Genomic DNA, 142,388 nt, shown 5'->3' on the forward strand with positions numbered 1-142,388 from the left:
TTGACACCGCTTGAAAAAGCTGCTTACACCGTTGCTGATTTTCTATAGGCTACACCACATTCCTATTTCCATAATTCTCACAAAAACACTGCTTTTATGCATCATAATTATCTCAGTGTCTTTTTTGTGGTGAAAGATATGGAAAAATTTATACATGCTATTTATTTGTCATAGCCTATGCTTATATGTTGTCAATACAAGCACACTAATTAGGCTAATATCTCATCGAATTATTTTCCATTATAAATCTTAAAAATATGTACAGATTACTAATAGTGTGTAATAATAATCTTTATTGATAAACCGAATTTCACACACAAGGAAAATCACACACAGAACAGACAGATCAATTGCAGTTTAAACCAACCAATCAATTACCACAAATGGAATAATCAGCATTTAAAAGATGAAGAGAAATAATCGAAAAGGAGACAAGGCAGAAAACACAGTTTTTTAAGGTGTCAAATAAAACCAAATGTCTATTTAAACTGGTGTTGATATACAAACAGAGAACGGCATAGACTTCCCTCTGTCTCTTTTATTTTCACACAGGTAGCAGCTATCCTCTGTGGATTTTTTAGCAGAAAATAATTTCTATCAGGATCACTCAAACGACTTTTTCCAGTATAAAGTGCACACTTAAAAAAAATGAAAGCCCCAAAATTCAGAAAATAAAGCTGTGTATAGACTAGAGTTCTCATCGGGCCTGAAAATTAAGACCCGACCCGACCCGGGCCGGACTGGGCCAGCCCGAGGCCCGACCCGACCCGACTAATTAGCCGAACTTTAGGCCCGACAGCCCGATAAAGCCCGAAAAAAAAAAAAAAAAAAAAAAAATCGCCAAATTCGCCATTATTTAGCAGAGCCGGTCGGCCGGGGCACCGGGGCACCATCAGTCGGTATCAGGCGGGCCGGCCGCCGCACTGGCCAGCATCAGGCAGCTCACCTGTCAGATCCGGCAGACCTGACGGGTGGGCGCGGTATCGGACGGTGCCGCGGCCGGCCCGCCTGATACCGACTGATGGTGCCCCGGTGCCGCGGCCGACCGGCTCTGCTAAATAATGGCGAATTTGGCGATTTTTTTTTTTTTTTTTTTTTTTTTTTCGGGCTTTATCGGGCTGTCGGGCCTAAAGTTCGGCTAATTAGTCGGGTCGGGTCGGGCCTCGGGCTGGCCCAGTCCGGCCCGGGTCGGGTCGGGTCTTAATTTTCAGGCCCGATGAGAACTCTAATGCTTACCCCTCTTGTGTAAAATACAGAGATGTAGGCTGTCTCGGTCTTTCTGTCTCTCCACCCCTGCAGAGCGACAGCGCAGGCCGGGCAGGAGGGATGAAGCGTCAGTGTGATGGAGGTGTAGTGAGCGCAGGTGTGACCGGGGCACTCCTCCAACATCCAACAGGTTTCTTTGAGGCTGCACGTGCTGCTTTAACAGCCCATGAAGCGATGACGTCACAAGTTTCCGTATATATATATATATACATATATATATATATATATATATATACACACACACACACACACACACATATATACATATATATATATATATATATATATATATATATATATATATATATATATATATATATAACATTAAATGAGAAGGTGTGTCCAAACTTTTGACTGGTAGTATATATATAAGTAAACATGAGCTGAGTTCTTTCTTATCAGTCATCGCAGCATATTTGTTTACCTGAAACAATGCTGCTCTCTTGCTTGGGACACTATTTGAATATTGCGAATGTGAATATTGTGAATATTCCGTGTTCTGTGGAAAAGGATCAGGAAATGAAAGCACACAAACACCACAACCTCAACATTTAAATACTTTGACACTGACAGTAGACGTTTGTAACTCAAAACATCTATTGAAGTGTGTTTTGGAACGACAAGGCCGACCAGAGAGGAGACAGTCACATCAATGATCCCTTGTTCATACAGAATATTTTATCTTTTTTTTTATCTTCATTGTTTGTTGCAAATACTGTAACCCAAGATTCAGTAATAATTGGCTCATTATCCAAAGTAAGTAGACAACTCTGAAATGTGCATTTGGCTTTTTTTTTTTTTTTTTTTTTTTTTTTTTTTTTTTTTAAACTGGGGTTTAACCCTATAAAGCCTGAACTATGAAAGAATTGGCAGAAAATTCAAATTTTTGGAAACGGAACCCTTTATTTAGTCCTATAACAAAATGTAAAAAAAAAAAATAAATAAAATAAAATATATATATATATGTTATTACTTTCTGTTGTATGATATATGATATGTACATGAAGTGCCAATGGTATGGTCCAGGGTGAACAGAGGAAGTGTCCAAAGGTATACAACAGTATTTTGGTCAAGTATTGATTAAACTGAAAATGGAATGTGTGAATTGATAATGTGTATCATATATGATAGAAATGGCTTTATAGGGTTAATACACCTCAGCCCTGCTAAAACATTCCTCTCCATGCAGGCTGAAAGGTTGGAAACTCATATGAAGTAGTTTAGAAAACAACTTTATTAAAATGATTTGAGGTGCTTTAGTGCAAAAGAAATCACAAGTCACCTGTGTGATGAGGCTGGCTTCTGGTGATTGATGTAGTGAGCTGTTCAGAGTCATTCTTAAATACATCTCCACTTTTCCATAGGAAACAGAGAGAACAGCTTCTTCTTTTTCAGTGGACTGCACTCAATCTAAGCAACAATCCCTACTTTACCTTGAGTTGACTCTTATTGTAAACATGACATACTGTGTTCAGGACTTCTCCTGTTGCACCACTGCTGCTTGGTTCATGCAGCTGGACCAGGAATCTACAGGATCTCGTCCACAGCGGTGGCGCCCTCTGCTGGCACAGTGACAGGCTGATAAATAGCTGGAGGAGCCACACAGTTGATTTTTTTTTTATGGCCTACAAAGCTCTTTGTTTATTAGTCCAATTAATCACTGTATCATTAAAATGTTAAGCAGTATTGCTATTATTATATTTTACAGCATTACTCTTAGTTTTAGTAGTAGTAAGATCATTTGTAGTGGTAGTCGGGATTAGCAGTTTGGCCTTAAAAGTACAGTTTCACGTCCTGACCTGACATCTCTCTCACCAGAATCACAGGACAAGAGCAAAACAATTATTTTAAAAAAGAGACTATAATAGACAAACCTAACACATGCCAGTAGGACAAAAGAGACAAACAAACAAAGAGTTAACCACGTAGCAGTTGTGGTCATCACAAGGTGATCATACAGTATTGGCCTGGAGATTCATCAAATTATCATAGTAAAACAGTGTAAAACCACAAACTCTGACTGAGTGAACATAATAATAATGATAATAATATACCTTAAATAGAAACTTTCAAAGCAGATGGAGCAATGCCCGACTGATTGGCTTCCCCAAGGGGATTGAAGGTCCTCAATAGTCTAGCTGGAAAGGGGGTCCACGCACAGGGTGGGTTTTTTATCGGGACCAGTTTTTTCTTAATCCTTGAAGGGTGTATTTTAAGATTCTGCCAGGGACCAGGCTGAAGTAATGTCCCATGGGATTCATTTTGAACCCTTTTTAGAAAACCCTGGTATAAAATCCGAAAATGCAAACACACAGCAAGAGAGGGAAGGGAATTCATTAGCGTGTTGAGCCATCCAGTGCCATTCCTGGAAGCTGGCTGGAGGATCTACGTATTGATGAGAACAAAGCTGAGCTGTTCTCCTTCCTGGTAACTTGTGTTACATCCCCTGCCACTGAGAAACAGGTAATCAGCACAGGGACAGGCCATGGTTGCAGTCCCTGAACTCTCCTCCCCAGGTGACTGGGGGTGGAAGAGGAAGGACACAGGCGGGTGAAAGAATGAATGAATGAATAATTTAACCCACTTTTTTACACCTGTAAAATGTGTCATGTGACAACAAAGTTGATTCTGATTCTGACAGGTGGATGGGAAGTTCACTGGACCGCACTACCAGAAGCAAGCCTGGCATGTCACGACCTCCTCCACTGTGGTTGTAAAAAGGGATGCTGTGGAAGATGCAAATGTGCCGAGGCAGCACTTCAGTGCACTGCCCTTTGCTACTGTGGTGGACTGTGTCATCATACACAGCTTTGTGTTGTCACACTTTCCTTCCTCTTTGGCTTTATTAAAAATGCCTTTAGACTAAATGGTATACTGTCTCTGTACTGCTGTATAGTTCCACTTTGGCCATTGCCATAACACACATGCATGTCATGGCATATCTGGACAAATCTGCAAAGGCCCTATAGCCAAAATGATCCTTAGGGCACGCTCTAACAGTGTGCCAAACTTCATGCTTGTATCGTAAAGTGCACGATTCCATCAAAATATTGTACGTAGCCGCTGGACTCATATAGGCGGAGTAATATTTTCAGTGATGAGGTATTTTTCATGTGAGCAGGGCTAACCGTGCTGTCATGCTCATTTGAGCACATTCTCAACGTCTGATTGACCAATCAGATCGCTCGGTCGGATCTACCTGTTGTATAATAGATATTTCATATACATGCGCTATGCAATTTGAGTTCTGCTGCGTTAATTGACGCTTGGCCATGCCAACGACCTCACTGCACGTTACTCTGCGTGTCTATCTGTCTCTGTGTCTATCTGTCTGTGTGTCTCTGATTTTTACAAAGAACGGTAAACTTTTGATGCGGTTTGGTGCGCGGTGCTACTCTGTGGTGTTACTTTGCAAAGTTACATCGCCACCTACTGGCCTGGTATGCACACTACAGCGTTTTCAATTGTTTTGCTGATCCATGTGTACGAAGATCGTTCTCACAGCGTTATTGTATAAACATGGAACATGGAAGTTTTCCGTTTTTATCAGAACTGTTGTCATGTAAACGGGGCCTTAGAAAAACAATGAGAAATGAGATATCCCTCTCAATCTGGCTGAAAAAAACGTGGCGTGGGCACTGCCCCCCCTGGGATCTTTAGTGCCCCCCCCTGTCATTTCTTTCAGGACATGGGTCTGTCAGGGCCATTTCGCTGCACCGGGACCAGTGGTGAAAAAATAACCACATCTTTATGATAATAATTATGTGGAAAACTTCACATCTATAAATGCAGAATTAAGAATAAAAATCATTTTCCCCTTGTATTTGAATTGACTCGAAGCAACAAGCAATTATTGTGCACTCAGTCATCTGAATCGTGTGCTTATTTCCATTTTTTTCCATTTTTTTTTTTTTTTTTTGGCCTTTGCATGTCTATGTAAACCTTCACATAGGTTCACTTAACCTTATACCCTGTGAGTTTTCTATTTGTAATTCTCTATAATAATCGAGCTTTTGTTGTTAACTTTTGAATATGGGTATGAGTTAAATAAAGTTGGTTCTCTAAATAAAGTTGCACGTTTCTTAAAATAAGGCTGTTTTCCCGTCCCAGTTATTCTCTGCTTGCAGCGGCAGGGTTTACTTTCTTTCACCACCTGCAGCTGTGTGAAGAGGAGCAGGATTTATTTTGTGCATAGTGGCAGAAAGGCAGCTGTCATCATGTGATTTGTGGTTTCAGAGGAAAGCGTCAGAAAGGGTTTGACCGTGTGACGCAGATTGCTGGAGGACACATTCCTCCCTTTTTCTTGATTCTTTGCCAAGCCAAAAAAAAAAAAAACAACAAAAACAAAACAAAACAAAAACCAAAAATAAACACTGCAAAATTAGACACTGACAGAGACTGAGTTCTTAGATAATCTCACATATCATCATGACCATTAAAAAAAAATTGTCACAACTGGCTGAATGTGAACGGACTTTTATATATTTCCAGTGTGCATGCTGTGTTTGTTTATTGTTTGTTTGAATGTTGACTGAACACAGTGAGGGACGGGGTGTCGCTCACTGAGCAGAAAAAAATGACGTCAGAGTAAAAGAGGTCAACAGGAAAATTATTTATTCAGAATGGAAAAAGGGACACACACATGCTTCAAAGCTTTGACAAACCCAAGGGTACAAATGTTCCCTCCTCATTCAGACACACCTGAGGTCAGCCCATACACCTCTGCCACCTGGTGGTTGAAAATGGACACTGCATGTAAGCACAGTAGATCTGATGTATTCAATGTTTTTGGTAAAAATCTGTTTCGAAAAAAGATCAGATTTTTGTGTTCACGCTGCTCAGAAATAATCTGATCTTTGTCACATGTTAGTAAAAAAAGACTTGTAATGTAAATGAAGCCTTTGTACAAAATTAAAAACACACACTCATTGACACCATACAGATTTTAATAATGATTTTTTCCTCAAAGAGATGCAAAAGAGTAATAACTTGCATAAAAAGTTTTAAAGAATGAGTATAAATGGAGCCCAGCACCTCGGTAAGCCTTGACACGACATGCAGAGAGCGTGAAGTTTCTTATTGAGCGGCTCGTCCTCTCCACAGGAACACACAGGAAGCAGAAAAGCAGAAATAGAGGGACACACATGCCTCCACTAGCCTGGCAGGATGTGGTGCAGGCCGCTGCCTGGGCAGACAGGCCGTGAGTAACAGGCAGTGGCATCTGGAGCTGCTCCTGCGTTTCTTTGGAAGCTGCTCGCCGTTTCCACAGAACTCATGAGGAAGTGATTTCACAACACAGTCACACGGCTCTCAGCAACGCCTTCAGGGGGATCTGAGAAACCGGCTGAGACGCAGCAGCTTTACGCTTTGGTTTTACATTTTTCTTGATTACTTGTTAATCGTCTAGTCCAGTTGTTCTCCACCTTTTTTACCCCTTTGAATTTTTTTTTTTCATGCAAGTTCCCTCTGACCTGTAGAAAAAAAACCCTCTGCTGAATCCAGAGGGTCAGTCCAGCTCCATCAGTGTGAAACAACAACCTGACACTAAGCAGATTTTTTTTTCCTGTTTCTGCTTCCTTTTCTCTTCTTCCTCCTTGTTTTCAGCTTTATTGCTGCTACGCTTCAGTTGGTTTTCTGGATTTTTTTTGTCTTGTCTTCCCAGTCATAGAGAACAAACGCCTCGCTCAAAGACCACAGCAGCAGATTTAAACCACAAACACACACATCTGACACCTTTGGGAAACCTGGAGGAAAAACTGAAGATAAGATCTTGATTTCCCGAAGCTGAATGAATACCAAACATAGTAAAACAAAACTGCTCTGCTAGCTCAATCATGTTGTAACTAGAATATCCGCTGGAAAAAAAAAATTTCATGGACTGATAGTTATATTTCTGCCGACTTCTCAGTCATTTTAAATCTAACAGGTGCCGTGACAGCAGCTGATCTTTATCTACAACCAACTTATATTAACAGTTATATTTAAATATGGGCTACTGTTTTTCAGTGTCGGCAAACATCTATCTTTTTATAAACTCACCGGCAGATGTTTTATTTCAGCTGGGGGTGTGTCACTCCAATTTAACGTCAGCTCCGATTAATGTGGCTAAGCAGCAAAAGTAACGACAGTAAGCAGTCACATTAAGGCTGAAAGACGACAGTTTTCACAGATGTGTTGATTTATTAAATGTTCATTTCAATGTACAGATGCAAACAAATTAACAAATTAATTAAATCTTTGGCCCAGGAAACTCATAAAGACTGAACAAATTAATAACGATTAATAGGCTAATTAATAACTGATAACAAACAAGAACAGAGTTATAGCTGCACATCTCCTGGAAAATCTTACAGGTACTGTCCGTGGTGCTGAATCAGCCTCAGCAGGTACTGTCCGTGGTGCTGAATCCGCTGAGGTACTTTATTATAGAAATTAAAGCTCCATAAAATTCACGGAGGATCTTGTTCAGCTCTTCTTTCCTTACAGCTGAGAAATCAGCTGTTTGTCCGGTGTTTGTCAGGTAGTCTTGTAGACATTTGACGGCCCAAGACGTTGACCGGGCCGTACCGGCTTCATTTCCTGACCTCTCCAGCTGATCCAGCTCTTCACTCGTCACTCTCGCGTATCTCTCCTTTTTCTCTTCTGTCTTGTCTTCCTCGTTCAACCATTTATCCAAACTTAGGTCGCAAAATAAATCAAAATTGACAACAAAACGGTCCATTATGCTGGCGAACAAAGTTGACAGCGGCTTTTGATGCGGGTTTCAGTGAAACGTTTCATGTTGCCATAGAAACCACACAGACTCGAACAATAAGATGTAGGCGGAGTAATATTTTCAGTGATTGATTCAGTATTTTTTTATTTGCGCATGGCTAGCCATGCTGTCATGCTCATTTGAGCACATTCTAAACGTCTGATTGATCAATCAGATTGCTCGGTCGGATATACGTGTTGTATAATTTAAAAAAATCTCAAGTACCCCCTGGAGTTCCTCCAAGTACCCGCAGGGGTACGCGTTTGAGAATCACTGGGCTAAGACATAAAGGCTTGTTTGGTCAGTCTGATCTGCTTTTCTCTTCTTGTTTCTCACATCTTTTCCCACATTTGTCTGCTAGATACAGTCTGACAGGTGTGTCAATAATGAAAAAAAAAGTGAAAGCAATGGAAAAGTAAATAACATACATGATTCTTCTCTATCCTTATATATATAAAATATATATATCCATGAAGACCTGCTCAGGTGGCAGGCTCGCTCATTTTAGTGTTCCTGTTAGTATTTACAAAACAGTGTTGGACTACACGTTCACACTCAGTATTGATTTAACCTAAAATGACAAACAGCACCACACACGTGAATTTGTGATGTCTGTTAGTGATCTGACTGCAGCTCTGCGTCACGGATGTGTACGATATGTATGATGATACAGCTGAATGGAGTTTCTATCACTAACTTCTGCATACAAACTATACGGATGTTCAGCGTCTTAGTTGTACATGACCTGATATGAAATATTATCCCTGATCCGCTGCTGTTTACCAAAATGGGCATGTTGAAACTGGCCAGCGTTGAGCAAGTGGTGTGTCAGCCGTCTAAGCTGTAACACACTCATGCTACAGATTTTAGTTTGATTAACAATCTTAGTCATAAGATCATCATCCTCTGTTCATTATCTTAAAAAAAAAAAAAAAAAAGACGCAGAAACGGTGTTAAAATTGTCAAAAACAGCAAAAAACACCCAACTGTGTCCACATTCTGTGATTATCGTCTTCAACTAAAGCCGGGCTCAGACTGCAGGAGTTTTGGGTTGATTTGATCCCCCGACTCGCCCCTCCCTGGTACTGATGTGAGGCCCAGATTATCTGCTGATGTGAGGAGTTTACAGATCCAGTCTTACACCTCCCAGCAGGTGAAGACTCATCAGGGCCGCCCTGATAGTTTAATAATAACATACTTTAATAGTAAAATAACAAGTTTGTTATTTAGGGTTTAAATTCCAGGTGTGTTGGGCAGGTGAGATGGGGAAAGGCTTTAGTGTGTGTGTAGTGTGTGATGCACCATTATTACTCTAATTTTGCAGTGTGTGTGCATGCTGCAAAAGTGAGAAGCACATCTGTGAAGATTCGCCTGATATGTGTGATGCAACTCAACTTCCAATTGGGTTTGGATTTCAAAGCTCCTGCAGTCTGATGGAGGCCTCAGCCTACACAGGCTGGTAGCCGCTGACAGTGAGCACGGCCTCAGAGAGGTCGGCAGACAGAGGTAAGACAAAGGGACACTGGGGGGCGTAACTAAAATCTAGAAGCACCGGCTCTAAGGAGGCTCGGCAGATGTCGTTGGAGCGTTCCTCTGGATGCTGGTCCAGCTGGCGCTCCCCTCCTGTGCTCTGCTCTGCCACAGAGACGCCCGGCTGGGTCACTAGGCTTTGAAAAGCTTGATAGTCATGAGTTATGGGTAAAGTGTGTGATACTGCGGGCAGACCGCCGGCACAGGGCTTCATGGATTCACAGCACACGTCCTGGGTCAAGTCGGTCAGGTTTATGACACGGCTGACTGACTGATCGTCGCTCTGAAGACGAGCCGCGGTGATGGAAGCAACATTACCAGACCCAGACGTGCTGATGCCACCAGAGACGGATGACAGACCGGAGTCTCCTGCAGACTCTGCACCGGGCAGCTTCCACAAAGAGTTTGTTAGCACACAAGATGGAACACATGGTCGGTTTTCATATAGCTGCCCAGAACTCAGAGCCTGCTGCTCGGGACTGATGTTTCTCCCAAAAAAATGACCCTGGTTCTGTTGGTAGGCGGAGTCAGAAGACATCACAGATGGCGGCTGGCGGTCGGAGCCGGAGCGGGACGTGTCGCCCAAATCAAACAGTCCAGGAGACGTTTTGAAGGCAACACCTCTGGAGAGTAAACCACTGGCGTTCTGTGACACTGTGGGGAAACTGTCGCTCGCTGATGACGTCACGGCGTGCTGGGGAAGGACCATGCGGAGGGCCCCTCGAACGCTGGCAATGATATCGTTGGGCGCCACGTTGACGGGGCCATCAGAAGAGCCGGCGAGGTGCACCCCACTGCTGCTGGTGTCTGCTGGTGAATCATCTGACCTGAGAGACGAGAGTCAGAAAGGTCATTCACACGGCCTGAGCCACACGACCACAGCTCCTCCGCCTTTATCACCATCATCCCAGACATCCTGATAAATAAACTGCTGAACCTTGACCTCCCCCCGCCCACCTGCAGCTGGATTAAAGACTTCTTGACTGACCGTCCACAGTCCGTGAGAGTTGGCACCCACCTCTCCTCCACAATCACACTCAGCACCGGCTCACCTCAGGGCTGTGCGCTGAGCCCTCCTCTATTCACTATAAACCTCTGACTGTACACCAACATTCCCCTCTAACTCTGTTATTAAGTTTGCAGACGACACTACTGTGGTTGGACTTTTTATTACAGGCGGTGATGAGTCCACCTACAGGCAGGAAGTCAAGAACCTGTCCGAGTGGTGCTCTGCTAACAACCTCATCCTCAACACTACAAAAACAAAAGAACTCATAATCGACTTTGGGAAACCCAACACAAGCCACCAGCCTCTCTACATTAACGATGTAGAGAGGCTGTAGTGAGAGCGTTCACTCATTCAAATTCCTTGGCATCCGTATCACAGATTGTCTGTCATGGTCACTAAACACTAGGGGTGTCATGATTCTCCAAATCCTCGATTTGATTTGATTTTCGATTTTAGGGTCACGATTTGATTCGATTCTCGATTTTTTCTTCTTCTTGTAGCACAGACGCCTATGCCATTTTTAGACTAGTCTAGTGTACGATCATTGGTTTTATTCATTAAATTTTGTAAATCTTATTTCAAAAGATAGGCTACATAGTCTCATAAGTGATGCAATTTTCATTATTCTTGTGTAATGTATCACATTATAGACACTAATGGTCAAATTTAAATAATTTATTTACAATATAAAAGTAAAAATCTTGTTCTCAGTCAAGTGGAAAACACCAAAAACAAAACTAGCTTGCACACAGTGGTCTTCTTGTCAACAACACAAACATTGCCGACATAACTCAACGGGAACACGAAATACTTCCACACTGCTGGTTTGAGAGATGCAGGGATCGTCGATCCTCTCTTTGATTTCGATGCTCGAGACCATGACGTAATTTTGATCGATTTTGATTAAAAATCGAAATCGTGACACCCCTACTATACACTTCTGCAACTGTTAAAAAGGCACAACAGCGCCCCACTTCCTGAGAATACTCAGGAAAAACAACCTGAGTGAAAAGCTGCTGGTCTCCTTCTACACATCAACAATCGAGAGCATACTGGCATATTGCATTTCTGTGTGGTTTGCTGGATGCTCTGTTGCAGACAAAAAAGCTCTCCAGAGAATCATAAATGTCTATATGCACCATACTGGTCTGAAATAAAGTTGAAATGATAAAGACAGCAGAAAAAGTCATCGGTTGCCCCCTCCCCTCTCTGTCAGACATTGCAAACAGCCACATTCTCTCAAGAGCTAAAAACATCACCAACGTCAGCATCTGTTTGAACTGTTACCCTCTGGCAGGCGGTATAGGTCCATCCAATCAGAACCACCAGATTCACAAACAGTTTCTATCCATATGCAATAACCTCATTAAGCAAACACAGATAATAAACCCTCCCCACCTGCTGTCTTGCACATCAGCACCTGTTTTGCCTCTTAAATTGTTTTATTTATTGTACATGTGTTGTATTTATTGTATATTGTTGTATTTATTTATTTATTGTAGGTGAGTACCGTGGTGGAGTAGCACTCTTAATCTCGTTGTATTGTAATGTACAATGACAATAAAGGCATTCAATTTCAGTTTCAGTTTCAATTCAGTTTCAAAACTGACCACGAGGCGTCTTCGTCTGAGTCACAGGGGAGCACAAGGAGCTTGGAGAAACTGGTCTCAGGAGGCTGCAAGATCTGAAACAAAGAGAAGAGAACCAAGTCAAATCTTCCTCTTTGAAACATTTAAGGAAACAGTTACCAACTGAAATATTTGTCCCGAGGGGCTGTGGAGTACGCCGTTTCTGGAAAGATCTGTTGTTGCTGAATTTTTCCCATCTACATCTCTGATACGCTTGAGTTTCACAAAACAAAACACAACAAAAAACAGAGTAGAAACCTCACCGAATCACACAGAAACTATCTGGATTGGATAGATTGCACAAAATATAATTTTATTGTTGTATTTGTATTGTGCTGATTACATTTCCTAATGTTACTGTCATTGAGCAGCTGTTTGTGAACTTTTTAAGTATTTTTCAAATTCAGTAATTTGACTTTTATTTCAGTCCATTTCTGCTGCGAGTTTTGTCTAACCCTAACCCTAACCCTTCACTACATTTTAAATCAGATCCATTAGAGAACAAACCATCAGTGACAGATTGTGCAAGCTTTCACAATAAAAGTTCAGTCAGCAAAGATGAGAAGAGGAACTTACTTCTACTTTGTTGCTTCTACTTTTTGTCATTTCCAAATTTCACAATAAAAACAGCAAAATGAAAAACTGCAGCACAACTTCCACTCCTGCTGCATTTGAAAATGCACAATATTTTTAAATTTGTTTGTATGATATATGCAAATGAAAACATTGGACCAAGTTTAATATAGTGAACTAAAACAAAACTGAAAAACTAAACATTTTAGTTTAACTGAAATAAAAATAAAAACTAGACTAAAAATAAAAATAAAAACTAATTGAAACGATATTGTGTACTTACAAAATAAACTCAATTTTTTCTTCTTAAGCCTCTGGTTTCTGCATTTTTCCTTGATGTTTTAACCCAGATTACGCTGCAGGAGTTTTTTTTTTTTTTTTTTTTTTTTTTTTCAATAACGTTTAAGCTCCCTGTTAGAACCTAACCTGCAATTTCACAAATTTCCTGTTAATTCCAGTGGAAATTTTCCAACTTTGACAACTCCCAGAATTTTGCAACCATAGACGTGCGCACATTCAGCAACTGCTCTTGGACAGGTTTCAAGTTTCAGTGTTTGGTTTGCAGGAAACAAAACTGAAACTGACTTTCGCAAGAGGGATGAAGTGAAAACTGAGGCTGCCAGGGAGACTACGTGCATCGTCCTCGTGGTTCACTCAGTCTGCTTATTTCTCACAGGCTCAGTTATGTGTATTTTTTCTTCTCCTGTTAAGCTACTCCCTACTTGCCTCTTACCTAGTGGTCTTTCTGCATATACATACGCCTCTTGTTGTTTTTTTGGAAAATAAAGCACTCATCAGCAGGGCTGGTGGAGACGGCAGGAAAACTGGTCAACATGCTCAAAAGCAAAAAATAAAATCCAGAAAAAGTGGGTTTGCTGGTTTCAGTTTATTTATTTATTTATTTTTTTTTTGAAAAATGTTTAGTTTTAGTTAAGTTTTCATTAGTTTCAGTATTAGTTTGTTTTATTAAAGTTATAATACAGCGGTGTTTGTCAGAGTGGGTACTCCTCCACACTTTGTGAAGGCAGTCGACGTGCTGGTCTCAACAGCCACCAGCAGCAGCGCCTCCTCATGCTGGTTGTGTTAACTAAAATGTTTTTTTCACACCTAATTTTAGTTTTTGGTCTAGTTTTAGTTAACTATAATAACCTTGGTCGGGACATTTATCAGTGCAGGTGCACTGTGGGTCTGCATGGTTTCATGCTTCTTTTCATGCATCTTAAACTTTGCTCCACATCTGCACATCTGAAGACCTAAAAGAGAGTTCCCATTCTTGCAACAGGACTGTGATGGAAGCAGACGCTGTGAAACACCTCAGTGATCTGCAGTGCGTCTCACCTTCGGTTCACCTGGATGAATATTGAAGAATGATGGATTCTGAAGTTCGGCAACTTCATCCCACAACTTCTCCTTGATCCTAGGATGAAATCAGTCATTGAGCACACAAATCAAAATGACAGAGAAGACGTTTGCAATAATAAAATGGAAGGAATTACAGGATTTATATGAAACAGCTTTTGGTATCTCATTAACACAAGACTCACCGAGAACAGTAGATAAACATAAAGGTGGTAATGATGATGGCAGCAACACTCAGGCTGGCGATGACAAGCATCAGTATCATGTACGGGGAGAGAGCTAACAGAGAATAAAGCCAGAGTCAGTGTACATAAACATATAAATGACTGTGATTTAAATGTAAACACAGGCAGGAAGTGGCAGCTAATTATTGGCCAATTATTATAGTGACTTTCAATCAAACAATCTACTTGTTCTGGGGCTAAAAACAAACCAATGTCAAGGGTGTATCTTTGTTTTACTCACAGTGACCAATAAACATGCTCACCTGAGCATAGGTATAAGATCACTGTCCATATCCAGGCCAAACAATTATTTTTCCGTTCATCAACTCAAACATGCAAAAGTCAAAGTCAAAAAACTGTTAGCCTCCCGTCTCACACACAGAGCTCAACTCTGTGCACTTCCTTCATTAATTCTCCCCCCTTGTGTTGGATGTCAGAACTGCATGTACACACACAGTCAGTGTTTCAGATATTGGAGGATAAAATAAAATAAACAAAAAACACATTATAACTCCAGCAACTCGCAGGAAGTGGCAACGTCAGCCGCCCCAATAAAAGATGTCCTGTGGATCCGATGAAGGATGTCGAGCCAGCTAATGGTGACGCTAGCCTGGAAGTGTCGCCCTCTACAGGCGATGCACGGCCTCAGCCAGCTACCGCAGAAGAAGTGGACGAAGACGGGGACGACAGTGACCTATCAGAGCACAGTAACGCCACTTCAAGCTCAGGCACGAGGGCGGGGCTCATTAAAAACAAATAAAGGCCTCCAAAACAGCTTGGTAGACTCGAGATGACAGAGAATCTTCCCTCATTTAAAAGTCACAGTTGTGTTTTCAGACAACAGTTCATCACATAAAATCGCCAAAACAACCTTTTAATGGTTGAAGTTTGCAAACTCCCCAAAAAATATATTTCCCAACTTTAAACTGCTGATGTAAATATACTCAGCATTTTGTCATCCAGGGGCCTGTACCATGCAGCTGGATTAACATCCTCGGGGTTTCTCTTAGTTATCTGGCTTCACTTACCAGACATCCACAATCCGGATTTTCAGTCCCGTAAAGCCGGTTATCAACTTGCTAACTGAACCCAGGCTATTCCAATCTAGATCTGTGTGTTCTCACATAAAAAGGGCGGTGTTTGCTGCATACGACCAATCGCAGACATGGAAAAATCCACCCGAGCCGCATACTTTACGACCGAGGAGCAGACAATAATCTGAAATAAATACAAGGAATATAAATCCATCATCCAGGCAAAAAGCAACACAGCTGCAGCCGCAAGGAATGCTGGGAAAAAACTGCCGACTGTGTCAATGCGTAAATTAGTGGGATTATAATCTGACTTCCCCACCATGATGACACGAGTAGATCTGACTACAGTAACATTTGTGTGTTCCATAAATTTATGGAATTTGTGGTTATGGCATGTGATGTCAGCCTTATTATTATTTCAGATGCAGCCCCAGTAGAGCAAAAAGAACGAGGGAGCAAATAAAAAATAGTATCGTATAAAAACATACTTCAAAGTGGTCAGTACGCTTACTGTATCTTATACATGTAGCAAATGTACATGTACATGTTGGAGGCTATATAGCCTCCAACATGTGAGGCTTCACTTCTTCACCCTGTCTCATCCAATGGGCAGGCCATTTTCCAAGAGAGCTGATTGGTCAGTAGGTGGGGCTTTTCTACCTGCTGAGCTCTTATCCTGAACTTCACCTGCTCCGGAGCAGGTTAGGTCATCAGTGTATGTTACCATGGCAACGTACCCCAATAAAAAGTAAACCACCTTTATTGTACAGAAAACCCAGCAGGGTTAAGCCTGAAGTTACGTCGCTAAGCCCAAATCCAGCTTTATGGTACTGGCCTCTCATCAATTTGATTAGTTATATATTGATGCAGAAGAAGAAGAAGATGTTGTGTGTCGTTAAACTGCAGCCAAGACCTTGGTTTAGGCGTGACAGGTCAAAAATTAATTAAATACAATACAAATCACTGGCGCATTGCTTAAAAAATGCGTATTTATGTGGCAAGAAAAGTGTAAAGACAACACTTACAGGTTTTGAATTCATACTTGTCACTGCGGGCGCTGATCCTGTTATTGAGGTTTGTGTGTGTTCGGACGCTGACCACGTATATCGTATTTGGCTCCAGCTTGTTCTCAGGTATCTCATAGTACATGTCCTTTGTTGTGAAATTTTGAGGCGTCTGGTGGGGAGAGAAAAGAATTGTATAAACCATAAAGGTTCCTCAGCTTTTTCTCAGGTAACACAAAAAACTCTCATCAGCTAATTTTTTCAGTTTCTCTCCTTTTTTGGTCAATGAATTTATATGACAGGACACGAATAAAATTGCAATCAAGTCATGAAACAAATCATGACGAACAAGTGATAAATAAAAACTTTGATGGTTTGAGCTCCATCCGGCCTCAATGTACTGTGGTGAAGGAGGACGGATTGGAAACCTCACCAAATCACACAGAAACTTTCTGGATGGATAAACTGCACTGGGGTGAAGCGAGAAAATACCTTTTGTGTGTGTGTGTGTGTGTGTGTGTGTGTGTGTGTGTGTGCGTGTGTGTGTGTGTGTGTTTTGGATGAATTGCTCCTTTAATAAACACTATGCTGGGCCAGCTATGTGGTCCAGTCTATTATAAATTTGTGAACTATTATTACTTCCTTTTCCAATACCTGTCCTATACTTACATGAAGCCCTCTGAGACAAATCTGTAATGTGATATTGGGCTATATAAATAAAATTGACTTGACTAGACTAGACTAAATTCGTCTTTACTGATCCTCGAAGAGGAAATTCAAAGTGACACAGCAGCAGCAGAGGTTAAGAAGTAATAATATCAAATAAACAGCAAGGCAATATAAATATATAATAAAATGAGATACAATGTTCAACAAAAGTGAAGATGAATCATATAAAAATAGAATTAAATAGAATAATAAAACATAAAGTGAAAAGTAGACTAGGGCTCCTATAATGAACTTGTCAAATGAGATAATAAAGTCTCATGTTTACAAGAGACATTGCCGTGACTTGCGTCTGGGGGTGGGGTGTGTGTGTGTGTGTGTGTGTGTGTGTGTGTGTGTGTGTGTGTGTGTCACTGTGAGTGTGAGATGTTGCCCTACCTCTCCTTTTTTCCCGTATGTCACCGTATAGGACAAAAACTCGTAGATTGCTGTTAATTCGTAGTTGTTATTCCACCGGACCTCATAGTTCCCGTTTCGTGACTGAGTCACTGAGGTGATGGTCGGGGTTTTGGGCCTCCCTGTGGAAGAAAAGCAACAAGAAGAAAACTGAAAGGCTCGCTCTTTAGGCGCAGATCAAAAGCTTTTCTTGATAAGCTTCCACCCTGACGTCAGCGTGTTGACCCTGTCCTCTCTGCCTCAGTGTGTGCAGCTCGCTCCACTGAAGCACACAGTAACCCTGAAGTGCTCAGGACTTGGTTTTTAATGTGTTTTGTTTGCAGGAAACTCTTTTCTGAAGCTTTTCCTCACTTTGTGGATGGTGTGCTTTAACATGAGGGTTCTGTTCCAGACTCCAGCTAACTGGCCCTTATCGCAAAATAATCACAGATATCACCTTGAAAGGGTTTAGTTTTGGATAAGAATTGCCACAAAATGTTCACTTTTACATGATTTACATTCCAACGTTTCAGGCAAAATCCCGTTTTCCTGACTTCCTCAGACTGAGACCAGATGTTGGACACCGTTTTCTCGTCTGTACGTCCAGTGGTTCAGTTCCTATGGATAGCATTCTATGTTAGCTTAGCATAAAGGCTTGAAGTCTATGGGAGTCGTTAGCCTAGCTCTGTGAAAGTGACAAAATAAACCTTACAGCAGCTCTGAAGCTGTCTGATTCACTCAGTGGATCATGTGGATTTGACATACACGGCATTTTAGGGGAAGTTAATTTGTGGTGGATCTTCCTGTTACAAAGTGGATCACTGCGATTTTAAGATGTGTATTTCAAATCTGCACAATCCACTGGGTCAATAAGACAGCTTTGGAGTTACTGTAAAGTTTGTTTTTTAACTTAAGTGGTTACTACTCTTATTTGACAAACTATTGTCAACACCTTTTTTATCAGCAGATTCTAGATCTGAACGCAGAAAAACATCCCCTGAGATGCTCTGTTGTCTGAAAGCCAGAGGGGCCGGACCCCGAGGCTCCGGGGCCATCAGGCCGGCTGAGTTCTTAGGAGAGAGCCTCTCCTAATCTTATTTGAGTTTTAACTTGATCTTAACTGTCTTCTATTTGTTTTTATATTCATAATTGTTTTTCAGAAACTTGATGATTTTATGGCTGTTTTATATATATTTTTTGACTGTTTATTTTATTTTTTGCTGCCTTTGTGAAGCACTTTGTAATGCTGAGTTTAAGTGCTTGATAAATAAAGATCATTATTATTATTATTATTGTTATTATTATTGAACAAATTGTCCATAGATTATATGTGTGTGTGTGTGTGTGTGTGTGTGTGTGTGTCCTGGACAGCCGACATGTCAGTGCCATTTCTCTGTTAGTCTGTGACACGTTTCAGTCTGTCCACCTTCTCTCCTGCTGATGGTTCAGCAATGAATTCAAAACCATCTCGTCTTCAGCTTTAGTCTCTGTTGTCTTTGGCTGAGAGCTTTGCTCTTTCACTGATGTTGAGTGATCAATGAGCTCACTGATTTTTTAGGTTGGAAACTCACAGATTTTATGGACTTGTAGTTCCTTGGAGCCCAGCTCCTCACTCCCTTTGTGAAGCGTCACACTGAAACTTGTCCCGAGAACAGGATAAAATTTGGTCGAGCAGTTGCACGTTCCGTTGAACTGGCAAGGCCCCTTTCTGTGGAAAACAAATCAACACCATAAGATGGTTTACAAAATAATAACACTGCAAACATGGATATTTATTCACTTGCTTCATCAGTGGGCTGTTGTAGAAAGCAATTCACTAAAACAACAATTTTACATTTAACACCACAAGAAAAGTGACAAATGAAGACACTGCAAGCAGTCATGAAGGGAGCGGGCTTGTAAGTAAATAACCCAATAAAAATAAGTGAGTTTAAGTCCATGAGTAAGTTTAAGGAAAGATTAACTAGTAAAAATAAGTTTGAAATACTTTGATGGATGTAAGTAGCAGTGAAGCCAGGAAATCTCCAGCATGCAGGACAAACGCTGCCCATCCACGTTAAGGCACATCTCAAAAAATGACAAAAATTCTGTTTAACATAAAATCCTGAGAATCTGTTCTATTGAGACAACACAGAAACGTCTGTCATTTCTTCTTACACAGATTAATCGAGCCAACAGCAGACGTTTAGAAATGCTCAGGTTCCCACAATGCAAGGGAAACTGAGCATTACTCATGGAGTTGGCATTACTTTATTTGTTTGTCTGTGTTTTTTTTCCCACATGATGACTGGACGTTGAGTGGGCGTCAGTTTACTGTGGCGGTGAACTGTGCCATTTACTGACAGACGTTTTCATGTGCTGTGGAATTTCTGATTACGTTTTTGATTACATCATAACTTGATTAGTTTAACATTTTTTTCATTAGGCTACTTAAAAAAAATCGATATGGCGGTGTTGTGGTGGATTTCACCATTTAATGTAGTTGCAAATGAATAGAAGCTTTCTCTAGCTTACTAGTTGTTGTATGTATTTATTGACTGAGTGATTGATTTTTTTTTTTTTTTTTTTTAGACCACTGTTATGCTACAGCGCCACCAGCAGGTCTATTTGACCTTTGACTGTTTACCAGGCGTCCTTCAGTAGGAAACTGAAACTCTACTTTCATGCATCAGAGCATCAGAAAGCAGGTAAGACAGTAGTAAGAAAGAAACATAAAAAGAATTAAGAAAAAGAAGAGGGGTAAACACAAAAGGGACTCGCTGGCCGGCCCCTAAAACAATGAACTCACTTAAATTTGGGGGATTTCAGGCTGTATTCACGACAGTTCCTCCTCTCTGCGTTATTCATCCAACAGTAAATACTGAAGTCATACTGATGTTCGCAGTCAAAGTCCAGGTCCTTTTTATCCTCTGCATGAAACACACAGAAACACAACAGCTGAGAAACGGGTGGATGGGGGGGGCACGCGCAAACACATCCACACACACACACACACACACACACACACACACACACACACACACACACAGAGACGCAAGTCACAGCAGCGTCTCTTCAAAGTCCAGTGCATGTGTTAGAGGACAAAAATGTGCTCCTCGTCCTTCACTTTCACTGAGTGAATTTTTTTTTTAATCAACGCAACTCCTGATCGTAACTACCAAGTAAATATTTAATAAATATTTATTTTAGAAATTCTAACCCTTTAAATGCCAGTTTTGTTAATGGTGCCACTGTATTTTTAAATTAAAAACACACACATACACAAAATGACATATTTTTCATGTACAAAATGCAAGGTGTTTTTTTTTGTTTTTGTTTTTTTTTTTTTGATGATGATGATTACAGTTTTGTATATGTCAATGATTAGCAACAACATCGATTTTGATGTCTATTTTTATTTTTGTGCAGTCAGTTGTTTTTTTTTTTTTTTTTTTTAAAGTCACTCTGGAGGTGTTAGAGGACAAAAATGCCCTACTGCTAAAACTGCTATAACAATATTATATATTAACAAAGAACACACACACACACACACACACACACACACACACACACACACACACTCACACAAACACCATTGGTCGACATCCATATCAACACACAAACATTATTTCTGGGTGTCAGAAACCGAGTGAGGACAAAATCCAAAACATTTGGAGACAGATAGGATTATAGTCTGACAGAAACCACACACCGTCTGAAATACCTTTCACTAGAATTTAAACACAAGACATTGCTTAATCATTTTCATAAATACAAACAGGCCAGTATTCTCCTGGTTCATAATATATATGCTGCTGCTAATCCGTAGGATCTTTGCTTTATAGATTTTCTGGTAATTGTCATATAAAACGTTTTATCATTTTTTTAAGGTAGTGCCTTGATGAGCCCGAGGCACTTCCAGCACAAGGCAGGTTTGTCGTTGTAACATGGTGTTTGAGTTTATGTCGCAACAACGCCATACCAAACACACAAATCACATTTTGTTACAGGACAATGCTTTCACTGTAAGGTGATCAGCATTTTCAAATAACTTTGAAAAACAAACTGACTTCACATTTTACCAAACGAAGCTTTAAGAATTAAAACGGAGCTCATTTTTTACTCAAGACGCTTTCAATCGGTGTTGAAATGACCTTTTGTAAAGTAAAGTAAAGTAAAGTAATGTAAAGACTCTCCCCTGCTGAGCTCCACTCAGGTGTCCAGCTCCTACCTGGGAGAGGCGTCCCAAACACAGCGCAGTCCACAATGAAGAGCAGCAGCAGGCAGAGGCTGCCTCCGAGGAACCTGGAACACAAAAGATATTTAACTTACACGTGAAATTGTCCCTCATCTCATCATTTCCATCATCTCCTGCAGCGAAAGTTTGCTTTTAGATGATTTCTCACCTCCTGGGCTCCATGATGATCCACTCTGCTCTCACTCTCACTCTCTCTCTTTTATGAGCACGAACAAAAACAACCAAACAGAAGCCGCAGGTCCTCCCTCCTCTCAGGGGGCGTGAGACTCCCCCGCACCGCAGAGAGACGCAGCCGCCGTCCCGTGTGGTTTCCTGCCACTGACGGGAAAAAAGCAGCGGCGGACTCCTTCTGTGGGAAGTTTGGTCTCGGCGGGGCGGGACGACAGGAAGGCAACATGTTCATTCCTCCAGTGGGCCTGACGGTGATTCATCAAGTCGTCAAACTGCCAGTGAACGCGTCAGAGCCATTTGGCTGCACCGGGGCCAGTGGGAAAAAAACACAACACATGCTTATGATAATAATTAGGATAGGCTACGTGGAAAACTGCACGTCTATAAAGGCAAAACGAGTAATAAAAATCCTTTCCCCTTGTATTTGAATTGTTTGGGGGGAAAAAAACAGGCATTTATTGTGCACTCAGTCATCCGAATCGTATGCTTATTTTTCTTTTTTTTCTTGGCCTTTGCATGTCTATGTAAACCTTCACATAGGTTCACTTATCCCTATACCCTGTGAGTTTTCTATTTGTAATTCTCTAGAATAATAATGATATAATTAATAATAATATAATTGCCTGTTTCTTAAAATAAGGCTGTTTTTCTGTCCCAGTTAATCCCGGCAGGGTTTACTTTCTTTCACCACCTGCAGCTGTGTGAAGAGGAGCAGGGTTTATTTTGTGCGTAGTGGCAGAAAGGCGGCTGTCAACATGTGATTTGTGGTTTCAGAGGAAAGCGTCAGAAAGGGTTTGACGCAGATTTCTGCAACAAGGCCAGAAAACAGAAAGAAAGGGAGATGCTGGAGGGCAAGTTCCTCCCTTTTTCTTGACTCTCTGCCCAGCTAAAGTAAAAACAAAAGTAAAAACAAAAAATAGGCTAAACATTGCAAAATTAGACACTGACAGAGACTGAGCTCTTACATAATCTCACGTATCATCATGACCATTAAAAAAAAATCGTCACAACTGGCTGAATGTGAACTATGGACTTTTATATATTTCCAGTGTGCATGCTGTGTTTGTTTATTGTTTGTTTTGATGTTGACTGAACACAGTGAGGGACGGGGTGTCGCTCACTGAGCAGAAAAAAATGACGTCAGAGTAAAAGAGGTCAACAGGAAAATTATTTATTCAGAATGGAAAAAGGGACAGTATATATATACACACACACACACACACACACACACACACATGCTTCAAAGCTTTGACAAACCCAAGGGTACAAATGTTCCCTCCTCATTCAGACACACCTGAGGTCAGCCCATACACCTCTGCCACCTGGTGGTTTAAAATGGACACTGCATGTAAGCACAGTAGATCTGATGTATTCAAGGTTTTTTTTTGTTTTTTTTTTTGTTTTTTTTTTTTTGGTTGACATTTCGAAAGATGGTGCACTGACATGTAACCCGGAGAGTCTCTGATGAAGTCAAGGCGAAACTGCATGCTCACTTTCTGGCTGAGCTACAAAAGCTGGAATGCATCATAATGTCCATTTCTGTTTTTTTTGTCACGTGTTGGCTTTGGGGAAAAAAGGAAACCTCAACCGTGGGTTCATTTTGCAATCAAAAGACAGAGGGCGAACACTACGATCTTGACTGTTTGGTTATGGCATTATAAAAAAAATAATCCAAGAACTTTGGGGCTTGAAAATTAAAAATCCTTCATTTGCAGAAGGACACATCAATTTTAAAACACCCCCTAATCTGACCTGGATGATGATTTTTCCCCACCTCCAAAATGCAATCCAAACATTTCATTCTCCCTTTCCTGTGCCCGGACGTGTCCACTGCTTCTGCAAAACGGAGGAAATCTTGTAGCTCAGCCAGAAAGATGAAAAATAATATCGTCACGAGATATGGAGCCGAAGCTGCGTTACACTGATGCACGGAGAGCGGCGCTACTACAGCCGCTAGAGATGCTTGTAAGGCGTGTGAAAGAGGCGTGGAGTCGGAGGGGGGCGCGGCCGGGGGGTCTGCGGGCGTCACGCCGCAGACAGGCAGGCCTGCCGGACGCTCTGAGCCCACGTGTTCAGCAGCTCCGTCACAGAGTGTTTGTCAGGAAGCTGCAGCAGCTTGGACGTCATGTTCTTGTGAACCGTCTGCAGGAAGTTGTTGGCACCTGACGAGGACGAGAACACCCGTTTGAATAATTATGATTATGACTGAATACTTAATGAATTATGTGATATTGGCCTCTGATGATCCATTCAGCCGCCATGAGCCTGTTTTGTTCAAAGAGCCTGAACTTGAACGCCTCATCAGTCACAGATCTATCTGAGGAGACAGACGTTACCTGATAAAAAAAAAAAAAAAAAGAACAACAGCATCCAAACAGCAAACCTTTCCCTCACTGAAATGTTGAATTACCATGAATAAACATGAGTTTGTTTTTCCTTTAAGTTCGATAAGTACTTCATGTAATTACTAAGTAATAATGTAGCTTTTCCCCCCCTTTTCTTTAAACATCATTGAAAACTTCACTGAAAGCCAAGTAGTCCCTCAGATCAGTAGCAAACAAAAGAAAGAAAGAAAATACTGTGACATGAGTGAAAAAAGAAAATTTTGTCCACAGCGACCGATAGCATAACATATTATTTTTAGAAGTATTTCTTACTGTACTGTTCCTCGTCGTCGGCCCAGTAGGGGCTCTGGTCGGGATAATCTGCAGGGACGCTGAGCTGCAGCGGGGGGACGCTCGGCAGGTTTTTATCGTCTGCAAGAAAAACCCACCAACAGCCTCCAGGTTAACATGATCAGAGCATCGTGATGCGACTCGGGTGCACGGCCTCAGCACATCGGCTCGTTCACCCAACATGTCGAGATGTTCTGAAATACAGCAGCTGGCGTTAAAAGCTCACTTTGTTCTAAAATCTCTTAATGAGGGGCTCTACAGGTGTCAGAGAGCTACAGTTTATGCTTTTAAAAAGCCAGTTTAATGAAATTTAAGGCTGATTTTTTTGGACCAGTCACCTAAAATTTATATCTAAATCTACAGGCTATAGCCATGTTTTTTAAATAAAATAAAACAAAACACAAGGAATTATGTTCACTAAGTTTCAGAGCCTGTATCAAAACAACAAACAGTGATTTTTTTTTTTTGTTTGTTTTTTCACTTCACGACACTCCTAGCTACTGGCTACTTTATTGTATATACTTAGCCCTCTTTGTCTTTAGAGTATATATTTTGCATATTTAGTCTCTATTGTATATACTTTTAATTTTAATGGTAATTTTTTATTTATTTATTTATTTTTGTTTTATTTTATGTTTTTATTGATGATGCTGCTGTAACGTGTGAATTTCCCAGTTTGGGATCAATAAGGTATACCTATCTATCTATCTATCTATCTATCTATCTATCTATCTATCTATCTAGGTGCTCTTGTGATCTAAAATCTGAAAATATGACGCGAAATGCTGCTTTCGAATGTAGGCAAGAGCATTTCAAGAAATTGGATTTTGGATAATTATTTCGAGAAAGACGAGAAAATCTCCTCAAATGTGAGAGAGAAAATTTTGCAAAGTTTAGACAAAATGTGGTACAACCAAACTGATCAGAATAGGATCACCATATTATGATCTTTATGTGTATTTATTCACTGATGTCACTTCAAGAAGATGTCATTAGATTTGACTAAATCTATTTCTCCATTTGTTGGGGACCCCCTGCCACCGTCTCAAGGCCCCCTGTTGGTCCCCGGACCCCGGTTTGACACGGTGATGTCAGGTGTGTGCGGACGGGGGGCGTACCCAGCTTGCAGACGAGGTGCACGGTGCCGTTGTTGCTGCAGCAGGTCGGGTCCAGGTTGACCAGGAACTTGACGTCGAGCCGGGCCACCTCGCCCTGCAGGATGTTGGGGATGGTCTGCCGGTCGTCGTCCTCGTGCCTCCTCTTCCTGCCGCTGATGTTGGGACCCCTGGGGAGGCAAAGCATCGTGGGAAATCAACACCAGAATGCTCCACATTCAATCTTGTGTCATTCATCAAGTGTTGGGGTGTAAACAAGCTGATGGGATTATGGAGCGGTTAGAGCTCAGATGTTAAAATATTCCTTCATGATTAATGCATCAGTAACTTAACTCTCTGAAAGCAGCCGTTCTTCACAATGAACTTCTTTTACTGTTCATTTTAATTTGATTCTCTCAAAATTCTGAATGCAGGACTTCTATTAGGCTTCTGCTAATTTTATTTAACTGAAGGATTTCTGTACTTTTTCCACCTCTGACCACAAGTTTTCTAGTTTTTGGCAGATTATCAGTTTGTCTCCGCCACACTGGTCGGCAGCTTTGTGAGATGGCAAGTTGAAGCTGAACCTACGTGATGGGCGGTCCGTGGATGGCGGTCATGGCGGGAGCAAAGGTGCGGTAGAGGGAATGGTTGAAGACTGGAGAGCGGATGTTGGCCATGACGGCGTCCAGCAGCGGCTGACACAGATACTGCTGCTTGGTGGGCACGGGAGGGGGGGGCGGCGTGGGCTGCGACACAGGAAGACGCCAGATTAATGCTTCATCTCATCATCATCATCATAAAATTTAAACAGCATCTTTCAAAAACAGCAATACACCCCGCATAATGGACAATAACGTGGGAGCCAGGAAGTAGGATTGGGCCATACATCGTTTTTATTACATCAGACTACATCTGATCTGAGATTTTGGAGATGATGATACGTGTTAAGTGTTGTCTTTTCCTGGTTTTAAAGGCTGGATTACAGTAAAGTGATGCAATCTTCTAAACTCGTTACACTGGGCTATTGTTTGCCACTTCCTGCTGAGTCGTCATATGCACATTAGTCATGACTGTTTATTGAACACCTCTTGCGAAAATGTCTTATGAACGCACCATCGATACCATCATAACATCGATATCAAGCTCGTGTTATGGGATCTTGTCCATATCGCTCAGCCCTCCCAGTGAGCTAAGAGGTTTTGCTGATGAGAATCACAAGCGGGAACACAGAGGGATCAGTCAGGCAAAGATGAAAGTGAAACTCATATATAAAAACAGCGAGCATTCATAAGAGTGCGGCTCTGCTGTTCAGTTTAATCCTAATTACTGCAGGGGAAACAGAGCGAGGCATAAATGTCATCATCGTTTCAAGTTTAGCTGCTGTCATATTGTAACGTGAACTCTCAGTCTGATATTCATCTGGTCGACTGGCACAAACTCAGCCGGGGCCTCAGCGGCTGCCCTGACAGTGATCAACAAGGACAGAAGATCTGACCCTCTGAGGCTCTTTAAAAAAAAAAACGTTCTTTAAAAAAAAAAAAAAAACAAACAACACGGAGTGTGTGTGTGTGTGTGTGCGGCCGCTGAAGCTCGACTCACCACGGCCATGTCGTTCTTCAGCTTCTCCAAAGCGATTTCACACTTCTGCAGCGTCTTCAGGGGACACCTGAGACACACACACACACACAGACACACACACACAAACAGGACATGAACACACTGCAAACTGGCGCTGAGAAATGAGAATGACGTGATTTATTGCAGTCATATTGTTTTATGTCTGGAGGAAATCATGTGTAGGGCAGGGCACCTCTGTCGATCCCCAGTACAGTGGTCCCTCGTTTATCGCGGGAGTTGCGTTCTAAAAATAACCCGCAATAGGTGAAATCCGCGAAGTAGTCAGCTTTAATTTTTTAAAATTATTATAGATATTTTAAGGCTGTAAAACCCCTCACTACACACTTTATACACTTTTCTCAGACAGGCATTAACATTTTCTCACTTTTCTCTCTTGTTTAAACTCTCAAAGTTCAAACCTTCGTAGAAAAATAAGTCCAGTAAAAAAAAGAAAAAAAAAAAGCATGCAAAATTGCGAAACTGCGAGACCGCGAAAGGTGAACCGCGTTATAGCGAGGGACAACTGTACTTCATTTATAATGGAAAAGTGTCACATTTATCAAAAAAATCATAACTGACATGATTTGGATATTGCACTTATACATATTAAGATTTCAACACAACTTCAATTAGTTGTGCACACACACACACACACACACACACACAGTTGTGTATCACCTTGTATTAGGATCTGTGAGGATGTTCAGTAGACTTTTCATCTTGCTGAGGTCCTTCTTCCTGTCTGATAAAAATATATAAAGTACAATTAGAAAATGAAGAGTCCAAACAGCAGAAATGAGACCCAGTATGTGAGGAAAAAAGTAACATTAAGAAAGTGGGATCTAAGAAAACGTGAGAGGGTCACGTGAAAATGACTGACGGCCCAAACTCACAACAGATGATGGCACTTTTTAAAATAACAGGAAACTTTGTCTTTTTCTCACTAGATACCAACTTTACAGCCTGGATCGTATATTAGTTATCGATGCTAAATGATGAATGAATATTTCATTTTAGAAAAGAACTCTGCCTGCCGGGAAACAAAAAATATAAGGAAAGCAAACGCTGAATTGAAATTTGTCAGAAAAGTGTCAAAATGTATCCAAACTTCTAATTTGTGTCTTTTAAAGTTTAGCAAGTTGCCGCACACCACCGGGAACGAATTATGAAGACCAAATCATGTTTTTGACCAGTTAAATGATGCTTAAAATGCATATGTATGCGTGTTGAAGAGTTTTTCTGGTTACTTTATGTTCAGCCTCCTGCCATCAGGTTGGGCAGGAGCTTACCTTCGTTTTTGTCGATCTTGTTGATCATCCTGCGCAGGGGTTCAATGTATTTGGAAAGCTGCTTGAGTTTCTCCATGTACTGCTGGTCCTCCAGAGACGTCGCCCCCGCCGGACTCATCACTGAACTGGGGTTACCTGCAGGACGACAGCAACAACCACAACATGACACACTGCAAGTCAGCAGGGATTCAGCATCTTACCTGAGCCCACCTCAGCACCCTCTCACACGTTAAAAGAGGAAAAAGACAACACAAAGTGGTGCACACTACATCTCTCAAGTTGTGTCTTGTGAAGGAATGCGTGTGCAAGCGACTCCTTTTCCTGTCCAACAAAATGTGCAGCTGAAAATGTGTAGTGCAATGTGTTTCTGTTTGGGGCACTAAATGAATCAAGTCTAACAGTTCCTGAATCCCAGTACCGGGCGTCGGGTTCTGTCACTTGGTCCATTTATATGCTGCTTATTCTCTATTCATTCACACTTTATATTATATAGATACACTGTTTACACTTATATAGGCTGTTTATATTTATTTACATATACTGTTTATAGTTTATACATACTTTTTATATTTATACATATTGTTTATAATTTATATACAGTTGTCCCTCGCTATAACGCGGTTCACCTTTCGCGGCCTCGCAGTTTTGCGGATTTTTTTTTTTATTTTTTTTTTTTTTAAACAGCGCATTGTGCTCTGCGTCCTGATTGACTAAGGGACTGTAGACCATTGTCAATCAATCTCCTCCGTGCCGTGTCTCCTGTACAGTACAGAATGCTTTCATTCTATAATACTGGACTTATTTTTCTGCGAAGGTTTGAACTTTGAGAGTTTAAACAAGAGAGAAAAGTGAGAAAATGTTAACGCCTGTCTGAGAAAAGTGTATAAAGTGTGTAGTGAGGGGTTTTACAGCCTTAAAACATCTAGAATAATTGTAAAAAATAAAGCGGACTACTTCGCGGATTTCGCCTATTGCAGGTTATTTTTAGAACATAACTCCCGCGATAAACGAGGGACCACTGTATACTGTTTTTATATATTTTAATATTTTATATTTACATTTCTTTTTTTTTTGGCCTTGCTTTATTTATTTATTTAGGCTTACACTGGGACCTGAGTTCTAATTTCATACCACTAACATGTAAATGTGAGCTGGTATGACAATAAAGTTCCTTGAATCCTTGAAAATCGCTGGGGAAGACCAACTACCAACGAAGAGGACGGGATTTTGTTTGTTCCTGTGTAAACAACCCGTAGAGGTGGCAGGTTTTGAGGAGAGTTTGTTCAACGATAAAAGGCTCAGATAGCGCTTTCATCCAAAGCATCACACTGCCTCTATCTCTCTGTCTATCCTGTAAGCACCTGCGTCTACCTGTAAGTTGGTAAGTGCTGATGTGTGTGTACCTGGGGTGTTAAGGGGTCCAGGTGAGGGGACCCCGTAATTCTGGGGGGTGCGGGCGGTGGCGGGGCTCTGTGACGGCTGGGGGGAGGGGCTTGGCTGGAAACCACCCGGCGAGGGAGTTGGGCCAGAGCTGAGCAGAGAGGAAACAGCACATTTCAAATTCAGTCCACTGAAAATTAGTGCGACAACACAAACCACCAGAAATTTACAACACTGAATATAACTAATAACAATGTACCACTGAAATACAATTCGATATAGGTCTGATGCTCACAAATCATGTTTTTGGAGGGCTAAAGGTGCATTTCATCCCAAAATGGGAAAAGGAAAAAGACAAAACAAAATAAAATAAAATATTTACTGATAGCATGAAAATAAAGTTCATGCGAGTCACTAAGTCAAGTCGGAATTCACTGTAAGACCTTTGGATGCGGTTTTGAGTTTTTACAAGTGAAAACTGAAGAATTCAGGCAGCAAAACAATTTTATACCTTTTTGGAAAGAAACGTGTCAGAATCATTATGTACCAGAGGAAGTGCTGCTTCAGAGCGGGACTAGACAAAACACCATTATCATGTTGACACAGTGATATGATGCTAGATATAATCTGGAATTTTGGATATGGCGGTGATATAGAGGCATGTGTGTTGTCTTTTCCTGGATTTAGAGGCTGCATTACAGTAAAGGGACGCAATTTTCTCAACTTATCAGACTGTTGTCGCTGTTTTTTCTTATTTGCCTCTACCTGCTTGATCATCATAACCACATGACTCATGATTGTTTATGCATCCCTACATTATCAATATTGAGGTGTTCAATCAAAGACGCTGTCACGTTTGATTCACCGCGAGCCCTTTACCTGGCTGAGTTGGGCTGGGACGACGGCGGCTGTGGCGACGGCTGAGGCGGGGGAGGCATCGGCTGCGGCGTCTGGACCTGCACAGGTGAGGGCGATGACATCATCTGATGCTGCTGCACCTGCGAGGGGGAAGGGAGGAGAACTCACTTTCTGCCTCCAGACCAGCGGCACTGACTGACGGATAACAAAATTCATCAGGCATTTTTTTTATTTTAATATAAACCACCTGGTATGGTTTTTTTTTTTAATAACAGACCATAAACAAACAAACAAACCAAATTTCAGAACCATTTCATAAACGGCTGGTTTTATCAGCTTTAAATTGAAAAGTGATGTCATATCCGTCCAGTATTATTTTTACTGCAGATATTTTTTCTAGAAATGTGTCCCTTATTAACTCTAGTAACACAAGCTTGGTCTTTTGTTTAAATAACACTTAATTACCTAAAGGCCTGTCTGAAAGCTGAACCAATCTGACACCTGAACCTGTCATAGGCCTGCCAGTTATGGGCGTGGTGGTTTTGGATATTGTCATTCAGGGTGTCTACAGGTATCAGCGAGTATGAGAGTAAGTATGAAGTGATTAATCTGCAACAGGCATTTTTCCCCATCAGGTGAGAGTTGCATGCCAATATAAAGAAAAAGGATTGGGTTCAGCCACAGCTTTAGAGTTTTTTTTTTTTTTTTTTTGTAAACATCAGACAAGTTGAATTTAATGCAGAGGAGCATCACAATTTCTGACAAAAACAAATTAAAAGGTGGATAAATGAAATTAGAAAACATGTTTGTGTGGAAATACTGACTTTTTAAGTACAGGACACCCTGTTATTGGCCTCAAAAAAAAAAAAAAAAAAACACCCTTATCGGTGCATCTATAATATAAACACTGGTCTGGACGTTTGTCTGCTCTTTGTCCATTCTTACAGGCAAAGTACCATGTGATGTTGGTTGGTTTACAACTGTAATGGAACTGGACCAAATATCTGTCCTTATTCCTGTTTATTGTCATGTATATTAATTATGATCAATCTTTAAACACTGTTATAAATCAACATCTTTACTCTTTATAGCATAGCAGTAATCACTGTATCTGTTCATATCTCAGACCCTGTTTACTTCATATTTTATATTGACACTGCTGATGGAAAATTCTGTACTTTCACCAGTGTAACCATGACCCGGCCGAAAGTCCCTTACTTTCCAGTGTCACCAAGACCAGGCTGATTTGGAGTGTGTGTGGGGGGGATCTCACTCTTTTTGACAGAATGCATGCATGTCATCATGTCACCTGAACTCGTCGCGTTTCTGAGGGTCGCACTCTGAGAACGCCTGATTTAGAGCGTCAGATGTTGTGCATACAGCTCCAGAGGTTACCTCCTTTTCACTGCAGGTCCTCAGTCTTACGGCTAGTATGACAGATTGGGATGTAAAAGTAAAAAAAAAAAAAATTTACAAAATAATAAAAATGTATTCATTGCAGACTGGATCACAAATCAAATCAACCACAATCAGCCACTGCTGCCTGTCCGTTTCCCCTCACTGCAGTCAGCTTAGCAAAAACCAAAAAAAAAAAAAACAAAAAACAAAAAGCAAAAGGTTTGTCAAAAAGGAAAGTGGGTGGGCTGAGGTGGGGGTGGAAGCTGGGAGGAGGGGGAGCACACAGAAGCACACCATGGACAAATGGGGGGGGCTGTGGGGGCGAACAGCAGGCGGGGAAGATGATGGGCGGCACCATGGCTTCCCCTGGCAGCGCCGGGTCACAGGTCAGGGGTCAGAGGAGGAGGAGGAGAGCTTCCTCCAGCCAAGCAGGGGGGGTAAATACCTGCGTCATCTGCTGTCCTCCCAGCGCAGCAGGGTTTGGAGGTGGGATGGCGGGGTTCAGGGCGGCGCGGGGCAGCCGGGGTGGAATCCCAGGCCGGATCATCATCTTAAAGCAGGACAGAGGGGACACAACAACAGGACATGTCACGAGCAAAAAAATAAGAGGAAATGCAGAGTGACGAGGCGGGGACGAGGCCGGCATGCACCGCAGCGCACACACACACACACACTTTCAGCATCAATATGAAGGGTCAGACATGGCAGTTAGGCAAAGCTCACTCCCCAGGGTGGAAACGGCACATGGTTGACAGGTGATGTCTGCAGAGAGGAGGGGACGCATCGCACGTCCCGTCGTAGCCAGCAACCAGAACTGGGTGTGGAGTCCAATACTGGTTCTAATAATTCATACTGGTTGTTAACCAACGGTTGCTTGGCATACTTTCCGTTTGTTAAAACAGAAGCATGATTCACGCTGCGAGTTAATGACGTTCTACGCAACATTTAATTCAACGTGTAGTTCAAAAGAGTTTGTACTGACATGCCGTTGGTTCAAATTAGTTCAAACACCCATAAAAACGCACCCCAACTCTCATCACAAGAACCAAAAGAATCTGAAGCTTGGAGACATCTCACTTATTTCTGATGCCTGCATGTCAACAGTGAAGAGACACACAGAGCAGATACTCACTAACATCCTGTGCCATTCAACAGATACAACACACCAAGACTGCTTCCATCGGGGCGGCTCGTGCTAAAACTGTATGCACTTGTGTAGCAGCCTTGAGACAGAAGTGGCCACCAAATGGTATACACTGAGTAAAAAAAAATGTTCCTCAGCACCAAGCCCCCTTTTGCATCTGAATGAAAACAAGAGCTTCCTCATCTGACATCATCAGACGCCTCTTTCTGCACAGCTTACTCAGGATGGGTTGATGACGGGGTTTGACACAGAGGCAGAGTGAGCGGGCATGCGGCTGCAGTGTTCACAGTATGAACGTGCTGTACATGCATGGGAGGAACAGGACTGTGCCCACAAGTGTCACTGATCCAGGAAAAAAAAGTAGGGCTTCACATGATTTATTTCCTGAAATATTAACATTTTTCCAACCTGTATAAACTTAGGCGTTTTTACTGCCTTGTGCCCTTCCATGTTACTGCTGCTGCCTACACACTGAAATTCAGTGAATTTTTGTCACGCGACTGTTGGGCTCACCTGAATCAATCCAGATGTCTCAGATCCGCTGAAGACCGCAGAATTTTCTGTTTTTTGAATGATCTGGATTGAGTAAACGACTATTTTTTGGCGAATTGTTGAATGAAGCATGTATAATAAAATGATTCGAATGAAAAATCACTTTTTTAGGCTTAGTGTCGTCCTTTTTTCTACCGCTAAACGGAAGTTGGACATGTTGCATTCAGGGACTGTCGGAAAATTCAAATTCCGACGAAAAAATAGGTTTTTCAAGCTTCCAGCTCTGATAAACGGTTGAATTTTGGCGATTTTTTAAAAAATACATGTCTTTCTATTCCGCCGGCGGGTTTGGGGTCAGGGTGTTAATATAAACCACCTGGTATGTTTTTTTAATAACAGACCATAAACCGACAAACCAAATTTCAGACCAATTTCATAAATGGCTGGTGTTCACAGTATGAACCATGCTGTACATGCATGGGAGGAACAGGACTTACTGAAACTATAAAAGGCATCAATTCTACAGAGAAAAGCTCATTTTTCCCCTCATCCAGGGTGCAGTTATACCCTGACAAAGTCTTGTGCGAGCTGCATTATTATTATTATCCTTAGAGAGAAAAGGCTGCTGCAGTCAGACTCTCACACTGAATGAACGGAGGTTTGACGCTCAGGATGTTATTTCCACTCCAAATTTGGTTTTACATCCTGGAAATTAAATCTGTGTGAAAACTTTAGGTAAATATTTTTCATCACAGCTGATACTGCTGTAGTGCAATCAGCTAAAGACCCCCTCCCCCATCAGCGATATACAGTGGTCCCTCGTTTATCGCGGGAGTTACGTTCTAAAAATAACCCGCAATAGGCGAAATCCGCGAAGTAGTCAGCTTTATTTTTTACAATTATTCTAGATGTTTTAAGGCTGTAAAACCCCTCACTACACACTTTATACACTTTCTCACTTTTCTCTCTTGTTTAAACTCTCAAAGTTCAAACCTTCGTAGAAAAATAAGTCCAGTATTATAGAATGAACGCATTCTGTACTGTACAGGAGACACGGCACGGAGGAGATTGATTGACAATGGTCTACAGTCCCTTAGCCAATCAGGATGCAGAACACAATGCGCTGTTTAAAAAAAAAAAAAAAAAAAAAAAAAAGCATGCAAAATTGCACTAAAAAAAAAATCTGCGAAACTGCGAGGCTGCGAAAGGTGAACTGCGTTATAGCGAGGGACAACTGTATTGTCATATTGTCATATTTCCATATTACCATTTTCCTTGTCACTTCATGCACTGGACTGTTTTTCTAGTGTTTTTCCCACCAGGCTGTTGTGATTACAAATCCACCTATGCAGGTTCATCTACAGAGCAGAGCACTTCTCAAGTGAGATTCTGCTCCAAGCAAAGGCAAAAGGACTTTGCAAAAAAAAAAAAATTACTTCTAGAAAAGGTGGGTTTCTGAAAAGCACTGCATTTCTGATCACGGCACAGCACAGAGATGTGTCTCTTTTACCAATAACGCCTCATGTTTTTGGTTGGTTGCATTACATTGCATTACATTCTCAGCACAGTTCTCTTGTTGAGGACATTTTCAGAGTTCAGATGATTTTGTTCTCACCTGAGCAAACCAACTAACCAAAAAAAAAAAAAAGAACCAACCTAAAGAAGGAAAAACTGACGAATTCTGATAAATGGAACACATCATTGCATTGCTTAATTTCTTTCTTACACTGCACACATGCACACTGCACACACACACAAACACACACCTGGGCTTGCGGTGGCTGCAGCCTTACCTGGCCGGGCACGGCCGCTGCGGCTGCGAGCTGGGCCTGAGCTGCGGCCTGCTGGGCTTGCTGCGCTGCCTGCTGCGCCTGCTGGACCTGCTGCTGCTGCTGCTGCTGCTGCAAGGCTGCCCTGGCCTGGACACACACACACACACACACACACACACAGGCACCCACATGTCCAGGTGTGCGGGCAGACACGTACACAAACACACACAGACACGCAAGGGAAGCAAGCATGCAAGCAGAGGGGTGTGTAAGCAGGAACTACTGGAGCGCTGTGTTTCCTCACGGCCGGTGACAGTGGCACGCTGGCAGCTGACCCATCAGATCTGAACTGGCAAACGTCATGTACAGTTTTACTGAACTGTAAAAACAGAACCATTCAATATGGTGCAAAACCGAACTGTAAAAAACAGACAACACACCCTGAAAAAATGCAGCGTTACAATCACATCCTCTGTATGAGAGCCATCTAACCACACACTGAGCTGATGAATTAATCAATATACTCAAAGTATTTTAATGTTTGTTATGCAGAGTGTAAGTCTAGACTTTTACCTGTGAAAGAATATCTGTTGATTTCATATTGTTATCCCAAATCTCTGAATGAAAAAAAGTTATTTTGGCACATAAGACAAAACACAGATAACGCTGGAAATGGTGACATTTTTTTTTTTTCTCCCTAACATACAAAATAAACCGAACCAAAATTGTGACCCAAAACCACAAATCACAAACTGAACTGTGGGTTTACTGCACCGTTACACCCCTAAACACAGCATAGATCTGCAGCATATTTGATAATTAATGTCACTGACACAATATTTAGACCGTCATCGACAATATAACCCCCGGATGAAAACCAGACTTTAGTATCTCTTTATTTTTGATGTTTTATTTTGGAAGCGTATCCTGGTTTGCAGCATAACAGAGGTCGCAGTGCCAAGTAAAGCTTGGAATATATTTTTATAGGGAAATTATTACAGACAGAAAGAGAGAGTGCTTTTACCTGTACTTATGATACTTAAGTACAATATCAGATACTCATATTTGTCATCCAATAACTGTGGATTGTTTCCACGACATTTTCTTCTCTCTTGTAGCTTTGTAACTCTGCGACAGAATGACTGCTTGGTGTTTTCTTCCACGTACGAGGTGGGGCTGTTGGACCGTGCTGAGGCCAGATATGCAAAAGAGCATTTAGTTGTGACATAAAGTTACAGACGTCCAAACGGCTCAGTCAACGGAAAAGTTTCTGAATATAGGCTGTGTGCATTTTTCCGTGGACTGAGCATTTTGATACTTTGGGCCCTATCTTGTGCCACCCGCTATCCGCTGCCACTACCCGCTACCCGCAAATTGCGGATTTAGGAACTTCCGCTATCCCTAAACGGTATCTTGCGCCACCCGTTACCCGCTATCCGTTATGCCGACTGCATCATTTGCGCCTGGAGGTGTGTGCGCGGGCGTGTTTCATGCGCTATCCCTAAACTTGCTATCTTGCGCACACACTTTAGGGAAAGCGGATAGCGGATGGTCCTGACCACCCGCTATCCGCTATCCCTAAAGTTTGGGCTGTTACGAGAGCGCGCCCAGGCGGCTTCAATGCGCGCCCCGACGGAGCCTCGCCACGCACATGGTCGGACTGATACCGGGACGCCGCCGGAATGGACTGAGTATATTACTCATATAGACTGTTTAGAGGAAAGACTGTTTTAATTGGACACTTACGCCAGCACATTTTGTTGTTTTATCATAAGCCAGCAGCTGTGCTATATTTTTTATTTGCCCAATCTACCTTGTCAATAAATTAGTTTACACATAGTTCCACCTCTGCCTCTTGTGTGTGTGTGGTGTGACCCGGGGATTTTACTCAAATCAGCACGACCTTGTGACACGTCCACTTGGACACATGTGGCTCCACCTCCCGAATTAACTCGCCTATAATATAATATATAATATGTATATAAAGCCAACTTGCTTTAGCCTCAGTAGAAGCCTTGAGGAAATCTACCTCCCTCTCTCCATCGCGGGTTTAGGATTTAGGATTTAGGATAGCGCATCCTGCCCTTAAAGGCACCTGGCACACTGATTGGTTTAACTGGCGTAACGCCCAAAACACGCCTATGCATAATATAGCGGGTAGCAGAGGTGTTTTGCGGATAGCGGGAGGTGCACAAGATAGCAACTTTTACGGGGGAACGCCTCTTCCTAAATCCTAAATCTGCAAATAGCGGGTTTAGGGAGTCTGGCGCAAGATAGGGCCCTTTATGTTTATATGGCACCTACACCTGCTTTCTAATAAAAAAAAAAAAAAAAGATCTTTTTCTACAATATGGGACCTTGAAACCAGATACAAATTATTATTGATGATCACACCTCATGTTGCTCACGCTAAGAGAGAAAATTAATAGCTACATCCAACTCAAGCATTTTCTCTGGATCGATGAAATATTATGTCCAAATCGACTCGCTCCCCGACCAGATGTGAGTTTGATTTCACTGACACACCAAAGATGAAACTGATAAATACTGATCCTGTCGCTGAAATGACCACACAACAGTTTTATGCTCAGACTTGATCACGATGATCGAGGCCCATTATTCATGAAAAGGTTCCTTGGTTACCCAATTTACACGGGCTTTTCCAGGTTTGAAAAATGTAACAGAATAATTCACCTTACTCAGCTTTTTCAGGTAATCCGTGTACATCTACAGCGTAACGTTTCTCACCCCTCTCTGCTTTACCTGGAGGGCCTGGATCTTGAGGTGCTGCTGCTGCTGCTGGCTGATGGAGCTGATGGACACGTGCTGAGCAGGAGGCATCTGTCCGGCCAGGGACTGCGGCGCCATGCCGGGCTGCTGCTGCTGCGAGTGTGGGGGCATCTGGCCTGGCTGCGGCTGCGACTGGGCTTGAACCTGCTGCTGCTGCACCATGTGCTGGATGGACTGGGCCTGAGCCTGAGCCTGGGCCTGAGCCTGAGCCTGAGCCTGAGCTTGAGCCTGAGCTTGTGCCTGAGCCTGAGCCTGAGCCTGAGCGTGCTGCTGCTGAAGCTGCAGCTGCACGATCTGCTGCTGCTGCTGCTGGAGCCGCGCTGGATGCATCTGCAGACAGGAGGTGGACAGTGGACAGCTTTGGTGAATAAAAGAGGTGCAGGGAACAAGGAGAAGTGTGGAGGCTTCTTGATTCTAAAGTTTCACTTTCCAAATAAAAAGGGAGTTTAGATTTATCTAACTGCTTGTATTGATTGATAGAAAAGTAGCCATGTGCAGTAATATAGAAAATTGAGGATGTGATAATCAAATCGCTGACAGGTGAATTGTAATCAAATCAAATCGTGAGCCCAGTGAAGATTAAGGCCTCTGGCAACAACTGAGTGAGTTTGAGACACAGAAATTGATGTTGGTGATAATCAGTCATTGTAGTGGACAAGATGTTAGATTTTTGGATTTTCACGTTAATCAAACAAATTAAATGGCAGAAATCCGTCACAGTGGACTTTAATGGTCCAAGAGACATTTCTAGAGCAATGACAGCAGGATCATATTACAAAGGTCCCTGTCATTTGGTTTTACTTCTAATGAAGTGTGGCCTCTTCAATTTTGAAATTTCACTCACGTTCCCTTCAGGCCAAACTGCATGAAATCTGGTAAACATCTGAATTACCTTTCCAGTGCACTTTGATTTCCAATCTGTTACAGGGTAATGATGTTAAAGGCCGTGTTTACTTTCAACAACAACGTCCATGTGAACCAACTGTCATGCAATTTCAGCTACTGGATTGGGAGATACAGGTTGTGTCACTCCCTGTGGGATGAACTCATAATGGTTGTGACACATGTTTCTACAGCATATTTAAACATGTTTACCAAGTTTTGTGATGATTCAACAATATGTCATGAAGTTGTAACAGGTTAGCATAATTTTAGAAGTTAATATCTGCAAATGTAAAGCAAGTTTTTAAAGAAAAATCCATGAAGGACATAACAGCAATTTTTAGAATTCTTCCTGGGCATGAATAATCGTGGTGATTTAGAATAACTGTCATATTGCTCTATTTTCAAAAGTTGCTTTAGCAGCTGTAACATCAGTTTGGGCATGGCTTGTTTGTGTGTACCCAACATCCAAAGGACAAAAGAACGTGCAACCTTGCAGCTCCTCTGAGGTGCATGAATCCAAGAGAACAAGCGGAATGAGCAGCCTATTATACTGCTGAGGAAAACAGAAAAAGCTTGAACAGCCAAAGCTAAAGCCTGGCAGAGTCAACATTATAACATAAGGCTACAATGGTCAAAACACTTTGGTTTTTAATACAATTACAACTTGGTTAACGGTTCCTCGAGAGCAGCTAAGTTTCTTCTTGCCTAGACACAGCCATGCAGAGAGGGATTCATGAGTACCTGGTTCTGCTGTTGCTGGTTCTGGGCCTGTTGCTGCTGCTGGTTCTGGTGTTGCTGCTGCAGCTGCTGGTTCTGGTGATGCTGCTGCTGCAGCTGCTGAAGCTTCAGTTGCTGCTGCACCTGGAACTGCTGCTGGATGGCAGCGTTCTGCTGCATGGCGTTTTGTTGCTGCTGCATGGCATTTTGTTGCTGCTGCATGGCGTTCTGCTGCTGCTGTGCCTGCTGGAACTGCTGGAACTGGATGGACTGCTGCTGCTGTTGTTGTTGCTGCTGCTGCACAATCTGCTGCATCTGCATCTGGCCTGGACCTCCTACTACACAGAAGCGGGAAGGAGAGAGACACAGGATAACCAATAGCTTAGAAGCTTTCAGGTCAACTCAGCAGAGTCCTGGCGAAGTCTCAAAGATACTTATCGGACCGAAGCGGAGACTGAAAGTGGGCCCGGCTCTTTTACAGGCAAATTATGTCAATGCCAAAATATGCGGGTCAAACGCAGCCAGCATCCACTGTGAACGGTCTGGAAAGAGGCGCATTTACGGCAAACAAACACCACATGGAGGAAACACACTCACTGGCTTGTGGGTTTCCAGCCACCCCTGCCATGGCATGCTGGCCTATCTGCATCTGCCCCATGGCCCCCATGCCACCCACTGGTGCACCAGTGGGGCGAGGCCCCATGCCCATGGCGCCTGGGCCCCCTCCAACCCCTGTCAGGTTAGTCAGGGCATTCATGGGATCTAGCAGAAGGGTAGACAACAGACAATATTACGTAGCTCAAACATGCACAGCAGAAATCATGAACACTACGAGTCTAGCAGTGGACAGGTCTAGTAGTGGACAGAACACAGCAAAGAAAAATAAATGAAAGAAAAAGTAAACCATACACAGATAAAATACCACATCTACTTACCTGGACCTCCATGTGCCTTCTTGTCTGTAAATTAGAGGAAAAAAATCAGTAGCTGCACCAGTAACAACTCAACACTCTGAAATTACTGCCAGGAAAAAAAACACAGGGTCTGAAATCAGCTTTTTCAGCCATCGTTCAGTGGCTCATAAATCCCAAAGTGTCACTTTCACTTTCAGTGTCACTTTCACTAATAGTTTCAGGTATGACTTGACATGACAAAAAAAATACTTTGAAGTAATGCAATGAGTGTCTACTGAACACCCCTGGTAAAGTACACAAGTTTACAAGCCATAATTTAGATATCTGCAGTAATTCCCCACCCTGTTTTAAATACACGTTTGAGTCAGATACTTACGGATGTCTCTGAAATGAATGATCAGCCTTGCCACCAGAGACAAATATTCCTCCTAGAAAAAAGAAAAAAAAAAGTACCAGGTTCACAACAGCAAAAGCCAACACATCATGACCTTACTGAGAAAACCAACTGTTATTAGCTAGTCATTACACCGCATCACATCAGGCCCAACCAACCACATGTGGCAGAGATGACTGAGATCTTTCATTGAGTTTTCTCTTAACTCCAAATTAGAAATATGAAAACGCCTGGCGTACACCCTAACCGTGCGCAATATAGTCCAGTAATTTTAGGCCAAAATTGGGGTCAACCTAGGACAAATTGCAAGAGAAGCAAACTCAACTGATTTGGTATCCTCAGTTTGTCCTGAGTGAGGGAAAAAAAGTCCCAAGAAATCCCATTGGTGGAAAGTTTTGAAAATCACCTATTTATGACCACATATTACCAAAAACACTGTTTTTAACACACAGGGGAAAGGGGTTCAGAATTTTACTTTCAGATATCACTATAAAAATTCACAAGATGATTACACACATAAAGACAAGAAAAAAAGTCAGTTACAAGTTCTTTGAATTATTCTGTTTTCACATGCATATCACACATTATCTGATTTGATATGTGCTAATAAGGAATATAAGGAATAAAGGCCAGAAGAGACATTTAAACAGTAAATTAAAAGGTTACTATATATATCGGAACCTTGAATTAAAAGGTTACTATATAACAGCGGATTAAAAGGTTACTATATATATAGTAACCTTTTAATCCACTGTTTAAATATCTGTTCTGGCATTTAGTCCTCATATTCCTTATTAGCGCATATCAAATCAGATAATGTGTGATATGCATGTGTAAACAGAATAATTCAAAGAACTTGTAATTGACTTTTTTTCTTGTCTTTGTGTGTGTAATCATCTTATGAATTTTTATAGTGATATCTGAAAGTAAAATTTTGAACCCCTTTCCCCTGTGTGTTAAAAACAGTGTTTTTTGGTAATATGTGGCCATATAGAGGTGATTTTCAAAACTTTCCACCAATGGGATTTCTTGGGACTTTTTTTCCCTCACTCAGGACAAACTGAGGATACAAAATCAGTTGAGTTTGCTTCTCTTGCAATTTGTCCTCGGTTTTTTCATAAAATGACTGGACTAATAGTACTTACTCTTGATTTGGCTTTGACATACACATGGTTCTCCATATCAGTGCTGGACTTGGTGTGTGGAGTTCCTGCCTTCCTCATCGCCTCTTCACTGAAAATGCACAGGAAAATTAAAAAAAAAAAAAAAAAAAAAAAAGGCTATGCATGCGTGATCTGGACGGATGAATACATTAGCAGATAGACTCAAATACCGACAGTAATTCACCATATATAACATCATAGGTATTAACATTTATTATTATTATCAGCAGGAGTATTCAGGCTCGAGCTCCGTGACGTCTGCGTCAATGCTCTCCACTGCGCCACCGGGTTAGCCAGCATGCTAACTTTAGCCTTCAGCGAGCTAGCCGCAGCCGCAATGATGCGCCAGTCAGAAAGCAGATTAAAACTCACACTGCGGTTTGTCTTCTGGCCAGAATGAGAGAAATGTCCGATTTGTTCAGTTAACTAACCAAACCAAAACCCAAACCAACCAAAAGCTAGCTCGGTTAGCCATCGGCTCGTTTAAAATAGCGTCACTTCAGCTCATGGCAGGGATATACATGCATGTTGTCTTGATTAGCGTTAGCCCCGAAATAAAGTCCAACAGGGAAAGTCGCGGCACAGTCTTTAGGGAAATATGACAGTTTAATGTTAATATTAACTTCACAGATTTTACAGAATCAGCGAGCATAACTTGGGACTTTGACGCTTCGTCGCAGACCGCAGGGATGAGTTAGGATGCGATGCTAAGCTAACGCTAACATGAGCGAGTTTAATCAGCCGCCGTTGCAGAAGCGAAAGCACGGACGGATCAGAAAGTCTCACATTTGCGCCACAACTTTTTGGCGGAACTGCGGGCTCCTCCAGTCGCTGTCCGGTCCGGGGACCTCCATTGCAGAAATAAAATATTATTGTGGGATTTCACCAAAGAGCAAACAGCTTGATGTTAGATCTAGCCTGACTTCTTCCTCTCTGACCAAACTGGCGGATCACGTTAAAATGCCTTGTGAATGCCCTATACCGCCACCTGCTGTTCTGTGGCTGTAATGTCAGCACCACAGACACCACACACTTAACATGTGGCTCGACCGTAATAGTATAGGCATTATGCAAAGTGACCTAGGAAAAATTGCAACAGAAACTCTTTCAACTTTTTTAGTCTCATAAATATGTTGGTTATAACATATCAAAAGTCCTAAGAAATCCCATTGGTGCAAAGTTTTGGAAATCACCTATTTATGACCACATATTACCAAAAAACACTGTTTTTAACACACAGGGGAAAGGGGTTCAAAATTTTACTTTCAGATATCACTATAAAAATTCACAAGTTGATTACACACACAAAGACAAGAAAAAAAGTCAGTTACAAGTTCTTTGAATTATTCTGTTTACACATGCATATCTATATTATATATATATATTCTATATATATATATATAGTAACCTTTTAATTCACTAATTCAAGGTTACTATATATATATATAGTAACCTTTTAATTCACTGTTTAAATGTCTCTTCTGGTATTTATTCCTTATATTCCTTATTAGCGCATATCAAATCAGATAATGTGTGATATGCATGTGTAAACAGAATAATTCAAAGAACTTGTAACAGACTTTTTTTCTTGTCTTTGTGTGTGTAATCAACTTGTGAATTTTTATAGTGATATCTGAAAGTAAAATTTTGAACCCCTTTCCCCTGTGTGTTAAAAACAGTGTTTTTTTGGTAATATGTGGTCATAAATAGGTGATTTCCAAAACTTTGCACCAATGGGATTTCTTAGGACTTTTGATATGTTATAACCAACATATTTATGAGACTAAAAAAGTTGAAAGAGTTTCTGTTGCAATTTTTCCTAGGTTCACCCCCTTTTTGTCACAAAATGCCATGTAGAATCTCTGCACCCAATGCCAAAGATCAGGTCATTAAGAGATAAAACTGCCTCTACTTTGATTTTTTCACATTTGATTTGAAAAGACGCCAGACAAAACTACATAAAATCAGCACAGCGCAAATATTTGTTTTGGATGTGAAATTGAAATGTTTAATATCAGTGACGTTTACCTGATAAAAGAAACGTAAAGCAGCAAGTTAACAGCATATTTCCTTCCCCTGTCACAAGCCATACTGATGAATGAAACTTACAAAAAAAAAAAAAAAATCAAGATAAACTAGAAATGGCTAAAATTCCTGAAGAGAATTTGCATTCTTGCCTGAGCTTGAAAAAGGAGTATTTTAAATACAGTATTCTAAAACAGTGGTTCTCAACCTTTTTCTCAACCAGCGCCCCCTGTTGGACTATTCGGGTCCCTTATGCGCCCCCGTCAATTAATATGTAATAGGCTAATTCTCTTCCTTGAATATGGATGTTGATTTTTAATCTGCCATACATCATTAAAAAAAAAAAAAAAAAAAAAAAAAAAGAAGCATGCCACTGAATGCCAAATAACAGATGTGGTTTAACTGGTCAGGTGGATTGTCATTATTAGTTTTCCCTGGGAGAAACAATGTGAATAGAGATGAAGTTTATGAGTGTCGTCATTTCTCAGAAGAAGAAAGCTGAACAGAGAGTGGCTGAAATCATTTATTGTAGCCGACTTTTGGTTGCTTGCTGTTCTAAATGTGAAGATGCATCAGCTTAGAAGCTCAACTCTGTTATATTATCTTTTTTTTTTTTTTTTTTTTTTCTTTAACCAGGAGGGATTCATGCAGGCATGGGCCTTTTTCTCCGAGAATGCAGGAGCTCCTTCATCCAGGTGATAAAATACCGGGAGCTGTAGCAGCAGAGTGTGTCAGATTAAATAATCCAGTTCAAAGGCCAAGCCAGGGGTCAGCAAGCTACGTTTGGCCTCAGGTAAATTTTTTCTTTCACCCTCCAGACACATTGTGGAGATGCATAGCTTACTAATGCCAGATGTGAAGTAACCTGCTCACAGCTGTCCAGATCAGACCGGATTTTAATTATTTACTGGTGTCATGTTTTTCATGCCACAGACGTCATCTTGGTGATTTCAGCACCGACCGCTGTGCGCTGTTGATTCCAGCTGCAGCCACAACAGAGGTGTCATTTACATATGGCAGGGCTGGTATCTGCCAAACCTTGGAATCAGGGTTATATTCACAATTGCTATCCACTTTGCTGCTGTAATACGTGAAATTTCCCCACAGTGGGACTAATAAAGGAATATCTTATCTTATCTTATCTTAATATGCACTCAGTCAGGCTCATATGTCTGTAAGAAGAAAATAACCTCTGGTAGGTCCATAATATTCCCGTCAGTGAGTGAACTTGTTTGTTCTTCCATGATTTTTGACTTCCTATTTTCATGTGTTGTGGAAGAAGGTTTCCCAGCTGCTTTAGATGTCCCTGACTGTTTTTCCCAGTGAGGCATGAATTCCAACATGTTATTCAACACTGAAATCAGCCAGCGTGGACCTTAGTGTTCTTTGAAACTACAATGAATTTGCTTATATTTGTGCCAAAATTGCCTTTTCTTTTGCTATTTTTTTTTTAACTCCTTTTGGTTACCCACTGCATTTCTTCACTTTCTGTGAAGTTGAAACAAACGGCTAATGATAATTAATCCTCCTCTCTCTCTGTCCATGGTGCTGAAACATGCACCCAAATAAATACACTGAATTCACTGCTTTCTCTGAGTCATGCCTCACAAGCAAATAGAATCCCAATAGAATAGCAGCTCCCTCGGTTCTGTCAGCTCAAAGCCTGAATCATACAGTAAATACCTTGAAACTTCAATTAACAGCCCAGGTTTTTATTTTGTTTCAGTCACTGAATACAGCCGGTCTGTATTTGTGACAGACCTGCCTTCAAGTCCTTTTGTACAAACTTTTGCTCAGCAAAGACGGGAGAGCACTTTGTCCTTTTTGGATGAAGAAACAAAAAGACAAGTAGAAAAAGACAAAAACATAAAGTGACAACGAGACAAAGAGAAAAAAATGTGTGACAAATGGACTTTGTCCCTCTGTCTTGTTCTCCCTTTGTCGCTCTGTCCCTTTGTCTTACTCACCTTCGCCCTTTGTCTTATTTAAAAAGTTAAATTACTGTGATAAAATATGAGAAGATGTGACCTGTTTAAAGTTTGAATTGAGCCTACAGCTTAGCAGCAGCAGCAGGGGAGATAAGCCTGGTGGAGATCTGCACTTGACTGAGTGCACTCCTCTAGTTTTGGGAGTTATTTTGCTGTGGAAGTGAATGGAGAGGCAAAAATACAGTCGTGTTGTCTGGCAACCTGGGGGAGCTCTGGGAAAGTAATAAATGTTGGGTTAATGTTTGGGACCGTGACTTCATGAGAAGGAGAAAAGTGGACCTCAAGCCGGGACTTAAACACTGTTCATTTACATTACTGATGTATTTTGAAGTGATGTTATCTTAAGTTTAACAAATATGCGAAAGACCTCTTTCACTTAATTTCTAATTTTACACATATGTAGACAGATTCAGGCACCTCGTTGTAATTTCATATGCTTTGATTCGTTCAGTTTACAGTGTATGAAGAGTGATACAGCTGTTACAAATTTGCTGTGAGGGACAGTGAGTGGGAAATCAGCTTCCTGAGAAATAATATTTCGGCTGTGCATCACCTCTGCTCAGATTTAAAAAAAAAAAAAAAAAAATCTCTCTCTCTCTCTCTCTCTCTCTCTCTCTCTCTCAGCACGTGTGCTCTTATCATGTCACGTCAGCATTATGAAAAGCAGCCACGTGCACAGCAGCAGCCTCTGATCTACACATGAAAGCTCCAGTCCATTTTGCAGCTTCACATTCAGTTGTGCTCCCCATTCTGTTCAAATTGCACTCCATCAACAATACGCCGGACCGCTATTTTCATAACATAATTGGACTAAAATTGAACGTCTCACACTATGTAATGAGGAAAGGGATGGTTTTAAATGGCACGACACGTGAAAACAACAAACGATGGACAATGGATGTTCAGAGACGATGAAATGACAGCAGCAAGAGAAGGAGACATGAGACACGGTGGTTTTGTCCAGCTGAGACTCGGCTGTTTGGTGGCTGTGACAGAAAGTTTGAGGAAGAAAGTTTGAGGAAGATTCATGCACATGTAGATGCTTTCCCACTGTTTGTTTTCAGTTTGTTTATGATCAACCTGCCTCGTCTGCTTCTGCTTAAGTTAATGATTCCCTACATTTCCTAGAATCCCTTTTTATAACTCGCAGTGAACCTTTCTGACCCTGCAGCTTTCAGTCAAAGCTGTTTGTGCAGACATGTAAACACAGACAACTGTGTGTATATGTGTGTGTGTGTGTGTGTGTGTGTGTGTGTGTGTGTGTGTTTCTGTGATTGTAAGTGCTTCTGTTACTGAAAACTACAGGTTTGTCTCATCTGCAAGAGAAATTATGGCTGCTTGGACTGCCTCGGCGTATTAGTGCTCTTGTAGGGAAGTAGCCTTGGTGAGTAAAAAAAACTCATAATTTCTAAGAAGTCATACATCTAGGAGCAAAAAAGATCTTGAAAACTCTGAGATTATAAAGTCACAAATTAGGAAGTCAAAACTCGGAAATTCTGATATTAAAGTTGTACATTCATGAGAAAAAACAAATTTATGAGAAAAAAAACGTTTACAGGTTGGGACTTGGGACTTGCAAAACAAAGAGCTGGTGGTGGTGGTGGTGGGGGTGGGGGGGTATTTTTGATTTATTATTTTAAATGAATCAATTTGTTGCCAACCAGTCACTGAGAAACTGCATCTTGGCTCAGGAAAATAACAGAATTACATAAAGCAGAAGAGAGAATTGCAACAAATATACAGCAGACAGGTTTTCCATTTACCTCCCAGAAGACATTTTCTATCTTTCTACAAAAACACTACATTCCATGTCAACGTTTATTTATTTATTTATTTATTTTACAGCAGCATAGGACATAACACGGTCAGTGCAGCAACTAGCCTGCTGGTTTTAACTTTACTTCTGACTGATGGACAATTTGTCATGCTAGGTCTAATTAATTCATCATAATTTATCATTAATCATTCACTTATCAGTCTATCATAGAAACCTCCTTCCCCCTTTCCCTCTAAACCATCTTTTGGGCCGCATGAGACGTGCTCATGGGCCCGGATTTGGCCCCCGGACCGTATCTCTGACATCTCTGCTTTGGTCCTTTCAGCCTGTGCTGCTGGTCTTTAACACGCATCATCAAAACCCCTCAACAAACACATTCATAAATGTGCCACTGTGGCTTTTACACACACTCTCTCTCTCTTATTCACACATATACATTTATATTTCTGTCTCCCCTTCTCTATTTTGGTCTGTTTGCCATGCAGGAGCACAGCGCGGCGTGTCAGACAGTTCCACATATCCACAGGGGGTCTCAGAGTTCCTCGGCTTAATAAAGCAGCATGTGAGTTACATGTTCAGAGTCTCTGCTGGGAGCCAGAAACACTCCAAGCTGCATTGTGTCTTTTAAAAGAACTCCAATCTGCTTGTTTCCCCGTTTTCACCCGCTCCCTCCAAACCTGCACAGGTGCTCAGCATCTGAGTTTCACTTTGAAACAACAAGCACAGCAGACGGACAGGCGTTTCTGTTTCTGACGGTGTGTTTCAAATCGAAACTTCAAACATGTATTTCAGGGAAAGTCTTGACACCTTGTCTGACATGAAAATAGGACTTCTATTAAAAAACCATGGCTGTCCGATCAATCTAAACTTTGTTATTGTGGATAACTGGCAATAACATAGAAGATATAAAGTCACATCCAGATATTTCCGGCAGACACAATGGAGTTTGATAGCAGAAACTGTTTCAGCGATCTAAGGCCATGTCACATTTACACCGATACGGATATTTTTGAAAACACATTGACAGATGAGACAGATGCTCTGCTGGGCCTGCTGGTGGCGCTGCAGGGAAGAGCATGGAGTCCCCAGAATCACCAGGTTTCATCCTGTAGCCGACATGAACGCTGTCACCAAATTTCATAGCATTCCACCAAATAGATTTTCAGATATATACTGCATGGCCACATATTAGACCCTCAACTCCCCCCAAAAATCTGTCCACACAGAGGCGTTTTCACAAATCAGCATCGGAATCAGAGTGAGAAATGCTTTATTGATCCCCGAGGATGAATTGGGTCTGTTGCAGCTGCTCAAATTCTCAAGAAGAATTAAATTATAAGAAATGGAAAAGGTTAAGGATAAAAAAAAATATGAGGCTATATTTATGTTAAAACACACTCTATGAGCAGAGCAAAAAGCTGAGGAGAGATTGGAGAGGTTTCACATGGACCAGTTTTAATGTGTTTTGAGCAGGGGGCGCAGGTCACTTTGGGGAAATGTAGTAAATCACAATTTTAAGCAGAAGTAGATGAGGCAGGTTGCTCATATTTATTCAGCCCTGTAACCCTTAATCGTTGTTCCAGTCTCAAAGGGCTTTACAGGTCCACAGCAGATAGAAAACAAAAAAAAAAAAAAAAAAAAAAAAAAAAAAAGACAAAAATCCTCACAGCGGGCAAGAAAAAACTCCCCCAAGCCACTAAAGGCAGCAAGGGGAACAAAGGGAAGAAATCTTAGGAAGGACAGAGAGAGAGGAGCTCCCCTTCAGGCCCGGCCAGGAGAGCAGTGGGCAAATATCAGCACAAATCCCTTCAAATGAAAATATTAACTCTCATCAAAAAAGTCAAAGTAACTGCCAGAGTGTGTTGAACATCACAGACTAATGATATCTATTTTTCCTTTCTCAGTGTAAGTGGATCTGAGGTGATTTTTTTTTTTCCTTTAATAACATCATTATAAACAGAGCAGATGGAGTTTCTCCCTCTGACCTGAATGCAGCCCTTCCTGGATCTTGGACTCTCTTCTATCCACATAATCTTTATTCTCCGATGAAAGCCTGGTGTCACCAAACACATTTAATGCCACGATAAACAATCTGGGTTTTTTCCACAGAGATTGGGTTGCATCTGATCTCACCCAATGTCCCAGGGCAGCGGAGAGGCCGGGCCGTCGCTGCTCGTCTGACACACCCTGACCGGCCTCTTTTGGGGAAGCTTGTGACTCATTTGGATCCCAGCACACAGAGTCCCGCACTTTCTTTAATAAGTCTGTGTCGTGTTTGTGTTTGGCAGAACCTCATGTTGGAGTCGCATATGTTGCGCTGGTGAGAAGCACGAAAGTTTTCAAGAGCGTCCTGAAGCTGTTTTTTTTTTTTTTTTTTCTTCTTCTTTCTCTAACAGAAACCACTAATCTCAGTGCTTTTAATATGTGCTGCCGCGCCCTCGCTCGCACAAAGCACAACCAGATCAGAGTTTGTGGACTGGTAATGAATCGGTGTAACCTAATATCTGGTTACAAACGCTGCCTGGTCTCACTGTGGTTTGCAGAGCGGCCTGGCGGCAGGGCGAGGCTGCAGATGATGGTGAAATACACGCACACACACACACACACACACACACACACACACACACACAGTTGACTTGTTCTTTTATTCACACACAGCATATACACCTTAGATTCCCATTGCAGTGCATTTGATCCTCCATGTAGTGTCAAGACAATGATGCTTACAGAGCACAGCATTCAGACCAGAGACAAATTCAGGACATGTTGTTGTGTGGCGTTAATGCACGCCTGGAAATTACAAAAAAATGCATCATGCAGACTCTAACTTATAAACGGCAGATTATAAAACTGAAAGAATTTTCCACTTGGGCGCTTTGCTGTTATTTTACAGAATATAGGAGTAAAACGTAGTCGCTACTGCTATCAAAAATCTGAAAAAAAAAAAAAAAAAAAGTGAAAGAAGTGACTTATTGGAAATGTGCAAGTTCAAAACGCACGGACAAAATGAAACTAAATTCTCCGTTGACTTGCCTGTTCTTGGTGAAGAGAAGTGTGTCAGTGAGTTGGTCCAGTGTGCTCTATGATGGGTGATACATAATTTTTTAATTGTAGTGAATAACAATACTTAAACTTAGTACTCATAAAACACAAATACACACAAACAGCTGGTCAGTTATAGCAGGCTGCATGTGGCTAGGTTCTATTCGTGCAAACACAAAGGAGAAATGCACTGATCTGAAAATAGCGCAGTGGAGTTTATTTGTGTGTGTGTGTGTGTGTGTGTGTGTGTGTGTGTGTGTGTGTGTGTGTGTGTGTGTGTGTGTGTGTGTGTGTGTGTGTGTGTGTGTGTGTACGCTGGGAGTGGGTGTGATGCAGCAGGGGCCGTGAAGGCAGCACCGTCCTGGTGGCTCGCCGTGATCGTATAGTGGTTAGTACTCTGCGTTGTGGCCGCAGCAACCCCGGTTCGAATCCGGGTCACGGCAAACTTTTGGGAAGCGATGCCTCTCCGGTCCTCCGCTCCAGCAGGACGTCGGAGTGGATCAGGAAGTTTGATTCACAACCAGTCTTCCTCACGTCGTTAAAAAAAATACAACACACGAATCAGCGCTGTACGTGAAGCAAACCGGGTGTGAGAGACTGTATAACCACACTAATTGATTACATATCAACGATATTTAATAATAATAATAATAGTATTTACACTGCCACTGTGGAGGCTCGACATCTAATCTTCATCTGAAAAATACAAAAAAGACATTGTGTGATTGGCCACTTCTGCAAAATCTAATCCAATATTGGCTAAATGTTCTGCCATAAATTCAACCTTTTAACAACGTTTACAATGTTCAGTTTGTGTTGACATTGTGGAGAATGTGTCATTTTGATTCTGTGCTTATTATCGAGGCTGTAGTTTGCAGAGGTCTTGTACTGGACTGTATTATATTGAGAGGTGTTTCTAATTTTGTGTCCCTCCCTATTCCTATACATGAGGTGGGACAGAATATTGGGAACACCTCCCAATAAAATGCAGTCCAGTCCGACAGCAGCACTAACTATGAGCTCAATGCCACACACAGAAGTGAATGAACACCTCTGTTACCGTGACAACAAGAGAACCTGAGCATTATAGGCAGCAGGAGAGGAAACTTGATGGCACAACATGTTGGATTGGCCATGGCTAATAAAGTGGCCACTGAATAAAAACGTACTGATGGTTTAAAAAAGTTTAAGTGAGCAACCTCAAAGGATTTCAGAGCCACAGCATGTGTTGTTGCTGATGATGGGCTGGCTGACACGCAGGAGGGGATCAACATAGAATAAACATAAGAACGGACTGGAACCAAACAGCAGTGTCACAGTTTTTCATACCTGTCACAGCTCCTGAGGTCGATAAGGGACATCATTTTATCATCAACTTGATTTCCTATATGGTTGTGTTTTTACCAGAAGATGTCAGTGCTTATGCTGATGTGGGCATATACCCTACAGTATTTTAGTAGAATACTTTAGGCTACATGTCTGATTTGTTTATTACTTTTTAAGGCTTTTAGGTTTTTAAAGTTGAATAAATAAACATAAACATAAATAAACAATATAATTAATCAACTGTGGTCTTTACCTATTTGAAGAGCAACTCCATCAGATTCATTACATACTCTGATTCATTACAGTAATAAATACATAAATACATAAATGAATACATAAATACATAGATACATACATACATACCCATTTCGGCCTATGCCTGTCGCCCATCCCTTCTTAAATGTCATCCCACATGGAGTTGTTTTTTTCACTGGTTGTCGTTGTTGTTGTTGTTTAATGTATGGAAGACAGGTTACTTTTCAGTGATGCCACCTGTGTAGCCATCCACACTGAAAACTTGGAGGCCACCCAGGACAACTTCATTGATCAACTTCTACTAAAACTCCACTGGATTTCTGCATTTCCACCGCATTTCCACCACATTTCCACCGCATTTCCTGAAACTGCTTCAGAGAAAAGGATGGTCTCAAACTTTGAACAATTTCTATTAAACATCTTTGATCAAGAGGAAAATTTGAACTGTCACAAATGACACAGCTGAGATGATTACTTCACAAATGTGTCCTTTTCCAGGCTTTAGATTTGCATTTTTCTGTGTTGGACCTTTGATTAAAACATCCTGCTCCGTCAAAACCTGGGGGAAATTAAAAAAAAAAAAAGAAAGAAAGAAAAAGAAAAAGAATAAGAAACCCTGGTGTCAGGACTCATCAGCTCCTCACTCTGCACCTGAGATTATTTTACACTGAAACTGCATTAGGGCATTTTTTCACAACAATGATCATCCTTTCTCAGGTTGTTTTACTTTTATCATTAGAGGAGGACGACAGGCTGAAAACTGTTGAAGATTTCACAAGACTAAATAAAACAAAATAAAAACACATCATTTAAAAAATAATAATAACAGTAATAAATTCTACTTTGCACTCAGCAGGTGGCAGTAGTGAGTCAGAGTAGCTGCACACTGTGTGTGCTGATGGGTGCAGAGCAGGTATGATGGTCATGATAATGATAAAAATGTCAAAAACCTTGATGAGAACAGTCATAACCATGATAAAGAAATAGTTTTAACTCATTTAGTGTTTTGCATATCGTTTTGGTAAAATAGCCTGACTGTTATCTTTTAAATAATTTCTCAAAACTTTATTTTAAAACATCTTCACCTATTTTCTTCTCAGATTTGCTTGTGTTAATTCATCCGGAGGCTTGGTTTTAATCCACTCTTACATTTTTCATCTTTATGTTTTCACTGCATTGGGCTTACTGTCTGTTTGGCATTTATTAGCCATATAAATAAATAATAATAATATTAACCCTGTAAGGTGGAATGTCTATTTAACCATTGAGGTCTTCTTTATTAGATTTGTTATCTTTTTTAAAAACAAAGTATGAAGATAAAATGCACAAAACGCAATAAAAACAGCCTCCTCAGAAACAGAAACTGAGTTTCTGTGAATGAGATGGTCTGGAGGATTTGTGATGGGGAGGCTGCTGGTTCAAATCCCAGGCCAGGTTCAGAGCATCTGTGTGCCAGCAGCAAGTCAGTCCTGAATGTGCGACAGCGTGTGCATAAAGCTGTGAAAGAGGTTTAAGGGACTTGGGCTGGTACTCAGCAAACTTCCTGTGTGGGTTTGAACATTTTTACACCCACAGCCATGCCTCTGATCTCCTCTCAGCATGAATACACCATGTGCATCTCTATACCTGACCTCATTTGGCTCAAAGGAGGATGGAAATAGTTATTAGTATTTATAGCACTTAGAGTGACATATTTTTCTAACCTTTATCCACCTGGTGAAAGGTTTGGCCCAGCACATAGCCTTTCTATTTGTTTTTTTGACAGTGATGCTCCACTAAAGATTCATAAAAATTATCATATTCACACCTAAATATTGGAGTGATCATAGTAATCCTGCTTGGTGTTTACTTTTGTTTTGTTTTTGGCTGAAAACTGGTGAAGAACTGTGGTTGATGTGATGTGATTGATATCAGCACCACTGATCCTGAAGTCTTCGCACCAACAACAACATCATAAAAAGCATCTTCTCCTTGTTGGATTAATCTGCAAAAATAATGTATATAACGAGATAACCCAGATGTATATTTGGACTTTGCCAATTCATACAATCTGAGTCTGAAAATGCTTTTGAAAGGGCATCACTAGCTGCCTTGCTTTTGCACTGTAGTGTGATTTACATATTACTATTTCTTAAATAATTAATTCTACTGCAGAATTATAAAGTGGAATTAGCCTAATGATAGGTTGTTGGTTGATCCTTTTAATCCTGGAAAGCACTTTGTGAGCTTTCTCTGTGAAAAATGCTATACAAATAAATGTTACTTACTTACTCACTTACTTACTTACCTATAGTATTGAATGAAAATCGAAATTTTAGCTGTTGCCCATCTCTACTAAAAAAGCAACAGGGAAAAAGAACCTAGAAAGTCCAAATAATTGAACATCAACAATAAAAAATCTGACTTAATGCACTTTCCCTGACATCATATTGCCAATCAGACAGAGATTCTGGCATGAAGTGAAGCCCATCAGTATGGCACTAAGTACATTAAAACATAAGAATAGCTAACTTTTACATTTTGCAGACTTGTGGATTTTAAAAATAGGTCATAGAATACTCCAGACAATAATGTACTTATAATACAGGAACAAGACTTTTCTCTATAAGGTACAAGCCACAAGGGCACAAATAAGTTCCCAGCATCAGAAGCTGCACCTCAGGGGCCCCAGGCCAGGGAGTGAAGGAGCTGTTTGTTGGCTATCAGATGACAATAAAATATCTTTATTATTTAGATACTTATTTTTATAATATTTCACTGTGTAACATGTATTTTGTCCCATCTCTTTGTTTGTTACTCTCTTCTCTCTCATTCATTTCTTCTCTGTCACGAGGGGAAAAAACTACAAAAACAGGACTGTGCGCCTACATATCCCACAATGCCTCTGGCAGAGCCGGCATCTCCACGTGCGCGAGGATTTAAAGAAGTACAGGAGGGGGAAAAGTGTGTCACTGGGGCACGAGGCTCTCCCCGCGGTCACGTGGTCCCGTTTTCTGCCGCGTGCGGCGGGGCGGCTCGAGGCTCCCCGCTGCCTGCGCTCGCGCGCACCCCAGTTCGAAGAGTGGAGAGAGAGCGCGCGCCACATAGAGTTGCCAGGCAGCAAAAGCAGGCCGAGAGAGAGAGAGAGAGAGGGAGAGAGAGAGAGAGAGAGAGAGAGAGAGAGAGAGAGAAACAGAGAGACAGAGAGAGAGAGCATGTGAGGCAGATGACAGGCTCGGCCACAGCTTCCTGCACAGGCAGACTGACAACCTTCACTTGTTCTCCGTTTCTCCGTTCAAATCAATGGTAAACGGAATGAGTCGGTAGAGTAGTAGCGTGCCGAAGGTCCCGACGGGCTTCACAGGGAAGGAAAACACGCCAACCCTCGACTGCTCTTCAAGTTCTGCTCCTCTTTTATATAGATGAAATAGAAACTGTGCAGCTTTTTGAACAGACTTCCTGCATGACTCTGCTGGAGCTCAGGATGACGACAGCGATGGACACAAACAACAATAACAACAACAACAACACAGGTAAATAACACCTTCAGAAAGTTGTTGTCCTTGCTGCTGTGGTTTGCTGGAGGTGGCGTTTAACTTAAATGCAAAAGATGAGCTGACATGACTGAAATGTCTCTCGGAACGCTCGCCTATTGCATCTAAATATGTCTAATACCGACTGTATTTTACATTTTTAGAAACAAGTACAGCGTAGCATGTTGTAGTCTGTGTGATGCCTCGGTGTAAACATTTCAAGTTCACTGGGTCTCGGTGAAGTTCAACGTGCCTGTGGCACAGGCGGACGCCGTGCGTAAAATACAGTGTGTCTCATTAAAATTGGCCGCGTCTGCTGTCTGAGCTTCCCTTATGAATGCCAGACTGTACGTGGTGACTGGTTTTGACTTCCAGTATGGATCTGATCTGCGCTGCAGGTTGCACGTTCACCTGTAGCCAACAGCAAAGGTTGACTGCTCCGTGCGTAAAGACGCGCTCATCCGGCTTGTTTTCTTGGGTAACATGCTGCGTGGACTTACATACGGTGTAAAAATCGTATGCATCACTGTAGTTTGGGATTTAGAGAGGAGGAGTTGTGGGGCTATGTATGGGCAAGGCATGTGAGTTTAAGTGTACCGTGCGTAAAAAGCGTTTTTTTCGCTCTCCGGACAGTCCAGACAGAGTTTTGGGGATTATTCAACCGTATATGAATCCACCAAACTCTGCATCTTCATGAAGATCTTGACTCCGAAATTGGCTCTGAAATATCTGGGGTGCCTTACTGCCCTAATTAATACGTCATTCATCGGCTCATACTGGATAAGGAAGGCAGCAGCAGCTTTTGGAGCGTATGTGTCTGATACCGCGCCTGTCAATAGCAAGACGCGAGAAATGTTGGCGATAAACAGCGGGGAGCACTTGTCAGGGATTTAAATCTGTGTGACGGGAAACAGCAGGGGCCCCCCTCTTGTCCAGGTAACAAGAGGCGATGCGGTGTTTAAAGATGAGAGCGGGCGGATAAAGTTGCACATTTCACGTAAGGCACATGTTTTGTGTCTGATGGCACATCACGGGGACCGTCACCGTGATTCCGGTAGGGTTTCGGGGAATTGGGTCATGGCAGCGGTCGCTCGGTGTCAGGTGGACCAGCCGGGAACCCAGTGCTGTGTGCCTACATGTGTTGTGTTGTGTGTGTGTGTGTGTGTGTGTGTGTGTGTCTATGCGTGCGCGCGCGCTCCCACCCGTTACCGTTCACATGGACCGGCGTACCGAGCCATGTGCGCTTTGTTTTCACTGCGCTCCGGTCTCTGCTATTGGCTGTACATCAGCCTGAGCTCATTGCATAATTCCCCGTCACAACGCTCCGTCTCTGCCTGTCCTCCTCCCTCCTCCTCTTTCTCTTTATCTCATGTACATCTACCTCACCACACCTTCGCCTGAGTACAGTCTGATCCCTTTTTAAACATAACAGAGATCAAATATCAAGCAGGAGTCTCTACAAGTCTATTTTGAGGTAACATCTTATAAAAAAAAAAAAAATAAAAATCACAGCAGTGGAGTATTCAGGAACCAGTTTCGCTCTGTAAACTCACAGTGAGGTCTAGTAATCAGCTTACACCTCTAAGTCTAACAATTTATCACCAAACAACAACGATTTCCTGGCAGTTATTAGCTATTGGTCCTTTCTGTGCCGATGAATCTGGCCTATACGTGGATTCTGTAGCAAATTTTCAACGATGTGACCCTGAATGCCCCATGAAAAATGTTATATATTATTAGAGCATCCCTCCCTCTCTCCGTGACGCACGGCTGGCTTGCATTTTGCGCGCTGTGATTGGGTCCTTTCTGAGATCGAGAGGGAAGCAGCGGGCTGTGACCGGGCTGAGGCGTCAGCATCCACCCGTCCCGTCCCGTGTGCCGGCTGGGAAACTGGGACACCGTGACGCCCGGCCCGAGGCGACCGAACTGAACTGTAACACGGTCACAGCAGCAGCCAACAGGCCCGCAAAACCCACCCTGCGCCCTGCAGACCCCCCTAACACATGAGACTCGTGACTAACGTGTAAATCTAAATTTAGGAGGTTTCAGATGACTTGTTTTTTTCTATGCAAGTTACAAGAACACATATCGGCACAAATATGGTTCATTTCTGATCATTCCACATGATTGATTTTATCCTTAGATAATGTCAGGTCGCTAAACATTGTAGCTATTGTTCCTACTTTTTGTCTTTTTTTTTTTTTTTTTGCACATGTGATTTGCTGGTACTCAGACAGTAAGTTAGCAATGGCTGCAGTCACTGCCTCTTGTCAAGCTACACCTCTTCATGTTTCAGATCAGAGACCATATAAAGACAGTTTGTTTCATTAAGCTACATTTTAAATTTGTTTTATATTAATCCACGACTTGCATACCGATCAGTTTTCTGACAGACCCTGGTGACAGATCCACATGTTGTTGGAGAGCCTGCACACAAAGTCGGGTTAGATCCAATGTTCTCACATTTTTTATGTTATGAACCCATATATTCATATGCAGTAAACCACTGAACCTCCATTGGTTTAGATTTTGCCCCACTGACCCCATCTAGGAGTGTGGCCCGAGAACCAGCGGTGAATGTGAAACCTCTCATTAAAATATCCATCATTGCACATTATCTGATTGTTGACCTGACTGTTGTGAATGAGAGACCCCTGGAGGTCCCCGGACCAAAGTTTGGGAACCAATCAGTCGGATAGCATGCAGAATTGATGGCTTATATGGAGATCAATAAATAAAATGTGACATCGCAGCTCATTTAGCCTCGTGTCATTGCCCCAAACACCCCAAAAAGTCAGTCAGTCAATAGATCAATAAATCAATCAGTCAGTCAGTCAATCTATCAATCATAGCACTTTTCACACAAGTACATGCAACACAAAGTACTTCACACAGCAAAACAATAAATCATTACCCAATACTCAAAACTCAAAATTGCAAAATGAAAGTAATAATAAAATGAGAAAGAGAGAAAGATATGAAAAGCAGAAACCAAATAAACAAACACATAAATAAATAAATAAATAAATAAATAAGTAAAAACTCGGAAATGGGAGTATTTATTATTCTTTTTATCGTCATTATTATTTACTCACATAATAAAAATGATTGTATTCTAGTTCATTATTGGCATCATTACTATTATATTTTGCTATATCATGATGTATTGTTATTATTATGGCCTGTTTTTCTTAGAATACCATGGACAGCGCCAGAACGAGTGCAGCTGTGTGTGTGTGTGTGTGTGTGTGTGTGTGTGTGTGTAATGAATGGGGGAAACGTGAGAACAGCGGCGGAGGGAGAAACAGGGGAGGTGGGGGGGGGAGGCGGGCTGGAACACAGGAGGTGTGTCCACGTGGGCGGGGCGGCCGCGAGCCAGTCTCGTTGCGGAGCCTGCTGTCCCGAGCGCGCACGTGGCTCAGGGGCGTGACTGGAACACACGAGCCTCCCGCCGAGCCCGCACGAGGGCAGGGAGCTCGCGCTGCAGCAAACAAAAACCACAGCGCACCGACCTGTTTACAGCTCACTCTCTCCGCTCGCGCACGCGCACGCACGCACACGTACACATATTCCATTATATTACTGCCGAAAATAGACCGTGTGTGTCAGAGCTCCCGGAGAGGCTCCCACTGTTTACTCTGCTATTGATTTTTTTTTTTTTGCTAGTTATTATTCCATTAGTGCTTCTCCAGAGCGACTTTAGAAAGACTTTATGCCATTTATTTAATCTCATGACATTGTTAAGATATTCCTGAAGAGACTTAATATGAGTCTGTGGGTCTCTGTAGTGAGTGACTGTCACATTTTAAGGCTTTTAAAAAAAAAAAAAAAAAAAAAAAAAAAAAGTTACAGCAGCAGGTTGTCCAGACATTACACGGGAACAATGAGAGAGAAATATATATCTTTAGAAAAATAAAACACAAAATAAATAAAGTTGATCAATACAAAGAACATAAGAAACAAAAGAAAAAAAAAACCTTTGCATTAGCCTATAGGAGTAGTATTCTGAAAATATAGAGGAAAATATATTTAAGTTTCAAACAAATGTCCCATGCAGAACACAACTGGCAACCCCCAACCCCCAAAAAAGGCAATGTAGGTGAACCATGACCTCCACTTGTTGATTTTCATATTAAAGGACAGCAACCTACAGCATATACAAACCATATATATTTTCAGAAAAGCATTAACTGACATGGCCTCTCCTAAAAAAAAAAATAATAATAATAATAAAAAAATAAAGTAATTTTCAAACAAATGTCGGGCTGTAGTTTCATATTTTCCAATGGCCATGGAAGGACGAGGCTTCTCCCACATGATAAATAAGGTGTCAGTCAAATAAAGCTGTCTGTGCTCGCCCTGCTGTTGCTTTGTCACTGTCACATATGCCACACACACACACACACACACACACACACACACACACACACACACATCACATCACATATTCCATTCAAGCTGCTGTTGTTGTGCGCTGAAACGCGGCGGGTGAATGGGCGGAGGATCATGTGTGATGAAACGAGCGCCTGTCCTCTTCCTGTCTGAGTCCTGTGGGCTCTGCAGCGTGTCATGCTGACCCATTTGGACTCGCCGGCGGTTATGTAACAGGTCAGACACACACGCTGCATTTCTTCCCACTACATTCTTTTCTTCTTCTCGGGGCGTGTTGTTTTCTCCTCCCGGGACCTGCGTGTTTTTTTTTTTTACGACATAACCTTTCTCATGCTCCCAACTCTTCCAGATGCACGGGACTTTAGAGTGTACTGTGTGTGTGTGTGTGTGTGTGTGTGTGTGTGTGTGTGTGGAGACTCAACAAAGGCTTTCACCTGCTGGTTAATCCACTATAAATCAAATTATCTGCACTTTCAAACAGGCAGGACAGGAAATGTCAGGTTTATTTAATAACTTGGCATTAAAGTCAGTCTGTAAACAGGTCTGCGTTGGACAACAAGGTAATTAGTTTGGCGTGTTATATAAGATATTTTTAGGCCGGGTGGTTAAGTTTGCTGTTGAGGAAATGGGGAACGAGGACAGGAGAGGAGGGAGGAGAAAGAGTGAGGAAGACATGAGGAGGAGGAGGAGGAGGAGAGGGAAACAACAGCATGGAGGTGTAGAGAGAGAGAGGAGGAAGGCCAGAGGTAGCGTGCAGCACCGTGTGAGGGGAGGAGCCGGGGGCGGAGCCGAGCTGCAGCGGGACGGGCCGCCGCACGTGCTCCGTTGCCGTGGTGACACCTGACACAGTGACCCTGTGACCTTCTGTTCCAGCCGCTACTCGGCAGAGAGAGAGTTACGTAACGGGCTGCATGAATGAGAGCTGGGATGACTGTTTTTACCGACTGGCTGCATGACTGAGTAGAGGAGGAATGACGGCTGAATAGATGGCTTACTGACTGGCTGAGCGGCCGACTGACACACACACGCACACACACACACTAAACTAGATACAGCTATGCTACATTTGTCAAAAAACAAAACAGAGCAGAACAGAATCAGTTAAATAGAACAGATTTAAAAAAAAAAAAAAAAAAAAAACAGAGCAGAGGATAACCAAATTAAAAATAAAAAAGCACCGATTTCAGAGGAGAATAGAAAAATAGAACAGAACCGACACATCTCTCATGAACCACGTGACCCCCCGGGAAGCCGCCATCTTTGCTTGTGGAGCCCCGTTTCTCCCTGTGCCACTGACCTCTGACCTCTGACCTTCACCTGGAAACAGCTCTGCAGGGAGCGACGAGGAGGGCAGCCGGGGTGCGTCTGTGTCAGCTTTTCGCTTCACCTTCACCCACTGACCTGCACAGCGAGGCTCTGAACCGCATGTGAAAGAACCCAGAAAAGACAAAGCGCAGTTTATCAACAAGCTGGACGTTTTTTTTTTCCTCAACAGTCTTTTGGGGGTATTTTTAACGTTTCATCTCCCTGTCAGCAGAATATCTCAAGAGTTATGACTCTTACAAATGAAAATTGGGTTTGCAGATCAGCGTTTTAAAGAATGATTCATGTGACTTTGGTGGTAATCTGGATCTAGGCTTTCCACCAAGTGACGATTATAGTTTTTTTTTTTTTTAGTAAGACATAGAGAGTAAGTCTTGGTGGACAGCTTTTCTCTGCTGTGTCAGATGGCTTCTCCCGCAGGTATAAACATGAATTTTTATCCCAGAAGCGGGACAGTGAAGCTTCTCCTCCTGCGCCCCGGGTGAGACTCCAACAAGCTGCATGGAGCCGCGGCCAAACTTCAAAACACAGCTGTGAAGACGCAGTGACAACAGATGATGATGACCGGCACGACGGCCCGCTGCGACATCGGAAAACCTGCGTAAACACGTCACGGTGAAATGAAAGTCGAGACGGCCTCGCTTTAATTGAATCGAGAGCAGGAGCTGAACATTTTCCTGATATCAGTTCCGACAGTTTGGATGTGACGGCTGTCTGACTTAATGAGAAACGCTTCTATTCTGTGTTCTGCCCCCGGGCCGCTCACAAGGCGACGCTGGATGAAAGCCAGGCCAAAGACAGAAAAAGTCCCACATGGAAAAGAGCGGGCGTGATCACTTTGGAGAAATTAATTCCTTGCTTGTTATCGTTCCCATCAGATTAAACGGCAACTCAGCGCACCGTTGGCAACCGTAATCATTTGTTTCTCTCACGGCTGCAAGTACGAAACGTTGGTCCGCGCCGAAAGATATGAATTCATAGCAGAGTGTGAACGAACCAACCAACGTTCAGCAACATTAGAAAGTCGGCGCGACGCTCAAAGTCTTCAGTCTGACCTATTTTTGAAATCAAATCTATGCAGGCAGTGTGTTCTGCAGTGTGCAGAACGCAGGACATCGCCTCACTCTGTGGACTCAAGGAATCAAAATGCAATGCAACACCACTTCAGCATTGGGGGGGGGGACAGATATCCTGGGAACATTGAATTGCTAATATATTCCAGCAATATTTTTGGGGGGGACATTTTTGGAGTGCCTGAACATTGCATGTATTTGTATATGTATATATGTATATGGGCATTACGGCCTTGCAACACGGCATGAAGCAGGACCTCAAAACCTCAAATTTCCAAAATGTCGATTATTCAGGAACCAAGAAAAGCAGCTTTGTTATCAGACCGAGCATCAGGATGCTTTAAGGCTGTCATCAGACCAACCAGAGGAGTGTGTGATCTTTCACTTCAAGTCACAAAACATTAAAATCAACAAATCTGGATTTATGAGGTGTTCACTTGACAGCAGTGTGTGTGTGTGTGTGTGTGTGCACACGTCTTATGTGTGTAGTTGCATCTTGCATGCAGTATCTCTTGTGCTCGGTGACGTTTGCTTCAGTATGTGTGTGTGTGTGTGTGTGTGTGTGTTAGAGGGAGAGAGAGGGGGAGAGAAATGCCTCAGCACCCCGCAGAGAGTCAGGCACACAGAAAAGCGGACACCACGTGCGGCGCTGGCACGTGCGGCGACACCTCGGCAGGAGAGGAAGGGAGATAAAGAGAGAGAGAGGAGCGTCCTCGGAGCAAATCGTCACCAGCTGCCGGCTCTGCAGAGACACGAGAGCACCACCAAACTGTTTTGTCAGGAAAAACTCAGCCATTTTCCCACCGGTCGACGGTCGACGACACCAAAACACAAGGCTCCGTGTGCAGCGGCGTCACATTCGCCGTATAAACACACTCTGCTGTGCAGACGGTGGCGGCTGCCAGGAGGCTGCTTTGGATTCTGTCCACGTTGCAGCAGACGACAGAGCAGAGTCACACACCTCTGACGGGCGGTGTATGAAGTGTTCAAAAATAAACAACAAACGCTCATGGGAAGTTAGTAAAGCCCAGACTGATGTCCTCAAACGGCCTCCTTCCCCCAGCATTTACAGCTACGGCTGCATTTCCAAATGCAATGACAAACATCGTCAAAGTGACACCAAGGGAAAGCTGGAAAATTCACCAACTTCGTGCAAATATGCAATGATGTGTACTTTGACACCTCAGCGAACCAATCAGAGCGCTTGTCTGTGGGTCCCATGACAAATAAAGACACAGCATTTGGGTTCGTCACACGATGGAGGGTGAGCTAGACTGTGGCCAGATGTTGGACAGCTGCATTAGCACGTTAGCGCTCGCCATCCATCGCTAAATACACGGCCGACTTAACCGGCTAGCTCCAACTGGCTGCCTGCTGTCATGTCTCCACTCTGAGGGTTTATTTTTAGAATGAAAAAAGCTAATCTTCAGAAAGGATGCACAGCCGGAGTCGGATAAATAAATCCAGACACACCTGCAAGCACCTGACGGCAGGAGACGAGAAACTGTCGCTTGTGTAGTAAAAAGTCTGACCTGCATCCAACAAAATCCAAACTGTTCATTTTATTCTGAAATAAACGGAGAAAAGAAGATAATCTCAGCATCTTAGTCTTAATCTTAATCTTAAACGTCTGGATGCTTCACGGCAGAATGAGCGGGAGGCACAGCGCCGACCTGCTTTGTCCGCTTGGCATTTCGCCTCGCTAGATTTCCTTTTTTTCTGCGGCCTGTGTCTGCAGTTTTCGAAGTTTCCTATTGGATGTGGTGTTATTGATCTGGCACCGCGCTGCGCTGTGATTGGCTCAGAGGTAAACACCGACGGCCAGAAGAGTCCTGAACTCAGCAAAATGAGAAAATCCAGGCAGAACACACACTGCTAGTGGCTCACAGGTGATGATGGAGAGGGATTATTTTTGTATGAGTCTATGAATAGTTTTTTTTTTTTTTTTTAAATTTGGGGTGGGGTCATCATCCTCATTCTGCCTTCACTGCAAAAACGCAAAATCTTACCAAGATTATTTGTCTTATTTCAAGTCAAAAATGTCTTATTCCTAGTCAAAATATCTCATTACACTTAAAATAAGACATGATCACCTCAGAAGTAACTTGTTTTTAGACAATTTTCACTTGAAACAAGTGAAAATTCACTTGAAACAAGTGAAATTTTGCTTGTTTCACTGGCAAAATTTGCCAGTGGAAAAAGTGAAAATTCACTGGAATTAAGTAAAATTTAGCTAGAAACAAGAAACAAATTTTGCCAATGAAACAAGCAAATTTTCACTTGAAACAAGAGACAATTGTCTAAAAACAAGTTACTTCTGAGGTGATCATGTCTTATTTTAAGTGTAATGAGATATTTTGACTAGTAATAAGACATTTTTGACTTGAAATAAGACAAATAATCTTGGTAAGATTTTGAGTTTTTGCAGTGTTTAATACACAAGTAAAATTGCTGACATTTGAGAAGCACACGAGCTCGACGCGCCTCACGCCAAACGGTTCAGATCAACCGCAGAGTTTGGAAAAGTTCTCACAAGACGCCAAACTCGCTGGGAGCCGCCGTGTAGAGAAGAGCATCAGCTGCTAGATGGAAGCGTCAGCTGAGGCATGAAAAGCAAAAAAAAAAAAAAAAATGCAAAAAAAAAGATTAGAAACACTTCCCCAGCCGGTTTGGAGAGTTTTTGGCTCGTGGAAATGTTCTCAGCAGGAAGTGGAGCCCACGCAGGCCTGCAGGGAGACGCTCGCTCGCTGTGCGGGCCGCACGCAGAGCGACAGGAGGGACTGAAGCCTCCACAGATCTGTCTGTCTGTCTGCCTCTGTGGGCGGCAGCAGCGGCTCTCATCCATCTGCTGCCTCAGAGCGGGTCGGGCAGGTTCTGCCGGTGGCTGATCCGCTCCTCACGTGGAGCGTCACCCCCTCGCTCTGCCATCAATCTCCCTCTCTCCCTCTCCGTCTCCGTCTATTTCTGCCTTAGCTCCTTCCCTCTCTTTTTTCTTTCGTTGCCCTTCTTTCTATTTCTCCGTCTCTCTCTTTCTCCTCTTGGCTGTTTGCAGTCCTGCGGCACGTTCACAGAAGCTTCTTATGCAAATGCAAATGCTCTGTGACAAAGAAAAAAGAAAGAAAGAAAGAAAGAAAGAAAGAAAGAAAGATCTTGATGCCAAAAATCAGCAGGTTCGCTTTGATCTTCTCCAGTTTCTTGGCTGCAACTCTCATCAGCCAAGTTGTGAAGGCTGTGCAGACAATGCTCTTTTTTTTTTTTTTTTTTTTTTTTTAATTTATTTTCAAATTCACTGAAGTGATCTTGCACTGTTGTACTAGAAAAAGGAACGATGGGCTTTACTTCAGCAGTTCTGACTCACTTAAAGTGGAGCATAAAGTTAACACAAGGCCTTAGTGGCTGCTAGTCAGTTACTAGTTAGTAGATAGATAGATAGATAGATAGATAGATTACTTTATTAATCCCCAAGGGGAAATTTAAAATGTCACAAGCAGCAGCAAAGGGAAGAAATACATCACAATGGAGAGAAAAACAACAGAAATCATGGGACACAGAAGTAAAATACATAAAAACACACAGTGATAATAGATAATAAATATGTTGTTAAAAAAAAAAAAAAAAAAGTTAAAAAGTGCTGGGTCCAAGGTGCTTATGGTGAATGAGTCAGAAGGAGGAGTTGCACATCTGTATTGCGGTGCATAGTAGCTAAACTGTAAACAGGAAGTAATATTGAACAAGCCCAAAACCTCTGTTTTCCTCTGACCCAGTTATTCAAAAATATAACTGATAGAAATAATAATAAACAGGAAATGTAAATGGCATCTTTGTCCAAATGATCCCTAACAGTATTTTTACTACAATTAGCTGAAATCTTAATGAAAAGCAGGTGAAAGCCAAATGATAATACTTGTCACATTTAATTTTCTTTTTTTTCTATGCTATACTATTTGAATATAAGACATATATACAGGAATAAAGACTCATACATATCAAACGGAAATAAACACAAATAAAGAGAATCAAACTGTTATTGTATTTATATTATTCTCAACCATTTTCTAAACCAGAAGCAACTCTCCACATCAAATGGGCTTTTTTCTTTTTTATTATTATTGTGGCTTTACTTTATTAAAGAGCATAAAAGAAATGTCTCATGCACGTCCTTCATATCAGGATGAGGATTTGTGCTGATTCACGGGCAGATCTGAGGTTTATCGTTTTATTGTTAACTGGCAGTGACATGACTCATCTCAGTGTAACCAGCTGTGGCACAAATTACCTTCCACAGGGAGGAACCAAGTAAAGTTATGCATTACTTCTTTAAAAAGTAATGAGTTATGTGTGATACATTGATTTTTTTTTTTTTTTTTTATGCTGGTTGTGTGTTGCACAGTGGTGTTTAGTGTATGAGCTGTAGTGTAGCGGTGAAGCGCTGCGGGTGGTGGAGTTGTGATTTGAGCCCAGCTGGTGCAGCAGGAGGAGCGTCTCACTCCCCTTTTAGTTTCTGACAAAAGCGTTTCCCCCCCTCCTCCCCCCTCGCTCCCCCCGCTTCCCTCTCTCTCCACCCCTCCGTGGCCCAAATTCCTAGAAAGTCCAGTTTTACTACGGGACCCCAGCACAAACACCCTGCCCCCCCTGTCCGTTGCCATGGCTGCAGGAAAACAGCCAGGCTTCCCTTGCATAATTACACACACACACACACACACATACATATACACACCACCCCCTCCCCCTTGCTCACCCACCAGCCTAGCACAGGCAACTATGGAGACGTTTGGAAAACACACACACACACACACACACACACACACACACACACACACACACACACACACACACACACACAGAGATGTAGCCGCCCCCTCATGCCTGGCTGTGTGAGAGAATGGAGGCACACACTGCTGAGGCTCTCTCTCTCTCTCTCTCTCTCTCTCTCTCTCTCTCTCTCTCTCTCTCTCTCTCTTTCTTCTACATTCACAGGTTTAGTGTTAAATCCTATTTTATCTTTTATTTCACCTCAAAATGCTTTGGCTTGATCCTCAGAAATCACACACACACTCTCTCACACACACACACACACACATACACACACACACACACACACACACACACAAAACCAGACCAGAAAAAGTCTGATGTTTCAGAGTGTATCTGTGTTCCCAGAGACTCATATTCCTGCAGTGTAAACTTTATTTTCATTGACTGTTTTCAAAGATTTTAGATTGTAAATGTTGATCCATATAGCAGAAGACATGGACATTAGTGACGATAGTTTTCTTAGATTGAGGGACACTAAACAACAAAGGGGAACAAAGGGTGCATGTTTAACGTTTCATGTTTAAAGTGATAATCCACATTCCTTTGTGTAATTAATAATCAGATTGATCAGTGTTGAAATGATCAGCTCCCGGTCAGAGACAGCACAGAAATCAACCTCGAGACAAGAACTACAGCTAAAGATTATTTTCTGTGTTGATTTATCAATTGATTTGGATTTTATTTATTAGATTTTTTTTTATTAATCAATTAATCATGCAGTGTATAAAGTTAAAGGCTTATGTGAAGTGATCAGAGCCCATATTCATTTATTATATGAACGGAGAAAAATGAGACAATAGCATCTTGTGGAATCACCAAATGATAAATGACCTTTTGATCAATAATGAGACTATAATTGATTGATTTTCTGTCAATCAGCTAGTATTTGTCTCAGCACTCGTGGAGACACCACAGTCATATGTTTAGAAATGCAGTCAGCTGTTGTCAACCACTGTAGCTGCTCCAATATGGCCGCCAGAAGAGGCATTATGTCATCTGAGAGCCTCTATATAAAGCTCTTCCCTCTCCTGTCTCTCCTGCAGGGGGCGTGATCTCCTACGTGGGCTCATGTGGAGGCTCCCCGCCCCGGACCAGCCCGGTCTCCATGTACAGCGACAACTCCAACTCCCAGCCCTGCTTCACCCCCTCCTTCCTCAGCGGGGGTAACTCCAGCTCCGGCTCAGGAGGGGAGGACGGCTCCTCCTCTTCCTCCTCCTCCTCCTCCTCCTCATCCTCGGCAGGAGGTTCCCCCCGCGGCCGTGACGATGGCGGCTCGCTGAGGGCGTCGCCCAGCAAGTCGGTGGCCAGCCTCACCAGTAAGTCCCAGTGAGCAGCAGAGCGGCCTCTAGAAAAAATCAAAAATAAAAAATAAAATCCTGGTGGAAGTGAGTTTTCCAGGCGTGAAGAATCATTTTAGTTCGTTTACGGCCATTTTAATTTATTACAACCTTACATGATACCTCAAAGCACTGATGTATGAACTTCTTTGCCTTCCTGTTTTTTAAATTAGTGTGTATTTTATTGTGTTTTTATGTGCCTCTTGTAACCCACTATGTAACACTGGTTTTGATAATTGCCATACAAATAAATTTTATTGTTATTATTACTATTATAAGTGACTTAAATGTTAGACTACTTCATATTTGGTTTGTTGGCTTGTCTCAAACCAGTTTCACCATGTTAGGAACGTTTGCACCATACCAAGTGTTGTTATGCTGCTGTGTAAAGGCTATCCTGACCTGACACTGTGTGTGTGTGTGTGTGTGTGTGTTTCCACAGAGTTGAATGGCATGGTGTTGCTGTGTAAGGTTTGCGGTGATGTAGCCTCGGGTTTCCACTACGGTGTTCATGCCTGCGAGGGCTGCAAGGTGGGTTATTTACTCAAACACACACACACACACACACACACGTATTTATATTTACATCATTTCGACATCATCATCATTGCACATCCAGAGTCCCTGCAGCCTCCAGATAGGCAAACCATCAGTCAGTCAGTCAGTCAGTCAGCTAGTCAGTCAATGAGCAGTGTGTTCCTTCCTTTAATATCATCCAAACATCCAGTGTGAGTCGAGTCAGTCAGTAACGTGTCGGTGTGAGTCGAGTCAGTCAGTAACACGTCGGTGTGAGACGAGTCAGTCAGTAACACGTCGGTGTGAGACGAGTCAGTTAGTAACACGTCGGTGTGAGTCGAGTCAGTCAGTAACATGTCGGTGTGAGACGAGTCAGTTAGTAACACGTCGGTGTGAGTCGAGTCAGTCAGTAACACGTCGGTGTGAGATGAGTCAGTTAGTAACACGTCGGTGTGAGTCGAGTCAGTCAGTAACATGTCGGTGTGAGTCGAGTCAGTTAGTAACACGTCGGTGTGAGTCGAGTCAGTCAGTAACACGTCGGTGTGAGTCGAGTCAGTTAGTAACACGTCGGTGTGAGACGAGTCAGTCAGTAACACGTCGGTGTGAGACGAGTCAGTCAGTAACACGTCGGTGTGAGACGAGTCAGTTAGTAACACGTCGGTGTGAGTCGAGTCAGTCAGTAACATGTCGGTGTGAGACGAGTCAGTTAGTAACACGTCGGTGTGAGTCGAGTCAGTCAGTAACATGTCGGTGTGAGATGAGTCAGTTAGTAACACGTCGGTGTGAGTCGAGTCAGTCAGTAACATGTCGGTGTGAGTCGAGTCAGTAAAACGTCGGTGTGAGTCGAGTCAGTCAGTAACACGTCGGTGTGAGTCGAGTCAGTTAGTAACACGTCGGTGTGAGTCGAGTCAGTCAGTAACACATCGGTGTGAGACGAGTCAGTCAGTAACACGTCGGTGTGAGTCGAGTCAGTCAGTAACATGTCGGTGTGAGTCGAGTCAGTCAGTAACATGTCGGTGTGAGTCAGTCAGTAACATGTTGGTGTGAGTCAGTCAGTAACATGTCGGTGTGAGTCGAGTCAGTCAGTAACATGTCAGTAACATGTCGGTGTGAGTCGAGTCAGTCAGTAACATGTCAGTAACATGTCGGTGTGAGACGAGTCAATCAGTAACATGTCGGAGTGAGACGAGTCAGTCAGTGACACATCGGTGTGAGACAAGTCAGTCAGTAACATGTCGGTGTGAGTCGAGTCAGTCAGTAACATGTCGGTATGAGACAAGTCAGTCGGTGACACGTCGGTGTGAGACGAGTCAGTCAGTAACATGTCGGTGTGTGTCGAGTCAGTCAGTAACATGTCGGTGTGAGACGAGTCAGTCAGTAACATGTCGGTGTGTGTCGAGTCAGTCAGTAACATGTCGGTGTGAGTCAAGTCAGTCAGTAACATGTCGGTGTGTGTCGAGTCAGTCAGTAACATGTCGGTGTGTGTAGAGTCAGTCAGTAACACGTCGGTGTGAGTCAAGTCAGTCCGTAACATGTCGGTGTGTGTAGAGTCAGTCAGTGACACGTCGGTGTGAGTCAAGTCAGTCCGTAACATGTCGGTGTGAGTCGAGTCAGTCGGTAACATGTCGGTGTGAGTCAGTCAGTAACATGTCGGTGTGAGTCGAGTCAGTCAGTGACACGTCGGTGTGAGTCAAGTCAGTCCGTAACATGTCGGTGTGAGTCGAGTCAGTCGGTAACATGTCGGTGTGAGTCAGTCAGTAACATGTCGGTGTGAGTCGAGTCAGTCGGTAACATGTCGGTGTGAGTCAGTCAGTAACTTGTCGGTGTGAGTCGAGTCAGTCAGTGACATGTCGGTGTGAGACGAGTCAGTCAGTAACATGTCAGTGTGAGACGAGTCAGTCAGTAACATGTCCGTGTTAGTCGAGTCAGTCGGTAACATGTCGGTGTGTGTCCTGCAGGGTTTCTTCCGCCGCAGCATCCAGCAGAACATCCAGTATAAAAAGTGTCTGAAGAACGAGAGCTGCACCATCATGAGGATCAACAGGAACCGCTGCCAGCAGTGCCGCTTCAAGAAGTGCCTGTCGGTCGGCATGAGCAGAGATGGTCAGTGAACCTGTCTGTCTGTCTGTCTGTCTGCCTGTCTGTCTGTCTGTCACTTCAATAACCTGTTGCCATGAGCAGTGACGCTCATGGAAATAGTTTCCCTTCATCAGTTTACTTGCAGGAATTAACTCTTACTGTAAATGTGTGTCCAGACAATATTTAGGTTAATTATTAAGAGCTGAATCTTAATCACAGTGATAGTCTGCTGCCTGCAGTGCAGCGAAGAGCTGATTTATATTTGAGTTTTTTCTTGTCAAACACAACATGGATGGCCAGCAGAGATTTGCTTTGAACGTGGGACAAGACCGAGACAAGAGATCTTGTTCCATAATATAAGACACCAGGCAGCTCTGATTCATGGTATGGTCGTAATGAAATGAGCAGCAGTGTGAAGCTCCGCCCAGGTGAAGTCTAACTGATGATGACGATGACCAACACACTGTTTGGTTTTACCTCCTCAGACCTCTGTCATTTCACACGGAGCTGTGGCTGTCTGTCTGTCTGTCTGTCTGTCTGTGGTGAAGAAGGCCTCTGACGTTTCTGCTCCTTCTGTCTCTCCTTCCTGTTCCACAGCGGTTCGTTTCGGCCGCATCCCGAAGCGTGAGAAGCAGCGGATGCTGGCGGAGATGCAGAGCGCCATGAACAACATGGTGAACAACCAGCTGCAGAGCGACTTCCAGCTCGCCAGCCTCTCCTCCTCCTCCCCGCCCTCCCCGTCCTCCTCCTCTCCGTGCCCGGGGGTGACCATCGCCCCCCAGCCGCAGCCCCCGGCGCTGCCCCTCGCCCCCTGCTCCCCCTCGCCCCCCGCCCCCGCCTCCTCCTCCTCCCCTCCTCCTCCCCCCTGCACGCCTCCTCCATCTCAGAGCCCCTCCCCCATCCTCCTCGCCTCCCCCTCCTCCTCCCCCCCGCTGCGCTCCCCGAGCCCCGGCGTGGACTCCACCATCAGTGCCATCGCCCGCGCTCACCGCGAGACCTTCCTGTATGCGCACGACAAGCTGGCCAATCCCCACGGGCCGCAGCAGCGACATCATCAGCACGCCCACCGCAACGGGGAAGTGGACAGCTGGGGGCCCAACCGCTGCACCGGCAGTTACCACAGCAACGGCCTTAACACCATCTACCACCAAAACAACAACAACCTGACGAGCGGGCGCAACGGTTACCCCTCGCCCGACAACAGCCGGAACATGGTGCACCACCAGAATAACAACGGGAGGCGGAGCTTGCATAACAACAATCTGATTGGAGGAGAGGGGCTGGGTGGTCATGCAGCCCAGGGGCAGGGCTGTCCAATGAGAAACCGCATGGACATCGTGCTGGTGAGAATCAATCAATCAATTAATCAATCAATCAGTTTGAACGTTTATGTGGATTGCAGTATCCTAAACTTAGCAGATGTAAAAAGCATTTTCTGATTACCATAATCTGATGAGGTCATGGCTGGAGTGAGAAAAGCTCAGATTAAGTATAAAGGTTTTAGTCGGGTTGTTGATGGGACTTCCCGCGTCTCTCTGCAGGCCTGTCCCATGAACATGCGCCCGCAGGCCGACCCCTCCAAGACCCCGCAGGAGATCTGGGAGGACTTCTCGCTCTCCTTCACGCCCGCCGTCAGGGAGGTGGTGGAGTTCGCCAAACATATCCCAGGATTCAGCGCTCTGTCGCAGAACGACCAGGTCACCCTGCTGAAGGCCGGCACCTTCGAGGTACGAAGACACAAAGACTTGACCACAAAACGATGATAACAGTGAATTTTACTTTTAAAAAACATAGAATATGTTGAGCAAAATTCAAAGAAATAGTAAATGTCCTTATGTCACTGTTAGCATGGAAATCTTCAGGTCCCCTATAGCCGTGGTTCTCCAACTTTTCTCAATAATATACCCCATTCGAGAAATTTTTAAGCCAAGTACCCTCAGACCAGTCCAAAAGAATTGGCAGAAAAAAAAAATGCGACATAAAGAGGTCCAACCCTGAAACAACAACCTGATACTGAGGAGATTTTGTTAGCTTTCCTTTAGCTTCGTTTTCATGTATTCCTCCTTGTGCACAACTGTGTTGCTGCTATGTTTCAGTGTATTTCCTTGATTTTTGTTGCCCTGGTGATAGTGAAGAAATGTCCTTGCTTGACAACCACGGCAGCATCTTTAAACCCGCAAACACACACGTTTGACACCTCCAGGAAACCCAGAGGGAAAACTGAACACAAAATGTGCTCTATCATTTACATTCTTGTAACTTTTAATAGCATTAGCTGATTATTTTAGGAATTATGTGGGACATGTACCCCTATTTGCGGCTCCATATGCTTCAGATCTTGATTGTGAACATCAGCTAATAATTCTGGGATTTATTTGGCTCTCCCAGGTGCTGATGGTGCGCTTTGCGTCGCTATTCAACGTGAAGGAGCAGACGGTGACCTTCATCTCCGGCGCCACCTACAGCCTCGAGGAGCTGCGGGCAATGGGCATGGGCGAGCTGCTGGGCGCCATGTTTGACTTCAGCCACAAACTGGCCACGCTGGAGCTCTGCCCCGAGGAGCTGGGGCTGTTCACCGCCGTCGTGCTGGTGTCTGCAGGTAAAGATCAATCAATCAAATTTGATTTATATAGCACCTTTCAAACAAATGCATGATATTCAAGGTGCTTTACATCTTGATTGACAAGTAAGCATAAAATAAGAAGTGAAAGGACAAGGAGACCGATGCACGCTCATAAAATATGGTTAATTTAAAATAAATAAATGAATAAATAAATAAATAAAAATAAAATAAAATAAAATAAAATAAAATAAAATACTGAAAAAAATATAAAAAACAATATGGAACGATTTAATACAATAAAGACACAGCAATAATAAAATAACTCAAGAATAAGATACTGAATAAAATATATATATTTAAAAAAAACAATAAAGTAGAATGTAGAATATAATAGAAACTGTCAATAAATAACAATAAAACAAATACAGATAAAATAATTAATAGTAAATAAGAAGTAAAATACCTGTAAAACTATAAAATTATGATATTATAAGACACTACATAAAGGCCAGACCAAAGAGATGGGTTTTTAGTCTACGTTTAAAAGTTTCAACGTTTCCGGCTCAGATCCTCCGGCAGGCTGTTCCAGAGTTTTGGTGCAACGTGGCTGAAAGCAGCATCACCAAATGTTTTAGTTCTACTCTGTGGAACAGCCAAGAGAGAAGAGCCGGAGGAATCGGAGGAGCCTTCCTGGTTCATGTACTAAAAGCATCTCTGACATATAGTCCGGTGCAAGTCCATGCAGCGCCTTATAAACTAATAAAAGAACTTTAAAATCAATGTGAGAACTAACAGGCAGCCAGTGTAAGGATTTTAAAATAGGCGTAATGTGTGCTCTCCTTCTGGTCTGAGTCAGAACTCTCGCTGCAGAGTTTTGGATCAGTTGCAGCTGATTAATTGTATTTTTGGGTAGACCAGAAAGGAGAGCATTACAGTAGTCTAGCCTGCTAGTTATAAAAGCGTGCATTAGTCTCTCCGTATTGCCCAGAGAGAGAAATGGTCTCACTTTGGAGATATTTTTTAAATGATAAAATGCTGTTAGATGGGACAATGCATCTCCGTCTTTAAACAGATCTGAACTAGAATCCCAGTCAGCATCAGCTTGTTAGTCTGCTCAAGTTTTTTTTTTAACCTTTTCACCTAACACATTCTTCGTCTTCTCCTCTGCCTCCACAGACCGCTCTGGAATAGAGAATGTGGCGTCGGTGGAGCAGCTGCAGGAGAGCCTGATCAGAGCTCTGCGCTCGCTCATCAACAAGTCCTACGTCCCCCCCAGCAACGGCCATCACCATGGCGACTCACCCCGCTTCACCAAGCTCCTCCTCAAGCTGCCAGACCTGCGAACGCTCAACAACATGCACTCCGAGAAGCTGCTCTCCTTCCGCATCGACGCCTGAGCGCGGCGCAGCCCGTCACACGGTGATGATGTCACCGAGAACAACCCGCTCGCTTTCCTGAATGCACCGACATCCGTTTACCTCCTCATCGGCATCACTTCCTGTCTGCCTCATGATGACATTGTCAATGTTGTCGAACACTGTGTGGGGGGAAGTGGCTCGGAGCTGCCTGGAGGAGCTGCCCATGACATCACATCCCAGACTGCAGGAATGATGTCATCGCCGGCGACGTGCCACTTGGAGCGGCTGATGTCGCTCTTTTGGCCCTGAGGCCTGATCATTACAACACAGCTGACTGTGGCACGGTGATGACATCATCAACAACATTACATGCCAGTCAGAGCGCTTCCAGCCTCTGAACCGCTCGTGTTGAGCAAATGACTCACAGACTGGCCACCAAAATAAGAGTCCTTCCTCACCAGCCAAGGTCATGTACCGGGTACTAGACTTTGTTGTGAAACAGGGTGTCACCGTGGGAAGGTCCAACATCCACGACTTCCAGGTCAGCTGATGAACAGCGTCACATTCACATGCGACCTTGTTGGAAAACTGAACCCAGAAGTCAAACAATAAACAGACATGAACGTCCTGAAAAGGGTGATGTGGATTTGGCTGCTTCTTGCTTTTTAAAAGCACTTGCTACAATGCTGCCAGTCTCTTCAGAGACTTACTGTTGACTGACCCAAATCTGGTCTTCTGAGAACGCTGAAGATCATCATCTTGTCAAATCTCCAGAACTCAGGTGGCAAAACTCTCCCGCTCTGCCATCCAACTTTACACAGTTTTCATCTGCTTCACCTCTCTGAACTGCCTGACACCTTCACCAGCCAATAGCATGACAGACTGACGGCCTGACGGCCCAGTGGGACGGGGGGACGGGGTACAGGGTAACTGTGGTAATGGTGGATGTGAACAGGTTGAACTCCAAAACAGGAAAACTCCTATGAAAAGGAACTGAAATGTTATTATTCTTAACTGAACTCTGGACACACACAATGCAAACCAGCCTGTCAGGACAGTTACACATACACACACACACACACACACACACACATACACACACACATACACACACACACACACACACTCACACACACACACACACACACACACACACTGCTCTGTGTGCATACTGAAGCCTCAAAGAGTCCATTCTCTAACATACATATGCAGCGATATGTTATGCAGTAGTTCTCATGTATAAACTCAGTGTAAATACCCATGAATACAAATATCCAATTATACTTGAAGGAAGAGTTTGAAGAATTGTGTATGAGACCATATATATATATATATATATATATATATATATATATATATATACATATATGAAAAGTATATGTATATTTTTTCTTGTTTTTGTTAATAAAAAATATGCTCATGGTGCAGATATTACTCTATGAAAATGTGTGGGGCACAAATGTATAAGGTTTTAAAAAAAAAGTCTTGAGTGTATGAAATGCATTATATGGAGTCAGTTATACTGACTGTATGTATTTTAATCTGTGTTTTATGTTGTAAAGGCATTATTATATATATATAAATATACATACAAAAAAAAGAAAAGAAAAGAAAAGAAAAACTTCTGCCTTTGTCTTTTATTTCCTATTCCACCAAATCAGTTGTTTTCCAGCTGGATAGTACTGGAGCAAAAAATAAGTAAGGACACATTTAAGTTGGACACAGGTGTTACAGTAAAAAAGCACAATAAATACAGTCTGCTGAGCACATTGTCAACGTGCTGCACATACCAGTACAGGAAACCAGCAGTCAGTGACATGAGGCTGTGAATTCATCACTTGGTGAAGTGCAACAAAAACATGAAAAACATCAGAAACTCACAGAACCCACTGCCACACTGCCCTCTGCAGGGTAGCTAACCGGTAAATCTGAACAGAAAAAGGGAAAACTCTGGTCAAAATATGAATAAGAAATATAAATGGCAATGAATTCTGTTTCTGTTGAGTCATGAAATAGCACCCTTGATGTAGGAAGGTTAGCAGGCTAGCTAACTAGCTTACCAAAATAACTACACGCTTGTACAGACAGTTTGAATTTGGAAGGACTTGGGACAGAGACAAAGTGACAAAGGCAAAGTCTCTTTGTCACATTGTCTTTGCCACTTTGTCCCTTTGTCTCCTTTTCCCTTGGTCACTTTGTCCCTTTGTCTTTGTTACTTTGTCCCTCCCATTGTTCCTTTCTCTTTTTGTGTCTGTCTCTTTGTCTGTTTGTCCCTTTTTTTCTCTGTCTCGTTTTCACTTCATCTCTTTGTCATTAACAAAATTGACAAAAACAAAGTGACAAAGGGACAAAGTTACAAAGTAAGAAAGAAAAAGTGACAATGAGACAAAGTAAGACATAAAAAGAGACAAAAGGACAAAGTGAGAAAGGGACAGAGACAAAGTGACAAAGAGACAAAAAATGACAAATGGACATAGTGACGAAGACACAACGGGACAAGGTGAGAAAGGGACAAAAAGACAAAGTGACAAAGAGACAAAAATGACAAATAGACAGAGTGACAAAGGGACAAATAGGCAAAGAGACGTCACAAATGAAAAGTGACAAAGAGACAATGGGACAAAGAGACAAGGGGACAATGGGAGAGACAAGACAAAGAGACCAAATAACAAAGACAAAGTGACAATGATTCAAAAAACGTGACAAAGAGACAAATTAACAAAGAGACAAAGGGACAAAGTGACTGTCTCTTTGTCTGTTTGTCCCTTTTTTTCTCTGTCTCTTTTTCACTTCATCTCTTTGTCATTAACAAAATTGACAAAAACAAAGTGACAAAGGGACAAAGTTACAAAGTAAGAAAGAAAAAGTGACAATGAGACAAAGTAAGACATAAAAAGAGACAAAAGGACAAAGTGAGAAAGGGACAGAGACAAAGTGACAAAGAGACAAAAAATGACAAATGGACATAGTGACGAAGACACAACGGGACAAGGTGAGAAAGGGACAAAAAGACAAAGTGACAAAGAGACAAAAATGACAAATAGACAGAGTGACAAAGGGACAAATAGGCAAAGAGACGTCACAAATGAAAAGTGACAAAGAGACAATGGGACAAAGAGACAAGGGGACAATGGGAGAGACAAGACAAAGAGACCAAATAACAAAGACAAAGTGACAATGATTCAAAAAACGTGACAAAGAGACAAATTAACAAAGAGACAAAGGGACAAAGTGACTGTCTCTTTGTCTGTTTGTCCCTTTTTTTCTCTGTCTCTTTTTCACTTCATCTCTTTGTCATTAACAAAATTGACAAAAACAAAGTGACAAAGGGACAAAGTTACAAAGTAAGAAAGAAAAAAATGTCAATGAGACAAAGTAAGTGACACAAAGTCACATAAAGACAAGAGAAAAGTGACAGAGTTACAAATAGACAGATATAGAGAAAGGGACAAACAGACAAAGACAAGGGGACACATACAAACAGGGGACAAAGCAGCAAATAGACAAAAAGACAAACTGATAAGGGACAAAGTGACAGACAAAGGGACCAAGAGAGAAAGTGACAGACAAAGAGAAAAAGGGACCAAGAGACAAAAAGACAATGTGATAAAGGGACAAAGTGACAGACAGAGAGACAAAGGGACCAAGAGACAAAAAGACAACCTGATAAAGGGACAAAAAGACAGACAAAGGGACCACGAGACAAAGGGACAAAGACACAAAGGGACCAAAAGACAAAAAAAGAAAAAGACAAGGTGATAAAGGGACAAAGGGACCGACAAAGAGACAAAGGGACCAAGAGACAAAATGACAAAGAGACAAAGGGACCAAAAGACAAAAAGACAAGGTAATAAAGGGACAAAGTGACAAACAAAGAGACAAAGGGACCAGGAGACAAAGTGACAAAGAGACAAAGGGACCAAAAGACAAAAAGACAAAGAGACAAAGGGACCAAAAGACAAAAAGACAAGGTGATAAAGGGACAAAGTGATAGACATAGAGACAAAGGGACCAGGAGACAAAGTGACAAGGTGATAAAGGGACAAAGTGATAGACAAAGAGACAAAGGGACCAAAAGACAAAAAGACAAGGTAATAAAGGGACAAAGTGACAAACAAAGAGACAAAGGGACCAGGAGACAAAGTGACAAAGAGACAAAGGGACCAAAAGACAAAAAGACAAGGTGATAAAGGGACAAAGTGATAGACAAAGAGACAAAGGGACCAAGAGACAAAAAGACAAAGGGATAAAGGGACAAAATGACAGACAAAGAGACAAAGGGACCAGGAGACAAAGAGAAAAAGTGACAAAGGGACCAAAAGACAAAAAGATCAGGTGATAAAGGGACAAAGTGATAGACAGAGAGACAATGGGACCAAGAGACAAAAAGACAAGGTGATAAAGGGACAAAGTGATAGACAAAGAGACAAAGGGACCAAGAGACAAAAAGTCAAGGTGATAAAGGGACAAAGTGATAGACAAAGAGACAAAGGGACCAAGAGACAGAAAGACAAGGTGATAAAGTTACAAAGCAACAAAGAGATAGAGACATAAAGAGACGACGTGACAAAGGGACAACAGGATAACAAGAGATAAAGAGACAAATGGACAAGGGGACAAAGAGCCCAACCCGACTGAAAAGTCCCTGTGATCGGGCCAGGCTCTTCTGACTGAAGTGGTTACATGAGGCATTCTGACACTCACTGTTATGCATTTTTGGACTTTGTGTTTTTGGATTTTTGTTGAACTCTTGGTCTCTTGTGTGTCCCCTGGACTGTGTGTTTATGGACTTTGAGTTCTCGTCCTGCCCTGTTTGTCCCTCGTGTTTGCCTGTTGCTTTGTCCTGCTGTGTCACTGTCCTTGGTGTTTCCACCGAGCCACTCGGCTCCGATGTTTTGAGTTTCTTATTCAATATTTCAGCTCTCCTCCAGCCTGCTCGCCTGCCTGCCCTTGTATTTTGGTCCTACCCCCACATGCAACATTATTACTCTGATTTAGATGTTATTCTGATTATTAGTGGAATAAACAAAGCTAATGTTAAATGATTCTGTTGCTGTATGCGATTGCTTTTATTAATTGCTCGCCTGGGTTTGACTCCATACATTGATGAGTATGGAGCATGGGGAGCACAGCTCATTTCCACATCATGGTCGTGCTAATGCGACCACACCAACAGAAAAACAGTGGTTCTTTGGCTCCGCCCATTCATTTTTAAATTTGATCTTCATGAGATTATCTTCTCTTTATTAGATCAAAATGGAAATATTAAACAGCTCAGAGGAGAATTCATGGGACCATGCAGGCATCCTACTTTTTATCACTTCCAGATGATCCGTTTGAGTTTGAAGCTCAGACGGCCGATCTCATGAGGAGGCAGTTTGATTCCTCGGATCAGCTGGCAGGATCTGGATGGGACTAATGTCACCTTTGTTTAGCAAAGACACGAACGTTGGTGTTGCAGATATGCTAAGCTGCAGAAGTCAGAACTCCGAAATGAATAATATTGCACTACATTACAGTACACATCACTGCACTACACTGTATTTCACTTCCTTTGTTGTGAGGCAAATAATCTGATATGAGGAGAGAGAGACAGAGAGAGAGAGAGAAAGAGCAGCACTGAAAGCAGGTGTGTGACAGTCACACGGATCAGAAGTAGGTCAAACTGAAGCCACATAACCAACTTCCTCCTCTGCTCTCCCATTGGTTAGCTGCCACAAAACCTCAGCATCGCCACCAACCAATAGCATGGCAGCAGGTGGTGAGATGGGCGGGGCATAAAGGAGGGTCAGAGAGAGAAAGAGAAAGAGAGAGAGAAAGAGAAAGAGAGAGGAATCACATCTCTCTCACAAACTAACGTAACCCAGACTTGTTGTGTTTTGCTCAGACAGACCTGTCTGGTAATGTTTATTTGAAAGTAACTATCTGTGACATTGTCATATACATAAATATTTGCTGCACTGCTCTCCATGAATGACTAATGCTGCAGCACATCAGTTGATCCAACCTACATCCAGGTCATAAATCTTTTCCATTCGCTGCTGTGAACACGCAGGCTGTCACCCTGCACCCACACTTGCGGTGTTTGCACTCAGCCACAGAACGAGCAGGTGTGAAAACTGCAAGCGCTCAAAGGTTTCGTCAACACACACTGCGACACACTTGGCAAAACGGAGAGGTTTTCACTTGCAATAGTAGTTAGTGGTGTTTACGAGCCAAGAAAGACATGAAGAGGATGCATTTTCTGGTTGTGTATTAAAGACTAAATTATCAATCCAGCTTTTTTTTTTCTTTTTCATTTTCTTTTTTTTGTGAGGGGTGGGGTTCTTGCCTGCTATGAGGATTAAGTCAGGGGGCGTCGTCCTGTTTCCTGTTAACTTGTGGGCGTGTAAAGGCCTTTGAGACTGTAAACAGCCATACTGGGCTTTAAATAAACTTGAACTTGAGCTGAAACAACAGGGTGGGGAAAAGTCATACATTCATAAATAGAAGCAAATAAAGACGTAAACAAATAAGAAAATAATTAGATCTGACTTGACCAGTTGATACGGGGCATACTGTGAGTTAATAGAAGCTGCAATAAAGTCCTGGTGAATTGTGTGAAATACTTGGCCCTAAACACCTCTATGGAGCAGCACCAACATATGGATTCAGTTTGTGCACCTGCCTTTGGACATTTTCCGTAAGATTGCAAAACGGCAGGTGCAGGTGAAGGGAAGGCGGACAAAGAACAGAGCAGCTGATAATAATGACACTTCCTCTCCTGCTCGAGTCTCTTTCCAATGCCATGAGAGATATCAGAGAGAAAATACCAAGGAACCAAAATAAACACTGTGGTCCACACCTTTGTGAACCTCTTCTCCTCCTCTTCCATCCCTCCTTCATCCCACCCCTCCTTGTATACCTCCTATCTCTCCATCTACGTGATGCTGATCTCAGTCATTTTGCTCTGGCCTGTTCTTGGCATGCTGGAGCAATTATAAATATGCTATCAATCAAAAACAGATGGTTTTTTGGGGGGGAGTTATTAACATAACACAAGTTAGATGTACTGGAGAGACTAAATTGCCTCTAGGTGTGAATGTGTCTGTCCTTCGAGGGACTGTCCACCTGTCCTGGGTGTCTCTCTGCCTTCTGCTAACGAGCACTGGGATAGATTCCAGCTCCCCTGCAAGCCTAATCAGGATAAGTGGCTTAAAAAAAGAAGTTGAACTTGCTTATATTCAGTGAATGTATAAAAGTTGAGGATATATTGCAATTATGTTGCAAAACATCTTCAAAACTGCCAAAAAACAAAAACAAAGACAGCCTGAACTCCAAGGAACCAAGAACAAAGTCTTCAAGGCCACGTGAAATTGTTAAACTCAAGTTAACATGCACATTTTATCAGGTACGCTCACTTGAATTTCATGTTATACTACAAATGACAGCTAATGTGCACCAAAAGAAGTACATCAGAGTCTTACTGGCTTCAATACGTGAACCAGTCAGTGAATACAACCCAGCAGTTTGTCCTCTGGCTGTCAACACCAAAAAAAAAAAAAAAAAAAAAAAAACCAAAGCTTTCCTTTTCCCCAGCAGCTGGAGGAGGTGCAGAGCCAGCAGCTAAAAGGTTTTGTCCCGGCCTGTCTGGTGTGCCTCGCCTTCAGCACATTTTGTTTCCATTCCTGAAGTTTGATAAGCACAAGTCCAGTTGGCTGAATCCACTTCAGCAAAGCACAAAAAAGTAACTTATAACCTTTTTTTGTCCTTGAAAGAATCAGTCCAGAACAAACAGATCTTAAGAATCATTATTACCAAAAGCTTTCAGATGAACAAATGAACACACATCCACAACAGATGTATTGAAAATATAAAAGTATTTATTACAATTAAAATCATATTACATTTACATTTTAAAAAGATCGTACACACACACACAAAAAAAAACAAGAGTTTTAGAATCTGGTCAGTGTTCAGTATCTTTGGGTCCTTTTATTTCCACCTGTAAGAATACCACACATACACGGGATTAAAATCTGTTACAGCCCCGGGGAAAAGAATGAAAACACTCATCTCTATCCGAGTGTCACTTGCAGATAAAGTAAATTATGTGTTTTATATTCCTGTCAGAGTTCATTTCAGTGAATTTACAACAGGCTGTAAACTGCTGAAAGCTGCCACAGCCTCTGTGTGTGTGTGTGTGTGTGTGTGTGAGTGTGTGTGTGTGTACTAAATCAGTTTAAAAAAAAAAAAAAAAAAAAAACATAAACATCCTGGCTGTTTCACTTCAAATGTAGAGCATAACCACACACCTTGACCTCTTTTTGCTAAATTGATGTGCATCAGTAACTAAGACTGGTAAACAGACGTTTGTGTTTTCACTTTCATTTGATGCACCTGACTTATAACTTTAAGCTCATATCATCTGTTTTTTTTTTTTCTTGCTCGCCCAAGTCCAATATTGAATCTGTCTATTATTACTACTTGACAGGTGGTTTGTATTGTTTGAGTATTTTGTGTTTTGAATAAGTAACAGCTATAAATCACTAGTCTCAAGCTCAAGATCATTAACCAATGGCAACTTGTGCCAATGACTCAGTAACATAACAATTTAACTTAACAGGAACAAAATGTGAAGATGTGGATTTTCATAATAACCATAATCACATTCCTACATTTACTTTATAGGTAAATAGATAAAGACCTTAGATAGATAAAGACCTAAAGCCCTTTTTCAGGTGAGGCTTTACCACAGCACTTTAGAGATGGAGAAGTTTGAAAGTGGATTTGAAACATGCAGCATCTTAAGTTTGATTTTTCAGTCAGCTATTGATTGCCTTTAGGTGAGGATTTATTTTTACATAGTATGTAGGCTGAATAATGATGGAGGGATCATGCTACACCAGAGACATGTTTATTATGGGATGCAGGAGGCAATACCTTGCTGCTTGCTCTTCCACTGTCCACGCCTCAGGTGTCCATTCTCGCTGGCTTCCTCCACAGCCTTAGCTTTGTTGGCTTTCCTCGAGTCTGCTGCAAGATAATTGGTGGTTAAAATATTATCATATTTAATGTTTTCTTAAACAGTTAATGATGCTGCATGTTGTTGAGTAAAAGTGCAGCCTTACCTGAGTGTTTAAATGGGCTCTTTCTTTTCACCCCCGTCTTATTCTTGCCGTTTTCGCAGGAGCAAATCTCCTCCTGAAATTCAGAGCACTGGACACCACAGTCCACAAAGTCTCCTTTCGATGGAGACAATTTGTGCTCGACCAGCTTGACACCCAGTAGTTCAGGTCTCAGCTGACTGGTTTCTTCATGCCCACGTACTGCAGTTTTCTGCTCCATTTTCACCTCCTTGATATGGTGACTCAACGGGGATGAGGCAGGGAGTTCTTCTAGCTCAGGAGAGCAGGGGTTTGGCTCCCGCTGCTCAATTACAGTAACACATTTCTGGTTCAGGCTTTGATTGGCCCCAGGTTCAGAAGACCCACTTTTCTCAGCATCGCTCTCTGTAGATGAGCCTTTTTCACTCTGCAGGGGAGGTGGGGAAGCAAGGTGATCCTTAACTGGAGGCTCCAAACTCAGGCTTTGCTTCAGTTGTCCCTCCAATTTAGAGGGGTGACCTTTACACTGCATTTCTGGCCTCTTTTCAGCGTTTAACGTCTCAGCTGGCGTACTGAAAACAGCATCAATATTCTGCTGAGAAGCCAAGGGGAACCTGTTGTGGCAATTCACTTTACATCGGTCACCAAGCCAACGGGATGGGGACACAATGACTGGGAGAGAGTCAGAGGACAACCTGTGGAAAACCTGTGTGTGCCCCTTTCTTTCATTCTTCATTTTGTCAATTGCACTGTCATTTTGCATTGACAGGGCACCATTTTCATCATTCGCCGCAATCTCTTCGATGATTACGTCAGGCTCTATGACTCCATTCTGTATCAGCCAGTCCTGAGAGGGGATGTAGGGGGCTAATGACTCCACAGACCAGACAGACTCGTTCAGTTTTCTCTTGATCTGAATATACCTAGAAGACACTTGATCAGGAAGGCTCTCTGTTGTCTTTTCAAGTAGAAGAGACTCACTGTTTTCTTGATCAGCATCAGGGACTCTTTGGGATTCATTCAGTTCTTTAATGGGAAAAGACAGTTTGAGGATGTGGTGGAGGGCCTCCCTTTCCTTGGAAAGGAAAAAATGTTCTGTGTCCATATCTTGAGTGTCTTTACCATCAACCACCACCTGACTGCTCTGTTGCTCAGTCAGACTCAGATTAACCGTCCTCTCATGCTCGGCCTCAGCTTCTTCAGAGAAGGCCGGCTGGTCTAACACCTTGTCAGCCATTTTTGGCATAATTACTGGTGGCGTGCTGCCTTCCCGGCTCATCACAATATCAGGGCAAGACACCTGCCTCTCTGTTCTGACATCATCATCCTCTCGGTCAGAAGAGCTTTTCTCTTTCATAACTTTTTCAGTTGCACTGTCATTTTGGCTTGACAGGGCACCATTTTCATCATTCGCCGCAATCTCTTCGATGATTACGTCAGGCTCTATGACTCCATTCTGTATCAGCCAGTCCAGAGAGGGGATGTAGGGGGCTAATGAGTCCACGGACCAGACAGATTCATTCAGTTTTCTCTTGATCTGAACATACCTAAAAGACACTTGATCAGGAAGGCTCTCTGTTGTCTTTTCAAGTAGAAGAGACTCACTGTTTTCTTGATCAGCGTCAGGGACTCTTTGGGATTCATTCAGGGAATTTAGCAGTTCATGCCTAACCGCCCTCTCTCTGGAGGGGATGGAAGTCCTGACTGAACCGACCAGCCCTGCAGACTCGTTCTCTCTCCTGGTTTCTGACAGCAGCTCTTGGAGGGGAAAAGGCAGTTTGAGGATTTGGTGGAGGGCCTGTCTTTCCTTGGAAATTAAAACATTTTCAGTGTCACAATCTTTTGTGTCTTTACCATCAACCGCCGCCTGACTGCTCTGTTGCTCAGCCGGATTGAGATTAACCGTCTTCTCATGCTCAGCCTCAGTTTCTTCAGGGGCGGCCGGCAGATCTAACGCCTTGTCTGCCGTTTTCGGCATTGTCACCGGCGGCGTGCTGCCTTCCCAACTCATCAGAATATCAGGGAAAGACACTCGTCTCTCTTTGGTGACAAGAGCTGGAGATGAAGTTTTGAACCCGTCTTTGGCTGTGCCTCTACCTGGGCTTTTCGTGTTAACTAGGCAGTCATGTCTGGCATTTCTGCAGGGTACCGTGTGGTTCTCCACCTCTGTATGGCCCCGTTGTATGGCCTCTGTGCTGGAGCTTGACGAGGAAGGGGAGGTAGTCCCGTGCCCAGACTCTGAACCGGCCAGTGGGCTTCTCTGCCCAGAACTACCGATGTTTCTGGTCAGTGCCGGTTCTGTTTGGACCTCCGCGTTGACAGTCTGTCTGATCCCAGAAACGTATTGAGTGCGGAATCTGTGGTTCTGGTTTTGGCTCTGGCAGGGTGCTCTGGCAGCAGGAACCTGAGGATGGGGGAAGCGCCGGTAATTGACGGGCTGAACGTGAGGGTGGGGGAGGACGTAGCCTGGAGCCTCCATGTAAGGCGCCGGGGGGAACGGGGATATGACCATACCATAGCCTGAGAAATGAGGAGAAAAAATACATTGGTTGTAGTTGTATAAACTTAAGTTTACCTTTGTTCGCTGGTTCAAAAGCAACCATCATATTGTAATCAAAGCAAAATAGCCTCAATAATTCGGCACATGTGCTGAGGTTTATGCCATTTTTTTTTTTTTTTTTTTTAAATCAAACCTTAGTTAAAAAAAAAAAAAAAAAAAAAAGAGGTAACAATGTTTTAAATGAAAACTTCTGCACGAATCTCAACATGTGAACTGACTTATCACAGTCCCCATGAAGAGTCACATGACTTTTACATCCTGTAAGACGTATTCTTTGATGGTGACCACCTGCTGGACTAGTGGTGTAATTCTAAATTTAAACCAATAAAAATCTTCATATTTTTGAACAATCTCATTCTTCCACCTATCCCTTCAGAAGAAGTTGCGTTTCGCTCCTTATCTCCTAAGTCATTGGCTTTTATTTGTGAGTGATCCCTCCCTGCGTCACATCCCACCCCAACATCCTTTTTCAACAGGAAGTACATAAAATGAGGGAAGTGCCATCTCATGGGGTCTTAAAGGGATACTTCACCTATTTTATAAAACAGATCCATAATTTTACAACAGAACATGTGTGTAGGAGACTAAATATAGGTTATTGTTGTTTGACTAATTGACATGCAATAATTTAGATTCATATGTGAAACTAGAGTAATTTACATGGTTAGGTAGTGGAAATTATATTTTTAATAATACTCTACTGTAATATTTATATTACAGTAGAGAATTTAAATGCATGAAATCTCATTTATATTAAGTTTTTAATATTTGGGAACAGGTGAATATGACTGTTGTTTTTCACTGACTGCTCACCTTTGGTTAATGCTCTGGCTAGAGAAGAGTGGGTGTGGTAACCTGGTGTCAGCCAGGCAAGCGGAGAGTGGAGCCCAGAAATGTTTTTGACTTCTTTCTTTTTATTAACAATTCAGGTTTGGCTCAGTTAATGGCCAAGTGTTCTGTACCAATTGTTTCTGTGCTAAGTAAACAGTTTTATCGAGCGGTCCTGTGCAGAAGAATGAGGCGAATCATTACAGCCTCAAGCTAAGGCTCCATTCATTGGAAACCTACAATGCATTTTCATTCAAATCTTGCTGCAGACGCCATTTCTGCAGAGGTCTCTCATGCACAGGCACAAAGTGTGCATGCACAAGCACATGTTTGTGGACTTGTGGTTACTGAGCAAAGATTTGAGCCAAAATACGCATGCTTTGGCAGTGCTGAACATACAACTAGACACCGAAGACTCAGCACAGCATGATGAGCATGAGGTTTTTAAATGTTTTAAATGTCTTTTGATCGTGTTCTGCTGTTGTGAAACCATAACACTTTCTCTATCGGGGTTTGAAGGCATCACACGGTGAATATTTGATAGAAAAAGTTCTGCATAATGGGTGATGCATCCCTTTAAGGCTACTATGCTCTTGAAGCAAGACACTAGCAAACTCACCCATGCCGGGGAAGCCAGTAAAAGGGTTGTACTGGAAGGGCCCGGGCCACTGGTAGTGGAGGAGAGAGGGTGGAGGCGCAGGAGGCACATAGTAGACAGGCTGGGGCTGAAGGGGGATGAAGGGTTGGGGATGGGCTGATAGTCCTGGACCCTGCTGCCCAGAGTTTACAGCACTTGTACCGGCTGGGTTCCTTCTGTTAGTTTGTGGATGAGATGGTGGAGGTCTGTTAACACACTCCGTTTCCATATCCAACCTAGACGGGGGGGAGACAAGAACATCACAAACCTTAAAGCTGCACTTGACAACTTTGGTGGTCGGTACCTTCAAATACACTAAAAGTTCAAAAAGGACATGCCCAGTGATTCTGCATGTTCAGTGTAATCTCTCCAAAATGTTTCCTCTAATCTTTTCCTAAAGCAAGCAGTCATATTTTACAAGTGCCAGATTATTTCTCCTCCCTTTTCTCCAGCCGCTGGTTTCCATTCATTCCACTATGATATGAAAATGAACTTTCAGAGATTTCAGACTTTCTTCACACCAGCATTCCATCGCAGGAATAAAGTCCTCCACATTAGTTTTAGTTTACACCGCACACACACTTGGCCACAGAGGGAGAGGTGTGTGTGTGTACAAAAGTGGTGAAACAGTCCCTCTGCTGGCCAACTGTGTAAACTGCATGCAGGCTTGGTGATGAAATGTGTAATTTTAAATTTTTTCATTTAGAGAAAAGCGCAAAATTTGGAGTGTCTGTAAGATAAACACAGCTTAACAACAACAATAATAATAATAAAAAAAAAAATAGAATGAAGTATGTCTTGGCCAGCGGTGTCGTCTTATTGCTGGATCATATTATTGATTGATTGATTGATTTTTTTTTAACAATGTGTTTTGTAATGTGTGAAAAAAACTACAGGTGCATCTCAAAAAATTTGATTAGTTAATTTTTTCAGTAATTTAATTCAAAAAGTGAAACTTGAATAGATTGTAGACTCATTACACATAAAGTGAAGTATTTCAAGCCTTTTTTGTTTTTAATTTTGATGATTATGGCTTGCATTACATGAAAATCAAAAATCCAGTGTCTCAAAATATTAGAATGCTACATACCAATCAAAAAAAAGGATTTAAGATACAGAAATGTTGACCTTCCGAAAATTATGTTCATTTATGCACTCAATATGTGGACAAATTATAACTAGAGGAGTGCACATGTCCAGAAGAAGTAGCTTCTCCTCTCTGTTGCTCAGACTTAAGCGAACAACCAGCCCTTTTTTAACCAGAGGAAGGGAAAACACAGAGGCGGTTCTCATTTTTCAAAGGTTTTGAATCACCACAACCAGGAGATCATACAGTCATAACTGTGCACAAAAAAACAGCATCATGTGAGCTTATAGCTTCATACTATAAACAACGTAATTTAGTAAAGCCAGGAGCAAATTCACCTTTTTGAGCCGCTGGAGACGAGATTGAGGTTGAGGCCAGGAGCTTCAGCTTCAGCAACAAGATTGAAAGTGAGTAAAAGTGAGGCACTGACACACCTGAGCTCAAGTATCTGCTGATGAGAGGGGAGGGGTGTGTCCTCCAGCAGCTCACCTGGGTTAACAAGTCACCTCCATAATACCTGAGGATAGATCATGTTCCTTTCACTAACTAAATCACTAGATAAGGAGAATTAATAGCGAAAGGATTTCATAGCTGTTTTCATCATTTTATTGTTTGCCTATATTTTGTTTCTTTTAAGTGTTAAGTTGTTCTGTCACATCAAAGCCGACAATTAATCACATTTTAATTCATAGGGGAGCAAAAGAGCACTGACATTTCAGTCATATCCTCATGATATGGCTGATATGGCCGCCACAGATTATTTATTCTGATTGATTTCAGTTATTTTGATGGAAAAACTTAGGGACAGGTGTGTTCCAGCAGCTGGTGGGTCAGGTGGAAGATCACTGGAATCCCTGTTCCAGCTATAGATCTGGATATCCTCTCTACTTAAAACATTGCCCAAAGTGTCTAGCCTGCTTATGAAACTCTTCTTCAGCACAGCTCAAAGCCCAGTTTCCATCTCAGCGGTGGGCCTGGGAGTTTGGCTGGATGACGGGACACAGCCCCGGTGTCTCTCTGCTTTGGCAGAAACAATTTGTAGAGCGTGGTCCTTACCTGCTCTACCTGTAAAGCGTCATGAGATAACTTCTGTTGTGATTTGACGGTATATAAATAAAGTTTGATTGAAACAAGAGAACCAACCATCAAACTTATAAACATTAAAAAATAAAAATCTGACACACCTGTCCAACCATACTGTGGACTCTTTAAAGACGTATGCCTTACATGTTGTTTCATTCTATATTGACTTTGTATTTATGGAATCAAATTTTTCCAATGGCATTTTTTTTTTAATTATTTTAATTAATACTCCTGTTTCTTAGTACATTATGTTGAGCACATGTCTAACATGTTTTTTCAATAAAGATTGAAAAAAGAAGAACTAGGTAGTCAGTGAGAGTCACCACGGCTGAACAGACTGGAGAGGAGACTCAAACTCAACACAGTAAGAGACTCCAGAACTCTGAGGCTTCTTGGTGTAAAAAGTTTATTTATGTTCACACAGTGATCACATATGACACCGACAGAAACACTGAACATCACCTGACATTGAAAAAACACACATGTAAAAAAACAGACATAAAAATACAGACTGGTAGACGTCCGTCCCGCTGGTGGGATCCAGAGAAAATCCTCTCTCCCTCCCAGGCTTCCTGTTTGTCTATCCGGTTTAAAGGACTGAGGGAAGTGACAGAGTTCAGTCATTCAGTTCAGTCTGGAGACCTACCAAATAACCAACACACACACACACACACACACACACACACACACACACACACACACACACACAATGTTTTCATATTGACTGAGGAAAGACAAGCAGAGAGGAGACTGTCTGGCTGTTCTTCAGATGAGCGGACTGCTGCAGAGGAAAACCAGCCAGTCAGTCAGGCTCGGGTTCTCCTGGTGAGGCTGAGAGAGAGAGAGAGAGGGGGAGAGAGAGAGAGAGAGAGTTAGCTAACTCAGTGGTATTTTTATTATGAACCCATCCCAGATTTATCCACAGTCATTTCTTTTCCACACCACACGTTCTCAACATATGTGTGTGTGTGTGTGTGTGTGAGTGTGTGTGTGTGAGTTTGCCATATTGAAACAAACGGCAGAATAATTTCCTTTCCTGTACAATCCCTCCTGGCTCTGCTTCCCACAGACAAGGAAGTGTGGGATGAATGGTTTTGATGGCTGGATATTCATCATCCACTACTGTAAACCACTCACTCACACACACTCACACACACACACACTCAGCCTGTGGTGTTACCTGCAGCGTGGCAGTGTCCACCGGCTGTGTGTCTCTGTGCACTGCGGTGAGTTTGGCTCGGCCGCTGCCCGGGTATCCCTCCTCCACCTGCAGGAAACAAACCACCGCCGCCGACTTCAGGTACACCAGCTGCCTCTGAGCCGGACGCCAGTCGATGGCAAAACTGAACACACACACACACACACAAATAAATATATATATCAATTTGTTTTTTTAAAAAAATCATTAAACAATACACATAAGAAAAACTGCAGCTCACATCAGGGCTAGGCCATAGAAATTGAATGAAACCAATGAAATCCCATTCAGTTTCTATGGGCTGGGTAATATATTGATATTGTGATATGAAACAAGCTATGGCCTGGGATTAGATATGATAATATTGTGATATAAGTGTTGTCTTTTCCTGGATTTAAAGCTGCAACACAGTAAAGAGATTAAACTGTCTGAACTTATTAGACTCTTGTAGCTGTTCTTATTTTCTTCTTGCAAACAGAACTAGTGCCTCCTTTGTCATCATATCCATGACTAACGATTGTTTATTTAACGTATAAACATCTTAGCACCAATAATCGTCTGTATAAAATCATCACAATTGTGAGGTGCTCAGTTAAAGATTTGATATTTGATTTGTCCATAACGCCCAGCCTGACTTCACATAAGACAATGTGGTAAACAAAAGAGGCATTGGTGCCACCTAGTGCTCAGTAAGGGAACTGCAGGCAGAATCTCTCTCTCTCTCTCTCTCTCTCTCTCTCTCTCTCTCTCTCTGAGAGAAAGAGAGACAGAGAGAGAAGGTGAGGATGAGAGAGGATGATATAATAAACAAACAAAGTTTTTAAAAAATGTTTTTAGCCTCCTAAAAGAAGCAGGACGTCAGAGGGAGCCCCGAGCCGAGGTTTGAGAACCTCTGGTCTGCATGTGAATCAGACATGTTTCAGCAGGATCAGCCGTCTCACCTCTCACCTCTGCTGGACCGTTCCACTACTCGTGTCTGATTTGAATAAAAGCTTCATGAAGTTAGAGTTTAATGTTTATTAGTACACAAAGTTTCTCCCACCTGGAGTGCAGCGCCTGAATCTCTGCCAGCATGTCGCCCTGGCTGCTGTAGCGCTGCATCACCTCCAGCAGGGCGGCGCTCAGCTCCGACAGCCGGCCCCGCACACACTCCTCCAGCATGCCGCTCGTCTCCTGGTTCACCTGCAGAGGCAAAGTCCCATTCTGAGAAAGGTTCTCACAGTGTGTGTGTGTGTGTGTGTGTGTGTGTGTGTGGATGGCGGATCATTCAGTCCTGTAGCAAGGCATCATCTGGAGGTTCTGTTTGAATTCTAACAGCTTAATTTCCTGGCAGAATGGTGAATGGGAAGGGATGGGTTCGAATATTTTTAAAGGGCATTTCTGCAATTTTTAGATTATTTGTGTTAGTGAAATGCAGTACCTGATAAGTACTTGTAATTTGCTCACAGATATATGGGTTTTACTACTATAAATATGAGCTAGATAAATAGATTACTTTATTTACTGTATGATCAAAGGAACTGCAACAGCGATTCACATAAATGACAAAAAAGACACATAAAATGTACGGGTAGGTTTCTGAATATCTTTAAGGTATATACAGTAATTCTAAATAAATAATCATCACATATTCAGCGTCTAGTGTGGAGTATCAGGGTATTTGATTACAAATTCACCTGCAGCCTGAAGCGGTCGTTGTGGTCATAGCTGATTGACAGCTTGAGCGGCTGCAGCTCGCTGGACGAGAGGTTTCCGTGGGGGCGGGGCCGCAGCTCGACACACAGTTCTGATTGGCTGACCGACACAACTTTAATCTGCGAGGCATCCTGAACGTTGGACACATAGTCCTGCAGGCTGGAGGTCAACAGGAACTTTGATCAGCACATCACAAGAATCTATTCACACTCATGAACTTACAGCTGCACTCAGTGATTTCTGACCACTAGAGGGCGCTGAGAGGCCAAACTCCATTTGTAAAAAAACACAGTCAGCCCTGCCTCTGGGCTCACAGCAGCTTGGCTGAACAAAACAGAAAGTTAAGGTGAAAAAAATGCATTTTCGGATGGAAATGAGGGATCCATTTCATTCCCATGAGGCTCCTGTTGGATTATCTGGATTATTTTGTTTCTGAGCTCCAATTTGAAAATGTGGTGAAGCTGCAGACTTTGAGCGACAAGATAAACAATTTTTTTTAAAATTAATTTTTACTTTAGATGCATTTATCGGCAGTGGTACTTTCTGAACCGGACGTTGACAGCAAAGAGAGAAAAGAGGTGAAAATGGAAAATGGCACAGCCTAGCGACTTGGTATTGGTTTATATAATTATGAGTGTAAAAGTCTCCATAAAGCACAGGTAAGTTTCAGGATTGTTTACAGGTTCTGAGATCCATAAGCGCAGGTTTAAAAAAAATGAAGCTCTTGAATAGATAATAAAGTCTATGAGTACAGTCAGACTCAAAGTATTTTCTCAGAGCTCTGCTGGCAGGCCAGAATGGATTTTCAGACATACTGGTTTGCTGGAGACAAAAAAACAAAACAAAAAACACTACAGTCTGGTCTTAAATATCTTAATTAAATCTAATTTAATATCTTATTTATTGTAAGATTTCTTGTTTGGTAAAAATATAATGTAGAAAGATGTGTAGTAATGAGAAGTCTGATTCTGCAGTTTTACAATATTAATATTCAGCAAAATAATTGAAACAATATTACTTGTCAGTATTACATGTCACTCACTCATCTTTGAGAAGCTGCCAGTTGCCAAGGCGACCGAGCACCGCGTCCGACTCCGCCCTCAGCTGAGCCAGCTGACCTTTAGACACACGCAAAGCATTGTGGGCCTTCTGCAGCGACTCCTCCAGCTGCTCGCTCTGCTCTTTCTGTCAGAGAGCAAAAGGGGAGGGAAGAGAGTTTCAAAAATAATTTATAAAATATTTACATAAAAACAGAGTTTACAAAGAGCTTCAGACTCCGACCTCAGACTATTTTAATAAGAGAATGCTTTCCGCTGAAACAATTAATCGATAAATTGGTCAATCCACAGAAAACTTATCAATGATAGCCTGGCAAACTTTTTGGTCATTTATCAAGTAAAAATGCCAGACAATTCCTTCATTAAGATCACTAAGATGTGAAGTTTATCTTCCTATTCTCCATGCATATCATTATAAAATGACAACTTTGGATTCTGATCACTTCCCATGAGAGTTTGACATTATTTTTTTATTTTTAACCCTTTATACACTAAATGATTGATTGATTAATTGAAAAAAGAATTAACACATTTGTTGACATTTGCTCCTCATAATTTCCAGATTTATTCACTTTATGAAGGAAAACTATGATGTGACCCGTGTGTGTGCGTGTGTGTGCGTACCTTCTTCTGCAGCTGCTGGATGAGCTGTGTGAGTGTGTGTCGTCTGGTGTTAATCTGCTCCATGCGGGCTTGGAGGGCGGTGAGCAGAGCCTCTGTCTGCTCCACGCCACTACGGCTCTCCGCCTTCAGAGCCTTCCACCGGCTGCGAGCTGCGCTGTCTGACCACACCCACACACACACACACACACACACACACACACACACATTCACAGTCATAAAAGCATACAGGCACAAACTTGGAGATGCACTTGCAGTAAAGAAATGGAAATCAGCAACTTCACAAGCCTTTGCAGTGGACAGGATACACACAGACGGGTGACAAATGAAAGAAAAAGACAGTGTAAAGTGTCTTAGTGAGGTGTTTGGCCACCGGGAGCTCCAAGAAGAGCTTCAACACTCCTCAGCAGAGATTCTCCAAGTGTCTGAAATTCGGCTGGAGGAGATGGAGATCCATTCCTCCAAAAGATATTCCCTCAGTTGGTATTTCGATGATGGTGCTGGAGAGTCCAAAGTCTCCCAGCTGGGTTGAGATGTGGTGAGTGTGAAGGCCACAGCATCATGATTTACATCATCACCACCATCATCATCATACTGTGTGTGTGTGTGTGTGTGTGTGTGTGTGTGTGTGTGTGTGTGTGTGTGTGTGTGTGTGTCTGTGTGTGTACCAGGGTTGGGGGGGCAGGGCTTTGTCAGCAGTTGCCGAGCAGAGTCCAGTTCTGCTAGTACAGCCGTCATGGAGTCCAGGACAGACAGCTGACGCCACAGGACCTTGTGGATACGACGGCTGTCCTGCACATGCACATGCACACGCACACGCACACGCACGCGCGCACACACGCACGCACACACACACACACACACACACACACACACACACACACACACACACACACACACACACACACACACACAATTAAGACATAAACCTTTTCTCTCAGCAGCAGAGCTGTGCAGATAGACACACAAGCAGCCACTCGTGAGCTGGATCAGAGAGAGAGAGAGAGCGAGAAGAGAAACACGAGACAGAGAGAATAAAAGATGTTAAAGACAGAGACAGACAGGCAGACAGACAGACAGACCATGAGATATGGCACCATCCTGGCCGCCTCCACGCAGTCAGCCTGCTCCGAGTCTCCGTACAGCTCCAGCAGAGCCGGGTCACATCGCTCCAGCACCCTGAGGTGAACAGCAACACAGAGCAATGCGTCACAACGTGGCTTTGTCGAGCAATCTCTTCTTTCTAACAGGCCCTGAAGGCAACATGAGATCCAGCCAACTGAAAAAAGATGACTGGCTGACGGCTCTCCCCTTTGCAGACATGCCCACCTCCTGCTAATCCCATGCAGTTTGGGCCACAAAGCCTGCAGTCCACATGTGTTCTTGTGGCCTGTTGTAAAATGGTGTGTGTGTGCAGACTGGGGCCTAAACAGTCTTGGAGCTGCATCAGTTGGCTTTGACTGGAAAGCTGAGACTCTTGTGGATTCAATGAGCCACATTTGATTCATGTGTGATGATGCTGGCCCCCATAGCAGCCATTTCACTGCAGGCAGAGACTTTTTTTCAAACTTGATGTCACTGTATAAAATGACCTCTAGTGACCTCTAGGATAATCACAGCCTCATGAAACTTTACCACAATAAACTAGAGAGCGAGGCCGTTCAGAGGACGTCTGGCTTCCAGGAAGGGATGTATTCACAATAAAGGGAGCTCCTGAGCAACTTCCAAAACAGGATGCTCGCCATCCAATCACTGAAAAATGCAATTGTTACAGAAATCACCAAATGTTTTTTTGACACTAAATCAAAGCATGTATTTTTCTATGGTGGTCCTCGAGGTCTCGGTGTCCTAATGTGGTATTTTGAAGGGATTCTAACCAATTTTATTAATTCTCGAGTGGTCAAAAATGGTTAAATTTTGCACCAACTCTGTGTAACAAATGGTATCAACATAAACATTGCTGCACCAACTTATGAGACATAATCTCCATTCTCTGGAACTCTGGAACAGCCTGCCGGAGGATCTGAGAGGAGCCGGAAACATTGAAACTTTTAAACGTAGACTAAAAACCCATCTCTTTGGTCTGGCCTTTATGTAGTGTCTTATAATATTAGAATTTTATAGTTTTATAGGTATTCTACTTCTTATTTACTATTAATTATTTTATCTGTATTTGTTTTATTGTTATTTATTGACAGTTTCTATTATATTCTACATTCTATCTTATTATTTTTCATCTTTTTTTATATATATATTTTATTCAGTATCTTATTCTTGAGTTATTTTATTATTGCTGTGTCTTTGTTGTTTTAAATCATTTCATATTGTTTTTATATTTTTATTCAGTATCTTATTTCTTGAGTTATTTTATTATTGCTGTGTTTTTACTGTTTTAAATTATTTCATATTGTTTTTATATTTTTATTCGGTATCTTATTCTTGAGTTATTTTATTATTGCTGTGTCTTTATTGTTTTAAATCGTTCCATATTGTTTTTTAATATTTTATTCAGTATTTTATTTTATTTTTATTTATTTATTTTAAATTAACCATATTTTATGAGTGTGCATCGGTCTCCTTGTCCTTTCACTTCTTATTTTATGCTTATTTGTCAATCAAGATGTAAAGCACCTTGAATATCATGCATTTGTTTGAAAGGTGCAATATAAATAAAATTTGATTGATTGATGATAATCGTTCATGGAAATGACCATCATAATGTTTGACCCCATATACAAAAAAGGCTCATAACCAAAGCACAGTGTGTATTACGGATTTATGACTATAATAACATGACACACGGTGCTGAGCTGCATCTCAGATTAATCATCTCACTAAAATGGATCTAAGAAGAAGATTATATGAAGTCAGATAAGACCTGCAGTGTCAAACTGACATTTGGTTGAAAACTAAAAATAAACTCTGCTAGCTTCGCTTTAAGTTACTGCGGGGTAGTTAGCATTATCGTCGGTAATTTAACGTTACCGTCTTATTTCATTCTGTTTTCAGATGCCGAAAGTTAGCTAAGTGAGATAGTTAACCGTTTGAAAGAAAAAATCACCGGTGTAAGCGACAGACAATGAAATTTAAAGTATAAACATTTTGAAAAGGCTTACTGTTGAGCAACGGCCATTTCTGTTTTCAAATACCAGCGCCACGGTTCTTGTTCTTCTTCTTCTCTCGGGTTACTGGCGGCTTGCAAACAGCTGAAGGTGCACACCGCCACCTACAGTACAAGAGTGTAACATCATGTCATTTTACTCTTTCTTAAATTCGACCCACCAACTTGTGTGTTTCTTAAGAACTTAAATAGTCCCTCTTGGTGATTCTTATCCCCTCTCCCTCTCCATCAACGCCACGGCTCTTCTTCTTATTATTATTTTTCTTCTTTCTCAATTTTAATTTTGTGCAATAATCCATATTCAATACCATACTTATGTGCAATAACCTATAGTGCAATAACTCCTGTCCATGTTTGCACTTGTACATATATTTTTTTTCTTTCTTTTTATTCTATATATATTTATATTTATATTTATATTCCTGTCTTTATTTTCTTGACTATTTGCTCTTTTTACTTTACACTTTGAATGGGAGTTGTTATTGTAACAAAAAGTAATTTCCCCTTGGAGATCAATAAAGTATTCTGATTCTGATTCTGATAACGGCGAGCTGCAAACTAAAACTCTATCCACTAACCCTCGTGTTACCTTCAAATACACTAACATTTTTTTTTTTTTTTTTTTATCAGTTGGGGTCAATTCAACCCCAGTAATTTAAACCACAAAAAAAAATTATTAGAATATAAATCGTCTCCCAAGTTTGCGTGTCAGCTACTTTATGTGTCTTGTTGACTTCCTAAATAGCTATTTAAATAAAACATAAGGTTTTGAGGTTGTGTTTGCTCGGGGTTTGTTATGTTTAGCCCCACGTTGAATGCAGTCCATCTCTGCCTGTGAACTGTTACATGAAATGGGACTTTAGACTTGAATGTAGCGGAGAATGACATCTGAATTTTGATGCTTGTTTGTTTGTTTGTTTGTTTATCAATAAAATGTTATTTGGGTTGTTTGTTCTATGTTTTACCTGGAAGTTAGGAGATATTATGACACCATTCATTCAAAACAGGGCTAAATTCAGCTAAGTTGACTTAGATGCGGATTGGAGGCTGATGTTGCATTCATGTCGAGTGGGAGGAAGAAAAAGGTAGATGCCCTGCAGTCTTCCTAACACAAAATAAACCTCGCCTCAGCTCTCAGGTGGTGGATAACAGGATCTGTATGGCTTCCTGAATCGCAAGCGGGTGAAATCAAATATGCTATAATTTTGCATTGGGTGGAAAAACGTGACTTCAGATGTAATACGGCAGTGGAGTGAGATAAAGCCTGACCGACAGCTGATGGATCATCCTGCGGCTGCTGGGAGTCTGCCTCCCGTTGCATAGCAACCCGGGACGCTGCGGGTCCCAACGTGGGAAGAGCCGCGCGCATGATCCGTCAAGTCAGGAGGAATATAATACAGTACATCCGGGCATATCTTTCACAATAAAACCCTGAGTGAGCCATTGAGCGTACTACCAGAGTCAGCTTAACCCAATTATTATTATCTTTGGCGTCCGTTTGACCCCATTCAGTGTTTAAAGACTCTCAATATAAGACTGACATAATTTCCTTTTGCGTCATATTTCATCAGCAACAGCTTTTGTTCTTCAGTCCAATAAGATTTTTAAGTAATTTAATCATGAAAAGTTGTGGGTAACGCATTTGTTGTCGAAGCAAACAGTTTTCAGTCTAGGATTTGCAATAATCATAGAACGCAGAGAGATAAATCAGCATTTATGGTCTGATAGAAACAGGTGAGAATCAACAGGAAATAAATGGGGCTTCACTTATATACTTGCAGAATACAGGGTTAATCCATAGAATATAGGTTTTCTGTAGCAGTCTGATTATCTTTGGGCTCATTTTGACCCCATTCAATGTTTAACATCTCTAAATACATGATTAACATATTTAGAATATGAATTAGCGCATTACTGATTTTCCCCATGACTTCTCGTAATAAGCTCAGGCTTTTACTCTGAACACCAGGCCGCTCCGTTCCCGGCTCAGTGTGTCCGTCTTGCCGCAGCTCCGCTCGGCTCCTCTCGGCTCAGCTCGGCTCCGCTCGGCTCCGTTCGGACGTTGGCTGTGAAGTTGCTGTTTTCGTTTGATTACCTGACAAGTTCCATCGATAAACTGCCAAGCTGCCAGCACCACCGGAATGACATGAGTGAGCCCGAACAGTTTCTCTGACTTTCTACTGCCTTCTTTTCCTCCATTTTTAAACCGATATCGGCTCAACGAAAGGCAGAATTTGTTTGTTAAACTGCGACTTTGGAGTTTTGGAGTTTAAAAGTTGCCCAGTTTCGCTAGCAACGGCCCGCCGCGCCGGCTCCTGGAGCCGCTGTGTGAGGCAGCAACATGTCGGAGGAGGTCAGCTTACGGGACCTGCTGAGCCTGTCCATCGGCACCCCGGAGGCGGGGGCTGTGAACTTCAGCGCCCTGCACACCTTGCTGCTCGCCATGCTGGAGCAGCTGGGCCTCCGGGACGTCAAGATCAGCTGGAGGGAGGCTCCTGAGTGCAAGCCGCACGGCCAGCCCGGGCCCGGGGTGCACCCGGCTCAGCCCTTCGGCCACATCGAGGAGAAGCTGCGGCAGATCGAGAGGCACATCGCCCTGGTGGAGGAGCTGCCCACCGGCACCGAGCTGCTGGAGGGGACCACCTCATCCAAGATCCCGGTGAAGGACCTGTGGAGGCTGATGCAGCTCCGCTCCCGCATCCAGACCAACGAGGACGGCGTGTCCAGGGTGAATCTATCTATCTATCTATCTATCTATCTATCTGTCTATCTGTCTATCTATCTATCTATCTATCTATCTATCTATCTATCTATCTCTCTCTCTCATATTACAAACAAACAATTCTTCAGTTTTGTGAGTGACGTAAGAAAACGATTGTATATGTATTGTGATTGTACAAGTATTGCAATTCAATATTATGATTTATTGGTTTTTGTTTTTTGAATGATCCTCTGGTTTGTGATGTAAAGTTTCATGAGGCTGTGATTATCCTACAGATCTTTAAGTCTTTAGGACTTTAGCTCATTTTTTTTTTTTTTTACAGTGATGTCAAGTTTGAAAAGATGGTCTCACTCCAGTGAAATGGCTGCTGTGGGGGCCAACATCATCACACATGAATCAAATGTGGCTCATTGAATCCACAAGAGTCTCAGCTTTCCAGTCAAAATCAATGTCAAGTCAATGTAGACCCCAGTCTGCACAAACACACCATTTTACAGCAGGCCACAAGAACACATGTGGACTGCAGGCTTTGTGGCCCAAACTGCATGGAATTAGCAGAAGGTGGGCGTGTCTGCAAAGGGGAGAGCCGTGGCTGCCCAGAGAACCCATTTTCATTCACACATCTGGAGGTCAGAGGTCAAAGGAACCCACTGGAAACAGCCATGCTTGTTTTTCCCCTCACCAAAATTATGTCTAAATTTGGAGCGATAATTAGTCCTCGTGCTGACAGCCTGGCATGACAAGCTTCAAGTATCAATGGGTTCTTTAGGTCATCTAGTTTCACATGATACCAGTCGTTACTTTAAACTGATTCAGTAATTACCATCCCTAAATTGTGCTGGGCCTTTCTTACAGTCAGCTGTAGGGAGAGAGAAGACATACAATACTCATCACATGTCTGCCTTCCAGTGAGTTAACTGTGGAGTCGGTTACTGTCTTGTCTCTAATGGGCCATGCGTGCAAAGCTGTGTACTCGTGTGTGATTCAAGGCTCAGCGACACTTCGGCACTTTGGTGGACGTTTGCTGATTGAAGGACGGTCTGTTTAACCGCTTGGCGCCGATTTTTAGCTCCCCTCCGTCCTCCCCGGCTGTCGGCGGTGAACATGTCAGCGCGTCCCACTCAGCGTCATGTAAGGCTGTCGATGACAGAGCGGAGCACAATGGGAGATGGGCACCACCCTGACTTCTCAAATGACCTCTGTGTGTCTGTTCAGGTTTCTGTAAAGCCACTTCCTACAGAGACGCTGAAATGGTCGGGGAGTGTCACCTGTGCTGCTACGCCAACTCCCCGCTCTCGCCGCAAAGAAACAAAGCCGAGGAAGTGGGAGAAGTTAAAGATTGACCGAGTTTGGTCATGGCAGAATATGTTAAAGGTGTTTTTGTGAAGTTGCCCAGACTTGCCCATGCCTTTCCCTATCTTGCCCCTGATCTCTCTCTCTCTCTCTCTCTCTCTCTCTCTCTCTCTCTCTCTCTCTCTCTCTCTCTCTCTCTCTCTCTCTCTCTCTCTCTCTCTCTGTGATCAGGGGTAATTAGTCCCCTGCAGAGATGACTCTGGTTGTCAGGGTATGAATAGCTCTCAGGTGAACATCGGGCAGGAGCAGGTGATGTTCCATCTTTGAAAAACCCACCTGAATCATTCATGTCCTGTGTGGGCATGCTTTGGGTCAGCTGCGGTATCCGCTGACTTTACCGTGCCCCAGCGTGCCCTCGTCCTCCAGCTTGCCTCGCCCCCTTGGGACCCCCGTTCTCCCAAAGCTGTGGCGCCTCTGCCACACGCCCCACGGATCAGGCCCTGTGCCAGGCTTCACCTATCAACCTGTCAGCGCAACTTTTGTTCTCGAAAGGTCGCTTTTGCCGTCAAAACCCCCCGTGGCGTCTGGTCTTGTTGTGCGAGGGCGGCTGCTCGGTGCTTCCTGCTCCAAGTGCAATATTAGTCAGGTCCAGTTAATGGCTGACTCCTCTGAGGAGACAACAGCTTAAAGAGTAACAGACATGAAGCTTAGTGCCGCCGGCTTTTATGCCACAAATAACTTTTGAATGTATTGGGGCAGTGACTTCAGTTTAACGTAAAGCTTTTTGTTCAACGTTTAATTCTTTTCTGTTTGATTTGTTGTTCATTTAACCTGTTTACTTCCTGCTTCTATTCACTGAGCCCAATGTTTCCCTTCACCTTAGCAACAGGATACGCTAGATAGTCTCCATGTTACCAACTCATTCAGTTTCACATTCAGTGTTAAGATTTTATATTTCTTCAAACACGATAAAATATCTACCAGTGGGATGAGATGATCCCAATTGTTTCCAACACTAATCAGCTTGTTTCTAAATGATAATTTAGATATTAGAAGAAGGTCAATCTTCACTTTTAATTGTTCCAGTGGCCCGTCGCTCAGTGGAGTGATACGAATGTGTTAGCATGGAGCGCAGGAATCAGTGATCCTGCTGTTTGGTGATTCTCAAATTTGTATCTGGGAATTGGTGCTTCCTTGGATGCCGATGAGTCCTCTCCATGTACGGGAGCAAGTTTGATCTCAGTCTGCCCTTTAGGCTGGAAATACAAGGAAGCTGAATTTGTTGGATTAGGCCATGGCTTCCTTGAAGGACTAATTAACATAAATATAGTATAGCCTACCGTTTAGTCTCTCAAAGAAAATGAATTAGACGGTAGTTCTTACAGGTAAATACAGCGGGTCATATATCTCTTCTAGTATTACTGCCCACTTAGTCCACTGTTGGTCACTCAGCTTCATTTGAGGAAGCACTGAGGCTGAGGGTCGCTATGCATCATTTCATGTCTGGGCACAGCGGACACAGGGTAAACATGAGCTCTAGACATGCATTCAAATCCACCTCAGGAATTTGCTTTGTTTCAGCTTTGGTTTTTAACACACACACACACACACACATTCCTAATTTGGAAAACCCAAAAGACACAACAGTTTTCTCTGCCAACAAAGTGTCGCAGCCTCACAGGAAACCTACATAATGTATTTAAAGAAGCGGCTCGGGGGTGGGATCAGCGTGGTGTGGGATTATCAGCTGGGGCCGAGACCTTGAACGCCTCATGTGACAGCAGCGTAACAGCTTGATGTGTCTTATCTCTCGGCCTTGGGTTGTGCTTTGTTCTCTTTGTCGACATCTTGGCCCTTGTCCCCTGGGGTCAGAGGTCAGAGGGACAGGGCCGTGAGGAGGGTCCCGGCAACATTTCTCAGTTTAGGTTGCTGGGGGCCATCAAAGCTGGAAGTTATTGGATTTGGGTGTGTAGGGCGTTGGTTTCTTAATGAGAAGCCCTGAATCCAGCTGTTGTGTCATGAAGTTTCTTTTTCTGATGCCTATAATGCTCAGCTTGTCTTGTTGTCACGGTAACAGAAGTGTTCATTCACTTCTGTGTTTGCCATTGAGCTCATAGTTAGTGCTGCTGCTGGACTGGACTGCACTTTATTATGAGCTGTTTCCAATATTCTGTCCCCCCTCATTGTATATAATCAGGGAGGACAAAAAATTGGAAACACCTCTCAGTATAATGTAGTCCAGTACAAGACCTCTGCAAACTACAACCTCAACAATAAATATAGAATTAAATTTACTGAACATTATAAACTTCCTTACAAGGTAGAATTTATGGCAGAGCTGCATTAGACTGTACAGATGGACCTGGGGACTGATTTGTTGTTAACATGAAAAACAACTGATCAGTGTTATAATATTGTATTTCAAGGCCATGGCGCTTATCCAGGATCTGCTGGAGGAGATCAAAAGCCTGAAGGAGCTGAGAGGCAGCCTGACGAAACAGCTGGAGCAGCTGGAGAGAGTGAGACAGCCCAGAGACACACTCAGCACTGCTGACACAATCCCAGAGCCTTTATTTTGTGTAGCCGCGGTGAAATGTGCGCACAGCTGCACGACTTTGCTTTCCACCCTCTTTGTGTCCAGATGCAGGTCAGTGATCTGGCAGAGCGGGTCAGCGTCGTGGAGAAATGCTGCCGACGTGTCAACGAACTGGAGGACACCACGGTGAGTCGGAGCAAAGTTTCCCCACAAGGATCATTACTCTCATCTCACATATTATGTCATGCTGAATTATGTCATGCTATGCCATGTCATGACATATTGTGTCAGGCTATGTCATGTGATGTTATGTTATGTCACTTTATGCCGTATTATGTGGTGTTATGTTATCTTATGTCATGTTGTGTGTTTCCTTGGCGACAGAGGTCTCTGGGGGAGAGGGTCCAGCGGTATCCAGAACCAGACAACCTGCATCAGTGTGCGGCCTGGGATGTGTTACAGTCATATCTGCTTGGAGACAGAGAAAACCTTCCCAAGGCAAGACACACCTGCTGTCTGCGCGTCGTCAAACTAGAGAGTAGAACCGCACTCACATCCCGTGGGAAAGATACCATAAATAATATTTCTGAATTTGGAAGTTACCAACAAGGAAAACCCTGTAGTCCTCAGCAGGTTGTAATAATTTCAAATGAGACCATGAAAATGAATTATTTTCATCGCATAAGTCATTCTGTAAACACTGTTTTTTTGCTTAATTCTTGCCGCTTGTGTCGCTTTTATAGTAATTGTGAGTGGCTGAGGGGGGGGGCGATTTTTCATAAAACACATCAGAGCAGCTGGACCAGATTGGCTATTTTTCAAGCTCAAACAGCTGTGAACCTGGGGCATTTGCACTTTTGAGCAAATAAATTATTACATATTGTAACTTTAAATGAAATGTAGAAATGTGCAGTGGATTCCATGTTTTTTCCTGCCAGTAATTCTCCTCTCATTTACAGGGACTTTTAGCCTCAGATGCTTCTGATGAGGCCACAGCTGCTAAAGCCACAGCCCTCAACAGAGTCACCAGAGTCACCCCTGGTCCCTCTCACACCAGCCCCCCCTCCTCCTCCAGCCCTCAAACATCAGCTCCTGTTAGTCCCACGGTAACAGGAGAGCCAGAGAGACGTTTGGCTCCACAAAGCCCATCAGCCCCCGCCTTGCCATCGCTTGCTGACGCCCCGCCGGCCCGTGGAGAAGCCCCCCCATCAGCCGTGCCTCAGCGCGCTCGCTCTGATACGAGCCTGAGGAATGTGGTTTTGCCCCTGTGTCATGTGCCCAGCGGAAGTGAGCAGTTGGCAGAGTCCCTGGAGGCCCTCAGGGACATCGGCAAGCTGAAGGAGAGCCACAGCAACCTGGAGGCTCAAGTACGGGCGCTGGAGGCAGGAAAGGCGGACCAGGCCCAGCTGGTGCACCTCAAGAAGCTCATCACTGACAAGGGTGAGCTTATTTCACCACATGTACCATGCCTACGCCAGGGTCACTGCTCAGCTTCTCCTTCAAGTGTGAGGAATGTAGACACAAAATCATTCATTCACTTAATTCAATACATTTTTTACGAGTGATGCAAATCATTAACCCTATAAAGCCTGAACTATGAAGGAATTGGCAGAAAATTCAATTTTTTTGAAATTGAACCCTTTATTTAGTCCTATAACAAAATATATATATAAAAAAGAAAAATCATAAAATATGTTATTACACGACCTTTCTGGTATCCTTTTCTGGTATATGATATATGCTTATATGATATATGATATGTACTTGTAGTGCCAATGGTATGGTCCAGGGTGAACAGGGGAAGTGTTCATATTTTGGTCAAGTATTGATTAAACTGAAAACGAAAAACGGAATTGAAAATGTGTATCATATATGATACGAATGGCTTTATAGGGTTAAAGTTATGAATTCCTTTAACCCTTATATGTGCACATGTACATTTCTTTAACTGCTAGATATTGAATGAGGGTTTTCATAGAGTAAGCCTGAATTGCACACCTCCACACACACATTTAGTGGAAAACCTTCCCTGATGTTATGTTTTCCTTTCAGGTGCAAGAGATGTGCCTGATGACCTGATGGATCAGCTGACTCAGCACCAAGCTCGGATCGACAGCCTGATGAGTGACAGGGAGAAGGTGGGTGAGAAAAACAGTGTTTACTTTGAAAGGCCGTGAAAACGTCTCCAAAAAGCTTCCAGAAGACAAATACCTCAGCATCGTGTCCGGTTTATCTCTCTGTCTGTGGCTCTGATGATGCTGTGTGTTTGTCCGAAGCTGGACAGACTGGAGGACATGTTTATGAGCCTAGGCAGCCAGGGGAGAGAAACCGCCTCAGAAGGAGCCTCAGACAGTGTGGATTCAGAGAACGCAGGCTTTCATCAGCTCAGAGAGCAGATATCCTACCTCAGGTAAACCACAGATGGCAGCTCACAGGGAGAGGAAATATAGATACAGCAGCAGACCCAACCCTAACCCTGATTAGGTATTATAGCTCATTTCCACTATAAAGAGCCGTGAAGGGCTGTGCCGGGCTGAGCCCAGCACGGCCCTGTTTGGCCTTGGAGTGTTTCCATTGCTTATGGTACCAGCGGGTCAGTGTCATAGAATTAGAGAGGCGCGCTCGTTGCCATGGAGTTGTTATAGTAACAAGAGGAGCTGTCAGTTGTTAGCCTACATTAGCTTTTTGCCACTTTTTTTAATGGACAAAATCTTGTTTGAATAAAGAAGCCACCGGCTGGCAGCAGGTGGGCTGGCTGTCGGCTGGCTGTCGGCCGCGGCACTGGTCAGCGACCAGTGCCGCAGCCGACCCGCCTGATGCCATCATCATCATCTTCACAGATGCTCTGCCATCTGCGCTTAGTGGTCACATTTCCATTTCCATTTGTAAGAAAAATGTAAACTAGGCTACACAACAGAAAAACCCAACAAAAAACTCAGCAAGCAAATCAGTTTCTTCCATAATGTCTCCAGAAACTAACGTTTGTAAATAACAGCCGACTGGCTGAAGGTTTAATGGTTGACACTTGTCACTTGTCAGTTTGTAGCAGCCTGGTTAACTGACATTCTAACGGACCAATCACGAAGGAGATCATATTTAGGCCCGCCTCAGCGGCCCCGTTCTAACCAATTGGACCTGACTGCAGTCCGCAGATCGGGGTTGGGCTAAATGTGGGCGGAGCTAAACATTTGACTCCGTGTGGTGACTACAGTTAGCAGGTCGGACTTGGGCTAAATGTGGGCGGAGCTAAACGTTTGACTCCGCCCGTTGCCCATCTGGTTAGGGTTAAGGTTAGGGTTAGGTGAAGGGTTAAGGTTAGGGTTAGGTGAAGGGTTAAGGTTAGGGTTAGGTGAAGGGTTAAGGTTACGGTTAGGTGAAGGGTTAAGGTTACGGTTAGGATTAGGGTTAGCAAACTCTTCCAGTCACTTGCTATTGAGCAAGTGGGCGGAGTCAAACGTTTAACTCTACCCACGTTGAGCCACTCCTCGATCTGCGGACTGCAGTCAGGGCTTACTCGTTCTAATCGGGCCAGCACCAGATGTCAAACCGGGCTGAAATCTTTCACAGTTGGTTCCGGGAACCAAGTGGGCTGGTGTAGTGGGAATGAATGCGGAACCATGAATTTCACGGCACGGCGCGGCACGGTACTATAGTGGAAAAACGCTATTAGTTTGCTTAGATCAGGTGTTAGTTAGAGAAATGTTTGTAGCTTCCGGAGGAATAGCCAATAAAATGCCAGGCACTCGCGTTCTGAAGCAGCCCCTCCTTCAGCACAAATCCTTGGTGCGACACAAAATCAAACACTAAAATTATTTTAGGACAGGAAACAATTCCACCATTTTGGAAACCAGGAGGCTAAAGGTGAAACCAAAACAAATACGGTTTGTTGTGCATCCTTCCAAAAAAAATGTTCAGCTTTGTGTCATGGCTCAAATTGTGTTATTTTCCACTCTGTATGCTCTTCATTCATTTTGGAGCAGCACTTTCCCTGTGAAGCTCTTGATCTTGTGACTGGAAGGATTTAACACTCTAAACTTTATGAATTTTTAAGCCCATGATACATGGGCAATGTTTATAGGAAATTTAGGACAAAATTTGTCTGCAGTCAACGAATTTGAACACCAGGGCAACAGTCGACACAAACTGACACAAACACACAGGCTGCTGCCATCACTGTCATTTTGCTCTCTGTTTCTCTTTTTTTGGTCTCTGTCTCTGGGTGTTTGTATAGCCTCATGTAGTGTTATTAATAATGCAGAACAACCTCTTTTAATAGTTAGTTAGCTTAAAATATTAAAAAAAAAAAAAGAAGTTGAACCGTTGCCAGCAAAGCTTGCTCTCCCATCTAGCTCAGCTGGATTTCCAACTCAGTGTTTCCCTTGAATCTCGCCTACATTGGATTGTCAAGGTTGGTGTCCCCTGCATATTGAGCGTGCACAGCTATCACAGACTCAGTTTGTGGGTCTCGTTGAAGCAGCTGGCCGGTGTTTAGAGCAGTTTAGAAGGTGGTCTGTGTTCACTGTCCAGGAGGATTGTGCAGTCACTGGAGGAGGACGTGAAGAAGCTCAAAGCTGGAGATTTGTCTGCGCGGTCGACACTGACAGACCATCATCATCTGCAAGATCAGGTCAGACAGGCAGGCACTTCACTGAGGGATGGACAGGCCAGGGAGGGAAACAGTTAATGCATGTTTACCCATCTCTACTCTAGTCAGACTTCTTTTGGACATTCAACTGTTTGGCTGAAAAACCCCACATAAGATGCAAAGATTAAGTGTTCCCACCATAATTTTGTTCCGGGCAGAGTGGAAATCAGCTGATGATGTTCTTCCAGGTGTGTGAGCAGCTCCTGTTGAGTAAAATCCTCTCACACAGCTTTGGAATGACTCATCTGGTCAGACATCTGACACAAAAATGATCCTAAATATTCATATTCTCTAGCTGTAGTCAGGATGGGGCCTCCATCACATCAGTTCAGTGATGGGGCTGATCTTCTGAACCCCGATTTGCCCTTAAAATACAATTTTCCTTATTATAAGATAATGTCTAAATTGTGTCTCTGCTGGCTGCAGCTCTTCACTGAAGCTGCATCACACTTAAATTTAGTGAAATATTCAAATCCAATTTGCCGTTGTTTTATGGCTGTGGCATTATATCAGATCTAAAATATCTACATGTCTTTTGCATCATTTCATACACATTTCCCTGGAATTCAGAAGGACATGTTTGGAAACCTAAAGTTCTGTGGATCTGAATCAGCTGCACAGCGCAGGTTAACTTTAGTAGAAAACCAGTATCGACCCATTATATCCATGCAGTTTAACCCAGTTCCCTTGCCCTGTGACCCCAGCTGGATGACCTGCGCAGCATGTTGGAGGACATGATGGTGTCCTCGTCCTCTCTGCTGGCCTGCAGCCTGCAGGATGAGGCACAGCAGACTGAGGGAGATAGCCAGGGCCTCGATCAGAGTCAGGTGGAACCGGCGTACGCCAACAAACTGGTAGACATCAGCAGGAAGATCAGCCAGCTGTTCCTGCGCTACGAGAGCCTGCAGGACACGTGTGACAACATGCTGCAACAGCAGCCTGCAGGCGAAGCAGGGAGCCCGCAGGACTCAGAGGCAAGCAGACAGCACAGAGCTGACCCGTGGTCAGAGTGTGGCTTCACAGCTGTCAGGCTCAGATCGGGATATTAAGGTTGTAAATTAAGAGCCACTTACACTCTTAAGAAGGAACACGGTGCAAAAGGTAAAAGACGGCTCATCAGACGATATGTCTTTTTCCCATTCCAGGTTTTGTGCCCTTTACACCTGGTTATGTGTCTTTGTGGTTTTGAATACAGGCAGTGAGGCCTGGGCAATATGGACAAAATCAAAAGACAACATTTATCCCAGTGTGACATAGGGCTGCACAATTATTTAAAATCATATTGAAATCGCTAAATGTTAAACGTGACAGAGTGAACCATTGTAAATGAAGTATTGTAGAGCTACAGAGACTTGGCCTATAATTCATATTCCTGATGCCAGCAAAAATCACATCGTTGTCATTTTACTATTTTTTTCCAGTTAAAATGAAAATGATGATTTCCTCCAGAGTGTTTCTGAATGGCAGCCGTGCCACACATACCAGCTCTGTGATTCCATGTTTGTCATATACTGTCATGATGTCGTAGAGGCCACGTGAAATAATTTCACAAATGGTGACGGTAAACCTTGATTTAAAGTTGGCACAAACTTGCGCCGCCTTTAGCTGCCTCTTTGAGATTTAGTCCTACGATCCTCTGTCATGTATTTGCATTTTAATTTTTTTTCTATTCCTTATCTCAGAATGTGGGGCTGATGAACAACATCCAGAGTGCGATCCTCCAGCTGCAGGGCGATTGTGAGAAAATGCATGAAACCACCGAGCGGCTGGTGGAAGACACCAGGCAGAAGCAGAGCCACATCGAGGTAGTCTTCTGCCGCTCCTCTGCACATCTCACAAGGCTCAAACCCAATTTTTTTGTTATGCTTTTCACTCATACTCTTCTACTTTACACCTGTTCTACTGAATTTTTTTCTTATACATGCTTATTTAACCCCATTTACTTTCCTAATTTTTCATATTTTGCTTTAGTAAATAAACCTGGGAATTTGAGGCTGAGTGAAGTAAAAAAAACATACATATTAAAACAAGGAAGCAAAGCACACACTAATTATACTAATATTGTAATAACTGCTTGATAATGTAATACGTTGTTGTCAAAATGTAATAAAGTGTCCCTCTAAACAGGTTGAAAATATAACAAGGCCTGCCAGTGCAATAAAGGAAGGAAGGGGCTAATTTGCATCAGAAAAAAAAAATGCTTAATTGAAAGTTGTGATATAAAAATTATTTTACTGTCATAATATTGGGTGTTATTCTGATAATTACAGGTCAGTACTGGTATTCTTGTGTGTAAGGTAGGGATGTAATGATGCATTCAATACATCGATGCACTGATTATAAATTCTGCCGATTCAACTGGACCGATCTGCTAAGAGAAATAAAAAGAATAAATCGTTCTGATTTTGGCCTCAGTTGATATGAAATAATTGACTCAGTTATAACACAGTGAATATTGCAAAATAGCAGCTTTTTTCATAGAATAAAAAAGCTTAAATTAATCATGTACCCTGATTTATTTTTTTTACCTTGAAAACGAATCAAAAAGTGTAGTCTTTCATTATTGCATTTATTAATGGATATGAAGTTTTGGCCAAAAGTGCTGAATCAAGTCACTGACTTAGTTTGCTTTTTAGAAACTCAAATTGAATTAGATCTTCCTGGAAAAAGAAAAAAAAATTCTAACAAAATAATTGTGAATTGAGTCGAATCAATGTCAAGCCAAAGGTTTCAGTTAAATATTTGTAATTATTATATATTAGTCATGTTATCACAGTTTAAGAGGCCAGGGCCCAGCAGGTTAAACTGTGTTCAGTCACTTCGGTCAAATGATTTCTGTTTCTGCAGCAACTGTACAAGACGATGCAGCAGCTGGAGGAGAAGAAGGCTGACAAGCAGCTGGTTGAGATGGAGATTGGGATCGTGAGTTTCTTCACTTCAGTTTAGTAGAAAAGAACAAATTTCACAGAGGATTTCACTCACTGGCAAACTTGAATGACTAAATGGGAATTGCTGTCAAAATATTCTGTAATTAAAATATAAACGTCTGTTTTAACTCACCGTATGTGATTGCATTCAGGCTGTTGGGAGGTGAGTGGGCTTGCTGCAGGCCAGTACGGCTGGTCTGAACCTGAAAGATCAGCTAGGCTGACTAGTGAAACTTTATGATTTAAGATGGAAAAACTGCAGTGATTCAGTTCATAACAAGAGCTCCACAGACTTCATGTTAATTATCTCATCTCTGACCTTAATCTTTTTCTTCTGGCTTCAGTTTATTGCCACGTTTGTGTCATAAGGTATTTACTATAAATGCCTTATCTGCTCTCTCCATGACTGAAGAAAGCAGATAAACGTGCCCTGGAGAGCAAGGTGAGCCGTATGCAGTTTGACTCCATGACGGAGCAGCTCAGCGCCATGTTCCACGAGCTGCTGAGCAAAGTGACGGGCCAGGAGCAGGACTGGCACAAGGTCATGGACAAACTCTCCACCGAGATGGAGTGCAAGGTAGGGAGGCAGGAGCGACACGGCGTTGTCGTCATTTTGATGGGAACAGAATGTTTTTCCACTTCATTCTGTCAGCTGCCACAAACTTCAACATCTGCTGGACATATGCTGGTGTTTGATACAGGTTTTTAAAAGATGATTGGAAAATTTCTCGTTCACGCTGCTCGTTCACGCTGCTCGTGCTGTTGTTGTGTTGCTACCTGTTTGCTACCTGTGTTGCTACCTGTTGCCTACCTGTGTGGGAAGCCCTGGTTGTTGTTGTTTTGGGTATCTGGTGTCCCCCGGATTTGATCTTGCCCGGTTTGAGTCGCTGTACACTCCTTGCCGGCCGGTGGCTCAGGGGGAAGTTTCCACTTTTTCCTGTGCTGCTGGCTCTGGGAGCTGTACCTGCTAACTCGCCGGCTGGCCGCTCCTCTCCTGGCTGTTGACTTCACTGAGGTAAGTTGCAAATTGTCTCATGTGTGGTTGATTTACCAGGTTGACGGTTGCTGGCTGTTGCTTGATCTTGTGGCTTCGCTGATCGGTGTCCCATAACTATACGCCGGGTTAACCCCTGGGAGGCTCGGGGGCTTCACAACTTCTCGCCGTTCTGCTTGGTAATGTGTGTTGTCGGTCTGACGAGTAAGCTGCACTAGCAAATAAGTTCGGATCGCGCAATATCGTGTGTTTACTAACTAATTAAGATCAACGCGTGTTGTTTAACATTGGGAGCGGGCTAGTAGCCGATTACCAAACTAGTCGTTGAGGTAGCAGCTAACGCTGCTAAAAACATCCAGCGCGTCCCAAACATGGGTCCAAAGAAGGCACCATCTGTGGAGGAGGTCGATGACATCAAAAGGTCGCTCGACTTTCTCACTGAAGAGGTCTCTGCTGTCAGGCTGCAGCAGAATAGCATCCTTAAGCTGGTCGAGGAGGTTAAAGCACTTAGGATCCAGAATGAGGAGAAGGACAAGCGACTCGCCTTCCTGGAAAGCAGGGTTGCCGACCTGGAGCAGTATAGCAGAATTAATGATGATGTCATCTCCGGACTCAACATCAAAGCCCGGTCATACGCTCGGGCGGTGACCGCTGGCGATGGAGGTGAGCCCGATGAACTGGATGTTAGCTCCACGGAGCAACAGGTGGCTACTTTCCTGCAGTCCAAGGGAATAGAGTTGGACTGTAATAACATCGAGGCTTGCCACCTTCTGCCCAAGAAAAACGCCGGTGACAAACCGGCTGTTATCATGAGGTTTGTAAACAGAAAGCACAAAATCGCACTGCTGAAACAGGGGAAAAAGCTGAAAGGATCCAACGTTTACATCAACGAGCACCTGATCAAGCGCAACGCAGATATCGCAAAAAAAGCACGCTACCTGAGGAAGCAGAAAAAAATTCAACACACCTGGACTACAAACTGTAAAATATTCATCAAGCTTAATGGAACACCGGAGGAAGCAAAGGTGCTGATGATAAGAAGCATCGAGGAGTTGGACAAATACCAATGATCACATGCTGGACTACTCGCAATCATGACACTCACCGAAATAAGTCACCCATCTACATTTGGAGACAATAGTATCAAAACCCAGGGGTTCAGTGGATATGAAAATCTGAAATTGCAAACTTTTCAATATACTGACCACAATTCACAGGACATGGAGCATGGCATAGACCCGGATAACAACTTCTTCAACACAATTAACAATAACTGCTGCTATTATACTGAAGATCAGTATAACCAAATTAACAAGGATGGCAAACTATCAATTATACATATCAATAGCAGGAGTTTGTATGCCAATTTTAAAAACATAATAGATTATTTACGTCAGTTTACACACTCATTCAACATAATTGCAATAACTGAAACATGGATTAATGCAGTACGAGGAGTGGACTTTGAGCTGGAGGGATATGACTTTGTGCACATAGATCGACAAAACAAAGGAGGAGGAGGAGTTGCGATCTTTGTGGATAAAAACTTGAAATTCAGGGTGATAGAGGATATGTCAACGGTTGTAAACAACATAATGGAATGTATAACAATTGAAATATGCAACGAAAAAAAGAAAAATATGATAATTAGCTGTATATATCGGACACCAGGGTCTAGTATTGAAATGTTCACAGATTGGATGGAGGAGGTGTTTTCAAAAATTAGTCACAAAACAATTTTCATTTGCGGAGACTTTAACATAGATTTGCTCAACCCTAATAAACACAAAATGACGGACGATTTTGTAAATACAGTATACAGCATGAACTTATATCCAAAAATCACCAGACCCACCAGAATAACTTCCAGCTGTGCCACTCTAATTGACAACATATTCACAAACGACATTATAAATAGCATAATAAGTGGAGTATTAGTCAATGACATCAGTGATCATTTGCCGGTTTTTGCAGTATATGACAATAATTATGGAACTACTAAACCTGACAAAAAAACGGAATACAAAAGATTGAGAACAGAAGAATCAATAAATGCATTCAAAAATGATTTAATGGCACAAAACTGGGATGTTATATATAATGAAAATAACATCAACTGTGCATATGATGAATTCTTAAAAATATTTAAAGAAATATATGATAAACATTGTCCTGTGAAAAGAAGTAATAGGAAACTTAAATATATGGATCATCCCTGGATCACAAAGGGTCTACAAAATGCCTGCAAAAAGAAAAACACACTTTATAAAGAATTCATAAGACAGAGAACTAAAGACTCAGAAAATAAATATAAAAAATATAAGAACAAATTGACTAATATTATAAGATCCGCTAGGAAAGAATTCTATAATAAAATATTAGATGATAACAAAAATAATATTAAAAAAATATGGAATATACTAAACACGGTAATAAAAAATGGTTTTAGTCAAGCAAATTATCCTAAATATTTTGTAATTAATAACACAGAAAAGTATAATATGAACGAGGTGGTTAACAGCTTTAATGAATTCTTTGTAAATGTGGGTCCTGAGCTGGCTAAAAAAATCCCTGATCCAGTAGTATCAGATGAGCAGAACGATGTTTTGATAGATAGAAATCTAAGCTCAATGTTCCTCACAGCAGCAGATGAGAATGAAATTACAGATATTGTTGTAAGTTGTACTGATAAGAAGTCAACTGACTGTGAGGACATTGACATGTTTGTGGTGAAAAGGGTAATTCAGGGGATTGCAAAACCATTAACATACATTTGTAATTTGTCATTTCAAACTGGTTCATTTCCAAACAAAATGAAAATAGCAAAAGTCATTCCTCTGTACAAATCTGGAAACAAGCACCACTTCACAAACTACAGACCTGTCTCGTTACTCCCACAATTCTCTAAAATACTGGAAAAACTTTTCAACAATCGGCTGGACAAATTCATAGATAAACACAAATTACTCAATGAAAGTCAATACGGATTCAGACCAAACAGAGCAACATCACTGGCATTACTGGAATCAGTAGAAGAGATATCAAATTCAATTGATCACAGACAGTTTACTGTTGGAATATTCATTGACCTAAAAAAAGCGTTTGACACCATAAACCATAACATATTACTCAATAAACTGGAACGGTATGGCATCAGGGGTAATGTGCTTGACTGGGTGAGGAGTTATCTGAGCAATAGGAAACAGTTTGTGAAGTTGGGTGAATATTGTTCTGCATGTTTGGACATTACTTGTGGTGTCCCCCAGGGATCAGTATTGGGCCCCAAATTATTTATATTGTATATCAATGACCTATGCAGAGTATCAAAAACATTAAAATTGGTTTTATTTGCAGATGACACAAATATTTTTGGTTCTGGCAGTAATTTGCATTCTTTACTGCAGGAAATTAATTCAGAATTAAAACATTTCAAAGTATGGTTTGATAGAAATAAATTGTCATTAAATCTGAGTAAAACAAGAATCATAATCTTTGGGAACAGCAGATTGAATACGCAAACACAGATACAGTTGGATGGGGTAGCTATTGAAAAAGTGAATGAAATCAAATTTCTGGGAGTGACAATAGATGAGCAACTCAGCTGGAAATCACATATCAGGCATGTGAAAACCAAAATATCACGTAGCATTGCTGTATTAAATAAAGCAAAACAGGTTCTAAACCACAAAACACTCCGCACTCTCTACTGTTCAATAGTTCTTCCATATTTAACTTACTGTGCAGAGGTTTGGGGCAATAATTATATAAGTACAATACATCCATTAGTCATTCTGCAAAAGAAAGCTATACGTATTATTCATAGGGCAGGATATAGGGATCACACTACTCCATTATTCCTTCAGTCAAAATTACTGAAACTTAAAGATCTTGTTGACTTTCAGTCAGTGCAAATATTATTTAAAGCAAAAAAAAAAGTATTACCTGCAAATATTCAAAAACTATTCATTAGAAGGGAGGGGGGACATAACTTAAGGGGACAGTTTAATTTCAAAACACCAAGCATACGCACAACTAGAAGGAGCTTTTGTGTTCCTGTTTGTGGAGTAAAACTATGGAACAGTTTGAGTGTGGATTTGAAAGAATGTCCAAACATCAATCAATTTAAAAGGAAGTATAAAGAGATGATTTACAATAGATACATGAATGATGGTGTTTGATGTGACTACAGGTTTATTGTGTATTTAATTATTTATTTTTATTTTTATTAGTTTTATTTTCCTTAAAAAAATAACTTCCTTGTTTTTTTCATTGATTTATATATTAATTGGTTATTTCACCTTCTCTTTTTTATTTATTTAATTATTTATTTATTTATTTATTTTGTGTTTGTGTATGTGGATACCGGTGTATATATGTCTATATGTACATATGTACGTGTCTATATGTATGTGTAGGTGTATATATGTGTGTATATGTGTGTATGCATGAGTATATGTGTATGTATGTATGTATATGTGTGTGTATGTATATGTATATATGTAGATATATATATATGTGTGTGTGTGTGTATGTATGTATGTATGTATATATATATATATATATGTGTGTGTGTGTGTGTGTGTGTGTGTGTGTGTGTGTGTGTATGTGTATATGTATGTATGTGTGTATATGTATGTATATGTGTATGCATATGTATATATATGTATGAATGTGTAAATATGTGTATAAATAACTGATTATGTATAACTCCATGATAAGGATGAAAAATATTAGGATTATTATGATTAGATTATTGTGACAGTAAATAATTGATATAATTTCTGGCCATGGTTTATAACAAGTTGTTTGCATATAAAGATAAATATGATTGGTAATAAGGATACAATAGCAGAACTAGTCCAAATAATGAATTAAGGTATGCTTCAGGTGGATAAGGAAGCCTAATATGTATTAATATGTAATTGACTTATGGACGAGGGGTGGGACTAGATAAGTTTTACTTCTTCCCACTCCCTTCCGGATAGGTAAAATTAAATTATTATCTGTTGTTTCATTTTTATGCTTATTTATGTTATGTTTGTCCATTATTGTGTGATTACTTTTCTTTTCTTTTTATTTGTTTATTTGTTTTGCTTACTCGGAATAAAGAACTACTACTAAAACTATCAGAATCAGAAATACTTGATTGATCCCCAAGGGTAAACTGGGTGTGAACTGAAGTTGCTGATTACCTGTGTTTTATGCCAACATTTGGTATGTTTAAACTGGACTGTTTCATGCCACAAACAGAAAAAAAAAAAAACTATCCAGGGTTTCTGTTCAGTATTTTATTGCTGAGCAGACAGGCCAAGAAAATTCATCTAAAAATATTTAGACTCAGGAAGGCTCAAATTCTCCAGTTAAACACACAATAATGATAATTAAAACAAACTGATGCATCTTTGTGTGGAATCCATTCAAAACGTCATGATTTCAGGTGAGGGGCTTCCCATGCACAGCTGGTTCAACACTGATTGATGATATACAGTGTGTGTAATCACGTGCATCATATCCATTGTATTGGAGGTGGGTGACACTGACTGGACCATTGAAGATTTTTAACTGGAGCCCAAGATCAGCTTGATACGTGTTGGCAGTCCAGTACATCAGATAATAGATAACATTATTTAGGAATCTGGATCGGGCTCAGTCTGTCTGTCTGTTTTCTGTAATTTCGGTTTTGGAAGAAATTTGGGAAATGATGGATTTTGACTCTGTGGTCTGGCAAGCTCAATATGAACCTGATTGGCCCACAGCCAGGCCGACACATCCTGAGCTGAGACACCGCTCAAATGTGATGAACATCGTCACTGTTGACTTGTTTCTGTTCCTGACGATTCAGAGAATACTGACTTCTTCTCGCCACAGCTGAACCGGATCGAGCTGGACTCTGTGAAGAAGCAGCTTGAGGATCACTGGAAGAACATCCAGCGGCAGCTACGGGCTCAGCCGGCCCCGGAGCTCAAGGACGCCGCCGGCATCAGAAGGTGAGCAGCGGCGTTGGCTGTTTGTTGGAAATAGTGTGGTGCCATCACAGTTTTAAACACCAACTTATGGTAAAGTCCCCGCATCTAATGTCATTTAAGCAATGATGGATGACTGAGAAGATATTATTATTTGGTGACATATAATTTTTGGTCTAGTTTCTACAAAATGATTGTTGTCGGCAGGTCTGGTGTCACGGCTTTGTGGAAGCATTCGACTGCGTAAAAACATGGGCTGAGGTTATAATTTAAGCCTAATCATTTATTTTTTTGGTTTTGCTCTGTCACAGGCAGCTTGTGGCCCGATTCCACTGCATCTCCTGTGCCCGCCCCGTCGACATGCAGACCCCAGGACCGTGAGTGAACAAATTTCCTGGATTACATAGCCAGAATTAAGGTCAGAGCAACAGGAGTAATATATTCTTGTAATACTAGAATGATGATGTATGACAAAGACTGTAGAAATAACTTTTTTAAAACCTTGATATGGGAAAGGTGGGTTGTGGAGTATTTCTTGAAGAACAAGTAGGAACGTAGCTGCTGTGTAAACTCCTGTAAATTTTATTTTTTCATCTGTTTCTGTGTGTTTTCTTGGGGAATAAAAGGCACATAATGACGTTGCCCTCCACCCCGGCACTTCCCGCACACAAGTCCAACAGGCCCTACACTGTTTATGCCCTGGAGCAGGTCCGGCAGCACTACAGGAGGTGAGATCAGCAGCAGGCGGCGCAAGAGACTCGAAATCTGACGTTTACCACGCTCTAACCCTCACACTTTGGGTTTAGGTTGATATCTTGGCTTAGTGGTGTTTGCAGCATTTATTTGCTCTCTATTAAAACAGCATATCAAACAGTCCATGTTACCATTTGGCAGACTAAGAATGAACTTCTGGGAGAAACTCGGAATATTTGTAACAGGGTTGGTGCAGTAATGAAAAACCTGGAAAAGTAAGTAAATTTGAAAATGAAAATTCCAGGTGCTGGAAATGTTATGGAAAATTCTAGTTATATAAAAAAAATGTTGGAAAAATCTGGCTGGCTAAAGAAACACTAACTAATGACTAAATTCAGATTTTACCATTTTGAAATTCTTAATTGTATTGGTTCTGCTCAGGTTGGAATTAAAAAACCCACAAAAACGTATCTAGGTATACGTCTATTTCTGATTTGAGAGGCAAGAAAGGCGCATACACAGTAGAAGTATAGACTGACTTTCACAACATACTGTATATAGTGTTAAAACACCTGTTTGGTTGCAACTTCATTGGAAATTGGTAATTGAAATTAAGCTCAAATTTATGGAGCAGTCATGGAACAGTCACTGAAAACCATTGGTAAAAAGTTCATAAGCCACACCAAGCCCACACCGGTCAAACCCTAAAACACTTGACGGTCATGTGATCATCTGATGCCTGTGAGCCGGTTTTGCCATCTCAGCCCGAGGCGAGGGACCAGCTGCCTGAACTGGATAGCGTTCTGTGACAGGAGCCTGACGCGGCTCCATGAGATCCACAGCACCATGTGCAGGCAGAGGGAGAGCGTGCAGAGCCAAATGAAACAGCCTGACATGCCGCGCATCCACAAAACCAAAAGGGAGGGCCTGTCCCGGCATCCGCTGCCCCTCAACCTGCATCTGAACCCCATCGGCCACAGCAGGAGCAAGCCGTGAGTCAGGGCCAGGCAGGGCAACAGGCCAGCTCAAACTGTAGGGACATCTGTGGGGACAGCCGGGTCTTTGCAGCTGAAATTAGTAACAGGATAAAACAGAGGAAACTGTGATATAAATAAGAACAGATAAAGAGTTGAAGAATCATAATCATAAAAGACAAAGGAATTACAACACTGGAACTATAAAATAAAAACAGATTAATCTCATCAATGAACAATGATCAGTGAACACACACAGGATGGACTGCTGCATGTATGTAGCAGGTCCAGCCCAGCAATCATCTAACAATGTAGATCAATTGGGGTGCTGGTGTATATAAACAAATAAACAAACCAAATAAATATATAAATGAATATTACATTTTATTGATAAAACTAACAGATAAATAGATAAATAAATAAATAAAAAGTTGAATATATATATATACATATGTGTGTGTGTGTGTGTATATATTCAACTTATTTTTCTTACATTGTATGTAGTTATATATATATATATATATATGTATTTGTATGTAGTTGTTACATATATATATATATATATATATATATATATATATATATATATAAAACAATTACATACAATGTAAGAAAAATAATATACATTTTTCTTACATTGTATGTAGTTGTTACATATATATATATATATATATTATATATATATATATATATATATATATATATATATATATATATATATATATAACAATTACATACAATGTAAGAAAAATAAGAAAAATAAATATGGTATAAAATGTAATAAATGAAATTTGATGTAATTTTATATAAACATCATAACTTAAAAAAAATATTTTAAAAATTGTTACTTGTTACAACTTATGAAAATGTCCATAAAAAAGTGATACAGCACTTGAACACATTGTTGAGATGACTGCATCTTTGTAGTCAGCAGTAATGAATTTTAAATATTTGGGAATTTGGTGTCGATTTCAGATTTCTCTGTAGTTTTACGGATGCACCATGTGTGTTTTCTTGTTGCTTGTGTTGCTGGTGTCTCCTCTGCCTGAGCAGCGAGCGCATCCCGGTCATGCCAGACTACAGTTACCCGGCCGTGTCCCGCAGCTGCGGGGGGAGTCACACGCTGACCTCTGCCAACCAGCGATACATTCGCCTGCAGCACGTCACAAACTTCAACCCGTCCGAGACGTTGGGACGGCCCCTGTCTGCCTCCCAGCTGGTATGAGGAGGAGAGCTCACCTGCCTTTTTAAAGATGACACGCTGTGTTTTAATGATGACACACTGTGGTTCACCACAGAGAGTAGTGCCAGGCTAAGGAAAGCTGTGTAAGGTTCAAGTCTAGTTAAAAGGGTGTTAAATAATCCATGACCTCTGTTGGTGACTAATGAACTGCAAAAGTGCTGTCAGGACTTTTTGAGATACAGCCACTGGGCATCATGTTACAACTAGAAGACCTAATTTACCTAAAATTTTGTTGCCCCTTGAGCATTTTCCTAGTGATGTATTATTTTGTATTTTTGTGCACAGCTTGCATATTTTACCTTTAACGCAATGTATAGTATCTACTAAGAGATGTAACTGAGTGACCCTCCACCGCTGTCCCCTCTCTGTGTGCAGACTGAGGAGGCAGATCTCCTCGGATCGGACGGGCGTTTTTACAAGGCTGGCCTGAACACCAGAGCAGTCAGTAACTCAGACACGAAGCTGACTAGAATACCTGCCAAAAAAGGTATGGATGTTTAATTTAAAATGTGCGTGGTTTTCACAGGATCATATAAGACCATTTTAACGCAGTCTAATTGACTTCATCATAAAAAATAACATTCTGTTGTGAAATTAAATATTTAATGTTGCGCTATGCCAAATTGTCGATGGTGATTTAAGTGAAGACCCTTTAGACTCAACTAACAAAAAAACCCACCTAATTTATCAGTGAGTCAGGCGAATGACAGACATCAAATTATGTGCTTATTCAACATTTTTTGTCAGTTCAGTTTAAAGGATCCTCACTGCAATTTTGTATAGTGAACCTTTTAGATTAAAGGCACTCACTGTGGTTTGTGGCCACTAGTGGCGCTATAGTGCACATTAGGAAAACCACGATGGAATGGCAACAGAATGAATGACTGCCCAAAATGTAACGTCACCATCCTCGGAGAACAATTAGTCCACCAGCACCTCCCTGCTAACCCCAGATTGACTCTCGTTGAACGAGCCTTGTCTGCTCAGCATTTCGCCTCACTAGATTTCTATCGGATGTGGTGCTGTCAATCTGGCACCACGCTGCGCTGTGATTGGCTGGGAGCTACACACCCGCTGCCCAAAGGCGACTACCAGAAGAGTCCCGAGCTCAGCAAAATGAGAAAATCCAGGCAGAGGGCCTCTGCAGACACACACACCAACACACACTGCTAGTGGCTCCCAAGTGATGAATTGAGTGGGATTATTTTTGTATGATTTTAGGAAAATGCAACTCATTCTGCCTTTAAATGATCAGTGTTCCACTGTTTGCCCGCACTTTGATTGTTGCTCAATTTAATGTGTTTTTTTTTTAAATGCTGACCTCCAGCCTGTATTTTGAGTCACAGCTGAAGATGTCACGGACATGCGAGGTGTTGTGGGTGAGGTGTGCAGTATTTGTTAGCATATGGCTAACATGCGTCACTGTTGCTGTGCCATGACACCTGCAGGCATGTACAGGAGCAAAGGCAGGGCCAAGCGCCCCCCGTCTGCTGGCTCTTCTGAGGCTAGAAACAACACGCCCCTTCACCCCGACAGTGCCAAGAGCCAGCGCAGCCGCTCAGGTCAGTCACGTACCGCCTCCCAGTGCATGCTGGGATAGGAAGGTCAATGTGTCCGTGTTAAGATGCTTTCGTCACATGCCTGTCACATTATTCTGCCTCACAGTCTTCTTCACCGCCTCCCTCTCCTCAGTCTGCAGTGACTCCGTGCAGGACTGGCCCGTGTCTACTCCAGGCTCGACGTCCCAGAGCCCAGACACCTCAGCCCGGGCAGACACCAGCAGAGAGCCTCAGCCGGGTGCAGAGCTTCACGACGACCTGGGACAGGAGGAGGGGCCGCTCACCAACCTGTAGGGGGCGACGTGGAGCCCCCTGCAGCATCCCACCTGTGTCGTTTCTTTTTTTTTTTTTTTTTTTATTACCTGCTGCAGAGACGAGGTAGCGTGCTCCCCAGTTTGTGATGTAGCCAAAGTCAGAGTGAATCTGGGTGGGCGTCAGTGACATTGGAGGAGGTGTAACACTGAAATCGTTCAACTCGAAAAAGGGCTTTGAACAGTGTGTGGAGTCCAGCGGTTTGTTTCTATAACCCTTTAATACATTTTTGGAGATTCATATAAACCAAATTTACACTGGTTATATGTGAGATCCTTGCCTTTTTTAAGTTTGTTGATTTGCCAGTCGTTGCTGTGCTGTTTCTGTCAGTCAAACAGTGTGGGTGGGACTGTGACATCTTTCTCCTCAGATTTTCTCAGTGGAGTTTGAGTATATGTAGGTGGCGCTGTTTTCTTTTCTTTTCCCTTCTTTTTTTTTTTTTTTTTTTTTTTTTTTTTTTTTGAGGCCAAATTTTATCCACATCCAACCCTGGTGGTTATATGGTTATAGGTGCAGGACAAAATGATGTTGCAATAAGAAAAGGAAAAGTGTCCGCAAACTACATGTATGCTCTCAAATGCTATTTAAATGCAACATTTTGACCTCGACCAGGAAAGCAATCACATGCAAAACATACCAGCCGTGAGTTACATGGTGCACAAATCATCACATCAATGGGGAGGCACAGATATAATTGACATAAAATAATATCGGTAATACCTCTCAGGACTTTTCCTTAAACTCAAATCAGGCTCACATTTGATGTTGCTTCTTTGTTGCATTGTTATTTCACATGAAAATCAGCAGTATGTCATGAAGAAAATACATAAGAGCTGCTATATCTCTATCCATAGTCGGCGAAGGAGTTGTCCTGTCTCGTGTTAGCAGTCTGCTGTCCCTTGTGTGTGTGTGTGTGTGTGTGTGTGTGTGTGTGTGTGTGTGTGTGTGTTTCTGTTCTCCCTTTTCCATCTTCTCTCTCTCTCCTCAACCTAATGTGACTCTACCTAACCAGCCAGTGACTCGCTCTGCTCAGGCCCTCTGCTCAGTGCCCGGCTGCAACCTGTAACTGGTTTTCCATCTGCAGTTCACCAAACCTGCCTCCTGACCCCAACTCATCTGGTCTTCGCTTGCCGGCTATCTGAGCCTGGAAGTTGACTCACTCCCCCACCTTCGCTGGCTGCCTTCCCCCCACCTGCCAAGAATCACTCACCCTGTTCATTTACCAAATATAAATGTAAAGAGTGTTTGAACTTTAACTAACCTCCTGCCTCCTGTGTCTGCATTTGTGGTGCATCGGTGGACAGTTGTAGATTTGTGGCTAAACCATGTTAATAGAGGGTGGAAATGCAATGCCTGAAAATAAAATGTTTAAATTTGGAGCTGATAGGCTCCCCAATTCTTTCTTTCTTTGGACATGAACCATCTTGATTGTTTTCTTTCATTCTTCCAATTTGGAAATTTAACTGAGTCTTCGTCCTTTATCTCCCAGTAATTCTGGTTAGTATATTCATTTTTACAAAAGATATTCTAATACTAGCAATTGTAATGGACAGATTGCATTTAATGATGGATATATATCTAAACTGCTAAATATCAAAAATGAGAAACAACTGGGATTCTAATATCTATACTTTAATCCCTTGCCAGAGGATCAAGACGTAACAAAGAAGATTTTGTCCAATGTATGACTATAAATAGAACTAAACTCATCTAAAATACTCGGAGAATGGTGTACATCGTCTGAGACAACAGAACAACAGAATATCATCTGCAAACAGGATTTTGAATGGTGTGGAGACTCTGCTGCCTGTAATTACACTGTCATTGGGTTAACATAAAGGCTAAATATTTACAACACCCATGTTCTCTAATACAACTCATAGTTAAGACAATTTGCATGGGGCTATCAGACTCCATAAATTTAAATTAAATAAACCTCAGGGATGATGCCGTTCCAATTCATTTGATTTAAGGCACTTTCAAGGTCGACACTGGAGCAACCAGTATGGCAGCATCTTCTGATGACAACTTGGGCATTTTTTCATTTAAAAGAAATGACTCAATCTTAGTAGATCTTACGTTGTTCTCTTAAGAATAATTCCTTAGAAAACTGTGAGAAACAAGGGCTTACAAACTGGGAATCTGTTAGAAATTCTCCTGTAACTGGCCTGACTTTCCTTGGGCTGGTTTGCGGCTGGCTAACTAACACCACACACACATGAAATGAACATCTGTCACAGATCTCCACCTGCTGACCAGCTCCTCTCTACACATGTTAACGCACAATCCTTCACACCTCAGCACACCACTGCCTGGCACGATGCCACCACAGGGCGAAATGAGGGAAAAAATGCACAAAATTAGAGAAAAGACTTAAAAGATTTCTAAATCTATTTGCATTTGTATTTCATACAAAAGTAAATATATTATTATATTTTGGGGGTGCCTGTAATCCTGGTAAAGTTAAAATAAGGTTAACATTAGATGGAAAAACAGGAAGAACAGGAGAGTCTTTGGTCATGAAAAAAGAGGAAAGTCATCTTCATCCTGGCTCCTGCAGCTTATAATGCATTTTATTACTTTTATTTTAGGATTTTTTGTCCTTATCTTATTTTTATTCTCATCGTGCTACTATTGTTTTATTGATACAATGTACTCAGGTCTCCCTTGAAAATGAGATCTTTGTCTCAACGGGACTTACCTGATTAATTAAAGGTTATAATAATACTTGCAGTGCTAAACACCGCTTGATAAATGTATTCATGGCTTATCATACAATCTCATTTTTAAATCCTAGCTTTTATATGATTTTATATTATATTATATTTATATATTCATATTTTTATGCGAAAAAAAAAATCGAGTGCTTGGTCTTGGCTGTAAAACCAGGACTAAGTCGCGTGTTTTTTTGGGGGCTTGTTTTGATAGCCGGGTTCGCTTGTTTCTTTCACGACATCTGGCAACCCTGAACACAGCGCTCTGCAGTAGTGATGGGAAATCCGGCTCTTTTTAGAGAACCGGCTCTTTTGGCTCGGCTCACTAAAAAGAGCCGGCTCTTTCGGCTCCCAAGCGGCTCTTCAGATTTTTTGTTGCTTAAATTAATTTATTACCAACAATAATGTAAAATTATGCGCAAAATGAATTACTAATGTAAAAAAAACATGCGTTGTGTTTTTTTATTATTATTTATATATGATTATTATATAAATATGCCTTTATTTATTCACTCTACATAGTGCTACAAAACATATATTATAAAATACAAAAACAAACTTAACTATTTACAGTTGAATTGAATTGCTGTACACACTGCAGCAGCAGCCGCAGCAGCACACTTCACCTTCATCAATATCAGGTTCAACTGCTTGTGTTTTTTCTTCCCATTGCACTGATGGATGGACAGTTGTCATGTGCCTGTGCAGGTTGTTAGTGGAGCCGGCTCGATAAGAGATGTTTTTCTTGCAGATTCTACACTCTGCCTTTGTATTGTCAATAAAACTGAACTGGGTCTAGATTTTACTCCTTTTCCTGCTGTCACTCATTTTCGTAACTCCACCTTTCCAGCGCGTTCATGTTGTCTCTCCTGGCCCCTCGCTCTCTTTCTCTCTCGTCTCCCTCCCTCCTGTTCTCCTGTTCATGTGTGTGTGTGTGTGTAACTGCCGGTCCGGGGTGAAGCGCTCAGCGCAGACAGACGGCACCCCACATCTTGACCAATCACGTGCGGCTTTCGCAAAAAAAAAAAAAAAAAAAAAAAACAATCGGCTCCCGAAAAAAAAAAAAAACGGCTCCCAATCAGGAGCCGGCTCCCGTCGTTCACTTCAAAGAGCCGGCTCTTAGAGCCGGTTCGTTCGTGACCGACCCATCACTACTCTGCAGGAGAGCCGAGCGGCTCCGCAGAGATCCAGATGGACACTACATGCATTTAAATATTTACACTTATTATCGATGTAAACACTCGGTCGAGACGGAAATATGAGTTAAATATCCGCGGCTGGAACACGCATGGAGCGCTAACTCTGCCGCTCGGTGGGTTTTTTCAGACTCGCTGTGTTTTGATGCTGCGTCGCCTGCTGATGCTAATGCTAACGCTAACGAGCCAGGCGAGCTAGCCCTCCGCCTCTCCGACTTTAAACTGGACAGTTTTAATAATTGTGTTTAGCTCGTAAGACTGTGCGCATTCAGGTCATGTAGAAAACAACCAGGCTGTCTGTAAACTGTTGACGTTAGAGGAGAACAACGTTTTTTGTTTTTTTGTTTTTTTTAATTCTTGCTTAAACAGTAGCTGCAGGCTAGCTTGACAGCCAGGCTAACGTTAGCTGGCCGCCGTGTTTTTAAACCAGGCCGTTGAATTGTGTGTGATGCTAATGTTAGCCAGATGCTAATGTTAGCCAGATGCTAAGTTAGCTCGTTTGCCCCGTTGGCTGGCCGAGCTGACATGGCACACATGTTAATGTCACATCTGCCTCTTATAAACGTGCAGACTTCCACCTCCAAGGCGGCTCGGCTCTGCTCTGCTCTGCCGGCTGCATGTCACGGAAACTTCAGCTTCATTTAATTTAATTTAATTTAATTCACCCAAAGCGTTTTGAGAAGCGATGCCAACCTGCTGTCTTTTGTGTGGTTTTGAAAAATATTAGTGATAAATAGCCTTAAAGACAGCAAATTCTATTATTCATATACTGTGTGTGTGTGTGTGTGTGTGTGTGTGTGTGTGTGTTGTCCATACAAGGGCACGCAGCACTCTGAGAACGGGTGATGTTGAGCTTTGGACTTTGGTTGGGTAATGAACTGGGCATGTGTTGTGTAAGTGTGGCAGTGAACCTGTTAACGCGTGTGTGTGTGTGTGTGTGTGTGTGTGTGTGTGTGTGTGTGTGTGTGTGTGTCCTGCAGGTGATAAGCTGGCTGTCTGTGGCTGTCAGTGAAAGGAGAAGGATGCCCATTCCTCCCCCTCCTCCTCCTCCCCCAGGAGGCCCCCCTCCTCCCCCCACCTTCAGCCAGGTAAAAAAAAAAAACACAAACACACACATTTCATCACCATCATCCATTTCACCGAGTCTCTCTTTCTCATCCTCCTTCCTCCTCTTCACCATCCTCTGTCTGTCGTCGTCATTCTCAATACGTGAACTGATTTTCCAGAGAAGAGAAGAACAAAAGACAGCCTACATAAACCTGAGAGTCTGAAACTATCTTTTCATTTGATTTGCTCTGTTTGCTGTACAAGTTTCATAGCACTGTGTCACCCTGCATGTTTTCATGGCTGTTTCACATGCAGGGCTCTAGACAAGTGCATCAAGAACGAATCACAATAGGAAGTATCGTGATACACTGCATTATTCATTTATTGCTCCACCCCCAATCACAATGTGAAGCATTTATAATATAGAACATTGAACTCTGGTTTTGATTTATGATATTTGGTTTAATATGTGACTTTTCCGTGAGATGTAGACAAAGACTGCACGTTGCTGCAAACAGCCTTTACACAACATGGACAAAAGCCCCATTCAATTTTTAGTGTTAAGATGAAGAATTGAAGAAATTTGTTCAATTCTGAGCGATATCTTTGTTTTTGTTTTTTTTTTCCCTCCATGTGTGTGAAAGTGGTAAATGTTTACAGCCCACACTGCAGCGTTATGGTTCATGATAAAAGGCGAAAGCTAAATCAAGTCTCTCACAAATTAAGTTCTTAAAAGAAATAATGGATTTTATTTGAAATTAGATATATCATGCTTATCATGCTATCATGTTTTATATTATCTTGCAGACTGACTGTTATGTTGATGACTGTTTTTAATCCTCCTCCCCCAGGCAAACACTACGCCTCCAAAACTGAACCGAGAGGAGGCAAAAGGTCGCGGCGCCCTGCTCTCCGACATCTGCAAAGGCACCAAGCTGAGGAAGGTGGCGGTGGTGAACGACCGCAGCGCGCCGCTGCTCGAGAGTAAGAGCCAAACACAGGCAGCAGCACCAGAGCACCCATACATTCGCTTATACCAGTACCTAAACCAGCAGCAAAAACAGGCCAAACAGCAGCCACCGCCGCCGGCAGAGGAGCAGAAGAAGCCGGCCAGCGATAGGAGCGCTGCCGTGTCGCTAGACAGTAAGAGCACAGCCTTCCCACCCGCAGGCTGCGTGCACGGTGCAAGGCTTTATTTCAGCCAGCCGTCTTGTTTCCTGTCCAGACTGGAGCTGAGGTTTTTTTAAAAAAAAAACATAGTCATACAGTTGGCAGACCTTGAAATGACAGATTAAACCTTCAGATTAAAGGTTTCCCAGACAGACAGACAGAGTAGGATTGAGTGCAACATAACAATAAAACATTGTAAGTGGTGAGGCAGGAGTAAATAAAACTGCAGACTCTGTCCAGTCGCTTGATTGGCAGTGGTTTAGATTGGCAGAGACTTTTGTTATGATCATTAGTTTAATAATAGTTTATTGTAAGCCTGTGTTTCCTCAGCACTGATTTGAAACCTAAAAAATGTATCAGCCCTCCTGTTCTGATGCAAAGACAAATTTGGTTAAACCTGTTAGTCAAATTTGGGCTTTTTATTGTTGTTTGTGTGTAATTAGCCAGCCTGTCATCAATTTAGAGCCACGCTACTCTGTGGAGACTGACTGGCATGCAGCGTCTTCATACTTTATTAAATGTTATCGCTTCATGTCAGGAGATGGTCACTTTGGAGATGCACAATAGCAAATAATGTCAGAGACTAAACTGTCCACATGTTCTTGCAGGGTTAAAGCATAAACATCCATGTCCGATTTGCCACGCTCCATCGCCAAATAGATCTCACACAGTCGTGACCTTTGTTAAAGACTTTCTGTCTTTAGCATGAAGAACCCGCGACTGCACAGGAGGGTTTGCACTTGAGCTTTCTGTCTCTCTTTTTTTGTGTTTTTTTTTTGTTTTTGTTTGTTTTTTGGTGGATTAAAAAAAAAAAAAACTGTAGTTAGCCTCAGCTGCAACAGCCGCCATGGCTGAAAAGACATTCAGCATCAGCTACAATCCCAGCAGTTTTTGTTTTTTTCAGTATGTTGAAACTGTCATCCATTTATTGTGTTAATTGATTTTCAATTTAATTTTGACCAATAGCTGTTCATGCAAACTGATAAAGGATCAACATGAGGTTATTAGGTTATTAGAGTAGATTACAGACCAGTCATGCTGTTTGATGGAAACTACCTGTCATCTGATAATACATGTAACACACATAACACTTTTTTCATCTTCCAAACAGAAAAAATACCAATGTATCAGGTCAACATTGACTTAGACGCACTCATTGCCTCATCCGACTTTTCCCAATCTGTTTCGGTGTTTGTTTTTTGTCTTGCTTGAGTTGTTCCTTTACTACACTTTTCTCTGTCCCTGCATACATTATTATTATTATTGTTATTATTATTATTAAATTGTGTCATTATTACTATTATATTTTATGATAATGCATTTTCTCAATCTTTTCTTTCAAATTATTTACCTTGCTGGGATAATTCTCTCTTGTAACAACTGAAGAATGTCGGAAAAGGGTGAATTTACTAATTCTGATTGGAGTTAGTTAGCTAGCTGGAGTGACACTATAGCCTTCAAACTGTGTGTGTGTGTGAGTGAGTGCGCGTGTGTGTGTGTTATTTAAACGGCAGCATCAGTCTCCTCTGTGCTGAGTGTGTATCTGTGGACAGGCGGAGTAACGGCTGGCTAGAACGAGGCTTGCAGCGTCCTGCACACAGGCTGTCTCTGTTGTTACTGATTGTGCTGATGTGTGTGTGTGTGTGTGTTCCTGGACTTCAGGAAATAATAAGCTCTGATGAGGGGCGTAAAAATGTCCGCTGTCCAGTTTTGATGTTACACCAAGAGGCTCATTCAAAATGGATCCAGCTTTGGGGAAGATTTGATAACTTTCCTTCAATAACTGCAGTAATTAAAAGTAGAGCACAGTGTGAAACACTAGGTAATTGGATGTCTATCGGTGTTATTTACAAAATGGTACCATTGTCATCCCTGATGTAAGTGTTGGAGGTTTTTAAACATCGAGCAGAGAGCATCAGCTAATTCTTTGGTCCCCAAACTGGATGTGAACCCATTTGGGATGAAGCTCTTCACAGCTGGCAAAGTAATGCAGCACAAGGAATTTGTCAGCATGGCAGCTTGTTGATTATTTAATAGCTTAAAAAATGCTCAACCAACAATTAGAATGGAAGTCTTATGCAAAATAGCACAGACGTTCAGCTGTGAAAGTGGCTGTGCTAAGCTGGCTCATGTCTAGATCTGAGGCTGCTTTGCTTCTCTTTGCTGCTCTTTAGTGATGCTTCTTGTTGGAGTGTGTGACACCAAACTGGGCAGCAGACGTCTCCTTAAGCCTTTTATACAGCGGCTCCACACCTGAGGACTGCACAAAACTGGGAAAAATACTGAAACAGTTAATTTAGTTGTTGAGACATTGGAAAAAATGGGCAAAAAACATGAAAAATGCTCAGAATTGCACTGGTTTAATGTAATAAAAGACTTTTGACTTGGGATACAGCACTGTTTAAAAAAAAAAAAAACAGGCTCTTGTGATTGGATTTAGTTCATTTGAATGGCACTAACCTTCAGTGTGTGATTTTTTTCTTTTTCCCAAGTATTTGTGCAGCCCTAACCTGTACTGTGATGTATGATAACTGAACGTGTCTCACACCTGTTTGTCTGTCACACGTGTTCTCGTGCTCTCGTCGTGATGTCAGACGGAGCGGCGGAGCGTAACAAACCCATTCAATTTTATTGTTTTCATTTCACGGCATCTCACCGCATTTCACTTTAATCTCATCTCATTGAGCAGCCACGCTAACCTTAGCTTGACTTCTCATCAGTAGTTGTGATTGTAGACGGTATGTTTGTCACAAAGTCAATAGTCCAGTCATTTTATGAAAAAACCTAGGACAAATTGCAAGAGAAAAAAACTCAACTGATTTTGTATCCTCAGTTTGTCCTGAGTGAGGGGGAAAAAAATCCCAAGAAATCCCATTGGTGGAAAGTTTTGAAAATCACCTATTTATGACCACATATTACCAAAAAACACTGTTTTTAACACACAGGGGAAAGGGGTTCAACATTTGACTTTCAGATATCACTATAAAAATTCGCAGGTTGATTACACACACAAAGACAAGAAAAAAAGTCAATTACAAGTTCTTTGAATTATTCTGTTTACACCTTTTAATGCACTGTTAAATGTCTCTTCTATCATTTATTCCTTATATTCCTTATTAGCGCATATCAAATCAGATAATGTGTGATATGCATGTGTAAACAGAATAATTCAAAGAACTTGTAATTGACTTTTTTTCTTGTCTTTGTGTTTGTAATCAACTTGTGAATTTTTATAGTGATATCTGAAAGTAAAATTTTGAACCCCTTTCCCCTGTGTGTTAAAAACAGTGTTTTTTGGTAATATGTGGTCATAAATAGGTGATTTTCAAAACTTTCCACCGATGGGATTCCTTGGGACTTTTTTCCCCCTCACTCAGGACAAACTGAGGATACAAAATCAGTTGAGTTTGCTTCTCTTGCAATTTGTCCCTGGTTGACCCCAATTTTGGCCTAAAATTACTGGACTACAAGGCGCATACGTGTGAACAGAGTACGCTTTTTGCACCTCTGTCTTGTGAATACCTCCGTTTTACTCTGTTAAAATCACTTAAATTTCATGCAAATACCAAATGTGTTCAAAGTCAGAGGTTTTGGGAGCACTTCTTATTAATTCCAAGTGCTCTGGTGGGATCCAATTTATTACGTATTTACAGAAATTTTAGCAAATGTATATATATTTACCGACCGAGTATTGACGAGGTGGAATTACCTCTGCAACATGAATGGGAGTGATGTGGGATCAGCCTCGACGTCCCATCTACCGAAGCATGCTCTGCACACGGTTATGCAGCTGATATTTGTGACAAACGGATTTGATCACGAGAAGTCAAAGTAGCACCGGTGTGGTCCCTCAGATTTCCAGAGTATTTGGTAGAGATCCCGACCATGCAGACATCCCATCCCATCCAGAAAGTCATACGGTAGTGAAGTCGTCACGCTGTAGTGTAGCGTAGTGACAGAGTCCTGCTCCGGCTGTGGCTCTCCACTCACCTGTCTGATGGTTGTGGTTCTCAGAGTCCAAAGGAGGTGCGTCTGGAACGGGCGGAGCCAATGGCAGTGGAGCAGGAAGCCCGTCGGGGTCTGTTCCGCCAATCGGAGGGCTGTTCCAGGGCGGCGTTCCCAAACTGCGGCCAGTGGGAGGCGAGTAGTTTGTCCACTGTTCAGCACAGAGCTGTGAATATTCTGATTTCCTCACTAAGGTCGAATGTTGCTTGTAGATGGTTCCGCCGGACGGTCGCCTTCCACGCGAGCCGCCGCGCCGCGCCCGCCCAGCCATCGCCACGACGATGCGGAGAGCCCCTCCTCGCAGGCCTCGTCGCCGACGGAGGCGGCTCGCTCGCAGCGTCCCTCGCTGCCCAACCTGGCCTCTTCGCCTTGTGGCTCCTCCCCCTCCTCCACCGCCTCCTCGCCCTCCACCGGCATGAAGCACTCCTCCTCTGCCCCCCCTCCTCCTCCTCCTCTCTGTCGCCGTGGCAACGCCCCCTCCCCTCCCTCTTCCTCTTCCTACAACAGAGAGAAACCCCTGCCGCCGACCCCGAACAACACCCCGCCCCTCCCGGCCAAGCCGCCCCCATCGCCCGGCAACAGCAGGCGACCTCCAACGTCAGGGGGGAACCCCACCTCCTCTTCCTCCTCTTTGGCCCCGCCCCCTCCTCCCTACCGCGTCACCAACGGTCCCTCCAGCCCCGCCGGAGCAGAGGTGGCGCCTGAGTTGCCGCAGCGACACAACTCCCTCAGCAACAAGAGGCCCGCCCCCTCGCCAGGAGGCCACACCCCCACCAGAGGCCCTGCCCCTCCTCCCCCTCCCCCTCCCGCTTCCCCAACCCCGTCCCAGCAGGGAGTCAGCAGGCCGCCGCCTCCCGTCAGAGAGGCACCGGGGAGAGGAGCAGGTAGGACACACACACACACACACACACACACACACACACAAACAAGTGTTTATACTTGTTTTTATTCAAATGTATGTGCACACTGGAGGACTTAACAGACCTGAACGGATTGGTACAATCTGCTGGAAATGCTGGTACACACACATACACACACACACACACGCACACACACACACACACAGACACACCCCTCTCACCTGTATTCATGCTCATTCTCATGTCCCCCCGTCCCCCTCCAGCTCCTCCAGTCCCAGGCCAGGCGGCGACGAGGGCCGGCGGCAGAGAAGCCCCTCCTCCCCCTCCCTACAGGACGCACGGTAGCCCCTCCCTCTCCTCCGACCCCCCCGCCCGGGGGAAACCCCCTCCCCCGCCCTCCCGCACCCCCGCTGGGCCTCCCCCGCCCCCTCCTCCTCTCCGCAATGGACACTCCTCCTCTGTCCCTCGCTCCTTTGTTGGTGAGTCCGTCTGTCACACATGAGCCCGGCTCTCTCTCCTGTAAACACAGGAAGAACGAGCATAGAGTGAGTTTCTGTGTTTGCTCTTAGTGTCACAAAGATATTTAAAGTCTTAACTTTGTTTGTTGACAGTGATCCGGTTATTAGTCCAGTCATTTTATGAGAAAACCCTAGGACAAATTGCAAGAGAAACAAACTCAACTGATTTTGGTATCCTCAGTTTGTCCTGAGTGAGGGAAAAAAAGTCCCAAGAAATCCCATTGGTGGAAAGTTTTGAAAATCACCTATTTATGACCACATATTACCAAAAAACACTGTTTTTAACACACAGGGGAAAGGGGTTCAAAATTTGACTTTCAGATATCGCTATAAAAATTCACAAGTTGATTACACACACAAAGACAAGAAAAAAAGTCAATTACAAGTTCTTTGAATTATTCTGTTTACACATGCATATCACACATTATCTGATTTGATATGCGCTAATTGGAATAAATGCCAGAAGAGACATTTAAACAGTGAATTAAAAGGTTACTATATATATAGTAACCTTGAATTAAAAGGTTACTACATAACAGTGAATTAGTTACTGAAGGTTACTTTATATATAGTAACCTTTTAATTCACTATTTAAATGTCTCTTCTGGCATTTATTCCTTATATTCCTTATTAGCGCATATCAAATCAGATAATGTGTGATATGCATGTGTAAACAGAATAATTCAAAGAACTTGTAATTGACTTTTTTTCTTGTCTTTGTGTGTGTAATCATCTTGTGAATTTTTATAGTGATATCTGAAAGTAAAATGTTGACCCCCTTTCCCCTGTGTGTTAAAAACAGTGTTTTTTGGTAATTTGTGGTCATAAATAGGTGATTTTCAAAACTTTCCACCAATGGGATTTCTTGGGACATTTTTCCCCTCACTCAGGACAAACTGAGGATACACAATCAGTTGAGTTTGCTTCACTTGCAATTTGTCCTAGGTTGACCCCAATTTTGGCCTAAAGTTACTGGACTATATTGTCTTTGGTCTGAACCGGAGCGGAGACTCTGATTTTTGTACCCAAGTCCACAACAAGTCTGATTTCAGTTTAACGAGTGAACACGACGGTAGAAAAATTAGGAATATAATCTTTAAGGCGTCCACTGCTGTGTCAGAGCCTACTTGCCGTTTCCATCCAGATTTTATCAGGCCGGCAAAATTTTCTGGAAATTAGGATTAGGGGTATAAAGTAGGTTTTAATTTTTTTAAATCCTGAATTTTTCAAATGTAAAGTTAGCGAAGGTTATGCATCTTACAACCAAAAGGTCTGGGTGTGGATGTGTCCTTAATGAAGTCAGTATATCAGAAGGCAAGTGTAAATGAAAAGTCAGTTGTAGCAAAAACAAAAAACACTGGATGTCGTCCCACCGGTTCCTGTTTTCCCTCTCATCCGCCTTTTCTCTCCATCCTCTGATCCTCATTTCATCCTCCAGTTTGTCAGAAGCAAACCGTGGTGTTGCTCAGTGTAGTGATTTATCAGAGTATGCTGTAAGCCAGTTTCTGCTTTCTACGAGATCCACAGTCATCAAGAACCTATGAAGGGCAACACGGCGAAAAATAGATTTTTTTTCCAAACTGAAGGAGAAACGACGACTAAAGACAAACCTCTCTTCTCCTCCTTCAGATGATTTTGAGTCCAAGTATTCTTTCCATCCTCTGGACGACTTTCCTCCTCCAGACGAGTACAGGTACTTCACCAAGATCTACCCCAGCAAGGCCAACAGAGGTACACACACACACACACACACACACACACACACACACACACACAAACAGGCCAACAGGTATTTCCTGAGCCATAGAGTCTGGATCTGTGATTACAAGCCACATGCTGCACACCTTTTCTCTCTCTCTCTCTCTCTCTCTCTCTCTCTCTCTCTCTCTCTCTCTCTCTCTCTCGAACTGAATTGGTCAGAAAAGCACTCTCACATTTCCAATTCCTTTCCCTGTTTAATTTAATTTCGCTCTTTAATTGAGTTCGTCAGTGTGTTCCTCACTCTCCTGTCACGTTTGCATTCACACAAACATGTGTGTTTGTTTGTTTGTTTGTTTGTTTGTTTGTTTGTTTGTGTTGCAGTGATGCGGGGAGCCCCGCCCCTGCCTCCGGTTGGCAGGTGAAGCCCAAACAATCATACCAGGACATCACAGCTGGACCAGGCTCACACACACACACACACACACACATACATACATACACACATTTACACAAGCACTTCTGGACACACAGGCACTTATACACACACACACACACACACACATGCATTTGCACTTAATGACACAGATCCACACACACAGCACAGATCCCAGTTCATTAGGTGACATCGTACCTTCAGCGTCCAGCCTCGTCATCCTCAGCTCGTTCCATCTTCGTTCCATCGACTCTCGCTCTCCGTCGCCCGCGCGTCAGTCCGGTCATGTGACCGAGAGCCAGGAGAGCCGGTCCAGCGTGGCCGCCGCCCTCCTCCTCATCTGCTCCCTCCCTCAGGAACCGCAAGAACGAGAGGAGGGACAGGCAGGGAGGAACCCGCCGGCGACTTCCCAAGAAAAAACGTGACTTTTTTTTTTTTTTTTTTTTTTTTTTCAAAGTTGAGTTGGCTTCAAGGGATGGAATTTAACTGATGAGAGCAGCGAGTTCAAATGTGATTTGACACATGAAGATTTTGAGAAGCGATATATATAAATAAATCAGATGGGGCCCGGCCACCTGCTCCGGAAACATGAAACACTGTTTGACTTCACTGACAGCTTCTTCCTCATCTCGCCAGCATGACTTTACATTTGCTTGCTTGTTTTTGCACTCGCACTTTCCTGCAAAACCAACAAGCAGTTCCACATGTGGAGCCCCGCGGATCCTGAAGGATAATCTGAGAGGTAACAGGGGGCTGCAGCTCTTCTTCAGGCTCTGGGTGGAGCGATGGAAACGAGGAGCTGACCTGTGATCTGTGATGACTGATGATGACAGCAGGAGGATCGATGGACGGCGGCGAAAAGCCATTTTCCTCCAAGTTTGTCACTTCCTCTCCGCGGCAGAGACACTGTTCAGGTAACCGGAGGATCGCAGGTTCGATAACCCATAACAGCCAACGTGTTCATCAGTGTCAAAGTGTCCTTGTGCAAGGCATATCGAAACGCCAACCTGCTCCTGGCTGCCTCTGTGCTCTGGAGTGAAGGAAGCAGTTTGCTGGGAGCCGTGTGTGATGTTGCTGTTCCTGCCTCCTAAAAAAAAAAAAAAAAAAAAACAAAACGCCGCTCTCTCACCTTCGACTCCCTGTTTGCTTTTTCAGAAGCGTCTGTGTTCGCAGACGTTTACTTACTCACTCACACCACAAGCAGTCTTGCAGTGATGCACCCCTTTCGATTTGAAGCTTCCTATTCTCTTTTTATCCAATTTGGCATCAACATTGCATCGTTTGATGCCTTAACTTTAGCTAATTAGGACGCATTAATCAAAAATACACTTTTTTTAAAAAAATTGGATGACCTCAAGAGTTTACTGTCGACCCCACGATGGATGCGGCTGTTCTCCGAGCATCACTTCTGAGACGTCAACTCCTGATATCTTAAAAGGAAAAACTGGAGAACTTGCCATCCAGTTTCATGAAACTCAATCACATCTGCAGGGAGATAAAGAAGCATGCATACCAATGTGATTCGCTTCTGACGGCGCTTTACGGCGTTGCTCTCGGTATGAACAGAGAGTTAGACACTACAGAACCTGAAACATGTCATCCCTCTGTCACACACGTAAACGGCATGCGATAAGGGACATTCATGTTTGGCAGTTATTGGGAAGGCAACACTAGTCATGAACTATTTTGACTTTTGAGGGTTTTCCTCTCACACTGACAGGAAACAAGACCAGGATCACTGGTTTGGCTGGACCCCTGGACTGGACCCAGCTCAGTATCGGGGCTCGATGGTTCCTGGACTGGATCTGTGTTCCTGCACTGGACTGAAATCTCTTCTCGGAGGAAAGAAGTAGATTTTTTTTCTGTGATACTCACTGTGGATTTGAGTTCGCTTGCCTTGCCCTGAGTTTGGGGATCAGTACTTAAAATAATATGACAGATTTACAATGAGCACACACACACACACACACGATGATGGGACGTTGCAGGACAGGACACCATCTCTCGCTCTCTCACTGAACAATGCAATAACACAAAACATTGAAAAACCTTCCCCACTTCACCTGTAAAGAAAACTTCCTGTCACCACAATGGAGGATCAAGTTCCACACCGAGAGCATTGACGCTGCTGTTGCTATGGTGACACCCATTGTGACCATAGCAACATGTGGACAGCTGTCAAGGGGGGTTGACGGCTATCTGGGCGCCCTGTGACTTTAGCGACACAACTCTTGTAGTCGTCAAGAAAGGGGTCACAGTTTGATTTTTCGGTGAGTTTGGATGTGACGTGACCCGGGTTAATCTCCCCTCCGCCTCCCCCCCGACTGACAGAAACTTCTTTCAAGGAGGTGAACCGAACTCCGCAAGTGCCAAGACGGGCAGGACTGAACTGGGCAAGCCACCCACTGAAGAGCCTCACCCGGCGCCCGGCGCCTGGTGCCGGAAGGGCGGGGACGGATGGCGGCGAGACAGTCGCAGGTCAACGATCAAGTCTTCCGTCTGTGTGCTGATGTGTCTGTGGCTGGGAAACCTGCAGCAAAGAGACATTCTCTCCTCCCTCCATCCTTCCTTCCTTCCCTCCTCCCTCCCTCCCTTCCTTTCCTCTCGTTTTCCCTGTGGAAAAAAAAAAAAAAACTGAACTCGTTGCATGTCGTCTTTCTTTGATCCGTCTGTGTTTTAAAAAGCATGGCAGCGCAGCCTCGGGTTCCTACATGCAGTGTTAGAGAAGCACCCGTCATCCAGGGTGGGGTTACGCTTCGATTCAATCCAAACCGTGTCTGTTTTGTTCCCTCCGTTACGTTGCTGTGTGTCTCCGTGATGAAAACTTGGGGGCCAGTAGACAACAGGCGGCGCTGGAAACAGGCCTGGGTCTGGAAGTATTAGCAAATTATCTATTGCATTTGTTTTTACCTTCTGCAAGTCCCAGACGGGTGGAGTTTTGCCACCTAGGCTAGATTCTTGTATTTCGCTGTAGTTGGTTAAATATAATCCATTAAAATATGAACCTGCATCCCTCCAGGTTGGTGCCAAACAAAAGCAGATTGCTGGCCTGTAGTGTGATGGGACGTTCAAAGTTGCTGCCATGGGAATAAGGACAATTAAGACAGTGTATTTATTGGAAAGCATCTGAGAGGAGGTTTAGCATATTTTTTCCATGATTGACAGCTTATCTAACCGTGTCATAGTCCAGTAATTTTAGGCCAAAATTGGGGTCAACCTAGGACAAATTGCAAGAGAAGCAAACTCAACTGATTCTGTATCCTCAGTTTGTCCTGAGTGAGGGGAAAAAAGTCCCAAGGAATCCCATTGGTGGAAAGTTTTGAAAATCACCTATTTATGACCACATATTACCAAAAAACACTGTTTTTAACACACAGGGGAAAGGGGTTCAACATTTTACTTTCAGATATCACTATAAAAATTCACAGGTTAATTACACACACAAAGACAAGAAAAAAAGTCAATTACAAGTTCTTTGAATTATTCTGTTTACACATGCATATCACACATTATCTGATTTGATATGGGCTAATAAGGAATATAAGGAATAAATGCCAGAAGAGACATTTAAACAGTGAATTAAAAAGTTACTATATATATAGTAACCTTGAATTAGTATGTTACTATATAACAGTGAATTAAAAGGTTACTATATATATAATAACCTTTATTCACTGTTTAAATATCTGTTCTGGCATTTATTCCTTATATTCCTTATTAGCGCATATCAAATCAGATAATGTGTGATATGCATGTGTAAACAGAATAATTCAAAGAACTTGTAATAGACTTTTTTTCTTGTCTTTGTGTGTGTAATCAACTTGTGAGTTTTTATAGTGATATCTGACAGTAAAATGTTGAACCCCTTTCCCCTGTGTGTTAAAAACAGTGTTTTTTGGTAATATGTGGTCATATAGAGGTGATTTTCAAAACTTTCCACCAGTGGGATTCCTTTGGACTTTTTTTCCCTCACTCAGGACAAACTGAGGATCCAAAATCAAATTGAGTTTGCTTCTCTTGCAATTTGCCCTAGGTTTTTTCATAAAATGACTG

The 142,388-nt window shown here is 42.4% G+C and overlaps 7 protein-coding genes and 1 non-coding gene across 12 annotated transcripts; 4 read left to right on the forward strand and 4 right to left on the reverse strand.

Annotated features, from left to right (window-relative positions):
* Positions 1 to 8,926: 8,926 nt before the first annotated feature.
* On the reverse strand, positions 8,927 to 20,347 carry LOC115364060 (uncharacterized). The gene is made up of 8 exons (XM_030058472.1): positions 20,271 to 20,347; positions 19,054 to 19,190; positions 17,486 to 17,625; positions 16,403 to 16,553; positions 14,305 to 14,398; positions 14,099 to 14,177; positions 12,170 to 12,243; positions 8,927 to 10,377 (listed from the first exon to the last, which is right to left on the reverse strand). The coding sequence occupies exons 1-8, from the start codon at positions 20,327 to 20,329 to the stop codon at positions 9,468 to 9,470; spliced, it is 1,644 nt and encodes a 547-aa protein (XP_029914332.1). The 5' UTR covers positions 20,330 to 20,347; the 3' UTR covers positions 8,927 to 9,467.
* A 2,890-nt stretch (positions 20,348 to 23,237) lies between these two features.
* Positions 23,238 to 43,422, reverse strand: med15 (mediator complex subunit 15). Of its 2 annotated transcripts, none has more exons than XM_030058369.1 (18): positions 43,262 to 43,422; positions 42,458 to 42,545; positions 41,295 to 41,346; positions 40,940 to 40,963; positions 40,602 to 40,766; positions 40,029 to 40,342; positions 38,376 to 38,732; positions 35,607 to 35,759; positions 32,650 to 32,754; positions 30,828 to 30,946; positions 29,972 to 30,099; positions 28,569 to 28,703; positions 27,958 to 28,021; positions 27,262 to 27,328; positions 26,251 to 26,408; positions 25,684 to 25,850; positions 24,548 to 24,646; positions 23,238 to 24,052 (listed from the first exon to the last, which is right to left on the reverse strand). In XM_030058369.1, the coding sequence occupies exons 1-18, from the start codon at positions 43,327 to 43,329 to the stop codon at positions 23,916 to 23,918; spliced, it is 2,400 nt and encodes a 799-aa protein (XP_029914229.1). In that variant the 5' UTR covers positions 43,330 to 43,422; the 3' UTR covers positions 23,238 to 23,915. The 2 variants fall into 2 exon arrangements, with proteins under 2 accessions (XP_029914229.1, XP_029914230.1); XM_030058370.1 differs by having other exon boundaries at positions 23,916 to 24,052; positions 35,634 to 35,759.
* Positions 43,423 to 51,678: 8,256 nt separating this feature from the next.
* On the forward strand, positions 51,679 to 51,750 carry trnah-gug (transfer RNA histidin (anticodon GUG)). Its single transcript has one exon. It is a non-coding gene; the product is annotated as a tRNA-His (tRNA).
* A 4,243-nt stretch (positions 51,751 to 55,993) lies between these two features.
* On the forward strand, positions 55,994 to 77,174 carry nr1d1 (nuclear receptor subfamily 1, group d, member 1). Its single transcript, XM_030058410.1, has 8 exons — positions 55,994 to 56,400; positions 69,047 to 69,319; positions 69,783 to 69,871; positions 71,815 to 71,959; positions 72,533 to 73,278; positions 73,477 to 73,662; positions 74,324 to 74,534; positions 75,675 to 77,174. Exons 1-8 carry the CDS (start codon positions 56,331 to 56,333, stop codon positions 75,893 to 75,895), a joined length of 1,941 nt encoding a protein of 646 aa, XP_029914270.1. The 5' UTR covers positions 55,994 to 56,330; the 3' UTR covers positions 75,896 to 77,174.
* Positions 77,175 to 81,527: 4,353 nt separating this feature from the next.
* On the reverse strand, positions 81,528 to 99,016 carry LOC115364432 (uncharacterized). Of its 2 annotated transcripts, XR_003928668.1 has the most exons (12): positions 98,826 to 99,016; positions 96,792 to 96,888; positions 96,378 to 96,501; positions 95,713 to 95,870; positions 95,073 to 95,215; positions 94,012 to 94,189; positions 93,378 to 93,517; positions 92,318 to 92,480; positions 91,818 to 91,968; positions 90,246 to 90,258; positions 83,628 to 83,635; positions 81,528 to 81,539 (listed from the first exon to the last, which is right to left on the reverse strand). XR_003928668.1 is itself a non-coding variant. In XM_030059005.1 (9 exons), the coding sequence occupies exons 1-9, from the start codon at positions 98,840 to 98,842 to the stop codon at positions 91,903 to 91,905; spliced, it is 1,086 nt and encodes a 361-aa protein (XP_029914865.1). In that variant the 5' UTR covers positions 98,843 to 99,015; the 3' UTR covers positions 91,527 to 91,902. The 2 variants fall into 2 exon arrangements, 1 of the variants encoding a protein (XP_029914865.1); XM_030059005.1 differs by lacking the exons at positions 81,528 to 81,539; positions 83,628 to 83,635; positions 90,246 to 90,258 and having other exon boundaries at positions 91,527 to 91,968; positions 98,826 to 99,015.
* LOC115364431 (uncharacterized) lies at positions 83,697 to 90,521 on the reverse strand. Its single transcript, XM_030059004.1, has 5 exons — positions 90,393 to 90,521; positions 88,950 to 89,203; positions 84,967 to 87,462; positions 84,779 to 84,871; positions 83,697 to 83,840 (listed from the first exon to the last, which is right to left on the reverse strand). Exons 2-5 carry the CDS (start codon positions 89,194 to 89,196, stop codon positions 83,812 to 83,814), a joined length of 2,865 nt encoding a protein of 954 aa, XP_029914864.1. The 5' UTR covers positions 89,197 to 89,203; positions 90,393 to 90,521; the 3' UTR covers positions 83,697 to 83,811.
* A 1,909-nt stretch (positions 99,017 to 100,925) lies between the features above and the next one.
* LOC115364347 (uncharacterized protein C16orf96) lies at positions 100,926 to 126,044 on the forward strand. The gene is made up of 16 exons (XM_030058875.1): positions 100,926 to 101,558; positions 105,272 to 105,364; positions 105,487 to 105,567; positions 105,766 to 105,879; positions 106,341 to 106,821; positions 107,434 to 107,519; positions 111,709 to 111,831; positions 112,874 to 112,948; positions 113,366 to 113,530; positions 119,816 to 119,934; positions 120,222 to 120,287; positions 120,537 to 120,638; positions 122,631 to 122,796; positions 123,196 to 123,307; positions 124,269 to 124,382; positions 124,513 to 126,044. Exons 1-16 carry the CDS (start codon positions 101,172 to 101,174, stop codon positions 124,671 to 124,673), a joined length of 2,445 nt encoding a protein of 814 aa, XP_029914735.1. The 5' UTR covers positions 100,926 to 101,171; the 3' UTR covers positions 124,674 to 126,044.
* Positions 126,045 to 128,522: 2,478 nt separating this feature from the next.
* On the forward strand, positions 128,523 to 141,005 carry wipf2b (WAS/WASL interacting protein family, member 2b). 3 transcript variants are annotated; one of them, XM_030058880.1, is made up of 8 exons: positions 128,523 to 128,717; positions 129,582 to 129,689; positions 130,500 to 130,791; positions 134,833 to 134,958; positions 135,036 to 135,707; positions 135,947 to 136,162; positions 137,831 to 137,932; positions 138,284 to 141,005. In XM_030058880.1, exons 2-8 carry the CDS (start codon positions 129,624 to 129,626, stop codon positions 138,322 to 138,324), a joined length of 1,515 nt encoding a protein of 504 aa, XP_029914740.1. In that variant the 5' UTR covers positions 128,523 to 128,717; positions 129,582 to 129,623; the 3' UTR covers positions 138,325 to 141,005. The 3 variants fall into 3 exon arrangements, with proteins under 3 accessions (XP_029914740.1, XP_029914741.1, XP_029914742.1); XM_030058881.1 differs by having other exon boundaries at positions 130,500 to 130,632; XM_030058882.1 differs by lacking the exon at positions 135,947 to 136,162.
* Positions 141,006 to 142,388: the final 1,383 nt, after the last annotated feature.

This window comes from Myripristis murdjan, chromosome 8 (assembly GCF_902150065.1).
Source record: "Myripristis murdjan chromosome 8, fMyrMur1.1, whole genome shotgun sequence".
NCBI lineage: Eukaryota > Metazoa > Chordata > Actinopteri > Holocentriformes > Holocentridae > Myripristis > Myripristis murdjan.

What these genes read in the sequence shown, in the direction of transcription:
- LOC115364432 (XM_030059005.1), bottom strand. An exon ending in GCCCTGCCCCCCCAACCCTG is followed by an intron (nt 95,871 to 96,377) that starts GTACACACACAG and finishes GGGTGTGGTCAG; the next exon opens with ACAGCGCAGCTCGCAGCCGG. An exon ending in TCCAGCAGCTGCAGAAGAAG is followed by an intron (nt 95,216 to 95,712) that starts GTACGCACACAC and finishes GCTCTCTGACAG; the next exon opens with AAAGAGCAGAGCGAGCAGCT.
- med15 (XM_030058369.1), bottom strand. Translation starts at nt 43,329, where the DNA reads ATGGAGGTCCCCGGACCGGACAGCGACTGGAGGAGCCCGCAGTTCCGC. An exon ending in TGGACCCCTTAACACCCCAG is followed by an intron (nt 28,704 to 29,971) that starts GTACACACACAT and finishes GTCGTCCTGCAG; the next exon opens with GTAACCCCAGTTCAGTGATG. An exon ending in CGACGACGAGGAACAGTACA is followed by an intron (nt 24,053 to 24,547) that starts GTAAGAAATACT and finishes CGTCCTCGTCAG; the next exon opens with GTGCCAACAACTTCCTGCAG.
- nr1d1 (XM_030058410.1), top strand. Translation starts at nt 56,331, where the DNA reads ATGACTCTGCTGGAGCTCAGGATGACGACAGCGATGGACACAAACAAC. An exon ending in GTCGGTGGCCAGCCTCACCA is followed by an intron (nt 69,320 to 69,782) that starts GTAAGTCCCAGT and finishes GTGTTTCCACAG; the next exon opens with AGTTGAATGGCATGGTGTTG. An exon ending in ACCGCATGGACATCGTGCTG is followed by an intron (nt 73,279 to 73,476) that starts GTGAGAATCAAT and finishes GTCTCTCTGCAG; the next exon opens with GCCTGTCCCATGAACATGCG.
- LOC115364060 (XM_030058472.1), bottom strand. Translation starts at nt 20,329, where the DNA reads ATGAATAACGCAGAGAGGAGGAACTGTCGTGAATACAGCCTGAAATCC. An exon ending in ATGTTTATCTACTGTTCTCG is followed by an intron (nt 14,178 to 14,304) that starts GTGAGTCTTGTG and finishes ATTTCATCCTAG; the next exon opens with GATCAAGGAGAAGTTGTGGG. An exon ending in TCAGACGAAGACGCCTCGTG is followed by an intron (nt 10,378 to 12,169) that starts GTCAGTTTTGAA and finishes CTCGTCTCTCAG; the next exon opens with GTCAGATGATTCACCAGCAG.
- LOC115364347 (XM_030058875.1), top strand. Translation starts at nt 101,172, where the DNA reads ATGTCGGAGGAGGTCAGCTTACGGGACCTGCTGAGCCTGTCCATCGGC. An exon ending in ACAGAGAAAACCTTCCCAAG is followed by an intron (nt 105,880 to 106,340) that starts GCAAGACACACC and finishes TCTCATTTACAG; the next exon opens with GGACTTTTAGCCTCAGATGC. An exon ending in GACGCCGCCGGCATCAGAAG is followed by an intron (nt 119,935 to 120,221) that starts GTGAGCAGCGGC and finishes GCTCTGTCACAG; the next exon opens with GCAGCTTGTGGCCCGATTCC.
- LOC115364431 (XM_030059004.1), bottom strand. Translation starts at nt 89,196, where the DNA reads ATGGAAACGGAGTGTGTTAACAGACCTCCACCATCTCATCCACAAACT. An exon ending in GAGCCCATTTAAACACTCAG is followed by an intron (nt 84,872 to 84,966) that starts GTAAGGCTGCAC and finishes ATTATCTTGCAG; the next exon opens with CAGACTCGAGGAAAGCCAAC. An exon ending in GTGGAAGAGCAAGCAGCAAG is followed by an intron (nt 83,841 to 84,778) that starts GTATTGCCTCCT and finishes GTATTCTTACAG; the next exon opens with GTGGAAATAAAAGGACCCAA.
- wipf2b (XM_030058880.1), top strand. Translation starts at nt 129,624, where the DNA reads ATGCCCATTCCTCCCCCTCCTCCTCCTCCCCCAGGAGGCCCCCCTCCT. An exon ending in CGCTGCCGTGTCGCTAGACA is followed by an intron (nt 130,792 to 134,832) that starts GTAAGAGCACAG and finishes TGTGGTTCTCAG; the next exon opens with AGTCCAAAGGAGGTGCGTCT. An exon ending in CCCCAGCAAGGCCAACAGAG is followed by an intron (nt 137,933 to 138,283) that starts GTACACACACAC and finishes TTTGTGTTGCAG; the next exon opens with TGATGCGGGGAGCCCCGCCC.